This window comes from Cinclus cinclus, chromosome 18, assembly GCF_963662255.1.
Source record: "Cinclus cinclus chromosome 18, bCinCin1.1, whole genome shotgun sequence".
NCBI lineage: Eukaryota > Metazoa > Chordata > Aves > Passeriformes > Cinclidae > Cinclus > Cinclus cinclus.
In genome coordinates this window covers 6,426,944-6,546,545 of record NC_085063.1, presented here as the reverse complement: position 1 = coordinate 6,546,545, position 119,602 = coordinate 6,426,944, and the positions used below count along the sequence as shown (strand labels likewise).

The following is a 119,602-nucleotide window of genomic DNA, read 5'->3' as shown; positions in this document are numbered from 1 at the left end:
GGGGGCAGTGGGGGCTTCCCCTGTGCTGCTGCAGCTGCTTGGGCCACCCCATCAGCCCATACTTAGCATCCCCTGCACCTCCCCAGCAAATCCACCCCAACCCTAATGCACTTGAGGGTGAGATGCAAGAAAATACTTTCATCAACCCAAACAAAGGATCCCCCACATTTCCCCAAAAAGCATTTCCTCCCCCATCTACTCACTGAAGAGCTGGAGGGCTGTGAGAGGATGGGGTGAAGCCTTTTGGTTGCTGCCTGCAACAGCAGTGTCCAGAGCACACAGACTCCTCAATCTGCTCCCCTCTCTCAGAGGCCAGGGCATAATTCACATTTTATGAATGGAAAGCACCCTGGGTTATATTTAGCTCCAACCCAGACCCAAAGGGCAAGAGGAGCTCTGCTTATTGACTTCAGGGGCTTGGAACAAGCCTGCCTTGTTATGTTTACAGCACTTTGCTGGATGGAGAGGCCAAGAAATCACTGAGTGGCTCATTCTTGAAGCCTGATGGATTAAGCAAACAGCCGCAGTAATTCAAGCCACATGGGGAAAGGGGAGAGGTGGCAGCGGCGGGCTGGGGGGCCTCGAGGAGCTCCTGCCTTCCCCCACCCGCCACGGGCTGCCTTTAATCTGCTTTTCACAGCAGGTCCCACACTGGGAACGAGGAGCTTTGAGCTCCTGGAGGCGACACTTGCCTGCCACGAGGAGCATATGCTCCACGTCGCGCAGCGGAGCTGGGAGCGCGGCAGAGCTGTTTATTTGCATAATCACCGATTAACACAAATGTCTCGGACAGGCGCCAGCCAGCCAGTTGCATGTTCTCGCTCAGGAGTCAGCAGCGCCCGTCTCTGCCGGATCCTACAATAATCCAGCGTGTGTCCGGGAAGGAAACACGGCCCGTCCCGCCGGCTCCGGCGAGCTGGGCTGCCCGCAGAGCCCGTCTGACAGCTCTGTTCTGTGCTCCTGAGCTTTTGCCTGTCCCTCAGGCAGCCAGGAACAGGGGTGGGTACAAAATCGAGCATGAAAAAACCTTTGTATCGCTCCAAGAGCTGGAGATTTAGGAAAAGCATCGAATGCTTTAGGGATGCACGGGGTAACTCGTGTCAGATGCGGTGTTGCAAGAGTATCTCCAGGCGATGGTGAGGTTTGGAGGCAATGGGGATCCCCTGCTCCCAGTATCCAGGGTGCAGCTAGGCTGCCAGCACCCTCCCCACATCAACCAGCCACTTCAGGTCCCAGAGGAGAGCATTACCATTAAAAACATCAAGAAGGAAATTAAATCCTGGTTTCACCGCCATAATACAATGTCCCAGAAGAGCACCAAGCCCGTTTTGGGTCTGTCTCCCTGCCTGCCTGGGCTGTATCACTGTGCTGCTCGTTTGAAAGAAGCTGCTGCCATCTAGTGAAGCCTGCCCAGACCCAGCACAGTGATCACACTGTGCCCAGGGCTCAGGCCAGCCCGGGACACACGCTGGGCACCTCTGGCCATCTCCGGGGGACATCTTCTGTCCAAATCAAAGAGTTTGGCTGCTCTTTAAATACCCATGGCACTGCATTTTGCCCCAAATCACACAGTAGGTTTCCTGATAGCTTGGTTGAGTGTTTTTCAGAAAGGGGAGGGCAGCTGTGTGGAACACGTGGAGGGTGGGCATTGTCCCTTCCCTGCCCACTCAGCCCACATCCAGCTGGTGACACCACTCTTGGCTCTCAGGTGGCAGGTGGGCTGGCTTGCTTGTAGGGCAATTTGTAACACCTGAAGGAAAATCAGAAAAACTCTGGTGAAAGTGGGGGTTTCAGGGGAAAGGGGGAGCTGTAAAGAGTGGGGCTGTTCTGTACCAGTGAGGTGTTTGCCTTGGCAAAGTCAGCCCCAGGGCAGGTCCCTCTGCTGTGCTGTGACTTGGTAACCTCCCTGGCAGGGTTGTGGTCAGGACAGTGGCAATTCTCCCAGGTCCTTTTCTGTCCCCTGCAGAGAAGCACAGAGCTGTAGGCCAGCATCACCAGGGAATATGTATCAGGATGAGCAGGTAGTGCTGGAGACACCCACTGAGAGCAGCCTGAATCTGCTCTGAGCCCTTTGCCTGGGGCTGTCCCTGCCCCACACCCCCAGGCAGAGCCCTAAGGCAGGCCAGGGTGCCCATGGCCCACAGTGTTCTGTGTAAATGTCTGTATCCCTGGCCCTCAGGAACAGGGGATTGTGGGGATGCTGCTCTGCCCATCAGCCAGGAGAAAGGAGCAGGGAAAACCCTTTTCTTGAAAACTACCCTAAGTGTTAATGCCCAGGGCTGATGCAGCGCACAAAAGGGACTCAGCCAACCAGACTGAACCAAGGGGCTAGTTACTGCATCACAAGCCATAAAATCCCTCTCCCTACCAAGCCTGGTCCCAGCACTACCCACACACCCCAGTGGGGACCCTGAGCATCCCACCAAGGGCACTCCTGGCCTCAGCAAATAGAGCCATAGATTTGCACAGTGCCCAGAAACCCTGTGCTGATTTTATTCTTTTTCTGACAGAGCTATAAATTACCCAGCTGGGCCTCAGGATGCAAAACTATGCTGGGGCCAAAATAAGCCAAGCTGAGTTGCTGAGGAATTACAATTACCTGCTCAAGAGACTTCAAGCTCATCAGGAACTGCTCAGGCATGTGACTCTGCTGGCCAGGCTCTGAAATAAACCCAAATGGCATCAAGGACAGAGTGAGCCCGAGGCACCCGTGGGTGCCCATGTCACCAGCAATGCCAGGAGTGGGTGTTATTAGCCCCAGGCCTGAGATGGACAGTGCAGGGGTGGAGACTTCCAGGCTTCTGTGCCCACAGCAATGGGGACTCAGCCCTGCCCATGTAGCCAAAAAGCCTGTGGAAAATTAGGCTTCCTTTCTGTCAGTGTTTTTAGGTTTGTTTGTTTTGTTGTTTTTTTTTTTTTTTTTCTAAAAGCAAGCTGAAAATAAGGGAAGCAACTCAGAGAAGGACTAAGCCCTGGGGCCAGCAGTATCCCCCAGGGCTGCAGTGCTGGATCACTGCCCCAAGGCTGACTGGGGCTCGATGGCCTGATTAGGGGTGCAGGGTCAGTGCTGGACACGGCTCCCTGTGGTCAGCCCCACACCACAGCACTGCTGGGGGGTTTGGGGATCCAGTGAGCAGGGGCCAGATAGGGGGCACTGGCAATCTCCTTCCATCCTGTTCTCAAAAGGAAAACATGGATAGTTTTCTCAGGATTCACTAGGGAAGGAAAGTAGCTTTTTAACAGCTTAAATAAACAACTGTGCTTGAAAAACATGGCCCTGATTTCCATGCACTGCTGCAGTAATTAGGGTGCAGACCAGGCAGGCAGTAACAGATCAGCACTGGGAAGGAAAGGACTGAATGCAGCTCCCTCCCCGTGAGGCCAGGGGGATTTGGCATCAGTGGAGCTGCCAATGGAGGAGCTGAGCAGCACCCCTGGGTGCTCATGCATGGCCCCAGGGCTGTGAGACTTGGCAGGACCCTGGCATGGCTTTGCCCAGAGCACTGTGAGGAGCAGGACTGCACAGTGCCATCACACTGCACCCAGCTGCATGGTGGTGCTGGCTGCAAGAACCCCAGTGCCCCAGATCCTGCTAAATCAAACCTCCTGCCCTGGCTAGTTTGGGCTGGGACAACTTAGGGGTGAAGCCCCAGCTCTCCCACTGGTGCCCTTCACCTCTGCAGCAGACTTGGCCAGAGGCAGAAGAAAAGGCACTTCATAAACCCACTCCAGCAAATGCCTAAATGAACAGCAAGAGCAGGATGGGTGCCAAGAGGCAGGGTGAGATTTGCTCTTTCTGCCTTGGGGTGCTCACCAGGAGTGGGCTCTGGGAGAGGAGCCTCCCCACTGCAGCTGTGCTCCCAGGGGAGCTGGGGATGCATCCAGGGTTTGTTCCCGAGCCTCTGCCCAGTGTCACCAGCCCTGCTGGGCTGCTTTTGTAGGTGTGCACGGTCACCGTCCCCTCACACCCCGCCGAGAGCTGACACGTGTGTGTGCCCACAGCCCGGGGCTGAGCTGGGGGCGCGGGTGGGTTTCAAGGGCTCTTTGTTCCCCCGTGTAATTGTACCTGAGCAGTGGAATAGAAACGTGCTGAAAACCCCTAGCTGGACCTTTCTGACAGGAGCCGGGGCGTTTGGCTGCACAGTGGCTCCATTGTTCCCTTCCATGTGCCTCGAGCAGCCAGACCACCTCCTGCACCCCCCACTTCCCCAAAATAACCAGCCTGTGATTAAAAAACAGGTCTTTTCCCTCCAGTACTGGGCAAAATGCCCCAAGCCTCCACCCTACCCAGGGCTGGCAGGGAGAAGCTGGGGGCAGCAAGGGCAGGGCCCGCAGGTCAGCCCGTGCCTTTGGTACTGGGGACACCGCCAGCACCCCGGACCTTCACAGAGCCATGGGGACATCCATGGGGACTCGTATCCATCCCCGCCCATGGCAAACCCCACGGGCGGAAAGGGGGCAGGGGGGAATGCAGGGGGAGAAGGACGGGGGAGAAAAAATAAAGGGGGGAGAAGGGAAAAAAAAGAAAAGGAAAAAAGACAAACTCCGCATCCAGCAGGATTCACCACCATTTCTGAGATCGCAGACCGCAGTCCTACGGTAGAACCCGCGGCTGCCGAGGAATTCCCACCCGCAGCGGGGGCCGGTCGGGCTGTAACCAGCAGGGAAAGATCCCCTGACAGATCCCCTCGCCGCTGGAAGCCGGGGGGAGCGGGACGGGGCCGGGGGAGCGGGACGGGGCCGGGGAGCAGAACAGGGCCGGGGGGAGAGGGACGGAGCCGGGGGAGCGGGACGGGGCCGGGGGGAGAGGGACGGAGCCGGGGGGAGAGGGACGGAGCCGGGGGAGCGGGACGGAGCCGGGGGGAGAGGGACGGAGCCGGGGGGAGAGGGACGGAGCCGGGGGAGAGGGACGGAGCCGGGGGGAGAGGGACGGGGCCGGGGGGAGAGGGACGGGGCCGGGGGAGCAGAACAGGGCCGGGGGGAGAGGGACGGAGCCGGGGGGAGAGGGACGGAGCCGGGGGAGAGGGACGGAGCCGGGGGGAGAGGGACGGAGCCGGGGGGAGAGGGACGGGGCCGGGGGAGCAGAACAGGGCCGGGGGGAGAGGGACGGGGCCGGGGGGAGAGGGACGGAGCCGGGGGAGCGGGACGGGGCCGGGGGGAGAGGGACGGAGCCGGGGGAGCGGGACGGGGCCGGGTGCCGTGCCAGGTGTGCCCGGGAGGCGGCAGCAGACCCGCGGGGAGCGGGACGTGCGGGAGCCGGGACATCGGGAGCCGGGACATCGGGGGAATATCGCGGTGTTCGGTGGGGAAATTATGGTTGCCCCGTTCCTGGAAGTGTTCAAAACCGTGTTGGATAGGACCCTGAGCAAGATGGTCTAGTGAAAGCTGTCCCTGTCCCTGGCAGGAGCGGTGGAGGATCAGACTTTGGGGTCCCTTTCAAAGCAAATCGTATTCTGATTCAATGAAATACAGCCCTTCAAGAGCCACTTTGAAACAGCAGACAGACTTGGACCCCACAAAGAGACCAGAACTTTGGGCATCACCACCTGCACCGTGTCTGGCACCAAGCGGGATGGGACAGAGGACAGGGAAGGAGGAACAGAAAGGTTTTAGCCCCAAGTATCAGACAACCCTACAGCAAAGTGTCACCTGCACCCAGTGATACCAGAGGAAGGAGGGTTTTCACCTGGCAGACCCCAGCCCCAAGGATAACCTGCTCTGTTATCTCCCACACAATCCCAGCTTGTCCAGCTAACTGGGAGCCCAGTGACACCCCACTCGAGCTCCAGCGGGCAGAGGAGGGCTGTACCCAGGACTCCCATCCCCTGGGCTCACCCTGACCCTGCCTGCAGCCACAGGGAACCCAACTGTGCACCTGACTCATGGGATGCTCATGGGAAACACAACTCCAGGTTGCAGGAATTGTGGCCTCCCAGACTCCGCAGGTTCGAGGTGTCCACAATCACCAGTACATCACTGCTGTGACCCATTTTGCCACCTTTAGCACAAAGTACAGCACACATCCCAGTGCCTCAGCTCACACTGCAAAACAAGGGACCCAAACACCCATGAACATCACCTCAAAATCCCCTGGAAGCCATAAAACAAAGGGGGTCAACAAGTTTACACCTAATTTTCCAGCTCCTCCACGTCCCTCATTCAGGAAGCCTTTGGGAATGACACAGCTTCCCGAGCCTGATGTGATCACTGACTTGATCACATCAGTACCTGGGAGGGTTCCAGCTATTTTCAAGCTAGTTAAAGCAGATCCTCAGCCTTTTGGTTTTGAAATCAAGAGCAGCACTAAGAAGAAAAAAAAAAACAAAAAGTGCCATCGGTGAGGTCAGAGATGAAGACCAGGAATTCTCAAGGTATTAGTGCCTCTCAGCACAGAACCAGGTACAGGCAGGCTAGCTAGAAGGGCAGAAAGGCAGATGGAGGGAATGGTGACAAATCCATCTCAGGAACTGGGGCTCTGCGAGAGCAGGCAGGCATCCAGGCTTGTGCTCTGGGGATTTGCAGACTACCCGTCCAGATTGCTTTGCAAAAACAAGGCACTTTAACGCTGAGGGCAGTTTTGGAAAGTACACAGGATTCTTGCAACCAAGAGACGAAGCCCAGGAGAGAAAGAAAGGGGGGAAAAAAGTGACAAACAGAGGTTGTTCCAAGCAGCACTTCCAAGAAGCTGTCAGAGCCACGAGAACACGGAGAGCGCAGGAGAACGTCACCGATGTGCTGACAAACAGCAGCTCCCACGGAGCACAGGAGGGCCCTGGGAGCACATGGCTCTGCTTTTCTTAGCACTGGAGGAGATTCTCAGAGGACCTTTGAGAGCACACCTGCCACAGAGCAGGCAACAAGGAACAGAAGAGCATGTGCTACTCCCTCACCCTGAGGGAACCTGTGTACTAGTCCCAATTTATTTCCTCTGTCTGTGCTAATCCAAACCACCTGCAGCAGGAATTCCCACCAGGGAGAAGGGAATTGGATTTTCTTGAGGATGATAATTCATTTAAATACAGTACTTCTGAGGAGCCCCAGCACTGTTCCCAGCAAAAATCCCCTGCTCTCCCACCTGCCTGGGGAGCGAGGTGGCTCCTGGCCATTGAGAGCACCAAGCTGATAGAGCAGAGGGACTTGGACAAAGAGCAGCGTCCCTCCAGAGCTTGCCTAAAAGTGCAGCTGTTTTAGTCCCAAACAATATGAAGCCACCTGTGGACTTGCTCCCAGAGTAGCCGATCAGCTCTGCACCCATTGGAAGGTCTACATTGGTTAAACAGGGTTGGCTTGAAACTTGATTAAGTAAAATACCCAGTACAGTGCTTTCATTTGAGGGGACAGGCACAGGTCTCTTCCTACCTCCCTCTGCACCTCCTGATTACAAGGGGACAGTGCTCTCAAAGTGCCATCGAAAAATGGTCACGAGGCAGGACACTCACCCCATGGCACTGCTGCCTCTACTTTACTTGTCTGGAGGAGCTGAGCACTTCCAGAGACCCAGGGCTACTGATCCTATGGGAATCATGCATGGGTCAGGGACTGGAGGCAGTTCAGGAGCTGCTGACAAAGCCCCTTTGAGCTGCAGGCCACCACAGCAGGTCCCAGTGTGCCTCCCCCTTCAGTAAACCAAGTAGTTACACAAACATTAGCTCCTGGTTATCCAGCTCCCAAAAGTAATTTCAGATGAGAAACAGTCTAAAAAGCCAGTTTTAGAAAGTACCGTTTATTTGAGGAAAAAAAAATAAAAACCAGTAACAGTGGAAAATCCCCAAGAGCAATTACACAAGAGAATCTGAATATCCCGAGAAGCAGCCACAGCTCCTGTCTGCTGGCAGAGCTGTCCACAGGCAGTACAGTCCTCCCTCTCCTTTCCAGCCTCCAGTGAACTCTGCGCAGCTTTGAGAGCCTCCCAGAACCCCCAGTTTCCCTGAACACACTTGTACTGGGACCAAGTGAGTCACCCGGGGGAGGACTTCTCTGCCACTGATGTCTCAACACACATTCCTGCCTCACCCTGAGAAGGGGACACATCATTTTTCTATCGCCTCACTGGATTTGGCCTCAAGCCTACAGCAAAGCCTCAGGAAGGAGCCTTCAGGAGCTATGAATATTTCCAACCAGCCTTTGCAACTGCCTGGTTTAGTGCTGCCTGCTCAGGTGCTCACTTTGGGGATCCCACTCAGATTTTTGTCTCACACCACATCAGACTCAGCGGTGCAGGAGGACCCAACTTGCTCATGGTTCTGTTAACACCTTCCTGACACAGAGGCACAGGACACACATCACCCTTTGCTCTGGGAGTCTGCTCCCACTCTCAGTGGAGTTAGGAGCCATGTACAGGGCATGTTAAAGATCCACAGAGGAGTTCAAAACCTGCCCCTATGAAAGCTCGGTGCTTCCCAGTGGGAGATATCACCCAGGCAGAGCTCAGATCCAGCACAGCTCCACGAGGGACAGAAAGTCATCACCTCCTCACTTCCAACGCTTCCTCCCAAGGGCAGCTCCAGGTGGGTATCTGTGCTCTGACTGTGGATCAAACCTGGCACAGTCCTGGCCCCACAGCTGCTCCCAGGAGCCAGGACAGAGCCATGGAACCCCTTGGGCTCCTTCCCAAGCACAAGCCCCTGGTACTGTACACAAGACACTGGACAACAGCAGCACAAACAAGATCAAAAGCCTCTTGCACACTACACCATAAGGCTGCTGAAGAATTAACTCCAGCCTTTTCATTCTCATCTGCATATATCACAGTAAAATATATAATATATAGTTCTATAGGACTGATTTTAATATATTACAGCCTAGAATTACTCTTGTCTTTTCCCTACTTCAATCATATTTATGCATCCAACTTTGCATACAGAAGTTATGGCCTTGAATTTCTAATTGAAATTCACAGAATAAAGCTTAAATAGTTTTCACAGAGACTCATTATATTAGTGTTTTACATAAAAAGGATAAAAGTTACCAAATGATAAAGCAGCCATTTCAGAAACTATAAATAATTACATTTTTTTAAAAATCCTAGAAAAATTATGAGAAAACCATAAATATCTTTACCCTCTATAGTAGCTGCTATAGAACTAAAAGAAACCTGTAACACTCTGTAGCTAACTCTGCTTCAGTTCAGAATATGAATCACATAAAACAGCATCTCTAGAGAAATGCCTGGCCAAAGGAAACACAAAGGGATTGAAAAAAATAAATCTGAGGAAATTAAAAAAGTAGATTTTTTTTTTATTATTCCAAAACAATTTCTACAAACTTTTATATAAACATTAGGCTATTTTCTTTAAAATTGTTATAAAAAACCTACAAGCAATCCTTAAAAAAAAGGTAAGGGACTGAAGGCAAGGAAAGGGTGTTGCCATAGCCAAACACAACTGGCTGTCCTGATTTCGAGGACTAATGACCCTTGCCTGGGGCCAACAGGAAGAGACAGAAGTCTCCTGGGGAAGACATTCCCATAGGCCCTTTATGGCATACAGGGATATGAGCCCTTGTGGGCCTTTTACTCCCAGATAAGGCAACATTATCTGTAGTGTAAGAGATTCATAAATAGTTCTCCACAAAAATGCTTCACATCAACAGCCTGCTGCAAGACATCTAGTAGCAAGATTTATAAAAAAAGCCATCTTCTACAGAAGCAGCCAATCCCAGCACAGCATGCTGGATGCAAACACATGGTGTTTGCTTCCATACAGTCTGGTTTGTGTTTATATACCCTCTATAAAACCAAGCAGAAAATTTGGCATCTTTATTCTTTTTACACTAACTTAGAAAAAAAAATACACTGAGGTTTTTTTTTTTCAGACTCTTTGTATTTCATTGGGCCCTTGTTAGCTGAGCAGGATGGGAAGGGTCACGAAGGAAGTTTGTTTTTTCTCAAAGTCACTTTGAAATTCAATCCAAAAAATAAAAAGCATTTTTCAGCACATCTCATCTGAGGGCACAGTGTTTCCATACAGTCTGTCTGTCCCTTGATGGGTACAAGGTGCTGCTGAGCTTTAGGCATAGAACTCATTTGTGGGGGCTTTCTTGTAGATGGGTTTCTTCCCCAGGTCGTAACTGCCCTCATCCTTTTTCTTCATGCGATAGACCAAGAGCAGGATCAGGAAGATGGCGAACAGGAGACCCACTGCTCCTCCTGCGATGAGAGCTGGGGAGGAAAGAGAGGCTGGAATAAGTCTTGGACAACTCCACACCACCAGTGACATCACAAAATCTGCTCCAAGAGCAGCAGCCCCCAGAGCTGCCTGCAGGGTCCATGTGCCTGTCGCTGTATGTGCTGGCACTTTCAGCAACAGCAGATTTTACTGGGAAAGGCCAGGATTGCTTCCAGTCCAACCACAGAACAATCACATGTTCCACATTAACCAATTTGAGCTAATATTCCAGTTAAATCCAAAAAAGAAATGTTGACAAGATTATGTTCTCCTTGTAGAGAGACAAAAGAAGAAAACCCCACCCAAAAAACGACCACAACAACCCACAAGAAAAGGGTACAGCTCAATCTGAATGTTTTGTTAACTACCTGTGTGAGCACACCCTGGGGAACTCTGCATTTCAATTCATCAACATCCAATTACCAACACCACTTCCCTCAAAAAAAGGAAAAAACAAACCACACCAGAAAACCCCAACAACCAAAACTCACAAACCTGCACAAACCCACTAAGGTTTCCTCTCTCCTCACAGAAAGGGTGATCACAAGACTTCATTGACGTTTACCCCTTGTTGTGACACCTATTCCTTGCACTAAAACAGCTTCTTTGCTACACAGTTTTGCAATCCACTCTTCCAATTTCTTCTCTGACTGGGAGGATGGCTGCAGATCAGCTCCAAGGGCTTGGGTTTATACTTGGACCATCAGGCCAAGTGCCTGAATCAGCAATAGGCTGGAGACAGACCTGTCCCACACGCTGAGGGCAAGGCAGTCACTTGGTTTTGCTCTGGACATTGGTACTCAGATTCCTACAGCTGCCCGTGTGTTGCAATCCCTTAGAGGGGTTGCTTGGCTCCCGGCAAAGCTCAGAAAAGGGGGAACTTGGGCAGAAGTTGGAAGGAAAGATGCCTGTATTTGATATGAAAGTCTATGATGTCACTGCTTTATGGCCAGAGATGCCTCTTGTTGAGGCAGTATCTGGGTGCAGAGCAGCTGCCACATGAGTTAAGCCAACAGTCAGCTGGCAAGCTCAAAAACAAGCTGTTTATCCCAGCAAAGACAGCAGCAGGCTCTGCTGTGCTGTTGCTTAGGGACTGGGAGGCAGAAGCCACCCTGCTACAGGTAGCCACAGAGGTAAAACAACTCATTCCCCATCAGCAGGGAGCTGCTCCCCAGAGAAACAGGGAACAACAGAAGCCATTTTGACTTTCAGTATTAATGATTTACCAGGACAAGGTGGAGTATTACCTGTAAGGACTTCTGTTCTTTCAAAGATGCTGCTGTTGGCTGTGCTTGCCATGGAGATCTTGTTGGACAGGTTCTCTTCGACAGGTACAGCTTTGTCTGGAATGATTTCATTGTCCACCATTGCGTTTTCCTTCTCACCTTCTATCTTTCTTCCAGTATCTCCAGGGATATAGTTGTCAGATATCTACAGAACACAGACAAACCACACCCGTTAGCAAGCAGCACCCAGCCTACCCAGAGCTGAAACCAGGAGGGTGTGCAGGGCATAGAAAGTTTGCTCAGTGCATTACAAGTACACTGTGCCTGCTCATGCAGGTGGATTTGTCTTGATGCCACATCTTGTAGGTGGGGGGATGTTCAGAAAGTTGCACAGACAGACCAGAGGAGCTACATGCTGCTTAACTACCACACTAGGGCAATACCTACCACAGGGGAATCCATGGTGGTCAGATACAAGCCATCTTCAGAGTCTGGGTAGTCTGCAGAAGGGGCAAAAAAAATAACAAAGGCTCTCAAGTTTTTGTCTCATAACACACTGTTTCTACAGAATTCAGGTACTTCCTGCAATACCAGCAACTGCACATTATCTAGGACTCTTGTCCTCTACAATTCCCTCTTATCTATTAGTACTATTTACCATTTAATGACTTGGATTGCACAAGACCACTGCATGCAATCTTGAAACCAACACCTCTCCAATGGGAGGGATCTTCAGCTGGACCCATTGGCCCCTGCAGAGCAGGTGTGCCATAGTTTACAAGATAATGCCAATGGAGGGCACTGCTCCCACTGCCCATCCCTAAAGGATCCTTCACCAACCCTCCTGATCTGCCCAAACACGTCAGGCACCGATTTCAGCATTTGCTCTCTTACTTGGAGAGAACAAACGTTCACATAAAGGGACACAGAGCTACAGAAACTGGTTTGGGCAGGGAGCTTTGCATGTCACAGAGAGTTCACTTGAACACCAGTTAGTCCTTTACCTTGTTTGGCCTCAAGTGTGATAATAACTTTAAGCCTTTTAACATTGCCTCAACAATAGATTGTTTTTCTTAAGGTTTCTTAGCAGTTCTTTGGAGTTCAACAGGAAAAAGATCCAGCCAGTACAAGGGCTTTTCATTTGCAGCAAGACAAGCTTGGCTGGACTTCATCTATCCTCCCTGAGTGATTCAACATCATAGCACCACTACTTTCACTGTTCTCATCTGAGTGACTAAAAGTCACAGTTTTCATCTCCACATGACACTGTGGTTCCTCTGGAGCTCTGGCTGTGATTTAGCCCATCACTCAAAGGCTAGTGCTGAAAAATTTCACAGCAACAGCTGAGGGAGATCTACTTCCCCACTTACCTCCTGACCCAGATGTCTCATCTATATCTAACCCATCAGTGGTTAAATAAGGCCTGAATTCACCAATATCTTCATCATCTGGCAAGTCTCCAGAGGCAGGGTAGTCAAGCCATCCAGCATCCATGGTTTCAGTTTCTCTCACCTGTAAATGGGGTGGAGACATGTTAAATAGGAGACAACTCTCCAGAAGCATTTCACAGAAGGCTCAGAGCCTCACCATATCACTTCCACCAGAAAAACATTAAATGTTGAACTCCCTCTCCACCAAAAGTATTCTCTTTATCAGCTGAATTTCCCTAGAATTTCTCAGAACAGAAGTGAGAGCCAGTCTGGGAGGGGAATTTCCTGAGGACTACAGATTAAAAGAGGTTCACCTGAACACACAGGGTGAAAACACCATGACAGGAACTTGGTCAGAAGTTTGTGGCAAAGCATTTGGAAAAGCAGTTACCTTCAGTTTATGACAGGGGAGACTTTGGAAGGACTTGTTATTCCCCAGAAAAAAGCCTGTCACATGTAGGTCAGTTTTTTGCATAGTATCAAAGCCATGCCAAAGCAGTTCCTCAGTCTTTATACTGAGAACAAGTCTATTTTACCACCCAAGGGTAAAAAGCTGGTCTGTCAGTTCAGCTGAACTGCAGTGCAATACAGACTGAGTTCAAGAGCGCTGGCTATCAATAATGACTTGCCTGAAGGAAGAGCTTCCCCTGCATCACCTTTTTAAAAAGCATGTAAACAAACAAACAAACATAAAATATCTCCAGGATCCAAAGGCCCAAGGAGTGCAGTTACAGCACAAAAGCTGGAGAGCCTCCCAGATATCAGCTGTTTGGCCACAATGGCAATTTGCACACCAGAGCTCATTTGCACTTGGACCTTCAAGGAGCCACAAGCCCAAATCTCCTGCCCTCAAAGTTATGCAACTTCCCAGAATTATTCTTCCTTGCCCCACAGTCCTCGGGCCAGGCCAGTGAGGGTACCACAGGTATGAGCTTTGGGGTTGCTCAACACCACCCCACAGATTCCAGATGCTTCCACAGACATGAAATTATCAGGACGGAGGGGGACTCAACCCCTTCCCCCAAGGCAAGGGGCACAGTGCAGATGAACGGGTCCCTTAGCTGGGGGCTAAGCTGACAACATTCTTTTGTGCTGTCCTCACAGGACAACTGGGAAGTCCCGACAAAGGTTTTGTCTACTCAGAAGAGCATTCCACAGTTCTGTACATCGAGGGTTTTTCTCGATGTACAAACTTACCAGGCTACAGCTTCACTGGGGTGAGGATGATCAGAAAACTGGTGGGGACACTTAGAGCTGCATGGCAGCACCACCAAGCCCTGAGCAGCTGGGCTCAGCCCTCCTGCTCACCTGGCCAGGTGTGGCCCACCCCACAGCCCAGAGGTGAGGAATTACATCCGCCATCCATCTCTAACCAAGGTAAACAACCAGCCACGAGCCATGTGTCAGCTGCCTCTGCCCACAGCCCCAGCCCTGCTCCCAGCCCCATCCCCAGCCCACTGGCATACAGGATTTTCCACGAACAAGCACAAGATGTTTCTCATTTTGCACCAGGAGCAGCGGCACTGGATGTGCTTTTCCTTGCTTATTGAGGCATTTTTTGGTTTCCCCAGCAACTCCGCTACAGGATAATCAGATGAAAAGCCCAGAGGCCATGAAGTGCTGAGGCCAGTTCTCCTCCCAGACCCGCTCTCTGCTATGCCAAGCCTGGCACTAGATGCTGGGAAGGGGGCTGGGAGGAAAGGAATCATCTCCCAGCCTGGAATCAGGCATTCCTAACATTACGGATCACTTGCTCCAAGGCAAATCCATTTCAAGATATTCAAAACCCAGCCAAAGCCAGCCCTGCAATAGAAACTGCTTGCCAGCATGCAGTAGTTGTTCTCAGGGCAGATTCTGGCCATTTCATCGAGGGGCAGGAAGAACCCAACCCTTGGGGCTGGGGAGCACGTTTGCTGCAGATCCAAAGAATCCTGCACAGGGCAGAGATGGATGTTGGCAAGTCCTGTGCTGAGCCACACCCCGGTGCCAGCTCACCCTGTACTTCACCATGAGTCACAGCCAGGAATGTCCAAGCAAGAGCAGCTCAAGAAAACCCAGCTTTAAGCCTCAGGGTGGCTGGAAAGCCCACTGGCCTTATCAGATCAGCCCAGTCACCAGCTGAGTGGTGGCACACAGCCACAGTGATTAGTGCACTGTGCAACACACCAGGTCTGGCTATCAAAAAAACCTTAGTTAAATCAGGACAGACAGTGTTTACCAGCAGGGCACATAACAAGGAAATTACTGACTCACAAGCATAAATAAGATTATGTGGGAGCGTTCCCTGAACTCATTCTTCATCATCCTCTTGAGCAAGGATGGGGAAGTTCCCGGGAGCCGCAAGAACCTCTCAAACAGTACAGGAAACTTTTCTTGTGGGCAGTGGCCTCACATTACAGGTTCATCCGACAGAAAAGTAAGAGGGCTGATGGGCACCTCCACAATTACTGTCCAGGTTTCAAGGCATGTACTTCTAGGAAGCAGGCCTTGCCTGGGAGCTGGGGCACGGGCAGGCTGGAAAGAGTTAACACTGGAAAGCAGTGCTCACTGCTTTCAGAGGGCAGATCTGGGACAGGCACATTCCTTGCATACACACCTGTGAGAGGGCACACAGGCACCTTCACAGGACTTAAAAGCAAGAGCTTTGGGTTTCCCAAGTACCACATGAAGACCTCCCTGGAGTATTGTTTAAAGTAAGTACATCCTTTTCCAAGAGCAGGCAGTCCTCCTTGCAGCTCTGCTGCTTGGTGAAGGGGCACCACAGAAGGTGCCCACACCTCCTCTGGGCTTTCAGGCTGCAGCCAAGAGGAAAAAATCTCCGAGATGGCCACAAGAGGATGGTCAGCCCTTGCCAAGTCATTCCTGGCCACAGCCAGCTTAACACCTCCTGCAAATGCCAGCTGGAGAAGGGCACTGCTCAGAGCCTGCTTCCCACCACCTGCTATCCCCACTGGAGCCAGCCAGGGACCTGCAGGGAGAGCTGGGTGCACAGCCCCACCTCACCCTGGCAGCTGAAGTAGAGTCCTACCATCAATATGCTCCTCTCTAGGAGGGGTCTGAACGGGAATCAACCTTTGCTGCAGGAGTCTAGTTCAATGATTTCTTCCTCACGTTAAGCAGCTTTATCCCCAGTAAGCACAAAGGGAGATTATACAGCGTGCTGAGGAGCAGAAGCTTTTCCTGCCTGCCAGTGGCAAAAAAAAAATAAATAAATAAGAGTTTATTCCCTGCCAAACAACAACCATGTCAGGCACGTGAACTGCGAGTGTCATTCCTGGAAAAGCTGGGCACAGAGGCCTCGTGTTTTGAAACAGGCTGCACTGCTGGATGAAGCCAGACACTCTTTGCTCAGTGGAGGCACAGGAATAGCACCCTGGGACCCCAGGCAGCCCTGCTGTGCTCCATCCCTAACCCATTCCACTCCATTTTGTGCTCCTGGGGTCTTTCCTTATAGCCCCAGAACACCACTCACCTCTTCTCAAAGCAAGATCAGCTGTTTATTGAGGCAACAAGTAAAGTTTCTGTGCAATGTGTGAATTTCCCCAGCCAAGTTCTGGGAAATAACAAATGCAGGCAGCTCACCTGCCCCAGCCTACATGTCCTCACTACAGCCTTTGCAAATCCATTCCAAAAAAAAAAAACAATTATGTTTTGGGGCAGAGACAAAGTTTTCCAGACATGGAACTGGCTTTTACAGCTGTCCCTTGTCTCTGATCAAACACAAGAGTTCATTAAAAGCTCCTTTGAAGGGTCAAAGCCAGCAAGCTGCAAAGGGAGTCAGACCTGCAGGGACTGGGACATTCACAGTGTACAGAGCCCTTTATCAAGTTTATAATTTTGGCATGGAGACCCAGCGCTTGCTCCTGGTCTCCCTCCCCAGCACTGTGTACATAAACCTGGGAGTAAACAGGAGCAAGGTGAAAGTCAACCTTCCCTAGACAAAAGCACATGGAGCTGGGCCAGCCTGGGAGGTGGCAGAAGAGGGCAGAGGCACAGACCTGCTAAGTCTGTGTAGCCTGCAGGGACAGGTAGGTGTGAGCTGCTCCCAGGGCTTCTCAGGTGCTCTGCACTCAGGGCCAGTCGTACAGAACACCTCATTTCACTGCAGCAAGCAGCAATATACAAAACATCCTCCCCAGATCCTGTGCTGTCACAGACAGATGTCACCTCACAGCACCACAATGCACAACTATCAGCATAACCAGGAAAGGCTCCTGGACAACGTGAGCAGCTGCAAGGATGCAGAGCTCTGTAAACCAGTGAGCCCAAGAGGGGATTTCCATACAGTTCACTTCCACCCAGCTCTTGCAGGAACCCACAAACCAGGAAGGTTTTAAAGCTCATGCCAAGCATGTGAAAGAGCAGGTGTTAAGAATGAGCTCACCCCCTTGAAGCCCCAACAGCTCCCCAAAAGCAGATGAGCCACAGAGCACTGAAAACAGGGCAGCTCAGCCAGTGTGAAACACCAAACAGAGCTATCTCCACAGGAGGGAGGTGTGCAGCAACAACAGGCAAAGACTGCTCTATCTTCCCATCTGAATAAGCATTAAAAAAAACTTATTAGAAGTGACATGAGCTTCCAGCAGAGGCAGCTCCTTCCAGACAAGTAAGGGAAGGCTCTTATTCCCACCCAAAACACCCTTCACTCCCTTCCCTCACTCCATACTTCAGCTCTGTGTAAGGGAGAAGAAAATAAGCACATAAAAGTCATTTTAGTCCTGAGAGCAAAGCAAATATCAACATTTCAACTGAAGTCACACCTAACTCCCTTAACACATCAGCCACAGTAAAATAATACAAAAATCCACTTGTGCCAGCTCCTTGTGACCATGCCTGGAGGTATCATTTTACCACCTATTTCTGGTCACTCTGTCCCACATAACTTTCAGCACACACAGCCCGCACTGGCCTTTGTGCTAAGGGACAAAAGTTAAACACGTCCCGTCCAGGCATATGTTTGCATTTAGTTGCATGACAAGATCACCTGAGGCTTCCAGACGTAGTTAAATACTACCTTTGCTCAACAGTTTCCAAGCAGACTTAGAGCAGGGCCACAGCCACCCTTGCCCATCTCCTCTGACAGCCACTGGCCAGCACTCCCACCACAGTGACCCATAAAGGTAAATCCATGACACTCTGAGGACTAAGGGAGAAATCAGAGTGGAGTACACACCAGGGCTTGCAGACAGCACCAGTACTGCAGTCCGTGCCTCTTACCAAAGAGGGGGAAAGAATATTTTTTTAAATTGTTCTCAGTAACAACAAAAGGGTTTTGTTTAATAAGTCAGCAAAAACAACATGCAGGCTGGGGAACTGTTCAGCTGGTTAGAGCACCACTTACTGGAGGTGAGTTCAGGGAAGCCTGCTCAGTCCCTGTCCCTGCAGGTCTCCATCTCCTGTGTGTGTGCTCACACTCACAGCCCACGTGCAGAAGGGCACATCCAGCCCTATGCCAGCCCCATCCCAGCCCCATTCCCCGTGTGATTCTTTAAGCCGTGTCACCACAAGCAGCTCTCCCGGGGGCTCATGCGGCAGCACAGCCACAATCCCCGTGACAACTCCACTGTAATCCCGGGCTCCGGAGAGCCAGTCGCTGTCACGGGTGCAGCAGGGATGAATCCTCCCAGGCCCCGACTGCTCCAAATAGGCTTCCTTGCACTTACAAAGTCAAACCTCAGCTACCTTTGAGCTTACACACAGCCTGTTCCCTCCAGCCCACATCGTACACTGGCCACGCTGCAAGAGCGCAGAGAGATAAAAAGGAATGAACTCTTGTTTAACTGCTTTTGCCTGATTATCAGCCAAGAGCAAAGCCATGAAGATAGAGTCCTCTGCCAGAAAGGCCCATGCTGGAATAGGTTTATTGCAATGGTGGCAAAATAGCTGCTCTGAACACTCGAATCCAAGCTCCAGAGCCCGAGCGGGAAGGAGATGACCACACTTCCCACTCCAGCTCAGAGAGATAAAGCTCAGCAGGCAATTGCAGATGGTTGTGTATCCATCTGCATTGCCCTGAAGCAAGTGAAGAAAGTTTGGAGGAAAACTACAGGAGGAAAAAGCAGCTCTCATGTGACTCAAGAGGAAAACAACTGTGACAGAGACATTTCACAACCCTGAAGGGCTCTCCCGGTCACAGGCCATGATACACACCTAGTTCATAAAGCGATTATATATTTTTATTGTATTTACAAACCTAATCATAAGTAATTCATGTGCTTGATTGTCCAGAGCTCAGCTCAGAAGCTGGAAAAATTCTGTTCAAGCGTAAAAAAGGAATTCACAGTTTTTCCAGCTCACAGCTCACTCTGAGTTGCCCTAGTCTGTAATAAATGCTTCTACTGCACCCTTGTCCGTGGAAGAAAAAAAGGATATAAATGCCCCAGCAAAACAGCTTTTCCATCAAGGATGATTTTTCATGCTGACACTTCAGACTTGGGATATTTCACATGTCACACCTCCCCCTCATGCCAGGAAGAAGAGGTCTGCCCTCACTGCCCTTTCCTAGAATACAGCTACACCTCAATGCTTCCCTGAACACGCACACAAGCAGAATTTCCACTTGGCAAGAAATGTGTGACGTGCATTTTTGGGATCTTTATGCTCCCTCATGCCAGAGCATTAGCAAAATTAAGCCAGGCAGACACCCAACTTCAAAGAGTGCCCTTGCTATCTGGCTCACCATGCAGCTAATCTCAGCCTGTTTGTACAGTCAAGATTCCCAATGCTGCGCCCTACAAATGCTTCCCTCCCACGATCCGTTTTAATCTAATCAGAAGTAGTAGCCCAAAGATTTAGGCTTAGCCCAGGCAGCTGAGCTCTGCCAGCACAGTTATGCTATTTCAAGCCTTGCTCTGCTGGCAAAGGTGCCAGCAAGGAACAGCAGCAGAGGAAGTTATCGGCACAGAAGCACTCAAACCACTGGAGTGCTGCTGCTACGCTATCAGCCATACACCCCTGTGAGCATTTATACAAACAAACATTTCAACAGCAGGGATTTTCCTGGCTAGCCGCAGCACCAGAGGCTGGGTTTTCAGTGCATGAGGTTTGGTGGGGGTTTTTTGGTTTGTTTCTTCACAATGACATTGCCTACTTCTGGCTTGGCTTGGGGCCAGAGAGCAGCAGACACAGCGCGTGCTGTTCGGGATAATGCAGCTGTACTTCAGGAAATCTGTCACTTCCAGAAGCATTTTCCTCCCTCTGAGGGCTCTGAACTCCCAAGGCAGGCTCCTTCCCCTCTCTGAGCAGAGGGTGAGCATCCAGCAGCAGTTTTCCAGCCCTCCCCTGAGCACGTCTGTCACAGCCAGAGCAGAGGGACCCAGCTTTTGTTTGGGTCACTCCTTCCCTGGCGCAGCAGAGCCCACGCTCGGCTGGACGAGCAAGTCTGTGAGTAACCAACACGCAGGACCAGCTCCTCGTACTCAGCCTCAGGAAATTTGGAATTAGCGCCAAGAACAGCCCGCGCGTAAACAGTCTCCTGCAAGATCCTGGCTCCAGACTCTGCTCCACTGCACACTGTGGATTTGCAATAAATATTTACCTCGCTGGGGAACAGAATCTTCCAAGCAAAAGCTCCTGACATCAGTAAAGGCTGTATTTCCATTTGGAGGAGAGTAGAAGCTTCTCTGTTTTTTAAAGCAGGACATTAGCCCACTAAAGCAGCTTCTGCCACCCTCCTAGCACCACACCAGTCAGGATCTGCCCCTCCACCTATAGGTCTCACTCCTCTCTAGGCCAGCACAGCATCACACCTGCTGCATTCCTTCCAGCCACACTCCTCTCCTGTCCTCTCAGTCACTCCGCCTTCTGCTCAGAGATTTCTGGCTACTGTGCTGTGCAGGTTACTTCAGTGCAACTCCAAGCACTTTCACAGTCATTAATGCACATTAGCACTGCTTTTTATTGTTCTATTTTGACTGTAACAGCAGCTAATGGGCAGGAGCCTGCAGCAAGCTAAGTGGGACAAGGCCACATCTCTTTGTACTCAAGTTTGACAGTTTTAGAGGAACCATGATGAAGATACCTTTTTCCCTCAGCAGGTAAGGTAGAGCAACATCCAAGAGAGAAATCCTTCCCATGGAAGGCTTTGCTTTCCCTGACAGAATAAGATTTGATTAAGCAAGCAGCAGCCGTGGTTTTGGTTGACATAAGACCAGCTTCTTGGGTAACAGTGCTATGGGTCTCCCAGTCTCCTTCCTGCCCCAAGGAGTGTCTCCCTGAGATTTTAATTAGCTGCTTTGATTTTTAAGTTATCCCAATAATTTGTCTAACAACAGCCTCTTGGCATTTCATAAGCAGAGCCTCAGCTTCAAAGGCTTTAAGGATAAAACTGACAAGAGTGCATACTTCCAGCAAAACTAAAGACTTTTACAGGAAGCACAATTTTCAAGTTAGCCAGCATTCTGAAATTGAGAGGGACGCAGCTACATCTTGCGTGCTTTCCCCTCCTACGCTGACATTTTCTCCAGATTCAGGATTAAGTATTCAACCCCCTCTTCTGAGACTTTATGCTCCTTTAGCTTGCTTTGAATGCTTTCAGTCATTCAGATAATACTGCTGCTTTCCTCCCTCCCATGCAACTCTTGTTTCCAACACTATCTGCCTGAAAATGAAGGAGCCACGGAGCTGCTAGAGCAAGTTACAGCTGCTCAAGACAGGGCCATTTTCTGATTTGTCTTTACCAACACCAACTCAGCCGCTGGCAGCAGTCACATGTCAGAGCCCGACAGCTTTTCTGCCCACCAAAGCCACAACCAGATTAAACAGGAGGCAGCAGCAAAGGCGCTCGGTGCCAAGGGCAGCACAGACCGGGTGCCAAGCAGCAGTGCCAGTTTTGCCTGTCATCCCTTTTCTAGCCCCGAAAAAAAAAAAAATCCACCTCTGTGCCGCAGTGCCCCATTAGTCTGAGTCACTGCTTTGGGTAAGGGGCCAGTGCCTTTACTCAGAGGGTGACAGCAGTGTCCTCAGGAGCTGGCATGCCAAGCCAAGTGCCAGAAACCTGAGTCACAGCATGACTGCTGCAAGACAGGGCAACACACAGCAGAGCTGCTCCTCTGACCACCAGCATTTACTGGACAAACATCCAGGCACACGTTTAAAGACAAAAAAATGTAAGTCTGAACTAACCTAGCAGCACAGCCCTAACTGCTCGTTAGTGTAGGATCTTTCACAGCTCCCCAGAGCAGAAGCTTATTACAAGTGAAACTCTAACTTGGCTGCTCTATCTATTCAGAGCCACCAAGCCTAGTCTCATCACAGGAGTCTCATTCTAGTGCAAATCATTTGAATCCTTAATCTCAAGCATTTGCATTCCAGCAAGTCTCAAACAAACAGCCACACAGGCTCCTCAACAGCAGCCCGGAGGTCAGGCGTGTGCAGGGGTTTGTCCCCCCCCCCCCGGTTTTGTAGCGCTTCAACTGCATCAGCTTCTCCTTTGAGGCTGCAAAAGCAGCAGAGCCCAGCTGTTGTTACAGGGCATAAGGGAACAGGACGTATTGAGTACAGGGGGAGAATGCAGCTGCAAGACCTAAGTGCAGGCTCAAGAGGATAAATGTGAACTCAAGAGCTAGGAAGTGTTTTGAAGGATGGATGCTGCATTTAGTCTGGCAGAAGTGATAGCTGGGGAGTTCTGTGGGATCACAGAGCCACGATAATGTAATCAAGCAATCTTACAAATCAATCCGAGTAATTTACATCACAGACCATGGAACCACAGCTACCATGCCATCCTTACAGGTACAGATACTATCACTAATCAAAAAGTTTTTAAAGTTAAGTCCATCAATCCATTGATTTAAGGAAAAACAACTTGAACACAAAATAAAACACAACCCAGAGTCAAGGGGATTCAAGCAACCATGTTATTTCCAACAGAGCATTTACCATCAACAGGAGTCAAAAAGGAAGGAAAAGCAGCTGTAGGAGCTGTGCTGAAGCCTGCATGCTAAGCAACAAGCCAGGGTGACCCCGCTCCATCAACAATTGCAAAGTCAGGTTAGCAGCTTTTAGCTTGTGGTGGAAGTGGGGTACCAGCATTTTGAAAAGGCAGTATGACACCACAGGAAAATCATGGCAAGGTCACATTAGGCTCTAGTTCAGGCATTTGAGAGCAAATGGCCTCTCCATGGCATTCAAACAGCTCAAGGCAATAGCACAGCCATTAACAGAGGCTTGGAAGGGAAGGAAGAGAGGAAGACACATAGGAAAAACATTTTCCCTGCTGCTGGACTGGATACAGGCCTGTGCAGGATCTCAAAGTACCAAGACCTTAGGAGAGAGCAATCAAGTTGGCTAACAGCCTCTACTTCTACCTCTAGGGTGAATGAGCCTCTGGTATCACAACTCTGAAAAGTACCAAGTTCAGCCCCAATTTGCCTCTTGCATAAGATATTCAGGAAAGCTCTGAACCACAGGAAAGCACTCTCCAGCATGGGAGCTGGCAGCACTTGGGACAGAGGAGGGCTGGGCAGCAGTGCTGTTTCCCTGACTGTGCCCCAAGTGCTGCAGGGTGGCTGCTCCTACCCATGGGAACCTCTACATCCAAGGTGCTCAGCTGTGGAGGGACTGTGCAGCCCTGAACTCCACCCCAAGAGCTGGGCATGCAATTCAAGCAAGTACAAGGTGCTAAAGAAGTTGTTTTTTTCCTACATATTACAGTCATTTCACCCCAACAGTTATATGTCTGGCTTCCAGAACTCATGAGCTCCCTTCCCCTTCAAGGCTAAGGGACATCGCTTCAGTCATTTTGCTGCTCTGTGTTTCAAGGAGATTGAAGCAAAGCAGAGATTTTCCCCAAATGTAAACATGGCAAGTAAAGGTAAAATAAAGTAAAACATGCAGATAGCAATGTCTTGATTTGATTGGGAGGGACAGATGAGAAACTGGGCAAAGAGCAGAAAGAACAGGCCTCGGGGATCAATGGCAGCAGGACAAGCCAAACCGGTTTTAACATTAATAATGCTGCACTACTTTCCAAACACAGCTATCATCAACAAGACACCAGCTTTGCCAATCAGAAGGCCTCTGAGCACGACTGCTTTAAACCAGCAAACAGAGCCCACAAACAGCACGAAGCCTCCCCCGCCTCTCCCTGAGCAATCCTCTGCCAGCAGCTTCTGGGTTGGATTTGTGCTCCTCCGTACTGCTGAGGACACACAAACACGATGTGGTGGTGCTGCACGAAGAAGAGTTTTTCTGCATAGTTCAAGGCACAAAAGCAGGACAACTGCAACAAGCCTGCAGCCCACTAGCACTGCTACAGCCCTGCAGAGCTCGGGGCACTTGGCCCTTCTGCAGCCCAGACAAACTCAGCAGAGCCCAAGCCTGCAGCACAGGGAACACCTTCTGCCATGGGGGAATATCCCTTGCTTCCCTCCTGTGCTGCCAGGGGCGCCTCTGCATGCTAAATGCACAGGGAAAGCTCAGCAACACCACTCTGCCCAAACAAGGCAGACCTCACATCCTTTGTTAACTCCACTGATCTCACATCTTGGAAGCATTGGTGACTTTCTGTCTACCCCCCCCCAGCATCTTCTGCAGGAAGCCCATCCTTGCATAGCAGAGGGGAGCATCCTGCCCACACATCCTTTGCTTTCCAAGGCACTCAAGCAGAGAGGGCTGGGGACCACCTGGTGACATCAGGCATCAGCTCCAGCCCCCCTGAACCCCACGGGGAGAAGGCAATGTTCTCACACAAAGCTGCGGGGCTGTTGTAACACAACCCACCCACCCACAGCCTGAGCTCCAACGTCACACTCAGGCACTTCAGTAATATTCCCCACCCTCTTACACATCCAGGATTGCTTCACACGGAGAAATCCCGTTTACACCAGAAAGCCGCTCAAGGGGAAAAGAGCCAAGGCATTTTTTGTTTGTACAGGCTTGGGGAAATATTCAAGCACCGAATCACTCAATATCCATGCTCTTACATAAGTACAAGAAATACAATCCCCATCTTGTTAAGAAACAGCTACCTGTCTTCACCCTGCCCACATAGAAAAACCAAAAGCCACATGCTGTGCAGCTCTGCACGTTTTGGCTGTGCTATTAAAAAAAAAAAGAGAATATGGGAGGAGAACTCTCCCAACCGTGTGTCATCCTTGTCTCCTCCCCAGCAGCCTGTAACCCAAACAATTTGTTTGGCTTAAGCTTTCTAGCAGGCCAGTGTTACTTCTCAAGCATACACTCAGTCTTAGGTAGTTTAAAAGACACGGACAAATATTTCACATAAGTTCTATACAAGACCACACGTGTGCAAAATTTGTTGTCTTTGCAGAAACACGATGCTTGCAGACCAGTCCAGTCCCCAGGGACACCAAGTTGCATTGCATACCAAACATGGTCAGTGCAACTTCCAGATGCTGTCTGCCCCAAAGGTTTGCCCTACTAGTTTGGGCCAGTTCCCAAAGGACCGATTCACGTGCTTAATGGCAGGGATAAACACACCAGATTAGAGTAAAGTGGATTTGGGCTGCTTGGTTTTAGAGAGTAGTTGACAATTACTACAGATGCTCTCTGTGGGAGATTCCTGCTCAGCAACCCCCCAGCTATGTGCCCCTACTAGAAAGCAGCAGAGCCTTATCAGTTCTGATCTGCCCACCCAGCCTTCAGACCAAAACAAATCGATGTGAATGATTAAGCCTCCTTTGGGAACTCCTGATCTCCTGCAGTTACCTTAATCTCAGCAGCTCTTTCACACTAACAGAGGAATCTGCCCTGATTGCATTATCAGCAAGACGGTCACACACAAAAACAAACAAACAGCGGGGAAGCCAGAAACCCCAGATCTCTGCTTCTCCACGAAGACCTCACATACGCCAGCTTGATGAGTTCAAAATGTTTCACCTCATTATATGTTTAAGAGATTTTGAAACCCTCCAGGTAACGCGTCATTCTTCACTCCTATGCGGACGCGAGGTTTGATAGACACAGAGAGACACCAGGTACCAGCACAATCAGACTCAGGTAAGGCTGGAAAGCCTATCCAGGTGCTGTAACGCATCGCAAGCATCCAACCCACCGCACACGCACAAGAGAAGAAGAATTAAAGGACTTCCAGAAGTTGGAGGTTAAAGCTGCAATGGAGAGCAGCGCAGTTCCACCAGGCAGCCGGATGCCCCGCACAGCTGTACGGCCAGTCCCGTGAGCACGGCAGAGCTCGGGGCACAACGGGATACGTGAGGAGCGGCACAGCCGCGGGGACAGCGCGGCACCGGGCACGGCCGGGCCGGCACCGGGCTGCCTTGGCATCGGCCGGCGGGACCAGAGCCCGAGCCAAGCGAACCGGAGGAAGGAGGGGAACGGCCCTATCGCCGTCTCCCTATTTCCCACCCTTCCATTTCCCCGGAGAAGGGCAAACACCGCCCGGGGTGCAGCGGAGGCAGCGGCTCTCGGGCTGGCAGCGAGTGGGGCCCGAGACCCGCGGGTCACCCACCCACCATCCCCGGCACCGGGAGCTCTCCGCTGCCGGGGCAGACCCTCCCCTCTGCCCCCTTTCCCCGTGTCCCGGCGGAACTCACCGACTCGGCGGCGGCGGCTCGCAGGAGGAGGCCGAGCAGGAGCAGGGCCCGCAGCGGGACGCGGGGCAGCGGCATGGCTGGGCTAGGACACCGGGGCGAGGAGCGGCTGGGCCGGGCGGAACGGGCTCTGACCGAGCCCCGCCGCCGCCACCGCCCTTATAGGGCCGGCCGAGGAGAACGGGGGCGGAGCGGCGCTGCCCCCGCCCCGCCGGGAATGCCCCAGAGCCGAACCGGCACCGCGGGCTGCGAACGGCTCCGCACCGACACCGGGGCGGGGGGGGGCGGAGGGACACTGGGCACTGCCACCGTCACTGCGTTATGGGGAGCGGGAGGAAAGGAGAAAGGGGATCAAGGAAAAGGGAGGGAAGGGAGGGAAAAGGCAGGGAGAATGGGGTCAGGAGAAAAGGAAAGAAGGAAAAGGGTGGGAAAAGGGAGGGGAAGGGAAAGCGAAAGGGTGGGAGAAGTGAAAGAAGGAGAAAAGGGAAAAAAGATAAGGGAAAGCGGGGTAAGAAGGAGGAAAAGAGAAAGTGGGGGTAGTGGGCACACAGCATCCGCTTTTGCAGCATTCTACAAGTGACGATCTCACATTTACAGAAAGCCGAGCCCCTGTCCCTGGCAGCGTGTCGCCGTCGCGGTTATCCGGCGGGGTGTTGCATCACTCGGGGATGGAACACGAAACCGCTCCCTCGGTTTTCTGTGTAAGCGGCAAGCGCAAAATCCCACACTGACAAAGAGGAGGGGGGGAAACCCAACAGCACAGCTTAACTATTTCCGTTTCTCACATTAATAACTTTGTCTGACCATAAGTATTTGCTTGACGGTATCTATTTCAGCCCCTGAACCCGAGGGGCACCTGCAATACCATAACAGCCCTGAGCTCATGCTGCAGCCACATCAATTTGCACTTGGGCTCTGGTTTGTAGAGAATAAAACATTTTCTTAACAGGGAAGCAATGCATAGCAAAGTATATGTGCCATGATCGCACCTGCCAGATTCAGATGCCAGTTCCATTCAATCTGGTTCTCAGCCTCCTCCAGCAATACAAAGTTATCCCAAGAGAACTTGTAGCCTTCCCCCTTGCTCACCTCCAACCAAAAAGATCCCTGAAGTGAAGCAGCTTTTCCAGCTGCCTGTTCTCTGGTGATAAACACTGCAGAGGGTGTGAGCTGAGATCCAGATATGTCCTCAATGTTTGCTACAACTGTGCCTACACACAAGCACTGGCAGGAGGGATCTCCTGGCAGCACCATGCTGATCTGGCTGTGGAGCCTGTTGGCATAATATGAAGTGACAAGGAGCACTGCCCAGGGCTTAAAAAAACTGTGAAGATCTGAAGACAGCACAGATGTGAGTAATGGTAGGAGCCAACCTGGAACAGGCTGTGGGGGAGTTTGCTGACCTGCTCTGCTCAAGACAGCCATGTGTCACTAACCCTTTAGTTCACCCCAGCATCCAAGGCCATGAGGGAGGGATCTGTGCTGGGTTACAACCCTTCCTTATCACCCTCACTTCATCACACAGAGGAACTGATAAAAATTACTGGTGGTGCAGCCAAGGAATCCAGCCCCAATACACCTCCAGCTCTGGACACTCAGCAGAAGTGGGGAGCAGTAGATGGTGAGGAACAAGAGCACATAGATCGGGTCAAATGTGCAAAGTGTGGTCCATACCATGACATCTGCCAGAAAGGAGACAGCCTCAGCAGCACAAGGTGGCCAGAAGTATTCCATGTCCCCAGACCCTCTAAATGCCACCTGTATTTGTGTGCATGTGGCCATGACCTCACTACACATCCTTGAGGTAAAGCAGCCAATACAAAGATGCTTTCAAAACCAGCTTTCTATGTTGTGGCTACAAATATTGCTCACTCACCTGTTAACTTCCTCTCCAAACAAACACGACATGCCAAGCTCCTGGTTTTCATACCCCTCAACACGTACCCCTTCCACCAAAAAATCCCCTTGCATGGCACAGGACAGTTCTTTCCCTCCCAGGGAAGTTCTGCTATGGTAGGAGGGAGAGGAGTCAGTCTGTCTGGAGGGACCACACACATTGTCCATGTCACACCTGCAGTCACAGTCCTTCAGGCAAACTGATCTTGGGCTTCTGGAAACAGAAGAAAAAATTAAACTGAACTCTAATGTACTTTTCAACTTTGAGAACAAATTCCTGTAACTTTATTGATGGTATATTTTTAAGTGCATTGTGTAGATCCACCTTCCTTCCTCAAACACATGGAAACATTCTGTGACTGTATTTCAAGAGAATGAGAGAAAATGCAGTCATAAAAGTCATAATATGGTTCTGTAAACTCATGGCCATAGAACAGCTGCCTTTGTTTTGCCCTTCAAGTGCTCCCTTTCGAAGTGCTGACATTCTCTCTGGAATAATGCAGAAAACCTGTGGGTATATGACACTCAGAGTGACCAACAGGACAAATGGGACCAAGTGAGCAAAAATGCACCACTGAAATGTCCTTTCCTGAAACTTCACTACAAGGGAGAGAAGCAGAAGCAAAATAAAATGCATGTTGAGAAAAACATTTGTTCTGGGCAATGAATTATCACATTCAAGGTGTGTCAGTTGCATTCTCCATATAAAAATTACAGTTGGCAGAGCAATAACACAGGCTGGCCACCATTGTTCCTAACCTAGTGCTCAACGATGAAAGATTACCTAACCCTCATGTTGAAAATAAAAATAAACAGCTGTCAGTCACCAACACAATACAAACATGCTGGAAGTGGAATGGAGTGTCTAAATACAACACTTTTGGAGGGTGAGGGGAATCACACTTTTACATGGCACCTCAAGAAATGTCCAGATAATCTTGAGAAGGCGATACACGAGGTCCTTTAGATAACTAGATTGCACATTCTGTTGAACTTACCAGGAAAAGAGATTCTTCAGCCAAGCTCAGCACAGTTCCTACAGGTAAATTTTAAAAAATAGCTTAGAGCAGGATTCTCAAGCAAAAAGAAACCTTAAGTAGAGTTTTAAAAAAATCCCAATTTCCAAAGTCCATTCAGTACACTGAACTCTTTGGAAAAACATGCCTGCACACCATGTGAGTGGAGGAAGAGGAGTGACTGAAAACTCTCATCCCATAGTTTGAGCCACCTAATGTTGAATTATTCTGGAAGTGTGTACTCTTAGCCTTGCTGTCTATTCAGCAAAGGTGACCTTAGCACAACTCCTACCTTCCTGTCAAGAGGGAAATTAACTCCAACTAAGGTTATTCAGACAGCACCACCCTTTGTACACCAGCTGGTAAAATACATATCACCTAAATAAACAGTTTCCTGTTTTAGGGCACAATTCCTGGGGAGGAAAACAATACCCTCCTAGATAGCTATTTTTAATGTAAAGAATTTGTGTCTAAACAGGGAATTCTTTTTCTACACTCCTGATAAAGAAGTGACCGAAATAGTTTCATGTGATCTGGGTGTATCCTCAAGTCATCAGCTGTGTCCTGGGCATATTGCCACTTCACTTCCACCTGCTGCTCCTCACAACATGCAGATGGCACACACAGTACAGTCATTGGTTAAAAAGGACATTCTAAGCAGAAGTCAGGCAAGCAACACCCACTATGGCATCCTAGAAGTCATGGTCTCTGTGTTTCAACATCCTTTTCCTCTTCAACACATTTCCTTCACAGATGTTTCCAACTTTTTGTTTCGACTAAAGAGAAGAGAAATTGAGAAAGCTGTTTAATTCTTCAATACTGTTTGCCTTCCAGGTCCACTTTAAACCTTATTCCACAGAGCAGGGGTGTGGGGCAAGGAGCCCCATAGAGAGAACACCCTCTTTTCCAGGAGAAGGACACAGTCCCCTATGCTGGAGCAGCCTGGAGAGGACAGAGAGCCAAATCGGGAGCAGGAACAAACAAACATGACCATGAAAGATGCTGTCACAAAGTCATACAGGAAACAAGTTCACAAACTTGTTGTGAGTTGGGCTGCAGTTGAGTCACAGTACAAATGTCAGTGCCACAGCACTTTCCCGTGTCCCTATGGGTACTGTGCCTGCCCAGCACACCCCAGGCTCTGCTGCAGCCTTGGCTATTCTATGCCTTCAGTCACAGGGCAGCAACCAAGCAGGGAAGAGCCTCAAATTCCAAAGCAATTCAAGTCAACACCTCCCAAAACAGCGATTTGCATCTTGTGATACCATGGGCTTTTGGATAAATCAGGTATTTGGCTATGACACCCAGCAATGATACCAATTGTCCTATCTTACACTTAGCTTGGAGTTTTAGTCAGCTTTGTCTAAACTGACAAAATTTTTGCTGGCAAAGGAAAGTTAGTCCTATGAGGGACTATAAAAGAAAGAGGTAAGTGAGAATTAATATCTAAGCGATGGCTTGCCTGTCTCTGAGAGCCAAATACAGCAGATTTCAGGAAAGGAAACCAATTTCTACCAAGAATTAAGAGAGGAAGTGTTGAGTGTCACAACTTATGCTCAGCAATGTGCTGGCAGCAGATAGCCCTGACCAGGCTGGGATTTTCCCCTGTTCGTTTTTGCACTGGCTAAGGCTGGAGCTTATGCAAAAATAAATTCTCTAACGGCCTAAGTGAGAACTCAGCAATAGTGGCCCACATCCACCACCCATGTGCCTCTGCTTTGCACAATCTTTCCTAGGAGATGGTCCAGGAACAGGGAACAAACTGTGTCAAACCTGGCTCAGCACAGAAATTCACAGAATGAGGAAAAGAAAACAGACAGCAAAGCTGCACTGGGAACTTCCCATAAGAGGCATGGAAAAAACGTCATGAGAGCCTGTCAGAGATCATAATCTGAGTTCCCATAGCCAGCATATTCCACACCCACGACTGATGTGAGCCTACCACCTCCCACAAAACCTGGATTCCCTTTTTTATTCCTTCTCCTATTTTTTCCAGGTGAAAATGGCTCTTGTGACAACTCCCCAGTCCACCGAAACAGCCCGGGGGTGCCTCCTCTCCTTTTTCCAGAAAAGATCTTATCTCCAAAATGCTCCGTTGTCTCACACAGCCTTGGGGATATTGCTATTGAGTCAGTGACGATTCTTGTACCTGAAGCCAATCAAGCAGGATAGCTCACAAGGAGCCCCAGCAGCCAGGAGCTGATCACGGAAGGGGTGCAGTGGAGCACCAGGGTGTCTGGCACCTGGCCATTTCATGAGGCTGAATAGGATAAATCAGCACCTAGCAGAAGAAACCTCCCAGAAGAAGCCAACCCAGCCCTGTAACAGAAATGTGCTTCCAGGGCATACCAGGACTCAGAACAATATCCTGGTACTCGATGGCCTAAAGCTAAAATGAGCACAGCTGGGCAGCAGCTGCCAAGAGCCTCAGTGCCTACGGGGACGGGCCTGGAAATTAAAGGAAATTCCGGAGGACAGACATTTCTTGTATGGTTGGTATTTGTGTCTTTAGCAAGGGCTGCTCAGCCAAGTTATTGAACACATTGACACCAGTGCGGATGGGCAGGGACAGGGGCTGGGGAAGCCTTATCTCCAAAATCCTCTGTTGTCCCACACAGCCCCGGGAATTTCACTATTGACACAGGAACAATTCTCACACCTGAGGCCAAGCAAACACGGCGGCTCACTGAGGCCACCAGACCGAACCCCGCAGCCAAGAGCTGATCACAGAAGGGCTTCGGGGGAGCATGGGGGAACTCTGTGTCCTTTCAGCAACTTTTAGCCAAGTCACTGAAGGCACCGAGCCAGGGCAGGGGACAGGGCTGGGGGATGCCCTTGGCAAGCAGATGTGAGAGACCTGGGGCTGGACACTGGGCACAGACTGCCGGCGGGACGGAGGACGTAGCTGGGAGTCGTGGGCAGCGGGCGGGGGTCGGGATCCAGCGGCATCGGGATCCAGAGGGCGAGGGCTCGGGATCCAGCAGAACCGGGATCCAGAGGGCTCGGGCTCGGGATCCAGCAGAACCGGGATCCAGCAGAACCGGGATCCAGCGGGCTCGGGCTCGGGATCCAGCAGAACCGGGATCCAGCGGGCTCGGGATCCAGCGGGCTCGGGATCCAGCAGAACCGGGATCCAGCAGAACCGGGATCCAGCGGGCTCGGGATCCAGCAGAACCGGGATCCAGCGGGCTCGGGGGAGCGGGCGGAGCTCGGGGGGTAGTACCGGGTCCTCCCCCGCGCCAGGGGGCGCTGTGGAGCGGTGGCACTTCCGTCGCGGGCGGCGGGCGGGCGATGGCGGCGCAGTTCCGCAGCTACGTGTGGGACCCCGCGCTGATCGTGGCGCAGATGGTGCTGCTGCAGGCGGGATACTACAGCTCGCTCGGGCTCTGGCTCGCCCTCCTCGGAATCCTGGGCAGCACCGGGCCCTCCCTGCAACAGGTCTTCAGCGACGAGGTGAGGGCGCGCCCCGGGAAGCCGCCGTGGGCACAGGCCCCTGCAGCGGGGGGGGGACTTGTGGGGCTCTCCTGGGGGAGACAGGCCCCGCTCTCGTGTGGGCATCCCGGTGTTAGGGACAGCTCCCCGCCCAGGGAGCGCCCCGGTGTTGGCGCCGAGCTCCCCTAGCCCTTGCAGCAGTCCCCCAGTACACAGAGCTGCTGTCTTGTGTAGGAGTCGCAGTATGGAGGTGAAGTCCTCCCTCTGAATAGGTGGTACACTGGGGCAGAGACGGTATCGGGGCATGGTGGGTGGTATCCCCCATATAGACAGATGCCCTATAGAGGTGGTACCCCTGTGGAGAGAGCACCTCACTCTGTAGGTGGTACCCCCTTATAGAGATACCCTCTATAGGTCCTCCCGGTGTAAAGACAGCTCCCCTACCTCCCAGAAATAACTCCGGTATGGACACATACCCTCCACCCCCAGTTTAGGTGGTTCCCTTCAGCACAGAACCAGACCTTTCCCATAGGTGCCCCCAGACAGACAGACATGTCCAGCTCCTCCTGCAGATCCTCATCCATGCAGGGCTGTGCCACGGGAGATTCGGGCTGCGAGTTGTGCCGCGGGTTCCTACTAATAGTCCCATGTAGATTTTAGGCTTCTCAACCCCGCCGGGGAGGCTCTCCATGATGGCTTTCATCCTCAATGCACTCACCTGGTAAGTCTGCAGCTAGCTGGAGCACCTGCATCTTGTCTTTTCGTACCATTAAGCTGTGAAAGAATTCAGTGTGATGTACTGCCCTTCTCCAAACATCTCCCAAAATCCCTCTGTCTTCTTAAGCGTGACTACTGAGGGCAGTGGGGAACTGCTGTCTCTTGGCTTTCTAGAATCTGGTAAAGTCATTTCACTTCACTGCCTCAGTTTCCCAGCTGGGAATGAGACTTGCTTTTGTGGGAGATTTAGTAAAAGTTAGAATGAATAGATCTCAGCAAGCACTGATCTATAAACACTAATGTATTTTGCCACTGCACAGAGATTACTAGAGGAGATGGTCTATAAATTCCTGCCTATTCTCTGCACTAAAATCTCATTTTCCTGCCATCATGTAATTCAAAAGCTGTAAGGTTTTGAATGGGAGAGGTCAGAAACAACCTATTCTTAAAATATTTGAAGAAGTTTTAAAACCACTGTGTAATCAGCACGGTCAACTGCTGATAGCTCTTGCTTCACCACCTTTTCCATAAGTCTGGTGGAGTTCATTAATCTCGTCTTTACTTTGCAGTGCTCTGGGCTTGCTGTACTTCATCCGGCGAGGGAAGCAGTGCTTGGATTTCACCGTCACCGTTCACTTCTTCCACCTGCTGGGCTGCTGGATCTACAACTCGCGCTTCCCCTCGACGCTGACGTGGTGGCTGGTGCACATCGTGTGCACGGCGCTGATGGCGGCCATCGGGGAGTACCTGTGCATGAGGATAGAGCTCCGGGAGATCCCGCTCAACTCCGCCCCCAAATCTAATGTATAGACTGCCTCTGGCAACAACGTGCTGCGTTATGCCATTGTTCCCAGCACAATGCATCCAATGCCTCAGAATCATCCCTGAAGAAGCACAGCAGGTCTGTTTAGACTTTATGATTTTTTTTTTTTTTTGGACCTCGGTGACTGCATGAGTGTGAGCATCTCCTCTGGCATCGGCTGACAGCGGGAGAGGAGCAGATGTTTATTTTGTTAACACAAAGTATTAATATGACTGTATGGAGAGCGTGCCCTCTTCACTCATGAGACTGTTAAAAGCCAGGTAGAAAAACTTGGTGCATGAGGAGCATTTGGAATTTAAGGATGTGGGAGTGCCCTGAATGGGTAACAATGATCAGCTCTTCTTGCTGGAGCTGGCACGGTGAGCAGTGAAGCTGGGAGCTGCTGCTTCCAGTCTGTGACTTGTTTGGGCATTGCTTGGGAAAAAAGTCAAGGAAGTGAATGGATGGGGAGAAGGAAAGTAGTTGTACTTACCTGAATCACCAGCTGAGACACTAAATAACCTGTAACTTTAGATGGGTTTGTTAGCTGTTTCCATGTTTGATACACAGAGGTGACAGACAGCAGTTTGCTGAAGAAGTTTTTTTGTAATAATAAAAATATAATGTTGCTGTGAGTGTTACAGCTCTCCTAGGAAGCTGAGCACTTCAAGAAATACCACAAGTGTCTGTATCATGGCAACAGAAGTTTGCAGCCAGAGAACACTTGGCTGTGAGGTACCCACTGTCTGGGGCACATAAAATTTCCTACAATAAACATTTCATACCTCTGCTCTGAAAGGAAGCATCCTTGAGTGCTGTCTTGGGAAGTCAGCTGGCATAATCCCATTTCAGAGGGAGTGTCAGCAGTCCAGGATCTCCCCATGTCCAGTCCGAGCCTGGAGCTGCCCTGGGGAAACCTGCAAAAGTGTCCTGGTGCCATGATGCTGTTCCCCCTTGGATGGGCTTTCCCATTGGGCTTCAGGAATCCAGCGACAGATCTGGCCTGGTAGAGGTGATGTTAAGTAAGAGACTGCTGTTATTTCTCAAATATGTAGAGGCCCCTCAAATAAACTTCACCAGGCAGGGACATCCCATTATTGCTGAGGGTACAGAGCTGGCTGGTTCCTCCAGATTCAGCAGCCCAAGCAAGCAGCCCCAAATCCTGCTGGTTTCCACTGAGGGATGGCCATGTTGTACAATCCCAAACAAGGGCAAGGCCAGGTTTAGAGACAGATTTTTCTCCTGTGCAGCATCTTGCTGTAGTGTCTTCCCTTTGTATTTTAATATTTGTAAGTTAATTTGCATAAATTGTTTGCTAAATCAATTTGCTGAAAAGTGGTGGGATGATGTGAGACTGATAAACTCTCTGAAGCTGCTCTTTTGTTACTGGGGAGCCGAGATGTATTTCAATCCCTGCTCTCACACTCAGAAACTGTACACTGGGGCAAGATGACATCCTGCTGCTTTACATACTCAAGAGGTCTCCAGAGGAGGACTTCTGTCTAAACAAATGTAACCAGCACTTTTTATATCGGGAGATTTCACCAGGAGCCCTTCCTGACCAAAGCCCCTGTAAACAGCAGCAGCCTTTCAGAGGAGAGAGTTGACACAAGTGTTTGTCTGGGCAGGAGCCAGCCTGGAGTGACCCCGAGGTCACTTCCGAGGGCTGCCCCTGCAGCAAGACAGTCCGTCCCTTCTCAAAATCTGCTGATTTTTCACATACAAGGATAGTTGCCTTTCTCCCAGTCACTTCAGCCTGGATATAAACTGGTCTCCAGTAGGTGCCAGTATCTCCCTCAGAAAGGAGCAGCGATTGTGCCTGTGGTTGGGATTGGGGGGTGGAGCAGAGGGCAGTGCTGCCTCGGGGTGACAAGCACTGGAGTGCTGTTAGTCATGTTTTAAGACTCTTTGTGGGTCATTTTGTCCTCTGCTGCTTCTTGGTGCTATTCTTGAGAAAAAACATCCCAATCCTGCAGGGACAGGGAAGAGTTGCAGGTTTACTTCAAGGAGTAGTACCACACCAACATGGTTTTGACTCCTGTGTTCAGGGCTGTTCTTGAGGCAAGTGGGAGCTGAAGATTAATTACAGTCAATTTGAGAGCAAAGAGACAAAGCCATGTTCTTCCAGCTGCTCCCAGAGTTGCCATGGGGCTGTATTAACAGAGCTGCCACCTTTGTTCCCCTGTAAGAACAAAGGTGAAGACTTTGCACTAAGGAACATTTAACCCATTTCTATTTGAATACACGAGGTATGCTGTAACCACTTCAGCAGCTTCCCTGGGGGGCTGAAATTTGGTGACAGCTTTGTATCTGGAGAAACTCATACAAGGCCATGAGAAGAATCCTTGACAAATGGGGCTTTAACACTGAGGCTTGCAGGACATCCCAGGACCTGCACTGCATCAGCATGAAATATGCTGTAGGATCAGAAATCTTTCTGAAAGGCTGCTGACTGCCTAGGAGAAATGAATCTGTGTATCATTTTCCCTTTTTTTTTTTTTCTTTTTTATAGGACTTCTCTTGTAATTGTCCTAGTCATAGAAGAAGTTCTGCTAAAAATGAAATACTGATTGAGGAAACTCATCACTCTCATACTGTGAGACCTACTTTTCTATCACATGCTTTCAGTCAGATTTAGAAGCACCTTTGGCTTAAAAAAAATCTGCTCCCCATACCAGAACAGTGGCAGATGGTCTTTGTTTCTTAATGAATCTTTGGGGGCTTTTTTTGTGTGCAATAGTTGAGGGATTTGCTTCCAGGGAAGATATGTCCCAAGACCTGCTCTTCTCAGAGACAGTGGCAGTCAGCCATTTGCATCCATGATTTTGCAGAAAGATTTCTTGCACATCTGCTAATTTTATCTTCCCTTTTCCCAAAGCTATTCCAATGTAGAAAATTTTAAGAAAGGAATAGCCAAATTCAAAGAGAAGGCAAGAGTTGTGGGATTTTAGGGGGCTGTGCTTACTTGTTTTCCTGAAGGCATTAAACAGCTGTTCTAAACAAAGAACAGGTACAGGATTTGGAGCCAAAATACTCCAGTCTTGGTTGTACATGATTGTCCCCTGCTTCAGCTTTCCCCAGCCACAAGAGGTAACGGGAGGGGGGAACAGGATCAAACAGCAAACATTGCTGTTGGCTTGGAGCAAGAAAGAAAAAATGAAGCATCTGAGTAGTTCACTCCAGGTTTTACCATGCTCTGATTTACCCTTTCTCCACTGCTCACCCTGAGGCTTTGTGCCCCAGATGCTGAGTACTGAATACATAAGTAACAACAACTTGTGCACTGAAGGGCAGTCAGAACACCAGCTGCTCTGCCCTGCCTTATTTCTTGGAATTTCCCCAATTTCTTCATTATCTCCTGCTGCTGCTGCAGGGGCAGAGTGTTGATAGTGTATGTAAGAGGAAGAACACATGAGTGCCAGAGGAAAGCAGCATGACCCAACACCACTGTTAAGAAAAAGATCCTTTGCTCTAGAAGCTTGCCTGCTGCCTGGAATGCATCTGGGGGATCTTTGGAGTTAGCAGGGCCTGGTTTCCCTGCTCACACTGTGAGCACACACCCCATGGCCCTGTGCAGCCAGGCAAGGCACAGAGATCCATTGGCATCCTGAAAACACAGACTGCCTTGGGCTAACCAAGAATATTGTTGTGCTTCTCCAACATACTCAGAAATCACTTGCAAACACGTCTCTGTTCCAATTACTTCCATGCTTGTCCTGCAAAACTAACAACACTCTGACACACAAAGGAGACAAGAGGAGACTGTGCTGTTGAACAAGAGCCAGGACAAATAACTTCTGCCGTGCTGTTGGCTCTGCAAACAAACTTTAATACTCTGGAATTACACACTTCTACCCACAGCTGCTTACAGGTACCTTGGGGAAAGCTTTAAAGCAGAAGAGTTGCTATAAATCCCTTTTATCCTAGCTTGATCTCCCTCTCCCCCCAGATATTTTTCACATCTGTCCTTAGAAAAGGGATTTACACATAACATGGAAGTTACTCAGGAATTCAGATGTGTGCAAGAGAAGTCATGCAACTGTGATTATTTTTCAGCAGGGGCTTTACCATATACTCAAAGAAAAAAGGCCAGTACAGTGCAGTACAGTCTCCCTTCAGCCTGTGACAGGACAGACACCATCCCCTGCACCTTATGGAGCAGTGGGAAATATACCCATCTTGTTTTGAGTGCTCTAATCAAAACCCTGGAGAGTTGATCTGGTGGAAAGAGTCAGCAAAGTAAACAGGTTTCCTTCCAGTTGCCACAGGAGAGTGCAGAAGTGTCCAGCATTCGTCCTTTTTCCAGAATTCATAATTTCTCCCCAAATCCTGTGCCATGTATTTACAAGTTCCCAAATTTCCCAACAGCCAGATCTGTGCCTGTGCCTTGAGGCAAAAGGAGACAGGAGTTCTTCCAAATTACAGAGAAATTTCAATACCCTGGAGATGCTGCCAAGCTCTTCGATGTCTCACAGGTGCGGGATGGAGCTGGGAGTTTCTGAGCTCCACACAGTGTATTCCTCAAAGGTTTGGAAAACAGATCTGAAAGATGCCACACCATGCACTGCCACCACTTTTGTTGGGATACTCAGAGAGCTGCAGATCATAAGTTCAGCCAAGTGATCATGAGGGGAATGCTGAGGATGGAAATGTTGGGAACATGGGTCCAGGCAAAGCTTTGGGCCGTGCTGGGGCTGCAGAGGTCAAACAAGCTGCCTTGAAATTTGGTTTTTCGGGACTCTCTTCTCAGCATCTCCCAGACGGCTGCTGCTTCCTTCTGGCACTCCCAGAGCACCGTCAGGGCACAGGTGTGAAATTCATCCCAATACCTGCAGCCAGGGAAACACCACACTGTCAGTCCCTTTGCACTCCCACAGCGCTGGATGCCAGGCAGAGCCTTGCTGCCCTGAGCCTGCCCTCTGTGAAGCAACAACCCTCGTGTTCTGTGCAAGTTGCCTAGATTATTCATCCCCTCCATCATCTGCCAGAGCATCTTGGCTAAAACTACAAACCTCAAAACACTGAAATTATTTATTCCTTTTTTTCCTCCCCTTTTCTCTTGAAGTCAATAAAATCCATTATTTTCCATCAACAAATGTTTCCCTGAGTATCTCACACAGGCTGCAAACAAAGGCCCAGCACATCCCATTCATCACTTTCTCAGAGCTTTCTCCAAGCAGAGTCAAGGGCAAATGGAAGCACAAAGCACAGAGAAGGACAAGAGCTCCCACAGGCTGTCACAGCTTTTCCTGAGGTATGGGCAGGGGCAGGAGGAGTTATTCACTGTGTTCTCATTAGAATCATCTCCATTTATCTGCTGGGTATTACTTTCACAAGTAGAAGCTGTTCAGTGGAAAGAGGCTTTGGGGGAGTACCAAAGGGAAGAGACAAAACAGGCAAAGATAACCCATGGTGCTGTAGGAATAAAGCAGGAGTTGCTCTGCTGTTCTGTCCCACATGGGCTGGGGCTGGGCACCATGCCCAGCTCCCTGCAAGTTGGAAGACAGGAGTCCAGAGGACAGGAGCAATTGCTCTGACACCTTCCCCGTGTCTGCCAAGGCACCAGGCAGACATGCCACCCATCAGGAAGGGGATGTAGCCCAGCTGGCTGAGAGGGGACACTGTGCACCTGAAAAGGACAGCATGGTGCTGTCTGAGTGCACTGTGCTGGAGATGACACTTTGTGCAGGCAGGCAAACCTGAGCACTCTGCTTACTTAGACCCGGGGCTTACGTCAGAACGCCAGCTGTGAGGGAGTTCATTAAACTGAGTCACTGTGGCAGAATAAACGTCCTCAGATAATGAGGAAAAGCTGGTGCCAACCCTGACAACCCCCAGCACTCACTCCCAGTCTGCAGCAGCAGGCAGCTCTGACAGGTAAGAGTTAAACCTGACCCATGTCTTCAGGCAAGCTCGGGGAAGGTGAAGAGGAATGGCAGCTCCAGCCTGGATCTGCTTTCAGCTGGGATGGCAATTCCCAGCGTTTCACCCTCCACAGCCCCCATCTGCTCAGGCAGGCAGACTGCTGGCAAGAGCCTTGCCTGGCCAGCTCTGGGGCAGCGCTGCACACCGAGCTCAGACACCACCAGCCCCCACAGCAGCTCCTGCCTCCCTGACCATCTCTCATCCACCCTCCTGGAGAGAGGACCACGGCACCAGAAATGCAAGCAGCAGTGAATAAGGCTGAGCATCAAAGGCAAATAATTCAGAAATATTTCCTGGAAGCTGGGAAATCATCAGTTTCCTGTTGGGGAAGATCCCAGGACCTGTTCAGCGACGGTCTCTGCCTCTGAGCTGTAAGAAAGACTCAGCTCACACATTTCAAATCAGCTTCAGCAAAGGAATTGCTCCTCCAGCAGCAGCATGGGCTGGGTTGACTGTTAGGGTGTTTTCTAATGCCAAAAATCCTCCTTTAAGAAAAAAAACCCAAACAAACAAAAAATGTCCAAAACAGAGTAGTTCCCATTTCAACCCACCCATAGGCAGGGCCCAAAGAGGCTGTCCATTCTGATCCAGGCTGTCTCCTGGAAAAAGGGAATACAGAGCCTGCAGGGTGGTTTCCAGCAGCTCAGAATGCATGACCCCAGGGCACTCAGCCCTCCATCTTGCTCTGCCAGGTTTCCACCGTCCCCAGGCACATGGGTTTTGCCTTCATTGCTGTCTGTATTTCCTTCTAACTCCTGTTCACTCCCCACAGCTCAATCTGGAGACCCAAAGCTGCCGCCATTTATCTCTGCAAACATTTTACATCTACCTTGCTGCCTCTGCTCATTTGCTTCCCCCAAACCAGTCCGACACCACCCCTCATTACCCAGCTCTTCTTCAGTTCTGCTAAAGTTAACATCCTCCCAATATCATCATCTCAGGGCATTGCTACAAACTCTGGCAAACCAGGGCTGGGACAAAATCCAAGCCTGAAGAATGAAGGGTCTAGACAGGGAGGAAGAAAGCTTGTTTAGGGCATCGCGAGGTGCCCGGCGCAGGCTGCTCCCGGCAGCACTAGCACTGGGGAAGAGCCCGAAACCTGGGGTCCAGGGGAGATTTTCTTGGGGTGCAGAGCGGGTCGGGTCCCTCCAGCCCCGCTCCACCTGGCTGCAGGCATGCAGAGTCTGATGGGACCAGCGCTGGGGGCTGGAGCTGCTGCCAGGGATAGGGGATACAAACTCCAGTGGGAGACAGGTAGGAGATGGATAGATGGACAGACAGAGAAAAGAAGCTCTCTGGATCGATCTCAAACCGGAGTGAGGTGTGGAGCACACGTGTGTGTGCAGGCACGGGACTCAGGAGGGCAGAAGATCTCAGACAGAGGCAATGCCAGAAGCCAGGCTGGCCATGCACCGTACTCACCTGCAGACTCGGCGCAGCCCCTGCAGCTCGATGCCCTCCTCCTCCTCGTACGTGGCCATGCTGTCCCCCAGCTTGAGGACGCAGTCCGAGAGGCCCCGGTAAGCGTCGGCGCAGGCGGGTCCGGCTGCCAGCAGCCCGGCCAGGTGCCCTGCCAGCGCCGGGGGGCGAAGTGAGCACCGACATCTCTGCGGACAGAGCCCACCTCCACCCCGGGGTGCCCCGGCTCGGCGAGCAGCCCCTTCCACGCAGGACAGCCTCGAGCCCCCGCCGCCCCCCGGCTGTGCCCGGCGTTGTCGGGGTCTGCCCGGAGACGGGGCGACCCGAGCCCAGTCAGCCCGGGCTGCCACCCCGACACCGGCACCCCCGGCCCGGGGCGGGGATAGTGACCGGTGGGGGGACCCGGGGGGAGCGGCGCTCACCCCTCCCGGACCAAGGGAGAGAGACAGGGAGGGAGCGAAGAAGGGGACGCCTGATCGCATCTCCCCCTCCCCCCGGATACCCCAGACACCGCCCGGTCCCCCCGCCCCGACCCGCACCCGGTTATCTCCTCACCCAGGGCGAGGAGCAGCACGGCCGGGCCCCGCCGCTGCCCCATCCCTCCGCCGGGCTCGGGCTATAGCCCCGGTGCCGGTGCCCGCACCACCGGGGCCGGCAGCGTTCCCCTCCCTCCCGCCTCCGCGGGGAGGGCACCCGTTCCCAGTCGCCGCTAATGAGCGGCTTCGGCCGCGGCTAATTAAGGAGGGGGCTGGGCCAAGGCTAACGAGCGTCCAGGGGCATCCCCAGCCCCTCACCCCGCAGCCCCGGGATCCCGCAGCCCCGCACCTCCCCGCATGGCATCTCGCCGGGACTCTGCCAGCACCCACCGCTCCCCGCATTCTGCATTCACCTCCAGGCACAGCGCCCATGGCGCTCCGGTGCCAGCATCCTCACCCCAAAGGCTCCCGTCCCCTGCCCACCACAGCCTCTGCTGCCCACTCCAGGCGTGACACGAGTCAGTGACATGGGACAGTGCCTGCTGCCAGCGGCAGGATTCCGGGCAGGGCAAGGATCTCTTCGCTTGGTTTGAGTTTCTTGAACAGCACAGGAGAGCACAATGAAGGGTGGGAAGCAAAGCCCAGTGTGTTTGAAGGGTCGAAGCCTTAAACATCAGCACCTACAACTCCAAAATCTTCTGCCCAGACCCTGGCTCCAGCAATTCCCAAGGCTGCACGGCCTTTGTGCCATCAGTTGGGATTTTGCATGTCTGTGGCCTGATCCTAGCTCTTGCTCCAGGAATCCCTTTGGCTCCAGCAGGAAGGGGAATGGAAAGTTTCCTGCCTTCTTTGGCAGCATTGCTGTGGAGGCTGGTCATGTCAGACCCCTTTCTTTGCTGGTGACAGCTTTGCTCTTGGGGACACTGCTTTGCACCAGCCCATGAACACGACTAGTACCAGGACATTCGTAAGTGGGACCCCTCTGTGAACGTGTACCCTCATCCCTGGGGCAGCTGCACCATCACATCCAGACACCCCCATCCCCAGGCACGTGGAGCCTTTGGAAACCACAACTCTGCAAACACTGCATGTACCCAAATTGAATGCAAAATAGCTGGGGTTTGAAAACCGAAGACTATTTCTTTACAAAAATCAACAAAAACTATGAACTACAACATTTATTTACAGATGCGTGCCACGTGCTGCACCATCCGCCCTGGAAGAAAAACAAGCAGCATGGTCACTTCAGTTAGGCTACTGACTGGTGCATGTTCCATTTGCCACCAGCCTGGGACATGCATGGGAGAGCCTGGCCCAGAGGTGTCACCACATACCCACAGCTACCTGCAGGGACAAGCCATCCCCAAGGACTCTTCCCAAGAATATGCACAATGCCCCAGGACACAGGGCTGCTCCATGGCACTAAGGGCAAAGTCTGTGCGGAATAGCTCTGCCTGTAAATAAGTGGGATATGATTGAAGAGGAAATTCCTCTGGGACAGTCACCCTCTCCCAGCCCTGCCTGCTCTGTCTTTGGCCGAGGCTGGTGTCCTGCTGCCTTCACACGACCTCCCAGCTCTACCTGTTCTCGTGCCAGCAGCTGGCAAGCAGGGATGTCTGTATGGTGTGGGGCCTGAGGACATGGGAACACGACATCCCCAGGGCTTGGCAGGAGCCTCCCCCAGCACCACATGGGGACTGTTAGCACTGGGATGGGAGTCCTTCCCTAAGGACAGGGCATGGCCAAGGAATCGGCTGGCTGCAGGCATGGAGTGGTGCTACAAACCCCACCCAGGCTCCCCCCATCTCGCCTCGCCTGCAGAGATTCTCATTTCTCAGCAGCCACATTCCTTTGAGGGTGTTTATGGCTTTTCTGTCTCCCCGCTGTCCCAGGCTAAAATCGCCCCTTTTAAGGGAGCCACAGGACCACGGGTTGCTGGAGCTTTGCCGGCTGCAGGCTTCTCCTTTGCAATGTATCGCCTCATTTACTGGAAAAGCAGCCTTGCCTTGCCTTGTTTTTTCTCTTGACTCCACAATTTTCTGGTGGAGTCAAGCTGTAGCTAACTCCCAGCCTCATCCATGCACGCCTCCCAGAGAATACGATGTATTTTCACCAGCAAGTGATTCACCTGTGCCTGGAACTGATTTGCCTTTCCCTTAGCTGCCGATTCCTCCCCAGCTCCATCCTCACCCCGCAGCTCCCTGACTCACCTCCCAAACCTCTAATAAACGGGAGAAACCTGAGCAGGAAGGGCAGGAGGAGCAAGTCACCTTGCATTTTCTCACAATGACAGGGGCACTTCGGTGCTTCCCTCCCTGAGGTCTTTTGGCAGGCGCTGGACTTCGTGTCGTGGACAGAAGAGGTGACATTCCACCCTGGGCTCGTGACCTGGGCATTTGCGGTAAGGGCGAGGGCTGTTGACACAAGGCAGTGCTTGTGAGCCTGCACTGGAGGCACAGGGAAGGCAGGGATGCTGCAGCAGCCGAGACAGACCCTGCAGGTTTCTGGCAAGGCTTATTCTTAGGGCTCCGTACCAGAAGTGGAGACTCTTCACTGACTCCAGCGTCACTTCTGTCCCCTCTCACCTTTTGGCCCGGGGCAGACACGCTTTGCTACGAGTAAAAAAAAAAAAAAAAAAAAAAAACAAAAAACAAACAAACAAAAAAAATCATTATGTAGAGCTGGCTTGCCTGAAATGGTTCAATTGGAATAAAATGTGTGCCCCGCTGAGCGGCACGGCTTGTGCTGAAGAGCCAGGATGAGTCAGGCTCGGTGCTGATGATATCAGTGCTTTTCCAGCGCCCTCCCGGCAAGGCAGGATGAAGGGGCCACGACAGCGAAGGGCCTGGGAACGTGTCACTGTGCACGGGCAGCACCCACACGTGCTGTCCCCGCAGCCGGGATTCGGGATGCAGTGAGCTCTGGGGACCTCGGGGTGCTCCGGAAACTCGTGTGCGCACAGCCAGCCTCCACGCCTCGCAGCAGCGGCTGGTGCCAAAAGACATAGACGCGTCACATAGCAGAGACCTGAGCTAATTCCCCGTCCCTGCCTCCTCGCCCTTCCACCGGCAGGGCCAGCCAGGGCAGGGCAGGGGGGCAGTAGGGACGGTGCGGATGGGTTGATGCTGCCCGGAGGCCACACGGAGCTGTGAACAAGCCAGCGCAGGCAGGTACCCAGCAGAGATTTGGACATGCAGCTGCTCAGAGACCATAAGCCCCAACTCGTGCTACACCAGCTTGGTCTCCCCAAACAGCAGCGCTGGCATCCCACATTACGTGCAAACATCAGGCAGGTAGGACTGGGAATACTTATGGATGGGAATAAACATTTACGTGGACAAAATTCAAAGCCACTGTGAAAGCTGAAGCCAGCCTCAGGGTGCAGGCTCCGGGTACCCAGCACAAAGCCAGTTTTCGGCAGCAGGAGGTCCCAGGAGACATGGGGGGGGCGGGGGGGGGGGGGGGGGCGGAAAAGCAACGGTAGCCAAAATAGAACTGGGACACAAACAATACCAGTTATCTTTTGTTATGCAGACAGTGAGAGGAACACACTGAGGACGGGACAGGCGGGACACGCCACAGACACTGGAAACTCCCTGCCAGCTACAGCAAAGGGCACAGTGGATGTCCCCCGTTCCGGCTTGGCAGTGACCAGGCTCCGGGCAGAGCTGGCGCTGGGCACGGCGAGGCACTGACTCACCCTGCTGAGACACAGGAAGGAGGCGGCGGCCAAGTCCTTGGCTCTGCCAAGGAGCAGCCCTGATGTGCAGGGCTGGACGTGGGAGAAAGCACCCCAGAGTGGGGTCTGCCGGGGATAAGGGTCTCTCAAGGCCAGGAATGAGATGCGGAGGGCCCATCAATATATCACATTGTCCTCTCTCCAGCGTGAGCTGGGCGTTTTGAGAAAATAAGCAAAGAAAAAGCAAGCGTGAATGGTAACTGCTCTCTTCGCCCAGCCAGAGCCCCTGCTTCCCCCCGATTCCCCCTGCCCACCTCCTGCCACGCAGGGCACAACTCCTGCCGGGGCAGGGCACCTGCAGCCCACCACTGCGGGCGCTGATCCCTGCCAGGCCGGCTGCGGTGGGGAGGGACCTTCTGCAGGGACCCTTCTTCGGGGCATGGGGACACTCCGCGGGTCCCGACAACGCAGAGAACCGGGTACCGCGCACGGGGACCCTGCTCTCCGTGGAAGCCGGAGACCTTTCTGCTTCTCCCTGTGAAGCGGAGACCCCATCCTGGCGGCCCCGGCAGCGGCGGTGCGGGACCCCGGCGGGGCAGCAGGCGGGAGGCGCGGCCGCGGTGCGGCGGTGATGGGCGCGCCGGTACCGCCCCGTGCAGCGCCGAGCGCCGCCCCGCAGCGCGGCTTGGGAGAGCGGCGGCGGCGGGGGGGCCCCGCACTGATCCCCGTCCCCCCGCCCGGCCCGGCCCGGCCCGGCCCGGTCCGGTCGCAGCAGCCGCATGTCGGGGCCCGGGGCGCAGAGCCGCAGCCGGCGGCTGCCCGGTAAGTGCCGGCCGCGGGGTGGGCTCGGCGGGATGGGAGCGGGGCACCGCACCGGGCGGGCGAGCGGGGCGCGGGTGCCACAACCCCTCCATCCTCCCCGCAGCGCCCACCTGATGCCCCGGCAAAGCAGCTGTGCCACACCTGCCGCCCCCAGAGCCTCCAGCCCCGGCCGCCCCTCGCTGCACCAACCTGCTGCCGGCCCCGCTGCCCGGCTGCTTTAGGGCAGAGGCTGCCCGGGGAGCTCCGTGCCTGGGACGGGGATGCTCGGGGAGCGGGGGGATTTGAGGGACACCTGCTTGGGAAGTGGCAGAGCTCGGAAACCTGTTGGGTCACGGGCTTTTTTTGGAGTGGCATCGGCAGCCCTCAGAGCTCCGTGGCTCCCTGAAGGAACGGATCCCCCCGTACCCGCAGGGCTGAGGATGCTGAACAGAGCAAATTCAGTGGCGAGCAGCGGGGCGAGCGGCAGTCGGGGGACCGGGGCTTGTAGAGCAGCCTGCCAGGCACCGTGCCCGGATTGTGCCTGCCGTGCCTCGGGCACCACACTGCCCCGTTCTCATGCTTCTCCTCGCGTGAAAGGAAGCAGGGCCCCGCAAATAGCAGGGTCTTATGACACAGCCTCTGCCGGGGAAGAGCTCCGGGCGGCAGGGAAGGATATTTTTAGTGCTGAGACGCAGGGGATTTGGAGATCGCTCGGAGGAGTGCAGGCGATGAAACCACGGCACACACAGGGGTTACGAGGTGCCATGTCCATTCCATTCTCCATTCCATATCCCCCCCGCCCCGGTTTTTCCCTTGCCAAAACCACTGCCTCCCTCGCACTCTCCTGATGCATTTCCTCTCATCAGGACTACGGTTATTTTTTGCTGTGCTGCAACACGAGGTCAGACGCACCGATGGAAAACTGTGCAGGGCATTAACACTCAGGCAGCCAGAGTATGAGCATCCCATCTCTGTGTGGCCTGACACTGTGTGATTCTCTGGGGCATTCCAAGCTCTCCTCACCAGCTCCTTCCAAGGCTGAAGGAGCTGAAAGCCCTTGGGAGTTATCCTTGTTCCGCAGGGGTTGTGCTGGGGCAGGGTGACAGGGAAAGGCTTTTCCATCTATGCACAGCCTCCCAGAAGATGCCGAGGCAGCTGAGGAGCTGCATCACCCCTCACCCATCTCCTCGCAGACGTGTGAGGAGGGGGAAGGCACATCCTGGAAAGTTGGGGGCAGTGGGGCATATTGTGCTTCTCTGGAGCAGCAGAGTCAGGGGTCTGGGGCTCCAGGAAAGCTCGGGGAGAAGGGCAAAAGCCAGCTTACTCCAACCCTTTCATTTATCAGAGAACTGACCCATGCTTGGAACAACCTCCCACTTAAACTCTGCTCACCTCCCCAGCACCTGCTGCTCCGTTCCACAGCCCATTTTATTTTTCAAGACCTTCTATAAATCTCTCGAAATCTCTGTAAGCTATTGCAGAGCTGTGGCCTCAAGAAAAGGCCATTCCCGTCCTCTCTTGGCCTTGTGCCTTCATTAACAATCCTTCTCCCAACCCAAACACACCCCTCCTATTTACCGGCACAGAGGGGGGTGTGCCAAGATCCCGTTGGCCATAAGGGATAAAAAGCACATTCCCTCCCAGCGGAAAGGCAGCTGCGTCCGTGTACACCTTGAGCTGGTACTCCCAGCACCCTCCAGCCCTGTCTGGCCCCTGCCCGATCCAAACTGCATCCCAGGAGTTGCTCCTCTCTCAAGCCTGCTTTGGCGAAGGTGTGGATGGGAGAGCTGACAGAGCTTTGCCTCTCAGGCAATCCTTCCACGCCTTTCCCCAGAACAGCGTGGCCATGAACCCTCACAAGGCGAGGGGTGGTGGCTCCTCGGTGTGCCCTGGCAGGGCAGAGGGACCACTGGGCCATCATCCTCACCCACAGCCCACCCTGTGGCCATCTGCCTAGCAGCAGGTGAGAAGGAAATCCCTGCCTGCCCTTCCTGCGGGGAATGCTGCCCTGTCCTGCCCGCCCAAACTCTGCACCAGTGCTTGGCCCCAGTTCCTCTCCAAGCTGCGCTGGCGAACAAGCCGTGAGAGCCGGAAGGATCTGAAGGCAGCGGGGCGCTCGGAGCCGCCGCACCGCGCTGGGCGGTTCAGCCAGCGGGGCAGAGCCTGGCTCTGAATGCTGATCAGCCTCCAACCCCGTGGTTGAGCGGGCTGGAGTAATAACCATGACAATAGTAATAAAAGCCAGGCCACCAGCAGGTACCGACAGATCCCCCACGGTGCACAGGGGCCGCATTGTGTGTGCGAACGTGTCCAGCGGTGGGAACATGCCAGCCGGATGAGACAATCCCCTCGACTGACAGCCACGGAGTGTGACCGGCCGTCACATGGGGAAGGGCCGCGGCAGGGAACGCCGCGCTCCTTTATTTCCCCGGCAAGGGTTGCCGAAGGGCAGCCACACTAGCAGGGCTGTTCGCTCCCCCTGGGCCCGGAAGAGCCCTGCGAGGGGGGAAGGCTCCATCCCCGGCTCTCACCGCGGTCACGGGTCACGCAGGGCCAAGCGCAGCTCCAGCTGCTGTCTCCCGCTGCCGGCGTTCCTTACATAATGGGATCTCAGTGCTCGTGCCCAACTCCCCGACCAGAGCTCGAAAACAAGTTCATAAACAGGTCCTGCTAATTTCTCCCTCAAGAGAAACCCTGGCGCCCACAGGAATGCTGCCACCAGCAGCCGTCATCATGCTCCCCAAGCACACTTACTCCGAGTATCGGTCACATGTCAGGGAGAGCGTTAACAGCCCAGATCAGCCACATTCATGGCACTCAGGACAGCACCCAGCAGCATTCCGGTTTATTTTGTATTTGCACTGCAGAAAGATTTGGACACTGGTCCTTCCTTACCGCCACACTGAGATCCCTTTGGCAAGATGTCCCATGGAGAGCTGGTCTGTCATCCTGAATCCCAGAGCCAGCACAGCCTCTGCCCTGAGCCCAGCCTCCCTGCAGTTGGAGCCCGACGGGCTCTCCTCGGTGTGGTGAACTACGGCAATTTGCCATGGATTCAGCACAGCTGGGCTGAGGAGCACAGCTCTGCCTGGAACAGCCAGCTGCTAAAGGGACACAGATCCATAATCGGTGCCTTGATCATCCCCTCCTTGTCCCTGGCTCCATTCTGTTCTGCAGATAGCACAGGGAGGCCGGAGGTTTTGCTGTAGCCCAGCAGCACCGGGCTGCAGCCATCTGGTGAATTGGCTTTCCCAGGAGGAAAGGTTCACTGGCATCACCATCCTGGGCCCTGCACTGAGCCTCAGCGCCAGAGCAGGCACCAGTGCTTTGGTCAGACATAGCAAGGCAAAGACTCCTGCAGGCAGCTTGGACCGCTGCCGGAGGTGTTGCAGGAAGACGTTGAGCAGCCAGAAGAGGACCAGAGCCTCTTCCAGAGAGTGTGTGGTGAGTCGTCCTGAGTCACGGTGCATCCCCACGTGGTGCTGCCAGCACAGCCCAGCCCGTTGGGGCAGGCACCTGCAGATGATGGGGTTTCACTGAAGGATGCCCTAGAAAGAGGATGCAGAGAAACCCTGGGAGAGCTCTCAGGAAGATGTGATATTGATTTCCAAGACATCTCACCAGGCTCACCACTTTTTTCCTATGTGGCTCTTGTGCTGCTCCATGATGCTGGCAGCCAGCTCCCCTGGTGTCCTTGCCCCTGCCCCTGCCCCTCTTCCTGCCAGACAGGGTGGGGATGCTGCTCCCTCTGTTCCCTCCTCCCCAGCCTGAAGGAGCAGAGGGTTTGGGCTGTGTCAGGCAGAGCACAGGATGTTTGTTTGGTTTCCTTGGTTATTACACTGCCTGCTTCAATAATCACATTTTCCTTGTGCTGGTTGGGCCAAGTGCAGCACAGAGGAAATGTGGAATGGCTGAGGTCAAACACCAGCCTGGGAACAGCTGGGGCCACCAGCCACAGCCTCTCTGTGCCACTTGGGTCCTTGCTATTTTGGGTACTCAGCCCAAAAGGAAGTTACCAAGATCAGAGATGCAGCAGCAAGCTCCTTCAACAACAGCCCAAGGGCTCCCATTACTCCCTCCCTTGAGCTGGGGACACAGGCACCGGCGGTGAACTGCGCGAGGAATTACAGGAATGAAAATGTTTGTGCAGGCAGAAGCCAAGCTGGCTGTGAGCGGGGATGTGAGCGGGAGCCTGCGAGCGTGGGCGCGGCTGCATTTATAGTGACGGTGGTGGTGGGGGTGTGCACAGGCTGGGCTGTGCATGGGCAGGGGTGGCAGAGTTGCTGCTTCCTTTTATTCCTTATACATCCTTGAGTCCAGAAAGCCTGGAGCACTAAGGCCAGCTCTTGACCCTGGGAGTTCCCCTGCTCGTTAGCATTCACAGACAGCCCTCTGTTTGGTAGCGGGGAAACTGAAACTTGAACGTGTGCAAACTGCGGCTGATCACACACCAGATCCCCTTCTCCCTCGATAATTCCCTTCAGCAGTTGTGAGCACAGCGTATGAGCTCCCCATTCCTGGCTGCCCTGCACCCCAGGGGAGGGATCTCAGGCTCCAGCACAGCAAGTACTGGTGATGCCGTTGTTCTAGTGTGTAACATCTACCCGTGGTGACTAAATCAATGTGTGCTGGTAAAGCAGAGCTTTTTTTTTGTAAACCACCAACCATCCAGCACAACCATGCAGTATGAGCTGGGACAGGCAAAAGGGCTCAGACAGCCCTGCCTGGTCCAACTCTCCTCACCTTTTGTCCCCAGCTGACATGGAGCAGGCCCAGCGGAACCTGGATGCAGAGCAAATGCAGCAGCAGCAGCAGCTGAAACTACGGGACCGGCAGAAGTTCTTTGAGGAGGTTTTCCAGCATGATGTGGATTTCTTCTTCCCAATGTCTCACCTGCAGATAGAGCACCGGAGACGTACGTGCTGTGGGCACCAGCACAGGGCTGGGGGTGTAGGGTCAATGACACAGGGGTTGCAGATTGATGGGACATCCCCAATCTAAACAGGACATGCATGTCCTGAACCAAGATGGGACCACACTGGCTTCGTGTGGGTGTGCTGGGATTACTCACACCCCTTAACTGAAGGCACATGGGTACCCAGGCTGGCACTCTGTAGAGTCTGGCTTTGGGCAGGCTGCATTTTGGAGCAGGGACAAGGAATGCAGTGACACAGCAGAGGCTTCCAGAGGGGTGTTTTAAGGAAACATAATTTTCCTGGGACCTCTTACCAGCAAGTAGAATTCAGTTCCTTGTGGCAAGGCTGGTCTTTGACCTCAGGGTCCTGCCTGCACACAGCTGATAGTGCCCTGTGCCTGGCACTATCACTCACCTTTTTGCTGGCCTCTATCTCTGCAGCTCCCTTAGGCAGCATTTCCTCCATGGAGGTGAATGTAGACATGCTGGAACAGATGGACGTGCTGGACCTGTCAGATCAGGACACTGTGGATGTGTTTCTGGGCTGTGGGACAGAGGAGAGCAGCATTGCTGGGTCTTTGCCAGGTATGTGCAGTCCCAAGCCCTTTGCGGGCCAGACTGGAAGCCCTTCCTGCCCCCAGTGCCCACACTGACTCATTCCTCAGCCTCAGCCACCCTGTGGACAGATCCACACCCACCCAAAGGCAGATATTGGTGCTGGGTCTCTGAAGTTGGAGGGACCTCATACTGGGCTGTTCCACATCAGTATCCACCTCCACAGCCCAGATATACAGACCCCTGTAAATACTGTGCTGCAAAAGACGAGCACAGGCATCTTCAGAGTCTGTGAGTCAAATTCCCTTGTCCCAAAGCTTCTCTGGAGCAGCCAGTGCCTTGTCACAACTCTCAAGGTCCCCCACCATGCTAGAGAGCTCATTGTGCTGAGCAGGAAGGCTGCAGAACCTCCACCAGGGAAGGTCTGCAGGGAAAGAATGGGGTGCCAGCACATTCCTCCCCATTCTCACACTGTAGTGAGGTCAAACCAAAAGTCTCCTCCCCTGCTGCAGTCAACAGCCTCACACAGCACGGCTCTGAGCTGTTTCAGGCAAGAAGGAAGAGGCTCCACTGCCAAAACTGGGAAGGAATGTGCAGTAACTGCCCTGAGCCAAGATGGGGGTGTGAGGTGGGGAATGGCTGGAGTAGCCACATAGGGAGCAGTCAGGAATGCACAGCTCACTGAGGAGTGAGTCTTGGAGGGGCCATCCATGAAGCTTAGGCAGCAATAAACCTCTAAAAGCCTTTTTTGTTCTCATACTGCTCTCTTCTCCAGGGGCAGATGCTAGCCAGTGCCCAGAGGAGATCACCCTGAAAGTGCCCAATGCAGCTGAGAGCAAGTCTCGCATTTCCTCCACATCCTCTGCCTCCACGGATTTGAACAGCCTGGACACCAGCGAGGAGGGGGCCGAGACCCCCGTGGTGCAGTCGGATGAGGAGGACCTGCAGGAGGACAGTCCCAAAGAGCAGGTGGTGAGAAGCTAGCAGCCAGCTTTGCCCTGATCCCAGCCTCCTCTGTACGGACTTGCCAGCCCAGAAGAAGGAATGCTGCTGGTGCTCAGTAAACCCCATCCTGGACTGCTGCCCTGCCAGAGGGGAGAGATGGTTTTCCCCTCCTCTCCCTCCATGTGTTCTCCTGGCAGCCAAAGGAGAAGGAAAGGGGTATTGTAAGCTCCCAAACTTAACTCTTCAGGCTTTGCTGCTAACACTCCCTGCTTCACCTCCACCCATCCCCCAGCCAAAATGCTCAGCATCCCAGAGCCCCACCATTCCCAGAAAGCCATCCCTTAGGATCTGAGTTCCCCTGCCCTACTGACAAAGGTTCTGTCCAGACAAGCACTTAACGATGGCACAGAAAGAAATAACACTGATCTAACCAAGCAGAGGGTGTGCGTGTCATTGGGAGAAAATAGCACGGGGGATGAGGGCTAAGAGTGCAAAGCCAGCGTGCTCATTGTGCCATGCAGGAGCAAATGGAGCCTCCTGTGTCACAGCCCAGGGATGGCTCCTGTGCCCAGGGCAGGAACAGACAGCACAGACCTTGGCAGAGAAGGGCTGTTGGTACAGCAGCTCACAATGGTGAGCAACTGAGGCCCTGCAGAACCAGCACAGACACAGCTGGCCTGAGCAGGGCTGGGGTTCTCGTGACCTGGAATCACCAGCCATGAGCACAGTGGGGACTTCCCATGCAAATGGGCTGAGCAGAGAACACCAGCAGCTGCTCTCCCACTGCTGCTCCACAGGAGTGAAGGAAGTACCACCAACATAAGGCCACTTTACAGCCCACTGTACTTGATCCCTGCAGGCTAGGCCAAGAGGAGCTGGGCACAAAGCTGGCCACAGGTCCCTTTGCCACCATCAGTGGCTGCAGGCCAGGAAAGCACTGTCCCTGCCCCTGCATCAGCACAACCGTGGTCACCACGGGGAAAGAGGCATGCGAGATCAGCAACAGAAGCCAGGGAATGCTCCTTATCCTGGCTGCTTCCCAGCAGGTGTTCAGACATTACTGCATGCTTCCTGTGTCAACTAACACTTCGTGGGACCAGCTGGAGTGCCCCATATCTGAATGCAACATAAATGTGTTGCATGTGCTGCCTTAAGCTGGGAAATGGATCAAGAAAAAGGGCCAGGCTTCATGACTTTTCAGAGAGCACAGGGAGTTCCCTACTTAGGTGTAGGGTAATTAACTGCTCTGGACGGATGTTTTCACCTTTAATTCCGTTAATCACTTCCAAAATGCATCTAAACCTTTATTACCTAACAGTATCCTTTGCAAGGAGTTGCCCAGTGTAAAAAAAAAAAAAACCCAAACCAAACCCAACAATATTATGTAAATATGACTTTTTTTTTTTTTTTCTGGGCATGCTGACTTTCTGGTTGTATGTGATGGCACTAATTAACAAGAGGGGAAAAAAAGACATATAAAGTAACTCCTTATTCGTTACAAATACTGAATCACATTGTCAGTTCCAAGTTATCATTGCATGAGGACCTTAGATCTCAGCAAATAAGTGGGAATAGCAGCTGGTAAGTGACAACAACACGTTGTTATAATTTTTACGCTTATTTCCTACTGGAACAAATCCTCACCACACTCAAATCGCCACCGGGACAACAGGAGTTGGTGTGAGCTCCATCGGGCGGTCACCGCCGGCGCTGCCTTGCTGTGGCTGCCGTTCACTTTCTCCGGGGGCGGCTCCGAGCTGGCGGATTCTGGAAACGGGACGCTCCCGGATGGCTCCGCACCAGGAGATAGACGCTGCCCTCTGGAAAGGAGACGAGGAGCGAGGGAGAGCCGCCAGCCTCGGAAAGAGCTGAAAAATGGGGACACCTGGGGACAGGCACAGTCCTCGCAGCGTCCTCGGGCACAGCCCAACCCTGCAGGGAATCGCCCAAGCTGAGACCGCGCCAGGGCTTCCCCTTGCAGCAGCAATTTCAAACTGGTGGAAGGGAGCCCTCGGGGCACCGCTTAACCCCCTCTGAAACCACCAGAGTTGGCCGCGACCATCCCTGTGGGTGTCTTCCGACACAGAGCGTTCTGTGGTTCCGTGAAAGCTCTGGCGCTCACTCCTGGGCTGTGGATAGGCGTAGGCACAGCAAGGCTGGCGCTTTCCCCCGCGGAGGCTCCAAGCTCGCTCCGTTCAGCAGCTCCGGGTGCCAGGACGGGACACAGCGTCTCCATGGCACCCCCAGAAGCGGCGCCATTGGCGGGGCGGGCGGAAGCGGAAGTGGCGCGAAGTGGCGCGTGAGGGGCGGGGCGGGTGGCGGGATGGCGGCGGCGTTGCTGCTGCTGCTGCTGCTGGCGGCAGGGCCCGGGCCCGGGCGGGCGGACGCGGAGCAGGAGCGGCGGGACGCGCTGCGGGAGGAGCTGCTGCTGAGCCCGCTGCCCACCGGCGATGTGGCCGCCACCTTCCAGTTCCGCACGCGCTGGGACGCGGACCTGCAGCGGGGCGCAGGTAGGGGGGGGTCCGCCTGGGGCGAACCGCGCCGCTATTGGCTGGCCTGGGGGCGGACCGCACTGCTATTGGCGGGCCCGGGGGCGGACCGCGCTGCTATTGGCTGAGGCGCGATGCGAGGACGCGGCTATCGGGGAGGGACCACGCTACGTCATGGTTTGCCTTCAGCGATGGCGTCACTGGTGCGAGTGACGCCAGAGGCGGGTGAAGTGAGCAGGGACAGGGCAGAGCGGGGCTGTGGGGACGGAGCGTTGCGGTGACATCATTCGGGGCCGTGATTCAAGCGGGCTGTGTGTGATGGTGCGAGCAGAGGCAGTGTCAGGGGGTGATGTCATGTTTGGGCAGGCCCTGGTGTGATGTCAAGGGGAGGGATAGGGGGATGAGATGGGCAGGGACTGACGCTGCCCACAGTCTCTCACTACAGGCTCTTCCCGAAGGCGCTGGGGCGGCTGGTGGCAGCGCTGGGCGTGCGGGAGCTCCACCTCGCGCTCACCCAGGGCTTCTGGCGCACCCGGTACTGGGGGCAGCCTCCCCTCCAGGCACCCGCTGGCGCTGAGCTCTGGGTCTGGTTCCAGCCCACGGTCACCGAGTAGGTACCCCAGCCATGGATCTGTCCCTCCAGGTCCTCTCTGTGGCCAGTGCTCCCAGGAATTGCTGCTCATCTCTCATGAGGCAGCCACAGTGTGTGATTGGAACTCCTGGGTTGAAAAGTGTTTGCTGGAAAGAAGAGCCCAGGAGTAGCTCTAACAAGCCACAGAACTTACCCCATCTGTTCACAGGACAGGATGTGGTGCTGAGGGCAAATTCTTGTTCACTAAAGGCCCAAGTAATTCCCTTGTGGGCTCTGTGATGACAAACCCCTTGCTGCACTAATACAGTGGGGCTATATCTTGCCCTCTCATCCATGACTCACTTCCTTTGACTCCCATCCAATACCTGTCACCATCTCCCTTAGCACACTGCCCTGTTCAAGCTGCAGCAGCCCTGTGGGGATTCACAGAGCTCTCTCCTTCCTGTAAGTGTCCCATTCCTCATCTGCTGGTCAGTCAGCCTTTGGAGCTGCACCAAGGCATTGCTTTGGGTCTCACAGCCCCTTCCCCATTCACACACATCACTTCCTGCATGCTCCCTGCTCCCCTGGCCTCTCTCCTCACATCCCAGCTGTGCCCACTGCCATGTCCTTTGGCTGTGTGATGCCTGTGTGCCCCTGCTGTGTGCCCCTGCTGTCCCTCAGATCTAATGTGTCAGAATAAAATACCAAGAGAACTGGGGAGTGCAAGCCCAGAAGTCTCTCTGCACACTCGTGCAGCTTCAGTAATCCACTGTGGTCACCCCACTGTATTTACTGAATGTTACTGACTTAATACTTGTTGTTTCAAGGATTTGACCTGCTGAGTAATTTCTGGTGCCTGTTCTCACACAGTGTTGACAAAGCCTGGAAAGAACTAAGTAACATCCTTTCGGGGATATTCTGTGCTTCTCTCAACTTCATTGACTCGACCAACACAGTGATTCCAACAGCATCCTTCAAACCCCTGGGTTTAGCCAATGGTGAGCCTGGCTCTGCCCTCTCACTCTTGCCTCTCACTTTAGTTCTGGCCTGTTCCACTGCCAGCATTCCAGGTGCAGGTTGTGCAACAACTCTGGGTCTGTGTGTGTACAACAGCATCCATTAACCTCTTCATAGAAGGATTTCTTCTCCCTAAAAACAAGGTTTGGATTTAAAAAGAGGAAACCCACAAGTAGTACATGGCAGATGCTCCTAGGCCCTTATCTCTCTCTATGAAAAGTGTTTTACAGAACAGAGAGGACTACGGGATTTAAGGCACTGACAAAAAAAAATCTGCTAGGATATATCCTTACCCATTCTTTCCAAGAGTGGGGTCTACTTCTGGTGGAGCTCATGGCATTTCAGGGATACTGAGAGGGTGGTGGGATGTACACTGGGAGTGGAACAGATTTGCTGCTCTCCTCATGCCTGTAGTAATACCAGCCTGCTGACCTCCCTCTCCCTGTGCAGGGACAGATCACCATCTGCTGCGTTATGCTGTCCTGCCCCGGGAAGTTGTCTGCACAGAGAACCTCACCCCTTGGAAGAAGCTGCTGCCATGTGGCTCAAAGGTGAAGACAAGTCCTGCTGCCTAACTGGGCCACTCCTGATGGACCTGGGCTCCCAGCAGCAATCTGGGAGCGTGCACTGGGAATTTCCCTCAGGGCCTTTCTCTGGTGGGAGCAGAGGACAGGGCAGGGCTGAGTTTCTCCTTTGTTCCCTGCAGGCCGGGCTCGCTGTGCTGCTGAAAGCCGAGCGCTTGTTCCACAGCAGCTACCACTCACAGGCAGTGCACATCCGCCCCATCTGCAGGGTGAGTGCTGGGCTCGGCTCCCTCCCCGAACACCCCAAGAGAAAATCCAAAGCCACCTTGTCACATTGCAAGGTATCACAGTGGTTTGCCCAGTTACCCTGTGATGTACTGTGATGTGTGTGTGTGTGTTAGACTGTGTCTAACACAATTGTCATCCTGCTTCTCTGGTACCCCCAGTGGAAATCTTGCAATCCTGGTGGAGTTCCAGCTCCATACTGGTGTCCTCTCCCTCCAGAAGGTGTCATCAGAGCCACTTGTCTCTTTCTTGTCCAGGATGCCTCCTGCCTGGCTATGTCTTGGGAGCTCAGACAGACCCTCACTGTGGTCTTTGACTTCTTTTCCAGCGGCCAGGGAAAGAAAGGTAAGCTTGGTGGGTGTGCTCAAGTGGTCCCAGCCTGCAGCACTTGACCTGCCACCTGACCTTGCTTTCCACAGACTGGTCCCTCTTTAAGATGTTCTCTCGCACACTGACTGACACATGTCCTCTGGCATCGCAGAGCAAAGTCTACGTTGACATTTCCCCTAAAAATAAGGTAAGCTTATGGGCCAGAAAGCATGCCCCACTTCCTCAGTTCAGCCTAGTCACGTGGCTCTGAAACATCCTCACCTCCATCCCAGACATGGCCTGGTCCCTCAGGGGCTAATGAAGGGAGGTGATTTCCTTGCTCTGAACAGGGCTGAAGGGATGAACCTGGTGGTGTTAGCAAGAGCACAGACCTGGTTGTTGGGTGGGAGAGCTCTGGACTACCTGGAAGGACTTTGTCTAGTGCTGCCAGTTTCTTCAAGGGGCACTTTTTCCTTTCATGGTCCATTTGCTTTCTTCAGGAAAAGGAGCTACTGGAAGTGTCCCCACCTCCAACATCAGTGCATGAAGCTATTGTCCAGGGAGACAAGAAAACCTATGCTGTCTATGACCTGCTGAGCCCCTCGCTCTTCAACACATCTCGCAGCCTCAATGTGCAGCTCAAGTGGAAGCGGCCCCAAGACAGCTGTGAGTGAGCAGAACTTCACTTCATCTGCACCACTGACTAGGGCTCCAGGGCTGAAAATCACCTCACTGCTGTCCTTCCTCTTCCCCAGTGGAAATGCCCATTCCCACGCTCCATGCTCAGCGTTACGTGGGGGGGTACGGGCTGCAGACCGGGGAGATCTGCACCCTCATCTACAACACTCACCCTTACCGAGCCTTCCCTGTGATCCTGCTGGAGACTGTGCCCTGGTACCTGCGGCTCTACGTGCACACCCTGACTATCATCACCAAAGGGAAGGAAAACAAGCCCAGTAAGTAAACCCTCCAAGCAGCACATGCCACCCGATTCCCTTGGCATGAGCAGCTCATTCCAAAGATGGTTGAGTCCCTCTGACAGGCCTCAGTGATCACTGGGAAACTGGATTGTGAAACAAAACATTTTAGGATGTTTTCCTAGCCCCAAGTTCAGTGCTCACAGCAGACGAGAACCATTAAATCTGTTTTATTTATAAGAGGCACGTGGATGATGTTTTGTTATCCAACAAAGGTTTAAACTAACATGAACTAATTTTTGTAGCACAGGAAGCTCAATTTAAAACTTATGATTGGGTTTTATTTTGCATGTGTACCTTTCTTATGAATACCTGACTTTCACAGGTCAGTAGCTTTAATACATGCTTCTTGCTATGGGTACATCTTCAGTTGCCCAGAAAGCCTCTCTCTGGACAGTGGAAGCAGGAGCATCCACCTCATGGGAGATGTCCAGGCAATGTGAGATTGGATAAGGTCCCCCTAGTGCCATTGCCAGAATCTCTTTGGGGTTAGGTTACATCCACTACCAGCCAGCCCAGGACCGGAGACGGCCTCACCTCTTGGAAATGCTGATCCAGCTGCCAGCCAACTCCGTCACCAAGATCACAATCCAGTTTGAGAGGGCCTTATTGAAGTGGACAGAGTACCCACCTGACCCCAATCATGGCTTTTATGTCGGGTAATGACATTTCTCAGCTCCTCATCTCTTTCTGGGCTTTGCATAACACTTACTGCCCAGGTCTCTGGAGATGAATTTGCTGTCAGGACTGACACAGGGTGTGTTCTTTGTGCCCTTAGTTCATCTGTGCTCAGTGCCCTAGTGCCCAGTGTCACTGCAATGAAGGACATGGATGTGGAGCAGAGCCCTCTCTTCACCTCGCTGTGAGTGTGCTTGTGCTGGGGAGTGGGGCTGTGCCATAACCTGTGGGCTGTGGTTGCTCTCATCCTCTCTGGTAAGCACGAAGCGCTGGTCCTGTGCAGGCTGACCCTGCCTCTCCTTCTTCCACTCTCCAGGTTTCCTTCCTCTGATGGCTCCAGCTATTTTGTGCGCCTGTACACGGAGCCGCTGCTGGTGAACCTGCCAACACCAGACTTCAGCATGCCCTACAACGTCATCTGCCTCACCTGCACCGTGGTGGCCGTGTGCTACGGCTCCTTCTACAACCTGCTGACCAGAACGTTCCACGTGGAGGAGCCGAGCCGGGGTGGGCTGGCCAAGCGGCTGGCCAACGTCATCCGAAAATTCAGGGGGGTACCCCCACTCTGAGAGGAACCTGGGCAGCCAGCACTGCCTGCAGGGCTCTGTGGGGAGGCTGAGATAGCAGAGCATTGCTGCCTCTTGTCTTGCTGGAAACAGCTTGTTCTGTTTTGCTGCCTGGATCTCTCTTTGGGATCTGATAAGCTGAGAGATCACTTCCATTGCTAAGATGGGAAATGGTTCTAAGCCCATTGACTACTGAACTGCACTGCTATGGGCCTGGGAAAAGTAAAAGACTTCTGTTTGGGAGAGGTGTAACTTACATGCTGGGAATGGTGCTGGAAGTAAACTTGAATGTTTTGTACATTTGTGCTGCTCCTGGTTGGTTTTGCTTTCTCGGCTCACAGGCAGAGTTGACCCTCTAAGACTGTGATCTGCCAAGTCTGTAGCACACTGCCTGGATCAGCTGGGATTTATGCAGGTAGGACCAGGCAAGGGGGTTTGATCTGCAGCAAAGAAAGGGATTCACCTGCTCTAACATCTCACCTTTCACAGTTGCCATGTTTCACATATATGTGTCCTGTCCTACTTGGCCACATTGGAGCCAGTTTGCAAATTAATTGTTGGGCGCAGTCTATGTCTGCACCCTCATCTCAGCAAGGATTTATTTTCTTTAGCAGGAAAAAGCTTCTGTTGCTCATAACTTCTATTTGCAGGATTTTGAAATCCTCCACCTGCTTACTTCTCTGCCACAGCACAAGATTCTCCTCTGCAGCCACAGTGTCCCCAGAGCTTTGGGGAGCTTTGGTTCAGCAGACCCCAAGTGCTGAGTTGTAGCCAGCCCTGAGTTGGGAGTGCAGGAGCACTGGCACCACTGTGCTTCTCAGTTATTCTCTCAAAATACAAATTACCACCTTGTGGTTCACTTAGAGCAGTGGGAGCTCAGTGGTGGTGCTGCTTGGCTTCTGACAGTGCTGCTTTCAGGGGTATGCCCTTTCCATCTCAGATGTGGCTTTTGTGATTGGAATAGACACTGCTTACAACCAGCTAAACAAAAGACAGGAAAATCACTGGAAGAAATATTCCCCAGAACCAAAGCAGAGCACAGCCAGAGGTCCTTTAAAAGCTTCTGCTTGAACAGAAGGGCCATAAAAACCCCACGGCCTGCTGTCCTGCACAGAACAATCTGTTCCCACTGGTCTGGGATTACCTTTCCCTTCCATGCCAGAAATGCTCTTAACTCTGCAGCTCATTACAGATCCGCTCCACTGGATGGCTCCATGCAGCCTGCAGAGCCTGCTGAAATACGAGTTTTGGACGATCCCTCGCTGTTCCTGCCTGCTGAAAAAGGTGCCTCGGGGCTGGGAGCTCATGCTGCTTCCAGCTACAGCTCTGCCAGCCAGGCTTCAAGTGCAAAATGGAACTTCTTGACAGAAAGCTGTAACTACAATCAAAACTCTAGTAAGCACACAGTTCCCATGGCAGGGCAGGAGTCTTAGGCATGAGGGTCCACATTGAAGTTTGTGTAATGATTTGGAGACCTCAAGTTGTGTCACGTTGGATCCAGTATCAATCCTGCAGACTGCAACCAGCAGCATGTGCTGGAGCAGCTTGGAGCAGCCCAGTTCCCCAGGTGAAGCCTGCTTGCTGCTGGTGTTAGGTGGGATCCTGAAAGTCCCTTGAGTGGTCATGGAGTGCCATGGGAATCATCAGCTGGCATCTAGTAGTTATTTTTACTATGAACCATCAGAGCTGGCATCAGCCAAAGGCTTTAGGGCCATTCCTATGCAGTGCCATAAACCAGGAATTTTACGCACCCCATAAAGAGGTCAGCCCAGGATAATGGCAGAGCAGAGGGAAACTATCCCAGGCTGGATCCACACTTGCCGGGCCTTTGGCAGAACAAGTCTTACCATAACTATCAAATGCACAGACCAGCCAAGTGGAAAACTCTGTGGGAAATGTGGGTGGCCCTGCAGCTGTGGCTGGGTGGGTTTTAAATGGTTGTGAAAATGCCAGGTCTTGGTCTTTAGGTTTTCTGGTTTTGTTTTTCCTGGACTACTTTTCTTCTTTCCCTTGGGCTCCCTTGGGTTACTCAGACAGGAGAGATATGGAGCTTCCTGAGGTTGGGGAGAGCTGTGAAAATGGCATCTCTCTTAGGAGGAAAAGCTGAGGGATCTGGGGCTGTTTAGGCTGGAAGAGAAGACTAAGAGGGGATGTTACTAATGTCTGTGAGCAGCTGTAGGGAAAGTGTTCTGAGGATGGAGCCAGGCTCTCCCCAGTGGTGCTCAGCAGTGGGATGAGGTAACAGGAACACTGAAGTTCCACCTGAACATGAAGAACTTTACCGTGTGGGTGACTGGAACAGGCTACCACTGAGGTCGTTCCCTGGAGATATTCCCATGCCCTCTGGATATGATCCAGAGCACTGTGCTTGAGGGGACCCAGCGGAGCAGGGGTGGCCTGCAGTGGTCCCTGCCCAGCCCCACTGGCCTCCCTGGCTCTGTGAGGCAGCACAGCACAAGGTGTGCAAACACAACTGAATAATAAACACAAAATATTCTGAGTTGAAAGGGCCCCATGAGGGTCCTCGAGTCCAGCTCCTGGTCTTGCAGAGGTCGCCCCAGGAATCCCACCTTGTGCCTGAGAGCAGTATCCAAACACTTCTGGAACTCAGACGGGCTTGTGCCCGTGACCAGGCTCCCTGGGGAGCCTGTTCTAGTGCCCACCCTCTGGGTGAAAATCCTTTTTCTAATGTCCAGCCTAACCCTCCCCTGACACAACTTCAGGCCATTCCTCGGGTCCTGTCACTGCTCGTGAGTGAAGAGATCGGAGCTACTCCTCGTGACGAAGTTGTAAGCAGCGCTGAGGTCTCCGCCTCAGCCTCCTCTTCTCCCGAACGGACGGAGCGCGGCTCATCACAAGAACCCATAAACCCAAAAACCTTTTAACAAAACGCGAACCCAGCCCAGGCCGGCTCCCAGCGCGGCCCGCCCGTGCGCAGGCGCAGCGGCCCCGCGCAGGCGCAGCTCCCGCGGCGCGGGGCTCCCGGACCGCCCGAGGAACGGCCGCTCCCCGCGGCCCCGCTCCCGCAGCGCTCCCGGGGACAGCCGGCCGGGGCCGCGTGGGGCCTGCGGGGCGTCCCCCGCCTCCCGGGCGGCCTCTCCCTCACTCCTCAGGGCGGCCCCGGGATGGCGGCGTGAGGCGGCGGCGCCGCGCGGTGAGTACGGGCCGGGGGAGCGGCACGGGGAGCGGCCGGGGCCCAGCCGGCGGGTTGGTGGATCGGGGGAGCCCTGCGAGCTTCGGGGGACGGGGGGAGAAAGGGGGAAGGGGGAAGGTTTCCCCGCCGCGGAGGAGCCCTGCGTGCTCCGCGATGGAAAAAGCTTCGGCCGGCCCTGAGCTCGGTGCCAGCATGGAAGTAACAGCACGGTGTGTGCCCTCCCCTCCCTTCCTTCTCTCTGCCACGAACCTCTCGTAGCACTCGGTATCCCCTTCTGAAAGGAAACCCGGGCCCGTTTCTCCCCAGGGCAGCGCACTGCTTTGACAAGGTTTTGTCCAGGCAGCTGGACTCGGATGGGCCTTGCGGGTCCGTTCCAGACCGTGATATTCTGTGATAGTCTATGAGTGCAGCGTTCTGCAGCGCTGTTGAGCCCGGCTAAGCGCCCTCCCACAGCCCCATACGTGCTTTGAGCCAGCTACAAAGGGACTCTACAACCTGTTCAGTCATACCAACATTGCTCATGATATGCCAAACAAAAGAAGAGGAAGAACAAGCTCTTAAATGTAGTCCACAGCATGCCGAACTCTCCTACACTTCCCTGGTACTGAAACATTTCAATGGACCTTGCAAATATTGTCATAGTGCAGTAACCTTTATCTTTCCAAGCTGCAGATCATAACTCCTCATAGCTGCCCAAAGAGCATTTCTGCCTTGCCTAAGGCAGATGCAGAAATCTGAGATGCAGAAAACTCACTCTTATCAGGCTGTATTTGGACCTCTGAAGCCTGCTGAAGGCACAAAAGGTAGAGAAGAGGTCCAAATTAAAACTACTTCTCTCAGGGAATTTGGAATGGATCTGGAATTTGTGATCTTCGGCAGTTAAAGGCAGAAGGTGGGAATGAGGACCTCTGAAAACTAATGAATTAGTACAAATGAAAGTAGTAATACTTCAGATGACAGGTGTGACTGCTGACATCTCTTCCCACCACAGAGCACAGAGGCTTAAGCTTCTGCTCCTCTGATGCCTGATTATTTTCAGGCCCATTCTAAGCTCTCTGAAAAAACAATTAGTTTTAAGTTTGGCTCTCTCCTCTGCCTTCCTGCTCATGGGTGGAGGAGGATTCACCCTGGTGGTGTGAGGGCATTGCAGTCCAGATGGTGTGGATGCTGCCTCTGGACAAAAGCTAATCCATCCCCCATCAGGAATGAAGCTCAGAGGGCAGCTTTGCCTGGAAGTGATGAAGAGAGTGGCTCAACAGAGAGCCTCCACTTTTCACCAAGTTGCATTGTTTTGGCTTGTGTCTAGCTTGATAAATCAGAACACGAACCCCAAGGTTTGGTTAGTAAAGGATTTGTTCCTCTTTTTGGAAACTGTTGTGATTACGTTGCACCATTTCTCAGTCTACATCAAGTGTCCAAGGCATGATCCAAGACTAGGGTAAGACCTTTGCCAAAAATTATAGACTCACTCTTTCCAGCTGAGTCATACCAGCAGATAAAGCTTTTAAAAAAAAAAGAAATAATAGTGTCAAGGCTAAAAAAAAAAAAGAAAAAAAAACCCTAGAGAAGTTAATCCCTGCTGCAAATAGGTTTTAAAGTTTGAGCAGTTATGGTGCTTGGGTTTACGACAGAGGGTTGGCATCTGGGAAGTTGGTCTGCTGTTGCTTTTCTTAGCTGAACTCTTCCAACTTGTCACTTGATAGTTCTTCACTTCTCTTTTTGTCCCAGTGCTTTAGAGGATGTGTATTTTTCAGCAGCTGTTTTGGGTGCTATGTAATATTTGAGTTGGTTTTGAACACACACTGGCAGTGTGAAGCACTGCCCACATACATCAGTTGGCAGTTATGACAGGGTTTTTGATTAAAACAATTTTAAGCAGACAGGTGAGTATTGTAGGCAAGAAACACATCCCTGAGGCTTGCTCTTCAGTTTATGTGCACTGGACAACTTGAGAGACTTCTATCTAACCTATGTGGCTTTTCATCACAAGCAGAGACTTCAGCTTTTGGGAAAGAGGGAGGGTGATATCAGCACGCCCCAATAAAAAGGTTACTCAGTGTTTTATTGCAGACATTTCAGCTCTCAGCCTGGGAGACTTTCTGTAGCATCTGCTGCAGGAATTCTGTGTGGATGGCACTGGTTTAAAGACTGTCTTTGTAAGGTCTGAACAAGCCTACCCTTGAAGTGCTTAGGGAAAGCTGGCTGATTATTCTCCCCTTCCAGTGTAAATGGACTGTTAAAGAATTCAAATGTTCTTGAGAAAGGTACAGACCTTGTATTGACATAATGATGTGTCAAACCTAAGGTGTAGGAACACCTCTCAGTGTGTTAATTGCTGAATTAGTTTGTAGAATATGAAGGAACAGCTTGCTAGCTTATCAGATGGATTTATTCCAAAACGTGACTGATCCATTGCAAAGCAGTGCCCTGTGCTACTCACTCCAGACCTGTCAAAATTGAAATTTTGTGTCTGCTCAGGAAACATCTGCTGCTGCCTTTGCACTGGAATTCCAAAATCCTCCACACAAACATACACCAGTAGGACCTGGATGTTTCTGAGAGGGAAGATGACAGCAGGGAGGGCTGAGAATGCAATGGAAACCAGCTAATAAGCATGTGGAAAAGTATTGGTGCTTGCTTACTAAGAAGGTGTGCAGGGAACCTCCCCTGGCTGCTCCTCTGCCTGCAGGAGCTGGTCAGAGGAGGCTCTGGCAGCACGTGGAGATCAGACTGGGCCACAGCGGGAGCATCACCAGCGCTGCTCCCGAGGGGTCTGAAGTGAGTTCAAGTGGCTCCAAGAGCTGTGGAGGGGCAGAAGGAGGAAGTGGAAAGGAGCCATCAGGTAAACTTGTGACCACCAAGTCAGATGACATGAGGTGTAGCATGGGAGCAGGTTCGGGGATAGCGGGACACTGGGCTGGCTGAGGCAAGAGGTGAGTCAGGCAGGGGAGAACAAGAGCAACTGGTTGAGGGAAAGCAGGATGCAGTTGTGAAACCAGTCCTGTTGGGTGACAGCTTATTATTTGCTCTGGAACATGGTAATCTTTGTCTTGGATTGTGAGGAGGGGACAAACACAACAGGGCAGGAATCTTTAATTTGCAAGCTTCACCTTGCTTGAGAAACCAGGCAAAACCAAATATTGATGTGGCTTCCAGAAGGAAGCATATGCTGGGCATGAAGGAATATGTTCCCTGCTCAGTGAAGAACTAATAGCAGGAGGTGCTGTTTCTCTTTGATCCATAGAATGTAAAGAAAACTGAGTCTCAATGCCAGCTGTACAGAGAATCTCTACTGAAGAGCACGTATCTTACTAGTGGTAAGTCCTTGAGGGAGATAGAGCTGTAGCAGCCTCCAGTAGTAAGTACTTTGTGTAGGATCAGTTGTGGGATACAGCAAAGGGTTCTCAGCCTTTAACTGGTTGGTAGAGAAAGGGACAAGTGAGAATAGAAGCAAACTGACTACAGATACAAAGAGCAGCTGTTTGAATAGCTGCATTTGGCAGAAATCCAAGAGGTTTGCAGGTTGAAGGGCATTGGCATTGAAACTTGATAGTAAAAGTAACTGCTATTAAATGGTTCTTTATTCTGCAGAGGTTGCATTGATTGCTGCAAGCAACTGGTTCTTGCAGGAAATACTAATATTTAAAAATGAGTAATTTGTTCTGAGGTGGCTTTGTATTTGGAGGAAGTGTTCAAGTAAAGCTTAGATGCTTAAAATCAACTCAGTGTTGAGAGTGTTAGTGTTAAGAGCAGTGTAGGTATGAGGAGTACAGACCATGAAGTACAAAGTGTAGCTACAACATAAATTATAATTATTTTCTAACTGTAGTCAGTTGTAAAGTTTGGGGCTAAAGGCTCAGTAGTGATACATGACCCTATTAAAGCTGAGAGATTTGTGACATTAGTTCTGAAAAATACTAGTTCGTTTCAGCATTGTGCTACTTAACAAACACGTTCTTTACCCATTTCTTTACTCTAGAGACAGAAAACCCAAAGCAAAGTAGGCACTACAAACTAAAGTTTTGAGAACAGGTGACACAAATTACCACAGAAGTCAAGCTGATGCAACTTAGGGCTGGATCCAGCAAAAACATGACATGGTGTTTAGACAGTGATTTTTAATGCTCGTTGTTTGGAGCACTTGTGAGAAAAAAATTTCAGGAAACTTCAAGAAGGGAACATTTCAGGAGGATTAAGGCAGCTGCAGATCATTGATATCGTACAACTTTGCTGCATTCTGAACCGAAAAGTTGGGTGATGGGGTTTAATTAGCTTCCCGTTCAAATATTTGTTGTACGATCTTTTTCTCTCCATTCTTCCCCCTGGGCAAAAGTTCTCCAGTACTTCTGTGGTATTGTTTACTCCAGAAACGTCTGAGCAATTCACAAAGGCAAGCAGCCAGCATGTTTTGTTAGGAAAGGAGAAATAGCTAATTTCACTTTATAGATGGAGGGAAAAGGCTTGGGACTAGAGTTGCCCTTCAAGATGCAAGTGAGTGACCTGCCTAAAACAGATGAGCAGTGGGAGCTTTATGCCTATGACTTGGCTTTTTCTGTATTGCAGCATAAAATAACTTTTTCTTTACTCTTTGGCTACTGAGCTGTAGCTTAGTTTTAGTAATTGAACTCCAGCTGCCCTCTCAGCTGGGAGCACCAACACAATGTACTTTCCCTGTGTAATGTTTGTGCTGGTGGAGATGTTGGCCTGCATTTTCCTGCTAACATTAAAGTGAAGTGGATCGTGCTGCTCAGGATGGCAGCATTTTCTGACAGCAGAGCCCATTGGTACCTGCGAGACAAGGCTGACCTCAGTGTTCTTTTGGAAGACAGCCTCGTGTGGTTTTCTCTTGGCTTTTCTCTGCAATCCCTCATTCTCTCTCCCTTTGCCAGGAAATCCCTTCTCCTGCTAGTGGAATGTGCTGTTTGTTTACATTCTCACTCCTTCATCCTACTAACCTTCCCACCCCCAGCTGTAATCCCAACAGACTCAGCTGAGCCCTTCATCCTTCTGAGGGAGCACTGCTCCTTTGAGTAATTGCAGATACAAGGCTTGCTGCAAGGAGCTGTCCCCACCAGACTCTTCTTAGTGGGGGTGAGGCAGTTACTGTTTTTAAAGCCATTTGAAATTCTTGAAGGTGTTTGTAGTGCTTCAAAGGAAAAAACAAAAGCACACACTTGGTGTCATTGAGGTGGTTGCTAAAGGTAGGAGCAGGTTTTCTGGACTTGTATGTGCTGCTATCCCTGCCTAGGAAAGCCCTTAAAGCTCAGTTTCCAGAGGGTTTTATAATAATCCAAGTGAGGAAATCCTGTGTTTACAGTACTTATGGAAATTGCCATTTTGAGTCTATCCCCCCCTTTGTTCTATTCACATACTTCATCTTATCTGACTTTAGCTGTTTGGCAAGGATTATAAATCCTTAAGCAGGGACTGTCCTCCTCTTTGTTTTACAGCCTGGACACTGCCAGGGCTTTCCTGGGTAGCTTGATGTGTAGCTGGTCTGGTGCTGTCCTGCTGGACAACTTTATTGTTTGTGTGTAGAACAATTCCTTACACTAATGCTTCCTTAACACTTCTCCCTAGCACCAAATAATGATTACCCTTCAGTTTCATATCTTTATATCATCACTCAAGCCTTTGGACTGTCTTGGATCAATGTGTGTAGCGAAGGCTACAGCAGCTTGTTCCCCATTTCCACCTCTCCCTTTCTGTTCCTGCTGAAAGGGTCTCACTTGTTAGTCTGGATAAAGGCCTGAGGAGCAGAACACACAGGATACACTTCCATACCAGCATGAGCTGATCCTGTTCCCAGGTGGGTGGTTCAGAAAACAGGAAGCTTTCCACCAGCTCCAAGACACACCAGAATTTAGTACTGGGAGTTCAACCATCAGCATATGATACTTGGGAGTAAATGAAGCTTTAGAAGCACATCCATTGATTTTTTCCCTGCGTTTCTCTGACAGCCTGATATTTTCCCCTCCCTACAGATTAGCCTGCCCTCCGGAGGAGTTGCTGGAGCACATCTGACTGCTACTGCCAGCGAGGCCCCAGCCAGCCACAATGTACTGCCTTCAGTGGTTGCTACCTGTCCTGCTCATACCCAAGCCCCTCAACCCAGCATTGTGGTTCAGTCACTCAATGTTCATGGGATTCTACCTGCTCAGTTTTCTCCTGGAACGGAAACCTTGCACAATTTGTGCCTTGGTCTTCCTAGCAGCTCTATTCCTCATCTGCTACAGCTGCTGGGGGAACTGCTTCTTGTATCACTGCACAGGATCCCAGTTGCCAGAATCAGCTCATGATCCCAACATAGTGGGCACCTAGAAAATCCTAGTTCTCCAATCTGCTGAGGGCTTGTTTTGATTTTAAAAAGGGGGTGGGGCTGGGGAGGAGGGGGGTGTTGGGTATGAGACTGGAGTAAGGACAACCTGTTTCCTGTAACTGTGCGTGGACTGGAGTGGCAAATTCTTCCCACTCTGCCTGTGAAATTCAACTCGTTTACTGTGTGAACTCTGGCAGCACCACCTGCTTTTTTAGAAGCAGAAGTCTTTTTTTTTTTTTTCTTTCCCGTATCACCGGGAACAGACACCAGCCCTCTCAACTGAGAACTGCTGGAAGCCTGAGCCGCTGGCCCCTGCCCAGCTGGGAGTGCTGGAGTTGTGTGTCACTTGTCTGCATTAGGCCATGGTGGTCTGACTCAGGGCTCTTGGCCCAGTAATCCTGCTAGAAAAGCTACAAGATTCTCTCAGTCTCTCTTTGTAGGGAGCCAACCTTCCCACCTTGCTGATCAAGGGTGAGTGCAACAGCTCACAAATGGACTTGGCCAAAAGCTGCTGGAGCCAGAGGCAGTTGAGTCATCTTCTCCTGCCCAGACTGCCAAAGAGATGTGTGCACTGCAGAAGTGCTTTCTGAACTCTATGCTCCAAGATCCCAGCCTGAAAGCCTCAGTTATGCTGCTGCTTTTATAAAGCCTGACAGGCAGTAGAGACTGTCTCTTCCTTCCTCCTCCATGTCCTGGGTTTACCAAGGTATTGACTGTTGGGAGTAAGAACTGGCATGCTGCAAGACACGGGGTTTTGGAAGCCAACGTGAACTTCACCCTGCAAAACTCGTGCTAGCCCAAAAAGCTGGATGTTGGCAGGGCAGGAGAGGATCCTTGAGGTGGAGGCATGGCTTGAAGCAGTAAATGCTTCATCCATTTTCAGAGATAATGGTTTTGGGCCAGAGGTGACAGGAAGTGCTGGTGCTACTGACTCGAGAAAGCTGGAAAGGTGTCTAGTGTCTACAGCTTCCCCGGCAGAAGGATGTCAAGAATCCAAGGTGGTGGTGGGTCAGGCCTACAGCCTGGGGAAGAGGTTAGTTTGTGAGAAGCCTTGGAGGTCGACACAAAACACTTACCTCTAAATTTTGAAGGTTTCCTTCCCCTTTGCCATCTGTTTGTCTTTCCTTCCGTCTTCTGGTGGAGAGCAGCAGAAGTGGCTGTTGCTGTCCTGAGGCAGTTTGAACTATGAGGTCGTGAAACTTCCAGCGTATTGTTTGTTCATTGCACAGCTGTTCAAAATGTTTAATAAAGCTTTATAAACTTTGGTCTGTGGCCTCCTGCCCAGCATGATGCATTGGCTGCTCTTTGTGGATGCCTTAGCCCAGCAATCACGTGTCTCTGCATTGTTCTGGTCCCAGCACAGCAACCCTAAACAGTCTCCAGCAAGAGACAGAGCCTGTTTGCCCTGTAGCTCCCAGTACTGACTCTTCTTGACTGTTTAAGCTGACCATGGGCTGACTGGGAGCCAGACTGGCAATTCCTAAACAGCCTCATCTCACAACCAGAAGCACCTCCTGTGTCGTGTGTACCTCTGCACTTACGTGGCAGATTCCCCCTTTTTCTTGCTGCTTATGAAATCAAACCCCTGAGCTGTGTCCTGGAAGCTGCTAATCCCCAGCACCGACAGTAAAAGTGTCTGGTGGGTGCCCACGTGGTGTAAGCCCATCCCATGACACCACATCACTCCAGCCTGTCCCTATGCTCAGGGCAGCCCAGCTGCCACCAGCCATCCGGGGGGACACACGTGGTGCTGTGAGCTCTTCCCCAGCCTTGGCCGTGCCTCTGTGTAGAACGGGGAGAGACAGACTATGGGATCCAAGACGCACCTGAGAGTGTTAAAGGGTGTGGGAGCTGTGTTGCTGGAGCTGAAACAGGCTTGGCTTTATCCCTTGCTCTGCAGACCAGGTCCAAGCTGGAAAGAGGTCAGGGCATATTATTGTTTATATGAGTAAAGAAAGCATGTGCCACATCAAAAATAGGTGTGACAGCTTTGTCACCTGTCGGGCTGAGGGAAATCCCAGTAGCTGTCACATCAACTCAGGCATAAATAACAAAAGGAGAGGGGAAGGCACTCATTGCAAGCCATGGCACAGCTGTGCTCTGAGCAACTTTTAAGTTTCAATGTATTTAAGCAAATGCACTGTTCTGTCAAGAGAACACTTCTGCTGCTCACTAGCCGAGTTGCACTTCACAGCAATTTAAATAAATGCTAGCCACGAAGCCAGACAGCCCTTTGGATGAGAGCAAGCCTTGGCTTTGTGTGTGGGGTTCAAGACAAGGTACAGCTGTGGGCTCTTGCCTTGGTATGAAACCCAGCTTGAAAAGAGGGAGACTGCAGGACAGCTTTCAATGGGGTAAGAAGCCTCCCACCCCTGCTGCAGAGGAGCACTCTTTGATATGCACACAGCCCTCCCCAGCACACTCTCTTATCCTCTTTGGGGCCCTGAGATACCATCTTCATTGTAAAGATAGAAAAGTAAAGCAACTCTGTCATGGTCAGACAGAAAGCCTCCGGCGGAAGGAGGAACTCAACCACGTCTCACATCCCATGCTAATGCTGTGATCATCCTTCTCCATAAAGAGACTAAAAAGCCAGCCTGTAACTGCAGAACAGGTCAAACCTGATGGCTGGTGAAAAGCAGCATCACAGCTTCCCTGCCTGCGTACCAGAGTTGGGGCTGAGCCTGGACAGACACAGCCGGAGTGCTCAGCCAAGCATTTGCCAGCTGCATGGAAAAATGCTCGGGAGAAGTTTTGCCCTTCTCAGCCAGAAGAACAGTGGGGTGGCTCTGTCCCTGGGTGTCCTGGGGGCACCACGGCATCTCTGTGTGAGGACTGCACAGGTGGGCAGCCGCACCAGTGGCTCAAAGCAGTGGGATTTGGAACACAACCACTGTGTTTTGTGTAGTGTCCAGGCTCAGTGGGGCCTGGCACAATCTGCAAGTATCACTTGACACTTTGGCACTGAGTGAGTCTCATCACCTTGCTCATTTACAGAGTGTCCATCTGCTTGATGCTCCCTGGATACAGGGAGCTGGAGCCTTAAGCTGTTCCTTTGTGTTTCCATATGAGGAAGAGATCATTTTCTTTTCTAGGTCACATAACAGATCAATGACACAGCAGGGTCAATAAAAAAAAAAAAACAAAACAAAAGCCAGTCCAGGTTCCAATCCCTAGAAACAGAGACGCAGCTTGGCTCAGGCAGTCCTTAGACTCCTCAGTACTGCCTTAAGGTCCAGGGGCTTTTCATACTCCTCCTCGACCCTTCTCAGGGAGAGGGAGCATCCCCAGGATGAGCAGCTGGAATACCACAAGGCTTGCCTTTTTTTTCACGCTTTAAATCTAGTTGATATCCATGACAGTGCATCATCTTAGGATCTGATACTTGGCACTTGAGCTCCCCAGCACTGCTTGGGGTGCAGGTAGGAATCAGCGTGCCCTCCCAGCATCTGCCCCTCATCCAGGGATCTTGCTGGGTGATTAGTGACTCCTGCCTGGATTCCCTTCCTGCTCACCCTGAGACAAGCTCACGATGTGGCCTCACAAACAGCAGCCGCCAGAGGAAAGAGGTTGATCCCGTGGAGGAACCATTTGGGCTGGAAGCATACACCAGTGGGCTCAGGGAGGCAGCCAAGTCCAGAGGCTGACAGTCCCACTGACAATAGCACCAGTCTTGTCCCCTCATGCTGTCACCCAGGCTGGTCCAGTCAATCTCCTGAGCCAGGCAAACCACAAATATCACAGGGGTCACGGGTAGCCCTGCAGCTTTTCTCTGGCCCCGGGTGGTTTCCCAGCCGTGGGAGGTAAGCTATGGTCAGGTAAGGGCTTTAGCCCTCCCCTCCAGAGCCTGAAGATTAACCCTTGGCAAGAGGGTTTTGCTACTCTTCCAGCAAAAGCAAATCCTCTGGTAGCAGGGCAAGGGAGGACAGATGGCCCAGGTACCACCCAGACCAGCTGCTGGAGGGAATGAGATCCAAGTGACAACAGGCTGTGTCCTCTGAGTGAACACATGCTGGCAGCCTCCTGTCCACCCCCTGTTACCAGTGAGTAACAGGCACTGTTGGAGCTCTGGTGGCACTGCCAGCAAAACCTGAGACTCACACAGGGGGACAGTCCTGTTGTGAGCCAACCCTTTAACATACAGCACCCTGCTTCTGCCCCAGGAGACCTTAGGCTGTGGAAGAGACACCAGACCCTCAGCACAACTCAGGATTTGCAGTTCAGGGCTGATCCTGTGTACTTAAAAGCATTTATCCTGCCAGGACTCCATGTTCTTGGGGAACACTACCACTGAGCTTTGAGTAAGTGAAGGGAATGCTCAAGTCAAAATTCATCCTCACCATTTTAGTGCCCACTTCTAACACAAACTGCACGGCACCCTTGCCTCCTCACCAGAGCTGCTCAGGGGCAGCCATAGCTCCACCTTAATACCATCTTAAAATACCTCAGCTGCCACTGAGGCTGAGGACAAGACAGGGAGAGGAGGAAGCAAACAGTGCCATAGGCAGGGCTTAGGAAGTACTGAATCCAGTCCTCTCATCTCCTGCACACAAACCAGCTCAGTTCCCCCTACACCTCCCCAGAGGTCAGGGTGGACAGCAGCACCCTGGCCTCCCCCAACACCCATCTCCTCGTCCATTTCACCCCCTATGGCCATCCCATTCTCAAACAGCAACACCAAAGGTGCAGATCTGAGAGCTGGAGGAGCCACAGCCTCAGCTTCCCTCCTGGGGTGACCTCAGTGGCCTGTGCCCAGCCCACACACTGCACGGAGACCAAGGGACCTGCACACAAGAGATAATCCCTCAACAGCTTAATTGTTTTAAAGTCAAACAAAAACCAAAGCATTAAACCTTTAAGGTGGTAAGACTGTGTCAGTTACCAGTCTGAGGAAGAGAGAGCAGCCAGACTGGGGGGCTTGGGGCACTAAAGCCACCCCAGACTGCAGTGATGATGGCAGTGGTGAAGGAGCAGCAGCAGCATCCACTCAGATGGATTTAGAAAAGTCCCTGTGCCCAGCGCTGTGCTCTGTGTCAATTACTTAATCACCTAATCAGGGATCCCAATCAGCACCCACTAATTATCTTAACACAGCAGGCTTGTTTCTTTAGAGCTGCTGATAAAGCAGATTCTGCTGAAAGGAGGCTATCCCTGTCCTGTCACCCCCAGCCCAGCCTGGGTGGCTTCACCCAGGGACACTGTGCCCTGGGTTCTGGCAGCACAAGCACCATCCCTGCCCTGCCCTGTGCTTGCTTTGGGCCATGCAATGGCACAGTCCTGCTCTGCCACCGTGTCCCAGGCTAGGGGCACATGGAACACCCCTCAGACTGCAGTGACTGTGTGCCTTGCTTTTCCTCCAGACTGCTGGAGATGCCAGACATGGCCCTGATCCTGTGCTGAACCACGAGCCTATCTGGGGAATGGCTCCAGCAACACAGAAACCTCACCAGATCCCAGAAGCATCTTGCACAAAAAGTATGTGAAGCACCAGGAGCTACACATGGGTACTGCACATGCTCCCTCTAACAGGGATGCTAAGGAGCTAACAAGTCCTCTCATACACAAGCCACACTTCTGTTTTGTGAGGTCTGTTTGTATTTAATTATCAAATAGCAAAGTATTTACATCAACATTAGAGTTTCAAAGCGTCTCCACCCCCCCACCACCTTTTCAGGTTTTTTCCCAAAGTTGTTTTATTGTCCAGAAAAAAAAAAAAAAAACAAAAAACCCCAAAAAAACAAATAGCTAAATATTTTTACTTAGACACCAAAAATGGCGAGTGAGGGGAGCTGGGGAGAGAGACACAGATCCACACGTTCTCTGCATAGTCAGTTGGAGATCTTACAAAAGACTGTGTAAAAAAATTATAACAGCAGAGGAGAAGGACTTGTAGGGTTTTATGGACCCCAGGAAGCCAAAGAGCATCCTTAGGTAGGGGCTCCCCTCTGGAGTTTATAGGCTTAAAAAGTCACTTGGCAGACAGAATGATGATGGAGGGGAAGCTCTGCATTCCCAGGGCCTCCAGGTCATGCTGGCTGTGGTGGCAAGTCTGGTGACACTGGGTCCCACCACAAGCACTGCACAAAAACATAGATGGACACACAGACATGTGGACACACAGCCCCGTGGAGGAGGGCTTCTCTGCCTTAACTGCCCTGAAGTGTCCCCAGCACGTCTTGACCAGATGTTGCTGAAAGCCTTGGGGAATTAAGCCATCCCAGGATGCTCCTTGCACCTGCTGCCTTCTGGAAAGAGCCAGAGGCTGCTCTGGCCAGGTAAACCCTTCCTGTCCTGCTGCACCCAAGACCCTGCACATGCCACAGACAACTAAAGGCCAAACCTTAACACGTGTGCTTACCTTCTCTCTCCCCAGCTTCCAGACCAAACCTGGCTTCCACATGTTACAGTTGTAAAAGGTTTCTCCCAGGGACAGGGATTGGTATAATTCAGGCAGAGCTATGGCACAGGCCATCCCTTGGAACTGCCACCAAGGGTGAGGGTGTTTGTGGCAGCTGCCCATCCCTAAAGGCTACAAACATGGGGAGACCCAGAACACTGAGGTCTGGGGAGTCCCTGTCCCAACGCAGAAATGCCAACACAGCAAACCTGCTAGGAAGGTGGGGGAATAAAAGGCTCCAACTCTCAAAATTATTTTAAAAAATCCATTAAACTAGCTGCTGCTCTTCAAGCCAGCATGATCTCTTCATACTGCTGAAGAGCCCATTCAAACTGATTTTAAATGTTTTACTCATTAAAAAAGGAGCCACCAAACAACCAACCATGTACTTGGTTCATAAATAAGTGGCTGGGTCAAACCACACCAGAACACTGTGTGCGTGAGTGAGTGAGTGAGTGAGTGAGTGAGTGAGTGAGTGAGTGAGTGGCAGTGGCTTGCCTGGGTCCTACTCTGGTGATCTGGGGTGGGGGTTTTGGCTACCTCCTGCCCATGCCTGGCTTCCACTCAGCCTTTGTAGGACACTGGCACCATGGCAGGGGCTGGTGAGGGGTGGGTTGGGTCTGCTGCCTGCAAGGAAGCTGTGCCAGAGGCAAACACCATCCCAAAGGTGATGGGGAGGCATAGAAAGCCCATTGCCTGAGAACTGAGAGGAGGACACAGCCACTGGCTCCCCTCTCCAGGTCCTTCACTCCAGCATCCCTGTCCCACAGCATCCCCAGAGCCCCCAACCCACTGTGCTCCAGGAGAGCATCCAAAGACCCCCAGGTCTCTCTGAGCAAGGGTCTCTGGGACCCAGGAGGTGAAGGAGTGAAGCTTTGTGAACCACCATGGTGAAAGGTTTCCAGCTGGGTACAGCCACAGGAGAGGGAAAACCAACACATGCAATGAAGTCAAGGTGTGGGACGGTGCAGGGATCACAAGGGTTATGTACAAGCAGGTGCTGGGTGGGACAGGGCAGGGAATGAGCCTTGCTGACACCAGGGATCAGCCCCATGGGATGTGTGTGGGACAAAGCTGGCCAGGAAGAGCCACCCACAGCTGAGACATGGCTGAGACCTTTGGGAGAGAGCAGAGGGGAGATGAGGATGCAAATGTGGCACAGCACTTCCAGATGGGGGTATGTGGCTGGGGATGCTGCATGGGGATTGCTGCCTGGAAGCTGAGACACAATGGGTAGAGGGAAGGCAGCTAAAAACATAGCAGGTGGACAAAACCATCTGTGAAAATCGAATATGTCCTCCAAAACATTCCCACACCCAGAACAGCTACATGGGCCATGCACCCAAGCACCACAGTGGCACTGGATTTGGTGGCAGGGCCAGCCCAGGGGATTCTGCTTGTGGGAAAGCTGGTGGCAGAGCTGGGGAGGGTGGCTGGGGGGGAGTTACTTCCCAAGGGTCTGGCTGGAAGACCTGGAGCATGTGGTGGGAGAAAGCGCAGCAGGGTGAGGGCTCTGCTGGCATCCCCAGTCCTGCTCCCCAGAGAGGCGAGATGTGTCCCTTGGGAGAACAGACATAGCTGGAAGATTTGGTCGTGTACCTGGGTGCCCCGATGGGACAGTGTTGGTCACCAGAGCCTGGAGCTGTCACATTTCAGAGTCCCAGAACCCACCAGCCATTAAGGTCATGGTGAGGCCAAAGGGACCAGAGGGTTCTGCTGTCATCCCACACCACCATCACCACCCCAGCACATCACCCCATTCAAGCCAGCCTGGAATTGTGACATCCTTGTGGAAAAACATGTCTGCCAGCACTCTTTGGAGAGCTGGAGCCGAGAGGGAGATGGTGGGGGGGGGGGTGAAGGGGCAGGGAAATTTGTGCTGATTTAGAAAGGGGTTGTGGGAGACTGGGACCGTGTGTCTGATGTGGGGTGATGCTGTCCCCCAATTTCTCCTGGCTCACCCCAGAGCTGTGGGGTGAAAAAGTCTCCCAAAACCCAAGTCTCTTGGCAGGAGATGCTCTGCTTGCCCTCCTGAGCTGGCTCTGTTGGTGCCCACAGGCTCCTCTCACCCGCAGAACAGCGCCGCTTCGTTAAACACGGGCCAGAAGTCTTAACGAGCGATGGGGGAACCCAGCAGCTCCCCTGGCTGCATGCGGAGATAAAGCCCTGTCCTGCTCCAGGGCTGCTCCACAGACACAGCCCCTCGGTGGGGAGCCAGCCCTCGGCGCCCCGCGGTGAGGACAGCAGTGTCCCTGGTGCCAGGAGGAGCCCCACGTCTATAGGTTCTCTCCAGGCTGGTACTGCGGCTCTGTCGAGGTGAAGTAGTCCTCCAGGAAAGCCTGCAGGTACTCGAAGGTGGGTCTCTCCTCTGGGTCCTTCCGCCAGCACTGGCACATGAGGTCGTGCAGGGACTCGGGGCACTCGGGCGGGCAGGGCATGCGGTATCCCCGCTCCACCTGGTCCAGCACCTCCCGGTTCACCATCCCTGCGAGCGGCCAGAGGAGACATGGCACTGATCAGAGCCGGGCCAGGCCTGCACCGTGCCTGTCCCGGAGGGGACACCAAGGGGGTTGTGCCTTAGGGGCAATCCCAATGACCCAGGGAGAGAGGGACCCCTAGCCTAGCAGCACTTGTCCCTGTCATCTTGCTTAGGGATAGAGTGGGACAGGGTGGCTGGGATGCTGCATCCTGGCCAATATCTGCTCACCCCAGTGGGGCAGGATCCAACCCGGGAAGAGGCAGCTCAGGAGCAAGCACTGAGCATGGACAGCTGGTGCTGGGCACCACAATAGGGACAGGGCCTCTGCCAGCAAGTGCTAGCACTCACCTGGGTATGGCACTCTGCCCTTGGTGGTCAGCTCAGTCAGAAGGATGCCAAAGGACCAGACGTCTGACTTGATGGTAAACCTGCCGTACAGAGCTGCTTCGGGGGCCGTCCACTTGATGGGGAACTTTGCACCTGGATGGAGAGTCAGGGTGAGGGAGTGCCTCCAGGACCCACATGCTGGCTCCAGGCACGACACACCGTGGGGACCAGTGGCCATTGCTCTGGTGTCAGCAGCCCTGGGCACGCACCTTGCCGAGCCGTGTACTCGTTGTCCTCGATGAGTCGTGCCAAGCCAAAATCAGCCACTTTGCACACCAGGTTCTCCCCCACCAGGATGTTGGCTGCCCGTAGGTCCCGGTGGACATAGTTCATCCTCTCCACATAGGCCATGCCAGATGCAATCTGTAGGGACCAGCACGCGGGGCACTATGGCTGACAGGATGACACGAGGGTCCCCGGGGAGAGCCTGGCACCACGAAGGGGAACAGGCCTGCAGTGGGACCCAGCTGAGGTGTGGGAAACACTAGTTGCTCAAGAAATGCCATGCAGACTTGGGTTTGCTGGCCAGGGAGAGCTGGCAGCAACAGGAATAGGCAAAATGATGTCCCAGAGTGCAACCCTGCTCTGGGTTGAGACCCAACAGTGGCACCCACCAAGCGAGGCTCTAGAGCACTCCACTGCCTGACCTGTGACAGCCACCACAGCCCAGTGAGGGGCTCAGGCAGCCAGTGCCCCCACAAGGAATGAGGGAGGCCCAGGGATGTGCAAACCCACCTGAGCCGCCATATCCACGAGCTGGGGCAGCCGCAGGTACTTGCCCATCTCACCCTTCAGGAAGTCCAGGAGGCTCCCTGTGAGGAAGACCATGGTCAGAGAAACCCAGAGGGGCAGAGCCCCTCAGCTGCCCCTTCAGTGTCCCTCCTGTGCTCACCCTTGCTCATGTACTCAGTGACGATGTAAATGGGCTCCTCTGACACCACAGCGTAGAGCTGAACCAGCTTCTCGTGTCGGAGCTTCTTCATGACCTGGGCTTCCTGCAGGAAGGCCTCTGGGGACATGGTGCCAGGCTTCAGTGTCTTGATGGCCACCCGGGTGGTGCCATTCCAGGTCCCTGTGGCACAGGACACACTTCTTAGGACACATGTACGGGGCAGGGGGCTGTGTCACTCCCCTGCTCCCCCATCCCACCACAGGCTTCAGGCATCTGCAGATGGCCTGGGACAGGATCCAGGTGGTGACACAGAGGGGACAGCAGGGTGGGAACAGTCCTTACCCATCCACACCTCTCCGAAGCAGCCCTGTCCCAGCTTGACCTCCAGCCGCAGCGATTCCCGGGGGATTTCCCAGGCATCCTTGGCAAGGCCTTGGGTCTGGGGCTTAGACGTGGGGCAGATGTTGGTGAGACGGTGGCACAAGCCATCAGCATGTTCTAGCACAGGAAGGGAGAACAGCAGGGTGACACATGGCACGTGATGTCTTTACCCCACATCTTTCCTGTAAACACCTTGGGGCCCCATACCCAAACCCTCACCCTCTGCCCTAAACCCAGCTTTTCACCACAGTCCCACACAGCTTTGGTGTCCCCAGGGCAGCAGTGACTTCCCAGCAGCACTCATCCTGCAGTGAGGGCAGGGACAGTACCCAGGGTGCCACCCAGACCCCAAGGGGACCCACATGGCTACCCACTGGAGTAGTAGGCCACCAGCTGCTGCAGGCTGTTGAACTGGGTGCGGGAGGTGATGTAGAAGCCGCCACTGTCCAGCTTGCGGATCTTGTAGTGCTTCACGTTGAGCCCCTTGGCGTTGTCAAAGTCAGACACAGAGAGGCAATAGGCACCTGTGGGCAGGACAGAGGGGCTGTGGGAGATGTGCCACGGGTGGGGGCTCTGTGGGTGGGCATGTGGGAGGCAGGACAGGGCATGGATGTGCTGCCCTCAGCCAAAAGCAGAGGATGGGGAGCAGCTCCCAGCTGCACCAGGTGCCAGGCAGGAACAGCACATATCCCCCAGCTACAGCCATGCCACACCATCACAACCTCCAGCTGCCCTCTGTTTGCACAGCGGCTCTGCCAGCAGCCATCCTATGGGATGTGCTAACAAGGGGAGAGGAGCAGGCAGAGCCAAGCTGGAGGCAGCTGCTGACCAACAACTCCTCTGTGTCTCAGACAGGAGCTAAGGGGCTGGTGGGCCAAATTTCCTCCTGCACAAATCCCACCACGGCTTCAGGAGCTTGGCTCTGTTCTGCCCACATGAGAACAATGTGGTGTTGCTGGGGCCACAGATAGTAGAGGGGAAGATTTATGCTGCTGCTTGAAGAAGCTGCTTCCATCAGAATAAAACAAATCGTGATAAGTTCAAGGCATGAAACTAGAAAGGAACATCAAGGGGCTTTTCCCAAAGGTGCATTTGGAGCCAAACTAAACCAGGTAAGAAACATAATCCTCAGGCAGTCAAACTTCAAAGATCACAACTTGCCTTTCAGAAGTATCAGATTTGAAAGGACTAAAGTTCATCATTCCCTCAGCCTGCCTGCCCAGGAAGCACATGTTCAAGATTTTGTCACTATACAGGGACCAAGGGAAAACCAAAAAGTACATCTAGTTGGGGGTGTACAAAAAACCAGCCAAATAAACCAACAACAACAAAAAAACCAGGAAAGGAGACCATCCTGCATGGTGGTCTTGCCAGAGTTGGTGAGACCCCTGGCTTCCACCCTGCCATGAACTGAACCACCTCTGTGAAGGGTGCTTACTGGGTAGGCAGTGGTGGGAGACATGTGGCCACATCCCTCCAGCCCATGGGCTCAGGGGTGTAAGAGTGCTTTTGGCACAGATGTGTCACTGGTGATGTGATGGCCACGTCAGCATCCACTCCCTGGAGACCAGCACCAGCAGGAGAGACTGAGGGGACTCAGGGTACCCCCACATCCCTCATAGAGGGTCTCCTCCGGGCCAGCAAACCCCCAGCCCTGCTCACCTTTCGTGGTCTCGCTCTCCCGGACCAGGAAGGTCCCTCGGGGGTTTTCGGGATTCAGCAGCAGCCGCTCGGACTCCCGGCGAGTGATCTTCCCAAAATACCACCTGCAGGAGAAATGTACTGGCTCAGCAGCTGCCACTACCCCCCCTCCACTGCCTGCCCAAGCAGGGGGCTCAGCCCTGGCCCACCCACTGCAGGTTTAGGAGACCAGGGGCTGTGTCTGGGCTCGGGCACCTCAGTGTGTGCCACATCTCCAAACAGCCTGGGCTGCGCATCACCTCCCTGCCATCGGGGTTGGAACCTTCCTGCCATACCTTCAACTAGACCAGGCTGCTCAAAGCCCCATCCAAACTGCCCTTGAACACTCCCAGGGATTAGACAGCTTCTCTGGGCTACATGTGCCAGTGTCTCACCATCCACCGGGTAAAGAATTTTTTCCTAACATCTTATTCTAAATATTTCCTCTTTTAGTTTAAAAACATTCCCCCTTGTCCTTTCACACGCCTCTCTGCCCATGTAAAAACATCTCTCTCTTTTTTGGAATCCCCTTTAAGTTCTGGAAGGCTGCAATGAGATCTCTCTGGAGCCTTCTCTTCTCCAGGCTCTCCATAAAAACCAGTCCAAGAGCATCCACAGCCCTGCTATGCCACCACTCACCCCTTCACCACGCAAGCACACTGCAGCACTGCACTTATGGCCTTAAAGAAAAGCTGGTTTGCACATTCAAAGGGGAAAACTAATGAAAAGGAAAAACCCAGAGGGCTCAGAGGCTTCTCCCAGGAGCAGGGCAGGGGTGGAGGGGGAGCTCAGGGTGTGTTTGCTATCACTTGTCTATAAACTGTCTAGAAGATGACAATTACTCTTCAGCCTGGATGGAGTCTGAGGGCGCGACATAGTTACTGGGGATGTAGCCCGTCTGTCCTGTAGTGAGGGAATGAGCCAGCCACCAGTCACCTTCCCTGCAAGAGAACCAAAACACACTCAGTGTGAAGCCAGGAGCCCCCCAGCCAGCCCCTCACCCGCCCACAGGCACCGGGGCAGGATGAGCCAGCACAGAGCCCCACAGGGAAAAGGTGCAGCCCCAGAGCCCCCAGCCCCACAGCCAGAGCCCAGCCAGGAGTGCTCCTGCTGCCAGCCCCTGCCCGTGCCTCTGTTTGGGTGAGCTCTTGTTACTGGGGCCACCCATGCACATATGGAATGCTTTAAAGCTGGATCAGGCAGGGCAGCCAGCAAGCCAAAATACCTTTGGAACCACCTGAATGGGAAGCGTATCTGGCTGGAGGTTGGGAAGCACCGGGGATCCTGGCAGCAGGGAGCAGCAGGCAAGGAGAGGGACAGGAAATGTGGAGAAGCAACAGAATGATGGCAGCAATTGAAAAAGGAACCAGGAAAACCCAAGAGAGGGTTAGTTAAACACAGGCTGCAGAAAAGCAGCATGATAGGGCTGAGGTTTGGGCAGGGGCTGAGCCCTGCCATCTGTGGTGTCCAGCCTGGATGCCGTGGGATCTGTCCAGCCCGGGTGTCCCATTCACAGCCCCCGCAAGGCTGCGGCCCCGACCGTGAGCCTCCCGTGCCCCAGGGAGGGCTGTGCCTGCACAGCCACCAGTCAGGCTCCTTGTCCCTAAAAACTTGTGCCTGAGCCACCATCCATCCTTCCTGCCCCGGGCACAGCTGCCCCAGACATGTCCCCAGGAGCTGGAGGGTGCTCTGCCCTCCTTCCACCAGCTCCTGCTCCGGACAGGGCTGGGAAGGACAACAAATAGAGAACAACAAGAGGTGGCTTCCCCTTTCTGTGGACAGCACAGCTTTTCCTCCCACCACCTGCATCTTCTTGCCCATCAAAGACAGTCACTGAATTCATCCTGACCACAAGGGAGACGAGGCTACGGGAAAAGTGCAGAATCGTGGGAACAGCACCGTAAGGATACAAGAACTTGGCAGGACAACCTCCACAAACATGCTACAGAAAAACACCAATAACCTCAGTCACCACTACAAGGATCACCAGACCACATCCAGACCCATCCCTGACCCTGCAGATGTGTAAACCTCCATCCTTGCTCCAGACTCACCAGCTGCTGGTGACCTGTGCTTTTCCCAGCTAAACCAGTGATGCTTCAAAGCACTGGGATAGCCCAGACATGGCTCCCAGCTCCCTGCAACAGTGTCAGTGTGCTGGGGATGGTGGGGACCTTCCAGGCATCTCCTACTCATAGAACTGGGCTCTGCCCCTGGAACAGCCTCACAGCAGCCCTGGATGACATTTTAGCTTCTTCCAGCCCCAGCACATCTCACGGCAGGCAGCTTGTGCTCCTCAGTACAGGGCTGTTGCCCCAGTCACCTTTTATGAGGAGGCTCTGAAGGGGACAGGAGGCTGGTTGGGCTCATTTCCCATAGGACCACAGTAAACATCTGCCTGAAAAATACTCAGCTTTTGACTTGTGGCTTTATTCCAGCTTGGGCTGCAAGGCTACAAGGATTTTACCAAAACAAACTATTCAAAAAATGTCTCAGTGGGGAAAAAATAATAATAATCATCATCATCAAAACAAAGCATTTAAACAATTCCCTGCACAATCTTACCCAAAATATCCCACCACATCCTAGCTGGCTGCCTGCTAGCTGGAAGGAGATTTCTTCCCACTGGAGACGGTACCACAAGAGCCTTTCTGCATTGGGTGGATTGGTAGGATGACCCAGAGCAGGGAGGTGAGTGATGTGGAGACTTCTTGTCTCACCCTGAGCAACCCCAGCCCTGTCAGAGCAGCCAAACCTGCTGCCACCCTGCAAAGCCACCCTGGCCATGGGCTCCCACTGTACCCAGCACCCGCCAGCCCTTCCTGGGCTGGACCCAAGACCCCTCCCTGCAGCTGCAGGGCACTGACTGTCCTGTCAGGGAGCCCAGAAGAAGGGGACATCACGCATCTGTCTGTTGCTGTCCCCAAAGTGCAGCAGCCTGAGCTGCTCCCAGACTGTGTGAACATCTCTGGGAGGTCACTGAGAAGAGTGATTCACTCTTGAGCACTGCATGAACTGCCCAACTTCCTCCACCACCTCTCTCCCTGTGGACATCTCACCCACACAGGCACTGGGAAGGTTGGCAGCTACATCCTGCGCCCTCCACCAAAGGACTGCATCACCAAAAAAAAAACAAAAACCAAAGCCCTTTTGCTCCCCAGGATGCTGCAGAGCCCATCACAGACTAACCCTGCCCTCTAACTGAGCCTTTGACAAATAGCAGTAGAGAAAAATAAAAAAAGTGTGGAAAACCCAGAATAGATGAAAGGCATAAAGGAAAACCCCTCATATATGGGCCTGATCTGGACCCCCCACGGGCAGAGCTCACTTTGCAACAGCTGGAAAGCAGAACTCAAACATGGAGCTCACACACTGCTGAGACAAAGTAAGAAGCACCAAAACTCCCAAATTCAGGCTTTTCCTGCAACATTGAAACACTGCACATCCCAGACTTCATAGACGAAACAAATCACCATTAATAAACAACATCAGAACAATGAGAATGAGGATCAGATTGAAAACATGTTTGTGCCTCACTGCCCAAGCATTGCAGGAGAAATCTCACTCCTGGGATGTTCCCTTGTCTTTCCACCCTTTGACTTTGCTGTTTTGGGTGCCCATGTTGTAAGGCAGCAGTGGAGGGGAGCAGGAGCTGCAGCTCCTGTGGCAGCTCCATAGCTGGGGACACTGGGGACATTGGCTCTGCCAGCCAAGCTCTGGATTGTGTGTGCCTCCTGTCAGGACAGACCACACATGGGGTTAATACAGGATCATTTTTAGGAGCATATGCCAGCTGGCCATGCTGCCCTGCACGTGATGGATGTGCTGTGGCGACCAGCATGGGGAGCAAACCAGGGGGTCAGACCCCAAAGGAAATACTTGAATCACCAAAGCCACTCATGAATTATAAAAGTGAAATTTAAAAATGCGAAAGAGAAACGCAAAGGGCAGGGGAAGAGTGCAGTACAAACTGGAAAGAGAGTGCAGTGGGGAGCTACGCATGGACAAGGAAAGGGGATGGGTTCAGAGCTCCCAGGTGCAGACACAGCCCTGGATGGAACACTTCCCCATCATGGGAAGGGGCTCCCCACTCTGTTCTGGTCACTCAGAGAGGACAAGTGCAACCAACCACAAAACCATCTGGAAACCATCCCCTCCTAGCCCTGCTCCATCCAACCTGCCCTCAAGTGAGCAGCAGACAGGCTTTGATCATTTAGATCACTTATAATAACAGTAAGAATGTGCAATACACACCTGACATCCACTTTTCTCCTAAACGACAGCATGGAGGGAGAGAAAGAAGAGTCAGGAGAGAAGCTGAGACCAGAGACAGTGTACAAGCACAGGGAAAAGCACCCATGAAGCTGAGGGATGTGTCCAGGCTAACAAGAGGGAGCTGAGCATTGATGGGGACGGGACTGGTGGGGACGTGGCTCTGTGCTGGAGGGCCAGCAGAGAGAGGACGTGGCTTGGTTACAAGGCTGGGAGGCCACAGTGACCAGCAGCAGGGCCAGGAGGATAAGGAAGCAGGCAAATGACTGCTTTCAGTGTCAGTGTCCTTGGACAAGTCACTGTGTCTGTGTGCATTTTGGCACAGCTCTCTGAGCACCCATCCCTGGGACAGCCGGTCCTGCTGGGAGGGGCTGGGGGCTGCACAGGAGGCACAGAGGTGACAGCTCACCCCGTGGGCTTGGCTGCAGGGACAAGGACACTCACGTGTTGTTTACGATTTGCAGGCGCTCTCCTTTCTTGAAGGACAAGTCCGTTTCGGTCCGGGACTCGTAGTCGTAGAGGGCTACGAAGGTGGTGACTCCCCCTGTGACAAAGAGCACTCAGCAGGGGCACAGCCACTGCTGCGACCATAAAACTGTGCTGGGTGTCCCTTCCCACCATCCTCCCACTGGCTGATAACACAAACCTGCTCCTCCCCAAAACCCAGAGTCCCTCAAAAGACCCCAAGACCCCAAGGAGCTGGACACAAACCCCCACGAGCAGCTGAGACCCTCCCCACCCTGCTGACCCCGAGCCTACACGGACCAGCCAGTGCCCCGGCACGCTGCGGAGAGGTGACCGTGTCAGAGGTGTTGAAGCCCCCAAAGAGCTTGGACTCAGCAGCCATGGTCCCGAAGGAGCGGCTGGGCGTGCGGTGGGCGTCGGGAGCAGCCGCCTTGCTGGGTGTCTGCGAGGCTGGGTAACCCCCGTGGTGGGTGTTCTCGGCGGGCTCCAGGCTGCGCCGGCGCTGGCTGGGGTCTTTGGGCTTGCTCTTGCTGCTCCCCATGGTCTCAGGCTGGAGGACACACAGACATACAGAGGGCTTCTATTATTATTGTTATAGTAACTATTATTATTAATAAGAAGTTGTTTCCCAGGGCTCGAGTGGCAGATGCCTGCCCACCAGGAAACGAAACAACCTCTGGAGTGTGTTCAAGCAGCGGCTGCTGGGCGGTCTGGCCATCCTGCCCTTGCCCTGGGACACCAGTGCCCCTCATTAGCATTAAGACACCTCCTGTGCGGCCACAGCGGGCAGTGAAACTGCCAGGACATGCTTTAGGAGCAGAGGGAAGCACGCTGAGCCGAGGGAGTGCAGAGCAAAGATGTTGAGTATGGAACCTGGACCTGTGCTGAGACTGTGGCAGCTCTGGGGCCAGGCATCTGCCATGGGACACAGCTCAGTCCCCACACGTTTCCTCCTACACGAGTTTCTACCAGCATGAGGATTTAAGTACTGAAGACGGACCTTTGAAGTCCAAAGCATGCAGCCAACAGGATAAAAGTTTAAATCAGGAAGAGTTTCAGGCAGTTTGCAGCTAAGGACCAAGGGATCTTGCCTTCATATATAGTGAAATAGTTTATATATAGCCTTCCTTTCCACTCAAGACCACACTCTATAAATACCTTCAAGGTAATGACATAAATGAAGGCAGGGAATTATTTGCAGTCTCCAAAGATGGCAGGATACCCAGCAGTGTCCTGAAGCTATGGAAGGAAATATTTAGGCTAGATCACACATGGCAGGAGGGAAAAGGGAGGTGGAGACAAGCAGGGAGGAGAGTGTCTCTGATAAGAAAACAAGCAGGGAAGCAGCAGAAGAGGCAGCTGCTGCCCACAGGGTGCAGACCTGGATGCAGCCATCTGTGAGGCTTTGGGAGGGCTCAGCCTCATCCAACAGAGGGTTTTTCTGGAGAGAAGCTCGGGCCAAGCCCCCCAAGGCTATGGGCAGCCCCAGCAGCTCGCACAGCCCCAGTGTCACTGGGGCAAAGCCCTTGGCTCTTCCTGTGGGAAAGCTTAGGGGTGCCAGGCACAAGCTGCTCCCTGTTCCCCTCAGCTCCCCTCCCACAGCAAGGGCTTTGACTGATGATCAGGACTTATTTCCCAAAAGACACAATTTCCATCTACTGTTTTCCAGCTCCCACACTGCACAGAGGATCAGCAGTGTCCTTGTGTGACCCATGCCGGCAGGCTCAGATCCTGCCATGGTTTGGGAAATGTAATAAACTGATATTTTTGTGCTGGCTATGACTCCAGCAGCCACTCCAGTGGGCAGCAGAGCTGTCCTTGGATCAGCAGATCCTTGGGCAGCAGAACTGCATCCTGTGGATGCAGGTGATGAGGAAGGACCATGCCTCTATCTGCCACAGGACCCAGTCCACCCATATCTGTGCGAGGCTTTGGGGGTCTCAAAGCAAAAACGGGTCAAATAAAAGCTTTGGATTTGCAAATGGTCACTTCTGGCAATTCAGAGGCAGATCCGGCAGCCCAGGGGAAGGAGTCTGTCCTGTAAATGCACTTTAAAAGCTTGTTGCAGTAGAAGCAGAACTGCAGAGGAGAGCAATACCTGAGGAGTGATGACAAGGAGCCCACACCTCCCTGTCCCCACCAGCCCCTTGCTCACCTCTGCCTGGGCTCTGGCACCCGCTGGGGCTCCCAGGACGCCAGCGGCAGTGCAGGGAGAAAAGTGGGAGCATGGCAGGGCTGTGACCATGTGGCTTGTGACTCCCCACGGGACCATGAGCAACAGCAGATCTGCTCAGAGTTTCCCCTGGAAGCAGCACTTCCCCAGGCAGGAAAACACCCCAGGCAGGAAAACACCCCAGCCAGGGTGGTGGGTTTAGTAGCACTCTGGAGACACAAGTGTCCCACAAGCATGTTTTCTGAGTCTGGGTCAGAAAATTATTTATCAGTGTGCTGAGGAAATCAAGGTATAAAATAGTCAGCATGCCCAGAGATTAGCCAAGAGCAGAGCACAGAGAAGACAGGAGATCCCTCAGGCACTTCCCTAAAACAGGGGGGTCCTCACCTTCACACCTGTGAACCTGTGGGAACATGATGTGCAACTTCCAGGCATGTCCTGGCGAGGAACACCATGAACTGGGAGTTCATCCCTCCTCATGCAGCAGTCTGGCAGGGAGAGCTCCCACCCTGTACTGGGGTACTGACCCTCCCAGGCAAGGGCTATACTGGATGTCCGGGTCACTGGGACATGATGCTCTGACAGGGCCCAATCCAGCTGTCAGGACTTTGGCTGCAAGAGCCAAAGATGGAGGAGGAGGAAGCATGAGCCAACAGCTTTCTGGGGAAGGGTCTGTGGAGCCCCACTCCAAGCGCTTCTGCTGCTTCCCATCTAAATACCTGCACACTCTGACTTCAATCTGGCCAATACAAAATGCAGGCTGGCAACACCAAACTGTGCCCAGAGGCACTGGCAGCCTCCATCATCCCCACTCTGAGCCCCAGGTAACTCAGCTAACATGACCATGTGGCTTTAGCCCTGTGGGTCTCCACCTGTCCCCAGGGAGGAGAGGGGCCTGAGAAAACCCTTGCTGCTCCCCCCCGGCCCCCTTCGCAGCCAGAAAGGAAAGGGTGCAGATTCCCCTGGGAGAATGCAGGGTTGTGCAAGAGCCTGGCAAAGGAATGATTAATGACAGCAGGAATGTGCTGTGCACTCAGGTCCTGGGGAGGCACCAGGGAGAGAACCCCTCCTGCTTCTGGCACAATGAAAAGCCCCTCAGAGTCAAAGGGCAGAGAAGGAAGTGTGGTGGCACCCAGCACACTCTGGCAGCATCACTGGGAGCTGTGGGACAGCATCACAGCAGCCAGACTGCAAAAAATACCCACTGCCAGGAGCTATGCTGTGTATATGTCTAATGAATTTATGTCTAATAAATACAGCATTTCCACACGCAGCAGGCTGCAGGGATGCCTGGCTGATGTCCTGCGGGATATTGCCCTGCTGCCGTGCTTTTCACAGCTGACAGCGCTGGGACAGGGGCTCAGCATCGCTCCCCATCCCGGGCAGCGCCTTGGTTTTCGGCAGGACGGCCCCTGCCCCCGTGGCAAGGCTTGTGCAGAGGGCTGGAGCACGGCCAGCGCTCCCTGCGCTCGGCTCCCAGCGATGCCAGGAGGAGGACAGGCAGCTTTCCTGCGGCGGGGATTAGCACCCCGGGCACGTCGCAGCCTGCAGGAACTCCCTGCTCTCCTCTCCGGGGGACAGCGCCAGCGGCACAGCACGAACCATCATCACCGGCATGAGCTGCGAGGCCTCGGCTGTGCCGGGGAACACCCACGGAGGGTTGGCTGTGCCTCCTGCACCTGCAGCCAGCCCCCAGCCCACGCAGGGATGCTCCAGGGCCAGTCCGGCTGGGGCAGAGCACCCAGTCCGCAGTGTGAGCGCTCCGCAGAGGTGAAGCAGCCCGGTCCCGCTGCCCGGGCCGTCGGCGATGTCTTACCGATGCTTTCGGCTACAGCCTCGCCGCGGGCTGGGGAAGGGCTGCCGGAGAACTCAGCTCAGCTCCCGCTGCAGCCTGCGAGGAGAGGGAGCATCAGCACCCGCGCCCCGACACCCTCTCCCCCCACGCCACGGCCCAGTGCCCAGGGCTGCCTTCATCCTCCTCCTCCTCGCCATCCCTCCGGCGTGGGGTCGGCAGCTCACACCCGCTCGCTCTGCTCTCTCATGTGTGAAGAGGGGACGATTGTCTGCTCCACTTCATCAACCCCACTGGGGATGGGAGAGGAGGCGGCTGGAGCCGCCCCAAGCGATGTCCCAGAACGGAAGGGGAGCACAGGCATCCCCCAGCCCAGCAAGGGATTTTTCAGGGGAAAAGCAAAGCCAGTTCCTCCAGACACACCAGCATTTCCAGCACTGTTGCTCCATCTCCGGACAGCCACGACCTGCGGTAGGCATGGTCGGCCACCAGGCAGAGACCTCGTCCCCCGGGATGTCATCTGCTCCATCCCCAGCAACAGAGACAAATGCTACGGCACAAACCGTGCACAAGGTATGGCAACAACCTGGGCTGCTCAAGCCCTGACTCATCCAGGAAAACATATTTTAGCTAAATTTTTCAAAAAGGATGGTTTTCTGTCACAAGTGTGCGTGATGGGGGGACCCTTCTCAGCAGCAGCAGCAGCAGCAGCTCGGGGCAGAGCCTCAGGTGGAAAGCAGAGCAGGACATGGTCCTGCAGAGCCAGGGTAGCCCCTCACCTGGCTTTGTCACTCTTTCCCAGCCCCAGCTCCTGTAGGAACTGCTCCCCCTTCTACTACAGGAAGGAAATTCTCTCTCCAACCACCCCTGATCAGCCAGCGCTGGGCAGAGGCTTCAGCTACCCCCGAGGGGCTCTTGCTCCTGCACAGAGAGGATTCAGACCCTGCTTCAAGGCCCCAAGCAGAATCCCACCAGGCTCCTGTCCCAGCTGGAGCCCAGGTTTCACACCTCATCCAAGGCCAACATCGTGGGTTTCACTCCTCATATAAGGGGAATATCCCAGTGTCTGCATGCAGGGGCCGTGCCCCACCACACGTTTGTTTTCATGGCCTCCCCTTCCCCCTACTAATAAGTTTTGTCACTATTTTTAGTGCATTTGATTAGGATAATGAGTGGAAGCCGACTGACAGCTCTTTAAGACGTTGAATGGTTTGTAATTTGTACTTGACAAATACTGGCTGGTAATGATTGCACAGCGGGATGGAGGAGGGAAGCTGCAGCCCCAACTCCAGGCTGCAGCACATACAAATAAAGCTGTGCACACGTACACACGTGTGTACACACGTGGTGCCCATGTCCCTGCCACCCGGGCACGCTGTGACACGGGCTCATGCTGCGAGCTCACAACAATGATTAGACCAAAAAGAGTCAAAAAAAGGCACGAGGAAAATCCAAATATGCCTCAGCCTGGGGTCAGCCATGTGCTGGAGCAGTGGGGTGCCAGGTCTGCTGATGGGGAAGGGCAGGTCCCTGGGTGGATGAATACACTAGCAACCTGACACTGACAGATTTGACTGTTTGGTGGCTGGAGGTGGCTGCTGTGGCAGCAGCCTGGCACTCCCTGGCACATCTGGCACAGCCTGGCACTGTCCTGCTGCTCGCTTAGCAGTCGGGCTGCCATCCTCACTAGAGTATCACTGGCACGGCCACAGCCAGGCTCAGACCACCACCAGCAGTGCCATCCCCACCTATCTCCGTGTGCTGCTGGCTCTGCATTTGGGGTCTTCCCAGCCTCCATTCCTCCCCAGACAGAGGGGAGGGTGCCAGGGCTGAGCTCAGTCACGCAACTTGCCCGGGGCAGAGGCCGCAGCAAGGAGAGGCCGACCCCGCCCTCCCCTCTCCAAAAGCAATTACAAATGAAGCACACTCGGCTGCACACCTCAGTTCGGATCAGATCACGGCACGCGAGAGAGCGGCAATGCCATCCTCCACTGCCGGCGCTGGAAATGCCACCTGGACTGCCCAGCATCCCCACGCCTCCAACACCCACGCCTCCCCCCAAACATTAATTGGCAAGCTGGGTGGCAGGAAGAGGCTCCATCCCCTGCCCTACCTCCCTGTGCAGAGATGCTCTCACAAAGGCAACAGCGAGGGGAAGCGGCAGCTCCCCGGCGAGCCCCGCTCCGGCTGCTCTCCGGATCGCTCAAGGATACAATGGCCGTGGTACGAGCGGGCTGACAGCGGCGAGGGGAAGCGATCTTATCGTCTTTGCAAAGACACTAACTAACAAAAGACACTGATTGGGAGCAGACAAAACACAGCAGAGGCAGAAACCTTGGGAAATGCCGCGACAGGCTGGGGCCCAACACCAGACACCGAGCTCTAGGGAGGGAAACGTCTCTGGCAAAACAGGCGCTGTCCTTGGAGCTGCTCCAGACCGGGGGGATGCTGAGAAGCACTGTCGGCAGAATGGGGGTGCTGGGGGAGAGAGGGCGAGGGGGAGAGGGGCTGGGAGCACCAGCACCCACCCGCTGATGGACAGATCCGAGCTGAGCCGTGTCCTCAGCTCGCAGAGCCCCGGTGAGATTATTAATCACGGCAACTGTCTCACACCAGACTGAAAAATGAAGCGTGCGGGACGGCGGGCGAGACAAAGCAGCCCGGCGGCACCCGGCCCATGGCAGCCGGCACCGGGGACAGGGAGAGGCACAGAGCAGCGGTCCCAACACACCCAGCCCCTCCATCCCCTTGGCACACAACCAACCCCCTCCCAGCAGGGCCAGGGCCAGCCGGGGCACATCCCGGCAGGATCAATGGGAGCTGCCTGCAAGGGCTGCCATTAAACCAGAGGTCCCAGGCTGGAGGCAGCCAAAGGGCACTTTGCCATCCCCCGTGTCCCCCTGCTTGGGTGGCACGAAGTGGCAGCAGTGCTGCCCCGGCCAGCGTGGCCCCCAGAGAGCGGGGTCAGTGCTGCGGGTGAAGTCCCAGCTTGGTCGTGCTGCCGTAACCACATCGAGGTGGTCTTTTAATCATCTTAAGGTGGCACCCTGTCCCCTTCCCCGCTTCGCTCTCTGCTCCCTCCCCACATTTCAGTAGGACACACAGCCCCGGATATGCTCGCACAACAGTTTCCCCCTCTGTCCCAGGGGATGCTCCTGGTTTTGCCCTTTCCCACGGCAAGCATCACAGCTGGGGGCCAGCGAGCAGCAGCACAGCACCCGGTGCTTTGGGGACAGCCTCGCTGCCCCGGCTCAGCCCACCATCCCCTCTGTCACCCGAATACAGACAGTCACCGTCTCCAGCCGGTGACAATTCCCGTCCCGTGCCATCAGGCTTTGCTCAGTACAAGACAGAGAACACAGGCTCGTCTCTGCCAGGCTGGGACCAGCCTCACTGTAATGAGTCCCAGGAGCTGTGAGAAGGGGGAGCCGCAGTCCCAGCCCCACAAGTGGGATGTGATGCTGCACAACCTCTCCCTGCCCGGCTGACGCAGTGAGGGCACATCTGGCTTGTGCCTGCAGCCCTTCTCCTCCACAAGGACTCGTATTTCTCACCTGCACTGATTCCTAAAACAGGAGGAACAATGCAGGGATGCTCACTTCATCTCTCAGCTCCAGCCTGGGGATGGGAGAAGCCACAGGCAGGTGTCCCCAGTGCCTGTGTGGGATCTCTGCTTCACCCAGTAACAGCATGTCAAAGGTATCTGAGCCAAGGCAGTCCAGCCACCCCCTGGCTCCCCCCAGCTGATGGAGAGCTCTTCCAGATGAAAGAATGGCAGGAGTAAGGAGGGCAGTGCAGCTGCTGTGCAGGAGCCCAGCTACACACTCCCCACAGATATAAGTCCCAACCCCTCCTCTCTGACCCTGTCAACTCTCGTTAAAATTAAGACCATCTTAATTAAAGCTCCACAGCCCAAGACAGCAGAAGCCAGTTCATCAAAAAAGGGGAAAGGATAATTAGATCAGCCATCCAAATTCACTCCCCCTAAGCATGGGGGAGAGTCACGGTCAGGAGCGATGCAAAATGCTTCCTAAAAGACATGTCAAAACACGGAGTTTAAAAGACCAAAACAAACATTCTGGATGTTCATGTGACCAAGAAACTGGGAAACTCCAAGCACGCACACTAAGAGCACGTAGGGAGCTTGAGCTGTCCCAGCTATCATAGGGTCAGCCCCTGCACAGGCAGATTTTGGCTTGCTGGGGTGATGGGCAGCAGCTCTGCCAACATTAGTGGTCACAAAGAGCTGCAGGCTGTGCCTCCCCTACCCCCACAGCCCCCCAGAACCAGGCAGGGGCAGGAGCATCCTGACACTGGGCACCCCCAAGCACCATCCTGCATAAGGCTGGCAGGGGAAAGCCACAAGTCTTATCTCCCTGAAACAACGCAAGCAGCTGAATGGAGGAAGCAGAATGTGCTGCACATTGTGATTGCTGGTGCTGAGCTAAGCACTCACTTTTAAGTCTTTTCTCCACTGAGAGATGCGAGAAGGGAAGGTGGCCATTGCCACACCTTGCCACATCCCCGTCACTGCTCTGCAGCAGGCCTGGGGACTGACAGGACCATGTCTTTGTATCCATCAGCATGTGGGTGCATCCTTTCTGCACTGTAAGAGTGTCCAACAATTAAAGAAGGGAAAACAAAGCTTTCTCACCCTGAGGGTGGTCCAGCACAGGAACAGGGACCAGAGTGGTGGTGGGATCCCCAGCAGGAGATGCTCAAAGCTGGCTGGGTGCTGTGCTGGTGCTGCTCCAGGTTGGAGCAGGGATGCTTCACAGTACCTCCCAGCCTGACTCAAGCCTGCACTTCCAGCATTCCCATCAGGACACCAGCCAAAGCCAAGAATTGCCCAACCAGCTCCAGCAAATGCTTTCCAAGGCACACAAAGCCTTTGGCCTGCATTAACCTGAGCTGGTTTCTCCCAGGCAGGTGATGAGGGCACCGCTCTCATCCTGCCAAGTCCAGGAGAAGGAAACTGAAAGGAAATGCTTCCAAGGGCAGGAGTGCCCGTGGGGCTGGGAAGAGACAACGCTGAGCAGGGCAATTCTGATGTTGAGCTGGAACGGCACTAGAAGCTGGAGCTCCTGGCCACCAGGACTGCCTGGAGCCACAGGGTAACACTTCCCCAAAACAGCCCTGTGGCTCAGCACTCCTCAAAATGTGCCCTTTTAACGTTGGCCCCTGGGCATGCTGGCACCTCTGAGTTCCCAACTGCCTGCCACTTAATTCTCCAGCTTCCCATGGCCCATCACAGCCCTGCTGTTCCCATCCTCCTCCAGGCAAAGAACAAGGACAAGGGACTGACCCCACTGGAGGGGGTGATGGAGACCTGGTGACACGAGCTGGCCCTGGGAGGAGGAGGGGTGATTTCTGTTCCCCATTTCTGCAGCGCCTCTCCCAGCACAGGCAGCCTCAAGGTCCAGGAAATGTGGTTTCCTTCTGCTTTCTGGAAGTGAACATCAACCCCGGATGCTCTCCGGGGATGGCTGTGGCAGCACCCAGCCCACTCCGTGCCCTGCCCGGCTCCTGGGGAAGGGGCAGGTGGCAGCAGGAGGCTGATGTGACTCACAGGTGCCTCAGATCCGGACAAAACAGTGGTGCCACCTGCATCTGCCGTGGCTCCAGGGCTGACACACCCATTCTGACCTGGGTGAGATAGAAGTGCAGGAAGGCAGCAAATCTCCAGGGCAGGGGGAGGAAGGGGGCAAGGAACGCAAGAGGTAGAAAAGCTCCACAGCTGAGCAAGTTACAACCACCCCTGGCCACACTGGCGTCACTGCTAAAACATTTCCACTTTGAGAGAAACCAGCCCATCCAGTCCAGCCAGGCAAGGAGCTTCCGGGGCTCCACTGGCCCTCCAGGACCAGAGCCACAGCCCCACCAGCCATGCTGAGGGATCCTGTAGGACCCCCGTGGCAGAAAACCTTCCCACAGCCCTCCTGACATGGAGTAGGAACTGATACACTCCTGGGGAAAAAAGGGAAAATGCGGGGAGGGTATGTGGGTATGTGTTGTGTGTACCCTTGACACGAACCCATGGAGCTGGGCATTGCCCCTGTCCCAGCTGGAGCCACAGGGACTTGGCAGGACACATGATGGGGTTCACTGCAATGGGAGGGGATGAAGGACAAGCCAAGCACAGGCCAAGGCTTTTCTGTCACAGATTTCAAATACTTCCCACTTTGCAGATCCCTGAACATTTTCAAATAAAGAAAAGCAGGATCCCACAGAGCAAATTTACGGTGATTATTTTCCTGGATTACTTTGGGATTTTGGGACATATGCCCAACACAAGCCTCAAGCTCTGGGGAACTGTGAGGCCACCAGCCCTAATGTACATATGCTACATGTGGCTACAGGTCAAGGCTGGATGATCAAGGTCAGCCTCCAGCACTGCACACTCGACTCCTTCTTTCACCTCCATGGGCATGGATGGGACTGAGAGCAGGTCCCATACCAGTGATCACAGCACGGGACTCTGGCCCTGGCCTTGGAACACCGAGGATATCACTGGCAACAGAGCTGAGAGATGCTGGTCCCCACAGCCACTCCCATCTGCACCATCAAAACACAGCATCGCTCAGGATGTGTCAGAGGAAGCAACCAGGGAGGGTCTTGAGGGGCAAACGGAGATCAGCCAGCCCCAAAAAGCTTTTCCAAGCTCAAAATGCTGTACTGGATTGCCAGCTGCTCCCGGGGTGAGTGGGATGCTCACACCAGAGAGGATCCAGCTGGGAGGTGCAGCCCCCCAACTGTGCTCACTATCAACAACCTGAGCAGATGAAAAACAAAGAAAAACGCTGAGCTGGTGTCTTTTATCCCTGTCGCTCCTGGAGCAGAGAGCTGGGCTCTGCACACCTCTGGCACTGCTCACTGCAGTCGTGGTGGGGAACAGAGATGGGCTAAGGGGGAGGTGGATGTGACCAGTGACATGTGGACCGTGCATCCGCCCATGGCATCCCTCCAGCCCTCGCTTGTGCTGCTCATCCTACAGGGACAGGATGAAGGGATGCAGGGACAAAGGGATGAAGGGCGTCTCCTCTGCTTCCCATCACCTGTGGCTCATGGTGCTTTCAGCGCAGCCCCCTTGGACTACAGTATGGGAGCACAAGAGCTGTGTCCATCCCCAAACCACCCAGAGGGCTCAGGCGAGTGTGTACACACACATGCACACCCCCACACACCTGTGCAGGCAACCAGGTGAGCAGAGAGCTGCCCTCCTTGCCCAGCCCCAGCCACACACACACACTGGTCCCAGCAGCCTGTGCCTTCCCATCCCACACACTTCCAAGCCCAACTGTTCATGGCATTGGAGCATGGAGCTCATCCTGGTCACAGTGACTTTTGAAGCTACATCTGCACCCTTCCTGATCCCATGTCACCCTCCCTGCCTGATGCAGCAGGGTGCTCCCCCACTGCTCTTCCAAGGATTCCCAATCCCTTTCCCAGCACAGCAGGGCCCCACCAGCACTTGCCTGATGGGCAGGGGAAGGAAAGGGCCCGTCTGATCAGGGAGTGACTCCTGCAGCCTTTCTGTGTAGTTTTTTTTTGCAGAAGTCAGCAAGCACATGTTTCAACCGGGGACATTAGAAGCCTGGGGAGAGCACTGCCCGACCCCACTGCTGCTGGCACGGGCTGCAGCTGCAGCTGCAGATGAGGAAGATGGTTGTGCTTCATGGAGATCAGATTCTATTTGCCCTGCCTGAGGGGAGGCTTTACCCATGGTGTGTGCATGGGGTAGGGCACTACAGCAGGGGCTGGGAGGGGAGAAACTGAGGCACACACTCTGTAAAACCTCACCAACTCCAACAACAGCTTCTCAGGTGCTCCTGGGGGAACTGAGGAAGGCAGTGGGAAAGCAAGGAGGAGAAGTGAAACCCTGACACAGTGCTACACCTCCAACCCAAAATTACTGCAAAAGGGTGCCCCAAGCTGAGATAATTTTAGGATCAATTTAGCACTGACCAGACCCTCTCATGCTGCCCCCAAACTCCTGCATGGCATGGGAGAGAAACACATTGCTCAGGACAGGCTGGACTTGTTAACCTTTCCTATGGTGGAGGGGCCAATACAGCAATGGGCTTTTACCCTCAATGCCCAGCTTTTTGGTGGCCAAGGTTGCCACACATAGTCAAGAAGGATGGGAGAAGCTGCACTGGGTAGTAGCTATTTGCACAGCACGCAGTCAGGTTTCCATCCATCCATCCATCCATCCATCCATCCATCCATCCATCCATCCATTCTCAGCACAGGGGGCTCAAGGCCAGCCAAAACCTCAAGATCACAGCAGTAAGACCTCAACAGGTCAAACATGGTCTGGGAAACTCAGGGCCAGCCTCTGAATCTTGCAGCGCAGGGAAAGAACTGCAGCACAGAGCAAGTCACACATGTCCCTGCATCATGTGTCTTCCTTGGCTTCAGACCCCAAGGCCATCCCAGTGCCCTCCTGGCATGAAGCCCACGGCTGTGAGGTGAGGGCAGGCTTGCTATGCATGGGTCTCATTTCTTATTTTTTGCCTTAAATGCCCAGGCAGTTCTGCTCTCTACATTTCTCCAAGCAAGCCCACTAATCCCACATGCCGACCTACGGATATTTCAGATGCTGTATCTCCACTGAGACTATGTGGAGTCAAAGGGCTCAGGAAGATTTTTTAAGGGCTGAGTTAAAATCAATGACCAGTCCTACCCTGACCAGTGGCTGATGTCCCCGGCAGCCCAGCTAGCCCCCAGCCCTCAAAACCCCTCCCTGCTCCCCAGTGAGAGCAGCCAGCAGATCCATAGCCTGAAGGGAAGTCAGCGCAACACACAGATTGCAGGTCCTGGTTCCTGGCCCAGGTTCAAACCACATTTGCTCCTGAAATCTGTTTCAGGGTTTTCTTTGCAAAGCGTGCGTGTGCAGAGCCATGTGCACAGCAGCACCAGTTCCCAACACAGCCAGTGCCAAGGTCACTGTGCCAACCTGGGACTGAGCTGGGGGCCTGGCTGCTCCTCCTAAGCACACTCTGGGTGAGTCTGGAACTAGACCATCAGGGGAACTGGAACTAGAAGAGGTTTAAGGTCCCTAACAACCCAAACCATCCCATGATTCTGTGATATACTGGACTATCTCCCAGCTTGCTGCCCATTTAAGCGATGAGGAACCAAAGGTTTTAAAACAGCCCCGTGACACATGGCATGTTTTTTGCTGATGGGTGGAAACTTCATCAAGACACGAGCCCTGGGGAGCTGGACTGCACCACCCACAGTTACAGGCAGTCGGGAAGAGGAGCTTGGACTGGAAACGGTGACAGATCGTGGCCCTGTCCCAGGAACAGCTATGCATGGATGGTCATTTCCATCCAGAGGTCCAAGCTGCTCTCTGGGCATGGGATTCAAGGGCTCCCTTCTGAAGGGAAGTGCAGGGATGTGCTGCTGTCTGACAAGGCTGTTTCTGATGGGATGCATGCTGGACACATCTCCAGGCGGGCTTTGGAGCGAGATGTGGAGCACTGCGGAAGTGAGCTCAGATGGGAAATTGTTCCAAGAGATAAAGAAACAAGTTGGAAACTGAGCTGCAAAATAGACAGCACAGGAAACAAGAGCACTTCAGATAGGCTTTCCAATTTCCCACAGCCATGCCAGGAGTACAGTGCTTTGTCCCAGGGATGCTCGTGGGTTCCCCCCCACTTAGACATGCTGGGAGGAGGTGCAGGCTGCTTGCTCAGTCCTACCTCTTCTCTTTCAAGATCTTACAAGCATTTGCTGGTTGTTTAAATGAGAGGCTGGGGACCAAGTCCTTCAGGTCTCATTAGATAAGAGTTTAGCTCTGTGATGACTTCAAAGGCCAGGCAGGATCCCACACCAGTAACAGGGAGAGGCAGATGGGATTTTGAAGGTGTGGGAGCCCCATGGTCCATCCCCTGCTTGCCTCAGTGAGTCCAATGAAATGATGCTGCTTCGCAGGAGCTGCCCATGCTGCTAAAGGCCATTCCTGTCTCAGGATCACTGATGTCCCCTCCATGCCACCAAGGCAGAAAAGAACCCTCTTGTCTCTGCAGCAGAGCCTCCAGATTGGTTGGTCACCGCAGCACTCTCCCTTGTCTCATCCTCCTGTTCCCCAGCCAGGGGCTGTGATGGCCCTTTCTGCCTCCCCAGAACCTCCACGATTTTCCATCACTCTGGCACAAAGTCATTAAAGGGCAGAGCTATCATTAGGGCATCTCCACACACAGGGAGCACTGCAAGGGCACTAACGATCGAGACAGAGAACATTGGACTTCCCTTCCCTGCTGCTGTGCAGCCCATAAATAACCCTGTCTTGGGCTGTTTTGGCAAAGCCAGGAGGTGTTTAGAGGAGCCCCTGCCCTGCTGCTCCCAGGTCAAAGCTTGGAAGTGAGAATTGACCCTCGATCTCCTAAGCAAAGGCATTCCTTCCTGATATATAAGCATTAACTAGCTAATGATTACAGAAACACAGCTCCCTCAGGGAGCCAGCCCACCAGCCTCAGCTCAGACACTGAGTGCCACACTTTTTCTCTGGCTGGATCTGGAGCCAGCCGAAGCTGATGGTTTAGCACAGGTAAGCCAGGATCAAACCCTATGGCAAAGTTGTCAGGAGAAGGTCAACAGTGAAAATGACAGAAAGGATATTGCTTTAAAGTGCAAGATTGCTGATGTCTTCCTCCACATCCCCTTTCCTCACGCTTTCCTGGGCAGCCCTGTGACTGTCTGACCAACACCTGCTGCACAAGGGGACTGCACACGTGTTGAGCCACTGAGTTCTGAGGGGGGTCTCCAAGCCTGGCAGGGACAAAAGGGTTCCCATCACTAATCACTGGGTCTTGGGAAGGTTTGTCATGACTTGGTTCTTGCACTGGTCATGCTGGCAGTGGGTATCTCCTTGGCTGAGAGGAGAGCAACAAAGACCCCCAGCAGCTCCACCTCTGGGAGCACCAGCTGGGTAGAAGAAAGAAAAATCATGGTCTTTTGTTGCCACCTTCATGCAGCTTCATAGACCGCTGCTGGATATGTGCTGTCCTGTCCCTGCCTCTGCTGCACCGGCAGGAGCTCACCTCAGGAAACCCTGTGCTCTGCACCCTCCACTGTCCCCAGCTCCTAGAGCCAGGGTGCAGTGGAACCCGTCTTGAGGGACCCCCTGGCTGCATATCACATCATGTCCCTTCCACTGCATCACTTCTGGGGAGCCAGGAGGATGGGCCATGGCACACACAGGACAGCACTACCTGCTCCCTGCCACCTACAACATTTACTGCTGCTCAGCATCTCTGGGACCAGAACCAGGACCACAGTCACTTCCTGGCACCAAGTCCAGGGCTGAGCCCTGGCACACTGCAGCAGCCACTGGGGTGAGGAAGGGCCAGGGAAGAGTACACTGTGCAGGACCAGCAAAACACAGGGAGGTGGAGCAGATCCCCACTCAGTCCAGCAGGTCTCACACGAGGCTGCACAGCTCCCTGACATGATGCCCAACACCAGAGAGGACCATGCCAGGATGGGTGCCACAAGATGCCAGCCCCATAGCACATTTGTCCCCATGCACACAGCCCTGTGCAGCGGCATCCCTGCAGCCTGCCTCCTGTGTCCATCCCAAGTGGCCCCAGGATGCAGCACAGCCTGTCTGGGCAGTGAACAGGGTAAAACCTCATCCTGACCCCAGTGTGGCTCAGGGCAAAAACCACGATGCTCTTCCATGGCACTGCGAGCTGTGACAGCGGGGACATGCCACTGCCACCACTTGCAGCCACACATGGGGGTTGGATCGCCGAGGATGCAATGGGGAACTTCACCACTGGATGAAGACTTAAATCGGAGAAGCCGGGGCTCTGCAGCCCCCCAGCAGCTGAGCCAGCCGGGCATGGCAAGGGGCACAGCGAGGGGCGCGACTTGCCAGGTCCACCAGGGCTGGACACTGGCCCCAGAATCACCGGTGAACAAACACGACACGGGAAGCGGATCACGAGACATCAAAGCAGGGGGGCGATGAATATTTCATGTCCTGGCCTACATACAGCCCGGCTGTCCCCGCCCTGCGCTCCCGGGGGTCCCCCACAGCCCCTGAGCACAACAAAGGGGAGTTGCAGGCAGGCGGGGCCGCCCCGCCGGACCCCCCAGCTCTGCCCCGCCGGGCAGTGACACCCCCGGCCGGACCCACGGCTGACCCACCAGACCATGTGCATCCTTGGCTGGACCCACAGCCGCCCCACCGACACCCGGCGCCAGACCGCCAGCATCCTTGTGGCGACCCGCAGCCAGCTCTCCGGGCTGCGCGTATCCCACGCTGCTGGACCCACAGCCGCCCCACGGCAGCCTGGGTATCCTCGGCTGGACCCATCGCCTCCTTGCCGAACTGCCAGCATCCCCGATCGGACCCACAACCAGCTCGCGCCACCGCGGGCATTTCCCCGCCGACCCGCCGGACTCCTTTGCGGGCATCCCACTGCGGGCATCCCCCCGCCGCCCCGCTGATCCCCACTGCGGACATCCCCCGCCGGACCCCGTGGCCGGACTCTGGACATCCCCCGCCGGACCCACTGCCGGACCCCACTGCCGGACCGTGGGACCCCCTCCTGCCCCACATCGGGGTACCCCCGTCGCCACTCACCTCCCGCCCGTCCGCGCAGCGGGGCTGTCCCCGCCGCTCGCCTCCAGCGTTCGGCCCCGGCTTTGTTTCCGCGCCGGGGGCGCGGCCGCCGCCCCCCGCCGCCGCCGCCGCCGCCGCCGCGCTCGGTGCCCGCACGGGGCCGGGCTCAGGGCTGCGCCGCCGGCAGCAGCATCGCGCAGAGCCGCGGCCCCGGCGCGCTGGTGCCTCACCCGCCCCCGCTCACCCTTTCTGCGGGGCGGGGGGGGGCACCACGGGGAGGGGAAAATTAAATTAAAAAAAAAAAATAAAAAAGAGAGTAATATGGCAGCAAACCGGAAACGGAGGATGGGGGGAAAGGCGGCAGCAGCCCCTCCCCTCCCTCCGTGGCTTTTTTTTTTTTTTTTTTTTTTTTTTTTTTTTTTTTTTCCAGGGAGAAGGCTCCGGGCAGCCGGGCTCCGCGGGGCGCGCACGGGCCAGGGGCCGCCCCCGCCGCTGGCGCTGCCGGCGCGTCCCGGCCCGCGGCGGGAGAACCGCCTGCTTGCGCTGGGGACACGCGTGGGAGCGGCGGCCGCGGTCCTCGGGCCGCGTCGCCCCGCGGGTGAGGGGCTGGGGGTGCTCCCACCCGAGCCCAGCGCCGCTCGCCCTGGCGTGTTACCTGGAAGCTGGAGCTGGTAACACAAAAGTGATTTTCAGGAGGCTGAAAGCCGGCTGGGTTGCGGTTCGCTTTATTCAACAGCTCTAACACACGGCGAATTGCAGGGGATATTATGCTGTTTTGTCAGGTTTTGTTCCTCCCCATCCCCGGGAGTGACACCTCGCCTTCACGGAGGCCTGCAACCCGCGTTCCCCCTTCTCTGAAGTCAGGAGGCAAGACTTCAGATGGAAAAGCACTCAAAGATAAACCACGTCCTGGGCCTCCTTGGGAACCCGGAGAACATTGTGGGGCCCTTTGGAGGCAGTGCAGGCACGCAGAGGTGTCTGTGCTCCGCTGGGGCATCTGTCCCATCCAGGGGTTAACACCCCCCACCCCCGGTCACCCCTAAAGCCGGTGCCGGCCTCCAAATCCAGGCAGAGTACAGCTGCGGGTGTTCCTGGGGTGCCCAGTCCGCATCTGGCAGCAACACCCCCTCAGGTGTGTGTGTCCCTGAGTGCCACTCAGCCAGGTGGGCACACGGGAACAGTTCCACCCCGTTGCTCCTCAGCACCCTCCCCTTCCAGCAGCAGCAGGAGGTGGGAAGTGCCCAGCTTTGCCGTGGGAAGTGCCCAGCTTTGCCCTGGCACCGAGCAGTGCCGTGGTGCACACACGGGCTCAAGGCTCAGCAGGGTGCCCCGATGCCGGACCCAGCCCGTCGGGGCTGCCCGACCAGCTCAGCGGCGCTGGCAGCCCTCCCACCTTCCCCACTGGCGATCCACTGCAAGAGTTCCCTGTCACGTTATCCTCCAGGAAGAAAGGGGGCGAAGCAGTGCACTCCTTAAACCCCCATTTAGGTCTTTTATCCGGCACGCTCGGCTACTGGCCAGCTCCAGTGACCCTTGTATCTCCGCAGCCAGCACCATGTCTGCCATCCTTGCCCACCCCTCCGACCAACCCTGCGGCCACTCCGCGGGGGTTTTCCGAAAATCCTCCTTACTCCGAGCAGCATCTGACACTTCAGAAACAATTCGGGAAGTTAGTAAGTTTTGAAGAACTAAGTGGTGGAGTTTTTCTTTCTGTTTCCCACTCCCCCACCGCCTTTTGAGTTATTAAAAAAATATTTCCCATGACACTGGCGAAGGCCAGCGAATCCATGAGTCACCAGGAACAAGGAGTCATGCACGCGCCGATCCATCAGCCGTGGCCAGCACATTGTGAGGGGCCCTTCCCTGGGAGGAGCAGACACTGATAAGGTCCCTCCAGCCTGGCAGGAGACGCTTTCCCTCTCGGCTCCCTCCCAGGGCTGGGCGAGGCCGCCCGGGCTGCCCGGACACTCGTGGTGTGTGTGGTCTGGAGGGGCCAGCCCTGCCGGGTTTGTTCCGAGGCTTTGGGGGGTGTTAATTCTTAGCCCACCCTCTCTGCTGTTCGGCTGGCGTGGAGATGTGGAGGGAAGGGTTCTTCATCCGATGTGGGATGAAGGAATTAACCCGGTGGTGTGAGGCAGTCACGGGTGCTGCTCTGCTCACCCATGGGGATGTAAGGTAGAGGAAAGAGGGGGTCTCACCAATGCCTGGGGAACCCCACGCCTTCTCCCTGCTGTGCTGCATGGGGACACAGGGACACGGGGACACGGGGACACAGGGACACAGGGACACAGGGACACGGGGGCACAGGGACACGGGGACACAGGGGCACAGGGGCAGAGGGGCACAGGGACACAGGGGCACAGGGACACAGGGACACGGGGACACAGGGGCACAGGGGCACAGGGACACAGGCACCGGGGCACAGGGACACAGGCACAGTGATACGGGCACGGGGACACAGGGACACAGAGACACGGGGACACGGGGACACGGGGACACAGGGACACAGGGACACAGGGACACAGGGGCACAGGGGCACAGGGACACAGGCACCGGGGCACAGGGACACAGGCACAGTGATACGGGCACGGGGACACAGGGACACAGGGGCACAGGGACACAGGGACACAGGGACACAGGCACAGTGATACGGGCACGGGGACACAGGGACACAGGGACACAGGGACACGGGGACACAGGGGCACAGGGACACAGGGGCACAGGGACACAGGGGCACAGGGACACAGACACAGTGATACGGGCACGGGGACACAGGGACACAGAGACACAGGGACACTCCCTTGTCCCCCCCAGTCCCAGGAGCACCCACCCAGCAGGCCTGGAGCGCTGCTGGAGAGGAGAGCACCCTGGGGGAGTGCTGGATCCAGCCCCGAGTGAGCTGGTGAGGATGACTCAGCCTCTACTGGATCCGGACCCAAATCTAAGATGCAATTATGACTTATAAATATTTGTGTTTTGTTTTTCTCTGTTGCAATCAACTTCTTTTCTCCAGGCTGTCCTCCCAATCAGAGTTCCCATCTCTGGCGGTGCCTGCCCATGGCTGGAAGGCAAACACCCACAGCACTGTGCCTTTCAACACGCCAGACCAAGTCCACGACACAACATCTTCTTCTTCTTCTAAGGTGATGCCAATGTGCAAATCTAAAATTACAAACAGACACTCTCTAAGCGCAGACTCTTATCTTTTGGGCTCAGATGCTGGAATGTGCCCTCACAAGGCTGACATTCAACATGCAGTGCTGGTGATACTGTGATTTAAGACCATTTAAGCAACCCAGCACACCTCAGGACACAGCTGGCTCAGACATAAGGTCCAGAGCCTGACAGCCCCTGGCCACCCACTTCCTTTTGCCTCCTGCCTCACTCCAGATATTTATCTTTAAACAGTCTAAGGCAAATTGCTACTTTTTTCACCCAACCAGGTATTTCAGTCTCTCACCCGAAACTTATTTTCTTGATATGATTCTTCACTTTTAAATAGCATTGATAAAACCCAACCCAGAGAGAGGAAGAGTGTTTCAGAAACTGAGATCAGGTACTTTCAATTTGAACAAAAGTAGCTCTGAGTATTTCCAGTGGTTCGGCTATTACAGGACGTCTTGAAATGATACTTTAAAAAGAAATGAAGACATGCTCAGGTATTTCTGTGTTTTCTTGCTGACCTTTCCGCGAGTTTCATCAGGAACAAGAAGAATGAGAGTTACTGTGGGCAGATGCTGTCATGCTCATGAGTAAGTAAGTATGTGGCTCCTTCCCCTCCAGGTGTGCAGATCAAACTGCTCCACAGGGCTCCTGAAATCCTCCTGTGAGGTAAGAGGGTGCTTGTTGGGTCCAGTACTGAGCCCTGACCTCCCCAAAGTAACTGGATTTACAACAAAACATCTATTCATCTCCAGCCAGCTTTATTTTTAAGCATCCCCTTGGCACGCGTAAGTTTTGTCTATTGGATTCTGTTCCTGAGGCTGCACTTTGTTCACTGAAAATTCCAAATACAGTTGCAGGAATTATTACTATTAATAATATAATGGTTGCGTTTGAGATGCTGGACTGAAAGAGAGGCAGCCACAGCTCTTGCCCTGAGATTTTACGATCATTGAGCTTCACAGCCCTGCAAAAAGTGACTGTGAGATGGGAAATGATCAGCACCATCAGCCCTGTTAGGGAAGCTGCAGCTTCAAGCTCAGGAGCTGATTTACTATGGGGGATTGACCAGAATAACCCTGCAGCACGAGCCATTTGGCAATATTTCATGCTAGAAATGCTCATTCTGGCTATTCTTTCCCACACTGAGCATCGGGGCTGCAGGAGCCAAGCAGTGATCGCCAGCATCCTGCAGATTATAGGATAAAAAGGGGCAGCTGAGAAGAAATTACCAGGAGGGCTCGGGACCTGTTGTGTCCCTCAGTGTGATGACAGTCTGCTGTGCAAAAGGGGCCCTTAGCCCCAGCCAGGAAGTGTCATTGCAAAATTCCCTGGGGGAAAGGGCTGCGGGGAAACCACTGAGTCTGTGACATGCAAATATTTAATAAGGAGGCACTGAGTTCAACAGCTGTGGGCTGAAATTATCTGCATGGTCAATAAAGGCACAACATTTCCTGTCAGGTTTCTGACTGATAAAACATGCTTTGATACAATCTGAATTAAGTATCTTGGAATACCTCATTTGGGCAAAAATCTGACACATCTTGCTTCTTGCCTCAGCTCAGCAGGAAAGTCACTCACAAGATGCTGGCATCTCCCAGCATAGAAATTCTGCTTTTTGGCCAGTATTAGTATCCACAGAAAAGAGCAATTCAGAAAAAACTTAGGGAAGCTTATCCAGATGAGATTTTCAGCCCTGCTTCTTGATTTGGTAGCAGAGGATGGCTGGCTGGTGCAGAGGTCTGGTAGCCACATGCAGGAGACCCTGCCCCAGGGCTGGGACGTTCCCTCCCTGCCAGCACCCAGCTGCTCACTGGCCCGCCTGCAGCCTGAGCAAACAGAGCCAGAGCAGACACAAGGGTGGTTCCCCTTAATCATCCAGTCTTGGTCCTTCCAGCGAGGGATGGGCGAAGGAGGCCAAAGTCTGAATGTGAAAAACCATATGATGTTTGGATCTGAGCTCAGTTTAAAACAAGTTAAGTGAGGGAGGAGGTAGAGATGAGAACTGCTTGCATCTTTTCTCAAAATCTGCTCCTCCTGCCCATGTCTGATACTGGGGGATATCTACTTCACCAAAGGAGCCACCACAGCATCGCAAGCAGCTGCTCTGTGGGAAGCAGAGCTATGAGGACCCTCTCCTGCACGCACCCCAGCAGCTGCAGTCCAGCCCTTTGGCAGCATGGGCTCACCCAGCCATGGGCAAAACTCCTCGGGGAGCCAGAGGGATGTGACCCTACAAGCTCCACTCCAGCAGCACAGCTCCAGCATGGATCCTGCCTGTGCAGCCAGAGCTGAAGCACAAATAACAGCAGGAAACGTCTGGAGCTGACTCCTGGAGCTGCGGGAGCAGCTTTGCCTGCGAGAGCTTGACAGTGTCTGTTGTACTCTGGACTTTGGCTCACAGCAAGGTGAATTTATAAGCTTGGGATGGCTTTTACAGAAGCAGCAGCCAAAGGGAAAGCAGTAGAACAAGCCTTAGAGCCAGGGACACCTGGGTAAGATGTGAGATGTCTCAGGCCATTGCTGATGCCTTCCACGTCCCCAGTCCATGTGCTGGGACTGGCTGAACTTGACACAGGGATGGCAGCTCAGAGGCTGGGACAGCCTCTGGCAAGAAACATGGAGATGTCCCGAGTGCAGGTTTCACACAAAAGGAATGTTGTGCAAATAGGACTTCCAGTAGAGCACGGTGCTAAAGACACAGCCACTTGCTTGGAACTGGAGATAGGGAGAAGTGAGAGCCCTTCAACCCTTCCACCCACAGCTCTCCCATTTGGGAGCTGAGCTCCTCTCACAGAACGAGAAACATTAGCCAAGCCACGGATTTTTTAAAAAAGCAGAGCAGATGTGACCCAAGGCAGGTTTACCTTGTACCCACCAGCCAGAAAGGCTGGGCTGAAACCATGGAGAAGCCCATCAGCCTCTGTGCTCCAACCTCCTGCTCTGCCTTGCTGAGCCCTCACCTGGACTGTGGCTTCCCAGGGATGGCAAGCAGCAAGGAGCATCAAAGCCACACTGGGGCCTCCAGGCAGTTAATGAACCCAGGGAAGCTGTGAGGAGGGAAGTGGGCACTGCAAGAGGTTTGGGATTGCACAAGATGAATCTTCTGTGGGCTGGTGAGGAGCAGGATCTGAGCAGGGGGTGTGGAGCACACACAGCACCACAGCACTCGCTTCTCACAAGTTTGGAAGTGTGGTGTGTGATGGGTTTGGTTCCTCATGGCTTTGAGGGCTGATCTGCTTGGCACAGCTCTCCAGGTGTACCTGGGGCTCCCAAGGCAGGAAAAATCCCTTCCTTAGCTAGTACATCTGCTGGCTGAAAAAATCATTGCCAAAACTCACAAAGGGACACCTTTCTCCATCCTGGATGCTCCTGCACCTGTTCCTTCTTTCTATTAGTCCTTGACAACAACAGGTAAGGCCCTCTGTCACTGGCAGGTAAAATGTGTCTTCAAGGGCAGAACAACTGCAAGTAGACATGAGTCTACAGGCTGGAAGCAACAAGAGGGGGTCATGGGAGCAATTTATGGGGACAGAAAAGCCACAAACTGGGAAGAAGCATCATGAAATGGGGAAATCAGCTGAATTTCAAGGGAGAGGCAGGAAGCTGGTTTCATTGCCCTGCAATTACCAGTCCCAGCAAGAGACATTTGGAGCAGCTACTGCACAGTGGGCTGGGTACCAAAAACCAGAAAACACCCCCACAAACCACTGCTCAGAACTGCCAGAGAAGAGCTGGACCTTGGACCTGCAGTGACTGTCAACTGGTGGAGGAATGCAAACACTGATTACAGCCCACCTCTGTGGCCAGGGAGAAAGGGAATGCTTCCCAAACAAATCACCCCTCATGGCTGCATGAGGAAGAGGAGGGTCAGATCCATTCCCAGTGCCAAGGCCAGCAATCAAGCTAATCATCAAACACACAGCAGTGCTCTGTACTCCAGCACTCTCCATTCATCATCCCATTTTCTCACTGCAGGCAGTCTCTGATGCCTCATGAGATTAATAAACAAACAACTAAATCAATACAGTCATCTCAATCCCTGCAGGCCACGGGCTGTGAACAACACAACTTCTGCCTGAAAAAAAGTATCAGTGTGGAAGAGATGAACCCAGGAGAGAAGTCCAGCACCCCAGCTCCCAGCTGTCCAAAAATTAACACACACATACACACACACACACACACACACACACGGGAATTGTTGAGCAGTGCCCTGGCAAAGAGATACTGAGCAGGTCCTCCCTTCCTACAGCTTCCTTATCATCTCCTCAAGCATTGCCAGATAGCCTGACCCTCCCTAAACCCAGGCACTGAAGGAGTATTTTCATTCTTCATGACAGACTGGGAAATAATCTGAGTTTATTGACTGGACAAGGGGGCTGCACTGCAGACATCAGTGCCTGATGGGCCTCGGGCTCTCCAGTCCTGTGGGCAGGGAACCTCAGCAGAATCTCTCTGAAGCAGAGAGAGATGTGTGTATGAGAATGAAAGTAAATTAGGTCTGAACAAGATTAACAGGGATTTAATTGAACTATGTGAACTGGAACTCCAGTCACGAGCTACTTATTAGTCTGTCTCAAGGGATTGTGCTGCTGGCACTGGGGGAGCACAAGGATGCATTGTGAGCGTGGGACAGCTTCAGGGGACAGCCATGGGACAGCTCTTGAGAGGAGTGTGGCCGGAGAGGCAGAGCTGCTTGAATGTGATCAAGAACAGGGGAAAGAACTCCCAGCCACGTTTCTTCAGAGCTGAGGCATGTCCTGCTGAGGGACAGGAATTCTGTGACACACACTAGCAGAGGAAATCCAGCCCTCTGCCAGCTCCTGGCTTTGGGTGGCAGAGCAAGGTGTGGCTGCAGAGGTCCTGCAGGTACCTGGAGACAGACCTTTGAAAACCTCCCCTTCAATAAAATTGACTTAATGAGGTCTTCAGCTCCCTTTGGGATGCTAATTGCAAAACAGCCCGGAGAAAAGCGCTTGGGAATTAAAGGAGTCACCACACTAGTCCTTCTCTCTGTTTTGGTTTTCTGGTGAGAGAACCAGCAGACACTTGCCAGAGCTTGGCTACCAAGAACCAACAAACACTTGCCAGAGCTGGCTACCACATTGGTCTCCCTGCAGCCAAGAAGAGCCACCAGACAACCCCACACTCCAGCCATGCAAACCTGGGCTCCTGAAAATCCCTTTTACCAGCCTACTGAATCCCCATCTAATCCCCTGCTTGCATTATTAACAAATGATGCCTTTATTAGGGCTACCTTCATGGGGGCTCTTAGAGCCAAAAACCTCTCATGGGGGGCAACTTGATTTAGTCACTGGATGTTTTTCTCCCTCCTTCCAGGAAGGTGAAGCAGCGTTGGGGAGATAGTTTGCTTCTAAGTCAAACACAGATAGAGATGCACACATGCCTTACAGTATTAGCTAACCAATTTCTCACAGATTAAAGGATCTGAAAGGATTTCCCTTAATGGATCATTTTAATGAATAGGTTTTTTATGTCCCTGTGTTCCTATAGTCTGGGAGTTTTGGCAGCTTTCACAGTGAATGTGAGGGAACAGGCAGTACCACTTCAAACACAGATTTCTTTTAAACAAAGATGGAATTTATTACACATTTCAAGATAAACTGAAATACATGGGTTATTGGTAATCTCTACATACTCTAAGTTCAGCAAACAAGAGCATTGAAATAGGTATCAAGCTGTCAGGAAAAGACTAGGGGATTTATCTTCATCCCTCTTCCCCCCATCAAAACCAAACCCCAACATCCAGGATTTCTACTGAGCAATGAGTGAGCCAGCCTGCAAATAGCTGGATGTGGACATTGATGTAGTAGCTGCTATTTCAGGTAACAGCCACACACTGCTAACTGAGCTGCAAAAGTGACTGTATTTTGGATAACGTGTGTCCTGTGACTTCATCAGAGCATTAACCCCCTGCTTTAGGTAACCTGCAGAAAGCCGAATTTACATAAAGCCATTCTCATGTATTAAAATGGAAAGAGTGATCTGCAGTACCTACTCAGGCCTTTTCTTTGCCCTGCAGAACAGAGACAGAGCATAGGTTCATCATGGAAACTGATGGCACAATACTGTTCTTTGTTATTTATGCAGGAACTTTTTGTAATATTTCTTTGTACTGAGAACTTAAAGCAACTTTAGAGTGCTTGTGTCTCCTATGCTTTGTTCCATCCTCCTGGTACTGCCTTCATGTAGCTCAAAAAAAAAAAAAAAAAAAAGAAAAAGAAAAAGAAGAATTCAAAGCAGAACTCCAAGCTGGATTTTAAGTGCAACTTGGTGCCAACATTCTGGCTAAGAGCATCAGAGAGGCTGGAGCAGGGAAGTCAGAGTCACACTGGTACTGGGATCAATCTGTCACCCCCCACCAAAAGCAAGAGTGAGCAGAGGATGTGGCTGTTCTCAGACTGATGGTTTCTGTAAACGTGTTGTTCTCCTGCTGCTGAAGAACACACACCTGGGCTCACCAGGCACTTGTGACTCGAGGATGGGAGTCTGTGTATGCAAAGAGGATCACAGACTTGCAGCCCTGCCAGGGAGAACCTTCCTTCAAAGCTGCTCTGAACCCTGGGTGCGCCTCAGAGAGCAGGTTCTCCTCCCATTGACTCACTCCTGATCAAACAAACCAAGATGTGAGCTGGCAGCAGGAAGCTCGAGCTGCTCCACAGACACTCCGTGGCTACGTCACCACCTATCTCCTTCCAGTCCTGTCTAGCCATATTTAAATCCAGTCCTGGGTTGTCCCTGGGCCTGGAGAGCCAGAGCCTGAAGGAACAGTGTCTGTGTCTCCTGCCATACAGTCATGGTACACAGCCACCCCTTGTATCTTAAAATACCACATCTCCTCAGGCTGAGAATGTATTCACCCTCAGGAGGAACTCAGCCAGAGGAGATGGAGCAGACTGTGGCATGGAAGGCTGGGAGGGAATTTGCAAGTGCAATGATCCTCAGCTGTGCTGAAAGAGGGCCCATGGTCAGGGATCAGGCAGGAGGGTTTATCCAAGGCACGGCAAGGCAGTGCTGGCTGATGCACCTCCAGTGCACCAGCCACAGACTCCCACCTCAGCAGCTCTTCTCCAGCACACATGCCTGGTCTTCCCAAGTTTCCAAGAACAACTCCACTAGCACAGGCATTAAATTCTGCACCTTCCAGAGTCAAACTGTTTCCTGATTCTTGGAGTCGTCGCAATCCCCACCACGGCCTGAGTTCCCTGAAATGTATCTGCTTTGAAAGGTGGGAAGAGAAAGGAAGAGTGCATGGGTGGGGAACAAAAGGCAGCGATGCTGGGGAAATGAAAGCTTTCATCTCCTGTAGTCTGGAATCTGGTGAGTTATTACCTAAAGAATTAAAGAATATGACAAAGGCATTATGATTAAGCTATAAAATGCAGCTATGTATTTCAGACTATATGACAACAGAGATGAATACAAAGCTGTGTAGTGTGGGATTCTTGATTCATTTGATCCTTCTGCCTTCAAAAAACACAACACAAACCAGTATCCAAAGTACCAAACCCATGCTCCACTTTCCACAGGGACTTTACTACAGATCCCAACCAGCATGGAGGAGCCAGACCAACAGCCCTCTCTATCCACCAGAACTGGAAGAAGTCACTTCCATTGGTGACTGACACATTAATCAAGTCAAATGAAGTCCGGGATATGTGAAGCTCTCTTTGCTTGTAAGAAATCTATGGCAGAACCCCAACCCTTCCACTCTTCTAAGTTTCTTGTCCCTTGCCCCTGAAAAGTAAAAGATGGCAATGCCAGAAAACCATTAACAGAGTTAGTTGCTTTTGATGTTGTCTCTGAGGAAGCACGATTATAGATGGTTATTTGGTCTTTGGAGGCTCATCAGTCACACCTCTATCGTTTCTTTTTGGTTTCCTTCTTAGGTTTCTTGCTTATCTGTGGAGCAGTTGCCTTTGGCTTCTTCACTGTCTCTGAATTCTTAGGCTCAAAACTGTCCGAGTCCTACAAGAATCAATTAAGAAACAGTCAGTAACTATTTTTTACCATTTTCTAACAGGTTGCTTTGGGATTTGAGTATAAGCCAGAGGAAACAAATGCTGGGCATCTCTGTTGGAACACACTGATGTCAAACTGAGGCCACATTTAATGAGACTTGAGCAGCACCATCTCTGCTCCTTCTGCATGTGCCTTTTGATGAGTGTGAGTTTCTGCACAGAAACAGCTTGTTACCAGAGATGCCATTAAAAGCTGAAGCATCTAAAACAGGCTTTTGAGAAGAAAAACTTTGAAGGCGAGAAGAAAATCAACACTAAATGAAAACTATTTGAATTAGGAAAAGATAGCATACAATGACCAGGGTGCATGAAAACAGTCAGCAGGCATTTCTGCCAAATATTAATCACTATCATGTGCAAGACAAAAAAATATTCCCCAAAGCAGCAGAAAGAATATAAAGTTCAGAGCCTCTAAACCAAGCTCAAAATCCAAGGAGGGAATTGCAGACAAAGCTTTCTTCACCTGGACTAACAAAATACTGAGATGTGATGCTTCTTTCCTTCAGAGAAGATGAGGTAATATTGCAGCCATGGGAAATAAAATCTAGTTATCTTGTGAAAACACAAGGGAACAGTGCCAGTCTCCTCTGAGAAAGCACACACATGCAGATTGCCTCCTTTCATTAAATGCATTTGAGTATAAATATTGCTTTAGCATCTTGGGTTCTCTCAGCCTGAGTGTGCCAACTGGAAAAGGACACACGAAAAATGGCTGAGCAAGATGTGTGAGTTCCAAGCTTCCAAGGCAGAGCTCCAGATAATGGAGGGGGAGGCAGCATCTGACAGTGTCCTTTTAATCAAAGAGCCTGGTTCAAACGTCTCTCAAGTTACTGGGCTATTTCATCTCACATCTGTGTGGCTTTCCAAGGAAGGAGACTTGGCTGGCTTTCCAAAGGCTGTGATCAGTGCACAGGGAGCTGGCAGGCTCCAGGGAGATGGTTATTACTCAGGGATGCAGAATGCTGCTGCCATAACATGAACACTGCTGCCTTCTAATGTCCAAACTAAGGTAGACTTCAAAGTTTGAGTCTCCAAGACAGCAAAGTTCCCCAGTATCCTTCCCAGACTCAAGCATCATTTTCAAGATCTGGAGGGGTAGCCTGTGGTGTTTACAGTTTTGTAAACAAGTCACATGGACAGCACATCAAGAGGACAGTTTATATATGGAGAAAATAAAAAATAGAGTATGCAAACATCAAGGCACACTACAAAAATAAACAGTAAAAGGTCCATGAGCCTTATCATTTTAACTGAGATCCAGCTTCCCACTCCAGACCAAATCTCTCACTCTTTTCAACTTTCAAGAATGGGGTTACTTGGTATCTCTCCAAAATTTACTGGGGAAATTATAGACTCTGACAAATGGGAGCTGGTGGTGCAGAGTAACAGTGCAAAGGTTGGAGTCAATGACCTCGGAGGTCTTTTCCAACCTGAATGATTCTAGGATTCTAAGACTTGCAGTGCCACTGCATGGCATCCAGCAACTGCCTGCTCATCTCCCTGCTGGGAGCTGCAGCTCCTGTGGCAGGACAAGCAGGAGGGAGCGTAGCTCATGGGAGGACAGCATCACATCACACCAGCAGTTAAAGGTGGAAAAATCGGGTCATGAACTTTATCCTTCACTCTGTACCTCATCCTGAGGCATTCCCTTCTCCCAATAGGTTGAAAATTTCCATGGTTCCTCTCCACAGGAGGGAGCAAACATGGAAATAAAGAGTCTGAAAACAAAACTCCCCATTGTTTAGTGAAAATATACCTATATGACTTCAGACAACATCTGTATCAAAGCACCAAACTGGCAGCCTGATCACCTTGCAGCAATGAAATACCTGTCCCCAGCACCAAAGACATTTTTCTCTTTAATGAAAAAAGCCAGGCAGGTGCAGGACATCCCTCAGTCTAGAGGAACAGCTCACCTCAACCTTTCCCTTTCACCTTCTCCTGTGCCAACTGCATCAAAGGACTTTCAGGCACTGGATGGGATGTCAGTCCTAAAAACTGCTTTCCTCACCTTTAGCATATACTAGAAATTTCACCTGCATCTTGCTTCCAAAAATCACACACAAACTCAAGGCCAGAGAAATTTCCTGAAAGGCAAGTCCTGCAAAGGGGATGCCCTGCCTGGCAATTAATGAAGCAAATCAGCAGCAGGATGACAATATGGCTTGGGACAAAGCCTTCTTTTGCAGCCAGGAACTGCACATGCATTTAGCACCTTGTCAGTGCTCCAGGTTGCTTTTTTCACTGATATTAAGAGAGATCCTGGCTCAGATATTTGTTCCTGACTTTCCTATCTGGTGGTAAATCACAAGAGAGAAGCTGGAGGTGGGAAAGCCAGAGGGAAGGAAGGAGAATGAACAATGAAACTATCATCAATCCCAGGGGAAGCTGTGTCTCCATTAGCTACTCAACATTCCCTCCCATCCTGTTTTCTGTGACTCTGCCCATTTATATCAATATTGAAGAGCACTACTTACTGTCTTGTGGGACTTGGACACGGGCAGGATTATGGCAAGCACACAGATCAGCTGGAAAATGGCTCCAAAGAAGAGTCCATAGCGTAGCACATTCTCCAGGAATGTGGGTTCAGGGATTTCAGGTGGGGAGAAATCCAACTCTGCAGCCATTGTCAGTGCACCCTTCTCCTCTACTGCTCTCAAGAAGACTTACTGCAAGAGGGGAAAAACAAAGCAGTTTTTTGCATCATCCTTTCTGGCATTCACTTTCTGTTATCCAAAAATGACAGACTCCCTCATGGCATTTTGAAGACATTCTTGATCTACTGGAGCAGTAGCAAAAAAGAAAATGAAAGCTGTGTTTAATTTGGGTGTTTGTCTTTTGTCACCTGCCTACAAAAATAGCCCTCAACTCTTGGTATTAGGCCATTGTGGGTGAGGAGCAGCCAAAAAATAACATGAGCCATGTTCATGAAACAATATGGAAAAATCTTAATAAGCAATAATACATTTCTTCCTGAAGTTGATCACATGCAAGATGATTATTATTTATTTTTACTTATATTTTCTATGTGGTCACAGCCTTGTTGTTTTAGATGCTGTACAAACCCAGCTACTTAAACCACACAGAAGCAGAGCTGCTGAAGGCAGAGAATGAGTTATGTGTATAAATTTAAGTGTGGCTTTAGTGGCTGGTTACACAAAGCCCCATGTAACATAGAACAGTCACACAGGTAGTTTGTGGCAGGGTTAAATATTGACCTCCTGGGTCCCAAGCTTCTCAGCCATGAGACCATCCTTCCTTCCTCCCTTTATCTTTTGCTAATGGAGTTGTCAATTTGTTCTATGAATGAGTAATGGCTTTTTACAACGAGGGAGAACTCTCCTGCCAGAACTGCTAGAGTAGGCCCCAGGAAGTCCCCAAAGGGAAATCAAATTTAGTCTGAGATGCCACCACACTCAGCTGTGATCACTGCCCCACTCAGTTTTCCTGACTGGATGATCCCAGTGTGCATTCCCTGGATCAGCACTGCTCACTGATAGTTACAACTCTCTGTACCACTAAAGCTTGGGTGTGAATGAGTTCATATGCTGACTTTGCCTCCTAGAAATTATCTCCGAAGCAGGCTCTGCATTTCTCAGGCTGGGAGGAGATTGTTACAATCTGCAGATTGTGACCCAGTCCAGAAGGATGGTAAATGTGGTGTGCAATTCCAGCAAAGTTATAGTTGATAAATCTGAGAATCGAGTCAATGCTATGGCACAAGAGACAACTATCACTTGGTGACATACTAGAAGGAGAGGTATATAAATTACAAAAAAAATTAAATTCATTTTCATTCAGCTGAAGTGCAGAATGTTATTTTGAATTTTAAGACAGGAAAACATTTCCAACTGCACAGACTACCAGCCACTAGAATGGAGAGACTGTGGAATCCCTGCTACTGGTGATTCAGAAGAGCAGATCAGATAACCACTGGCCTGGGATGGGGTGTGGGTATATATAATTTTGTCCTTAAACCAAGAGATATGAATAAATGACCTCTTGAGGTCCTGTCCAGCTCTGTACTTCAGCGATAGAAAACGTTTCAAATTCTGATTCAAACTCAGCCAGCAAGAGCTGTGTGGGACATGTACATGAGGTGAGGACACACACTGACCCACCCAGGCTCAGTCCCAAAGGCTGCTCAATGCTGTGAACAAAGCCTGCATGCATGTGGCTCATCCCAATTGCTTTTGCCTTTTAAATCACCCGCTCTCCCCAAGAAACAGAATCAGAATTTCTCACCACTAGAAACAGAATCACCTTTGAGTTGCATTTATCTCATCTCATTATCTTTTGAAAATATTGTTGCCTGCCCCTGTCCTCAGACACAGCAGGAAGGGATTCCTCACCTGGTGTTTTCTCAGGACAAACTCCTACTGATAATCTCGATTTGCACTCCTGAAACACAACACACAGATGAACAAGAAAAGGAAACAGATACAATGAAAGCAAAAAATCTCTGTCCTCATCTTCTACAACTTTCCCCTCCTTTCCCCTTTTCTACCTCACCTCCCCTGAGGGCATTATTACTTCTCTAACAAATCCAGGTGACAAGACCAGCACCAAGAGCTCTCCTGCAGGCTGGCAGCAGCTCCACCACCATTTGAAGCAGTATCCCATGAAATATGCTCAGAGAATACCATGCATTGTGCTCCAATTAATTACAGCAGTGTCATTGCTTGCTCAGGCAACCCACACTTGAGCCATTGGTTTTCCTGCCATCAGTGAGCAAAACTCCTCAGTTTTAAAAAACTCCAGTAGCTCACACAATGCCCACAGCCTCTGCCTTGCACCTGAGCCAACAGGTCCCAGGATGATGGAGCCTTCCTCCCTGCTCCCAAGAAGCTCCCAAGAAGCTTCGTTTCACTACTTATTCTTCAGATAACATCTCTTCTTCTCCATGGGTTGTCAACTGCCTTTCTCCTCAGACCACCTCACCAAGGCCACACTTAAAGGAGTTTTTCTCAAACTGCACTTTAAGATCAATACTTCTATGTCACACCCTGAGAAGAAGCTGCCCTTAATCCCTCCATCTTATTCCTGAGGTCTGATACTCAATGAATGAGGTCAATAATTATAAATAATCAATATATT

At 52.8% G+C, this 119,602-nt stretch overlaps 8 protein-coding genes and 1 long non-coding RNA gene across 11 annotated transcripts; 4 read left to right on the top strand and 5 right to left on the bottom strand.

The window, feature by feature from the left end:
- Positions 1–9,718: 9,718 nt before the first annotated feature.
- On the bottom strand, positions 9,719–26,411 carry SDC4 (syndecan 4). Its single transcript, XM_062505332.1, has 5 exons — positions 26,337–26,411; positions 12,763–12,904; positions 11,840–11,892; positions 11,414–11,597; positions 9,719–10,159 (listed from the first exon to the last, which is right to left on the bottom strand). Exons 1-5 carry the CDS (start codon positions 26,409–26,411, stop codon positions 10,008–10,010), a joined length of 606 nt encoding a protein of 201 aa, XP_062361316.1. The 3' UTR covers positions 9,719–10,007.
- A 6,118-nt stretch (positions 26,412–32,529) lies between these two features.
- Positions 32,530–34,443, top strand: SYS1 (SYS1 golgi trafficking protein). The gene is made up of 3 exons (XM_062504941.1): positions 32,530–32,698; positions 33,331–33,398; positions 33,964–34,443. The coding sequence occupies exons 1-3, from the start codon at positions 32,537–32,539 to the stop codon at positions 34,202–34,204; spliced, it is 471 nt and encodes a 156-aa protein (XP_062360925.1). The 5' UTR covers positions 32,530–32,536; the 3' UTR covers positions 34,205–34,443.
- A 3,556-nt stretch (positions 34,444–37,999) lies between these two features.
- Positions 38,000–42,138, bottom strand: LOC134051378 (neuritin-like). Its single transcript, XM_062505097.1, has 3 exons — positions 42,096–42,138; positions 41,544–41,691; positions 38,000–39,025 (listed from the first exon to the last, which is right to left on the bottom strand). The coding sequence occupies exons 1-3, from the start codon at positions 42,136–42,138 to the stop codon at positions 38,800–38,802; spliced, it is 417 nt and encodes a 138-aa protein (XP_062361081.1). The 3' UTR covers positions 38,000–38,799.
- A 1,065-nt stretch (positions 42,139–43,203) lies between these two features.
- On the bottom strand, positions 43,204–55,168 carry LOC134051388 (uncharacterized). Its single transcript, XR_009933781.1, has 4 exons — positions 54,556–55,168; positions 51,827–51,955; positions 51,240–51,389; positions 43,204–44,628 (listed from the first exon to the last, which is right to left on the bottom strand). It is a non-coding gene; the product is annotated as an uncharacterized LOC134051388 (long non-coding RNA).
- On the top strand, positions 46,380–53,361 carry DBNDD2 (dysbindin domain containing 2). Of its 2 annotated transcripts, XM_062505109.1 has the most exons (4): positions 46,380–46,517; positions 51,253–51,411; positions 51,853–51,996; positions 52,742–53,361. In XM_062505109.1, the coding sequence occupies exons 1-4, from the start codon at positions 46,475–46,477 to the stop codon at positions 52,948–52,950; spliced, it is 555 nt and encodes a 184-aa protein (XP_062361093.1). In that variant the 5' UTR covers positions 46,380–46,474; the 3' UTR covers positions 52,951–53,361. The 2 variants fall into 2 exon arrangements, with proteins under 2 accessions (XP_062361093.1, XP_062361092.1); XM_062505108.1 differs by lacking the exon at positions 46,380–46,517 and having other exon boundaries at positions 51,183–51,411.
- A 66-nt stretch (positions 55,169–55,234) lies between the features above and the next one.
- On the top strand, positions 55,235–60,630 carry PIGT (phosphatidylinositol glycan anchor biosynthesis class T). Its single transcript, XM_062505072.1, has 12 exons — positions 55,235–55,421; positions 55,833–56,010; positions 56,845–56,972; positions 57,442–57,542; positions 57,698–57,784; positions 58,058–58,145; positions 58,220–58,317; positions 58,610–58,775; positions 58,865–59,065; positions 59,580–59,745; positions 59,865–59,948; positions 60,081–60,630. Exons 1-12 carry the CDS (start codon positions 55,235–55,237, stop codon positions 60,331–60,333), a joined length of 1,737 nt encoding a protein of 578 aa, XP_062361056.1. The 3' UTR covers positions 60,334–60,630.
- Positions 60,631–63,314: 2,684 nt separating this feature from the next.
- On the top strand, positions 63,315–71,071 carry BLCAP (BLCAP apoptosis inducing factor). The gene is made up of 2 exons (XM_062504983.1): positions 63,315–63,484; positions 69,469–71,071. The coding sequence occupies exon 2, from the start codon at positions 69,542–69,544 to the stop codon at positions 69,803–69,805; it is 264 nt and encodes an 87-aa protein (XP_062360967.1). The 5' UTR covers positions 63,315–63,484; positions 69,469–69,541; the 3' UTR covers positions 69,806–71,071.
- Positions 71,072–75,141: 4,070 nt separating this feature from the next.
- Positions 75,142–103,968, bottom strand: SRC (SRC proto-oncogene, non-receptor tyrosine kinase). 2 transcript variants are annotated; one of them, XM_062505357.1, is made up of 13 exons: positions 103,323–103,968; positions 90,746–90,820; positions 87,057–87,306; positions 86,736–86,835; positions 82,862–82,960; positions 82,002–82,105; positions 80,714–80,863; positions 80,301–80,456; positions 79,959–80,138; positions 79,802–79,878; positions 79,276–79,429; positions 79,028–79,159; positions 75,142–78,685 (listed from the first exon to the last, which is right to left on the bottom strand). In XM_062505357.1, exons 3-13 carry the CDS (start codon positions 87,295–87,297, stop codon positions 78,477–78,479), a joined length of 1,602 nt encoding a protein of 533 aa, XP_062361341.1. In that variant the 5' UTR covers positions 87,298–87,306; positions 90,746–90,820; positions 103,323–103,968; the 3' UTR covers positions 75,142–78,476. The 2 variants fall into 2 exon arrangements, with proteins under 2 accessions (XP_062361341.1, XP_062361342.1); XM_062505358.1 differs by lacking the exon at positions 90,746–90,820.
- A 10,376-nt stretch (positions 103,969–114,344) lies between these two features.
- On the bottom strand, positions 114,345–117,132 carry MANBAL (mannosidase beta like). The gene is made up of 2 exons (XM_062505194.1): positions 116,983–117,132; positions 114,345–114,452 (listed from the first exon to the last, which is right to left on the bottom strand). Exons 1-2 carry the CDS (start codon positions 117,130–117,132, stop codon positions 114,345–114,347), a joined length of 258 nt encoding a protein of 85 aa, XP_062361178.1.
- Positions 117,133–119,602: the final 2,470 nt, after the last annotated feature.

Excerpts from the sequence above, each read along its gene's own strand:
- SDC4 (XM_062505332.1), bottom strand. The coding sequence starts at position 26,411 with ATGCCGCTGCCCCGCGTCCCGCTGCGGGCCCTGCTCCTGCTCGGCCTC. Across the intron at positions 11,598-11,839 it reads CCACCATGGATTCCCCTGTG|ATATCTGACAACTATATCCC; the intron begins GTAGGTATTGCC and ends TGTGTTCTGTAG. Across the intron at positions 10,160-11,413 it reads AAGAACAGAAGTCCTTACAG|CTCTCATCGCAGGAGGAGCA; the intron begins GTAATACTCCAC and ends TTTCCTCCCCAG.
- SYS1 (XM_062504941.1), top strand. The coding sequence starts at position 32,537 with ATGGCGGCGCAGTTCCGCAGCTACGTGTGGGACCCCGCGCTGATCGTG. Across the intron at positions 32,699-33,330 it reads AACAGGTCTTCAGCGACGAG|ATTTTAGGCTTCTCAACCCC; the intron begins GTGAGGGCGCGC and ends AGTCCCATGTAG. Across the intron at positions 33,399-33,963 it reads ATCCTCAATGCACTCACCTG|TGCTCTGGGCTTGCTGTACT; the intron begins GTAAGTCTGCAG and ends TTTACTTTGCAG.
- LOC134051378 (XM_062505097.1), bottom strand. The coding sequence starts at position 42,138 with ATGGGGCAGCGGCGGGGCCCGGCCGTGCTGCTCCTCGCCCTGG. Across the intron at positions 41,692-42,095 it reads CGTGCTGCTCCTCGCCCTGG|GGCACCTGGCCGGGCTGCTG; the intron begins GTGAGGAGATAA and ends CGGCGCTGGCAG. Across the intron at positions 39,026-41,543 it reads GGGCTGCGCCGAGTCTGCAG|GTATTGGGATGAATTTCACA; the intron begins GTGAGTACGGTG and ends CCCTGGCTGCAG.
- DBNDD2 (XM_062505108.1), top strand. The coding sequence starts at position 51,183 with ATGAGCTGGGACAGGCAAAAGGGCTCAGACAGCCCTGCCTGGTCCAAC. Across the intron at positions 51,412-51,852 it reads GCAGATAGAGCACCGGAGAC|CTCCCTTAGGCAGCATTTCC; the intron begins GTACGTGCTGTG and ends CTATCTCTGCAG. Across the intron at positions 51,997-52,741 it reads CATTGCTGGGTCTTTGCCAG|GGGCAGATGCTAGCCAGTGC; the intron begins GTATGTGCAGTC and ends TCTCTTCTCCAG.
- PIGT (XM_062505072.1), top strand. The coding sequence starts at position 55,235 with ATGGCGGCGGCGTTGCTGCTGCTGCTGCTGCTGGCGGCAGGGCCCGGG. Across the intron at positions 56,011-56,844 it reads TTCCAGCCCACGGTCACCGA|TGTTGACAAAGCCTGGAAAG; the intron begins GTAGGTACCCCA and ends GTTCTCACACAG. Across the intron at positions 57,785-58,057 it reads ACATCCGCCCCATCTGCAGG|GATGCCTCCTGCCTGGCTAT; the intron begins GTGAGTGCTGGG and ends TTTCTTGTCCAG.
- BLCAP (XM_062504983.1), top strand. The coding sequence starts at position 69,542 with ATGTACTGCCTTCAGTGGTTGCTACCTGTCCTGCTCATACCCAAGCCC.
- SRC (XM_062505357.1), bottom strand. The coding sequence starts at position 87,297 with ATGGGGAGCAGCAAGAGCAAGCCCAAAGACCCCAGCCAGCGCCGGCGC. Across the intron at positions 86,836-87,056 it reads GCGTGCCGGGGCACTGGCTG|GGGGAGTCACCACCTTCGTA; the intron begins GTCCGTGTAGGC and ends TCTTTGTCACAG. Across the intron at positions 79,879-79,958 it reads CACTGAGTACATGAGCAAGG|GGAGCCTCCTGGACTTCCTG; the intron begins GTGAGCACAGGA and ends TCTTCCTCACAG.
- MANBAL (XM_062505194.1), bottom strand. The coding sequence starts at position 117,132 with ATGGCTGCAGAGTTGGATTTCTCCCCACCTGAAATCCCTGAACCCACA. Across the intron at positions 114,453-116,982 it reads TGTCCAAGTCCCACAAGACA|GACTCGGACAGTTTTGAGCC; the intron begins GTAAGTAGTGCT and ends TGATTCTTGTAG.